The 144,179-nt window shown below is 41.4% G+C and overlaps 3 protein-coding genes and 2 non-coding genes across 7 annotated transcripts; 3 read left to right on the top strand and 2 right to left on the bottom strand.

Annotated features, from left to right (window-relative positions):
* Positions 1 to 326: 326 nt before the first annotated feature.
* NDUFS1 (NADH:ubiquinone oxidoreductase core subunit S1) lies at positions 327 to 31,184 on the bottom strand. Of its 2 annotated transcripts, XM_036253755.1 has the most exons (19): positions 31,119 to 31,184; positions 26,374 to 26,438; positions 25,539 to 25,630; positions 22,541 to 22,648; positions 21,672 to 21,748; positions 20,913 to 20,994; positions 20,691 to 20,821; positions 20,062 to 20,247; positions 17,483 to 17,617; positions 16,490 to 16,604; positions 15,773 to 15,918; positions 15,331 to 15,459; positions 13,327 to 13,456; positions 10,624 to 10,784; positions 7,589 to 7,743; positions 5,146 to 5,321; positions 3,561 to 3,695; positions 3,387 to 3,459; positions 339 to 790 (listed from the first exon to the last, which is right to left on the bottom strand). In XM_036253755.1, the coding sequence occupies exons 2-19, from the start codon at positions 26,432 to 26,434 to the stop codon at positions 699 to 701; spliced, it is 2,184 nt and encodes a 727-aa protein (XP_036109648.1). In that variant the 5' UTR covers positions 26,435 to 26,438; positions 31,119 to 31,184; the 3' UTR covers positions 339 to 698. The 2 variants fall into 2 exon arrangements, with proteins under 2 accessions (XP_036109647.1, XP_036109648.1); XM_036253754.1 differs by lacking the exon at positions 31,119 to 31,184 and having other exon boundaries at positions 327 to 790; positions 22,504 to 22,648; positions 26,374 to 26,444.
* A 480-nt stretch (positions 31,185 to 31,664) lies between these two features.
* Positions 31,665 to 34,260, top strand: EEF1B2 (eukaryotic translation elongation factor 1 beta 2). The gene is made up of 6 exons (XM_036253757.1): positions 31,665 to 31,836; positions 32,220 to 32,342; positions 32,954 to 33,080; positions 33,354 to 33,420; positions 33,821 to 33,946; positions 34,063 to 34,260. The coding sequence occupies exons 1-6, from the start codon at positions 31,757 to 31,759 to the stop codon at positions 34,215 to 34,217; spliced, it is 678 nt and encodes a 225-aa protein (XP_036109650.1). The 5' UTR covers positions 31,665 to 31,756; the 3' UTR covers positions 34,218 to 34,260.
* Positions 33,185 to 33,261, top strand: LOC118625920. The gene has a single exon (XR_004958770.1). It is a non-coding gene; the product is annotated as a small nucleolar RNA SNORD51 (small nucleolar RNA).
* Positions 33,565 to 33,697, top strand: LOC118625925. Its single transcript, XR_004958775.1, has one exon. It is a non-coding gene; the product is annotated as a small nucleolar RNA SNORA41 (small nucleolar RNA).
* A 7,178-nt stretch (positions 34,261 to 41,438) lies between the features above and the next one.
* Positions 41,439 to 89,139, bottom strand: GPR1 (G protein-coupled receptor 1). Of its 2 annotated transcripts, none has more exons than XM_036254800.1 (2): positions 89,042 to 89,139; positions 41,439 to 42,598 (listed from the first exon to the last, which is right to left on the bottom strand). In XM_036254800.1, exon 2 carries the CDS (start codon positions 42,568 to 42,570, stop codon positions 41,503 to 41,505), a length of 1,068 nt encoding a protein of 355 aa, XP_036110693.1. In that variant the 5' UTR covers positions 42,571 to 42,598; positions 89,042 to 89,139; the 3' UTR covers positions 41,439 to 41,502. The 2 variants fall into 2 exon arrangements, with proteins under 2 accessions (XP_036110693.1, XP_036110692.1); XM_036254799.1 differs by lacking the exon at positions 89,042 to 89,139 and adding an exon at positions 50,519 to 50,580 and having other exon boundaries at positions 41,503 to 42,598.
* Positions 89,140 to 144,179: the final 55,040 nt, after the last annotated feature.

Raw genomic sequence — 144,179 nt, forward strand, 5'->3', positions numbered from 1 at the left:
AGAAGTAACAACCTATACAATATGTATCAAAGGCAGGGGATTATGTGTAGCAGTTAGGAACAATAATTTTGGAGTTAGAACTAGGCCTGAGTCTGACTTTTATGCTTCGCCTTGGGCAAGCTACCTAATATCCCTGGGCTTCAGTTTCTTCATCTGTAAAATAAGATAATATACCTCATAGGGTTGGAGCAAGGACAAAACAAGATAATACATGTAAAACCAGAGTGCTAACTTAGCACACAGAAAAAGCTGAATTATTATCTATCATTATAATTTTCCAAGATATATGCAATATATGATTATATATATTTTTCTATGTACCTAGCCTGACAGAATGCTTAAATATTTATTTTAGCAATGAAAAAAAGGGGCCCTAGTGGAAGCTCTGCTTAGTGCATCCATTTACAAACATAAATGATCTATAAAGAAAAATTCATATTTTAAGGATTTTCTTTGTATTCGTCACAGACTATCAATACTTTTACATGAAAGAGCATCTGTATACATGTTTATTAAACTATTCAATGTTTACACACAATACACAAATATTCTTGGAACCTCAAAGTTCTTTGATGATTGCAATATTGTTTTCAAATAAGCATCACAGAACCTTTAAAATTACATCATTTAGATTATTTTTAAAGAGACATAATTGTCCATGAAGTACTTAGAGCAAAACTGGGTTCCAGGCAGAGGTTTCAGCATATGGATGGCTCCTCTACTGCCTGGGCGCCCTCTGTGACGGCTTTAACACATCTGGCCATTGTCTGTGAGGCTCTGCTAATGGAATCTGAAAGATATTAAGAAAAGGTGCATTTTGATAATATAACTTTGAAAAAGCACTTAGGAAAACTTTGTTTCACACATTCAGGAACAAAAAAAGGCAATATAAAACTATGTAACTATATGCACATTTTGTGAGATCAACTAACAAATTCAGAAGATAATCCTGTTATTAGCTAAATACTTTTAATAAGTACTCCTAAGAATGATTAAATAATTATATACATCCCTGGCCCGTTTGGCTCAGCACCGAAAGGTTGCCAGTTTGATTCCTGGTCAGGGCACCTGCCCAGGTTGCAGGCTTGATCCCTAGTAGGGGGTGTGCAGGAGGCAGCCAAATGATGCTTTGCTCTCTCACATCGATGTTTCTCTCTCTTTCCCTCTCTCTAAAGTAAACCAATTAAAAAATTTTAAAATAATTAAATACAGCCAAACAATGTGCCAGTAAGCAACCATTAAACATATTATAGAGAAGTATTGAAGGTGTTGGAAAAATATGCAAATATACAGTTATTGGAAAAAGGTCACAATAACATGCACTAAAATCCATTGAATTGTACACTTCATGGGTAAATTTTATGGTATTATGTGGTATTTCAATAGCTGTCCAAAAAAAGCCCCATAATAAGTAAATAATCATGTTTTCATTAAAATAAATAACATGTTTATATCCCTGAATGACTGACCAAAATATTTTTAAAAAATAGTTATTTCTGGATAGTGGGTTCATAATGAGTTTTTCTTGCTATTTTTAGCTTAGGTATATATTCTACAATGAACACACCTTTTATAACATAACTAAAAATCCTATTAAAATAATCTTAGATATAAATTACATAAAAAAAAATTGAAATATACTCCTACCTGCTTTTAGTTAAAAAAATTTTTTGAAATAATCTATTGCCCTGGCCGGTTTGGCTCAGCGGTTAGAGCGTCGGACTGCGGTCCGGAGAGACCCGGGTTCGGTTCCCGCTAAGGGCATGTACCTTGGTTGCAGTTTGTCCCCAGCCCTGGTTGGGTCGTGTGGGTGGCAACCACTCGATGTGTCGCTTTCACGTCGATGTTTCTCTCTCTCTCTCTCCCTCTCACTCTATCTGAACAAAGTATCGAAAAATGTCCTCGGATGAGGATAAAAAAAAAAAAAAAAAAGAAATAATCTATCAACTACCTCATAACCTAGATGTTATATCAACTGTTGTAAGATCTGCAGTAAACAAGTTTCAGTTAGTTTGCATTCCTTAAAAACATTCCTAACATTTTCCATCAGAAGCACCATTTAACACGTTTCACCACTGAAGTGTTTTGACTCTTCTACTGTAATTCTCAGGAAAACCTTTACAGAAAAATTCTCCCTAAATTGCTACACAGTGATTTTACATACAACAGTAAAACTTTATACAGTGGAACTTTGGTTCTTGAACTTAATTCATTCCAGAAGGCTGAGGAGTGATTTGTTCAAAAACCGAATCATTTTTTCCCATTAGAAATGATGTAAACTGAAGTAATCCATTCCAGAACCTATACGATTCCGTTTTAACCATTCTTGTATGCAATACATGTATCACGTACTGTTTATTCTATAAACAAACACTTATTTTCTTAAGTTTATTGAACTACCTCCTATTAGCTTTAAACGAATCGCTTTCAGCACTCATTCCTGGGGTGTCTTTCAGGTCAACATGCAACATCTTTGCTTTTCCACATATTATTGCACCCAAAATACTATCACTGGATAACTGCTTTTCATCTATCCAAATTAACAATAGTTATTCTACCTCTTTAATTGCCTGTTAATTGCATGATCATTATTTCATGAGCAGTTTCACACTCTTAGCAACATCACCACTTTTGATGGCCTCTTTGTTTTAAAATTATGCTAACTGCCCATTTCGCCAGCAACAAGTGCAAAAAAATAAAAAATAAAAAATCCACAAAAATATTCACAACACAATTTCCTGAGATGTTAACAACGGGAGGTTTAGCAGTAAACTGACTCATACTTACCCTTTCTTGGTCGCCTGAAAGACGATTTTATCATGCTGAGCTATCAGCATGAAAGGGTTGTCTGTGGAGACCCAAACTGTTCGAGATGGGAGTCAGTCAGGAACTAAGGTTTGACTGTATTTAAAATCTGATGCCCTGGCCAGTTTGGTTCAGCAGTTAGAGCATTGGCTTGCGGACCAGAGAGACCCGGGTTCGGTTACCGCTAAGGGCACGTACCATGGTTGCAGTTTGTCCCCGGCCCTGGTTGGGTGTTGTGGGAGGTAGCCACTCGATGTGTCCCTTTCATGTCGATGTTTCTCTCTCTCTTCCTCTCTCTCCCTCCCACTCTATCTGAACAAAAAACAAAAAAATGACCTCAAGTGAGGATAAAAAAAAAATCTGTTAACTTTCCCTGCATTTTCAAACTCTGCTTACATTTCAGGAAAAGAAATTACAGTTAAATCAGAAAATATAAATTACATTAGTTCTGTTTTAAAAAATCTTCAAAGATTAAAAATATCAAATACCATCACTAACAGGTTGCAATCATAATGGTAAATCTAGGTGGCCTTATTCCTTACCACCTTTCATACTTGGCAGTCATGTTGACAATTACATACCTGTCATATAGAAGTCTTTTATTGTTAGCTGAGGTGGAACAAGGGGATCAGCAAGTAGTTGCTGGTTCACTAGCTGCAAAAAAAGGAGTAAGAGATCAATAATAGTACTAAAAACGATTACCATTACACTAGAGGATACACTATTATGAAAACTGCATATAGATAAGTTTTTACCTTGGAGAGCTCACTTGCTTGCTGGAAATAATTAGCTCCTTCAACATCATCATACCGAACAAGATTAGGAGAAACTTCTTCCAATCTGTTCCTTACTTGATCCAGAGTATCATATGGAAGAGTTATACCTGCAATCTATAACATATCAGGTCCCAAAAATTGACATAAAACTTTAATAAAAATTTTCAAATATTACGGGGGTGGACAAAAGTAGGCTTATAATTGTTTATATATAAAATAGTACAATAATTAATAAATAATAACACAAGTATAAACTCTGTGTTTTACACACTCACAACTGTAAACCTTCTTTTGCTCATCCCTGTATATAATTTGCAACTATGGTAAAATACTGCAGTACTACTGAAAAATCTACTAGTGTCCATTAGTGTGTGTATATTAAGCAAGTGGTTAAGTGCCATTAGTGTGTGTATATTAAGCAAGTGGTTAAGTGCCAAATACAATTGTTGAAAATTCTAATTCAGTCCTGGCCAGTGTGGTTCAGTAGTCAAAGCGTCAGCCCACATATTGAAGGATCTCGGGTTAGATTCCCCGTCAAGGGCACGTACCTGGGTTGCAGGTTTGATCCCTGGCCTGTTGGGGCATGTATGGGAGGGAGGCAACCAATCCATGTGTCTCTCTCACATCAATGTCTGCCATCTGTCTCTCTCCCCCTTCCTCCCTCCCTTCCACTCTCTCTAAAATTCAATGGAAAATATATCCGCAGGTAAGGACAAAAAAACAAAACAAAAATTCTACTAATTCATAAATTGCTGTCAGTACTTTAGTAATTTATCTTTAGAAAACAGAGTGATTATGAAATAAATGATTAAAGAGATAATGCTATGCGAAATGTGAATGCTTCTGCTAACCTGTTACTGATCATATACAGTTTATAGACAACTGCATATTGTTTTAAATCTCATGATTCTTTTTGCAGTAAAAAGAGTTCAAAGAAATATCAAAAGAGAAGTCAAAAATTAAAATACCAATTTCAAATCCTTGTTTTTAGAAAAAAAAATGTTTTTATTGATTTTTTAGAGACGAAGGGAGAGAAAACATCGATGTGAGAGACACATTGATTGGCTGCCTCTTGCATGCTCCCAAATGGGGATCCCCTGACCAGGAATAATCGAACTGGGACCTCTCAGTCCATGGGACAACACTCAGTCCACTGAACCACACCAGCCAGGCCAAAGCCCCATTTTTTTTTAATCCTCACCCAAGGACATTTTTGCATTTATCTTGAGATGGAGCAGGAGGGAGAAACGGAGGAAGAGAGAGAGAGAAACATCAATGTGAGAGAGACACATCAAGTGGCTGCCACCTACATGACCTCGACCGGGGCTGGGGACAAACTGCAACCAAGGTACGTGCCCGTAGTGGGAACCAAACCCAGGCCTCTCTGGTCTGTGGGCGGATGCTCCAACCACTGAGCCAAACCGGCCAGGGCTAAATCCCCATTTTCTAAACGTATTTTTCCTATAGAGATAATTAAAATCTTTGCATTTCAGACTTGCATCTTCCTTGACTTTGAAAACCATTCTGACAAACTAACATGTCAAGAATCACCAAGAACAAATACCTCTGAGAGGGCTCTTATAATCTTCCAGTCCTCTCTCGCCAAGCCAGGAGGTGTCACTGCTACTTTAGTCTGCTGAGCTCGGCCCTCAGTATTGACATAAGTAGCAGACTTCTCTGTGTAAGCAGCGCCAGGGAGAATAACATCAGCTATAGGTGCTCCAACATCACCATGATGTCCTGTGAAAAGATGCAAAATGGTAAACCACGTTTTATTTAAAAAACTGATTAGGTACTATTATGTGAACACAATATACATCCTTCTAAAATCCCATTTTTTAAATTATAAAAGTGTTTTAAAATTAAAACAATATAGTACTGAAGTACTGGAATAAAAATTAATACCCACCTTGCCTACAATTCAATTCCCTTTTCAAAGAAAAATACTGTTAAAGTATTTGATATGTATCTTCCCAGATTATTGTTTGCAAATACACAAATATGTACATCATACATACATATATAATGGGCAACTAGGTACATCATTTCTCTTGACGATTACAAATACTCAAGTGATCATTACTGAAATTTGGCAAAGTCGACTGAAATGGTGGAAGAACAAAAAGTGTACAACAGGAATAGGGCAGGAATACCAAAAAGGGTAAGTATAGAAAACAGTATACTGAAAAACTCACTCATGAATAGTTTAACAATACTGTTGGGGGAAAAAAGAAATGAATTAAATGAAAGTTATAGAATAACATAGCTTGATTTTATTTCTGTTCATGTTTGTATATGCATAGGAAAATGTATGCAGTATGTGTATCAAAACCACCAACAATAACTATCTCTGGATAGGACTACAAATATAATTTGAGTTTATGTATTTTGGTTTAACTTTATCAAATCAAGATACAAACTACTGACATGAAAAGGGAAACTTGATTTCATTTATAATGAACTAGAGTTCAAGAAAATGAGCCCTGGCCCAGCCAGTATGGCTAAGTGGTTGAGCATCAACCCATGCACAGAGAGGTTGCTGGTTCGATTCCTGGTCAGGGCACATGCCCAGGTTGTGGGCTAAATCCCCAGTGGGGGACATGCAGGAGGCAGCCAATCGATGTTCTCTCTCATCAATGTTTTTATCTCTCTCTCCTCCCTTCCTCTCTCTCTAAAATCAATAAAGAAAAAAAAAATTAAAAAAAAGAAAATGAACCCTGGCTAGTTTGGCTCAGCAGTTAGAGTGTCGGCCCATGGACCAATGAGTCATGGGTTCGATTCTGGTCAAGGGCACCTGCCTTGGATGTGGTTTGTCCCCGACCCTGGCAACCAACCAGTCGAAGTGTCTCTCTCACGTTGATATTTCTTTCTCTCGCTCCCACTCTATCTGATGATAAACAGAAAAATATCCTTGGGTGAGGATTAAAAAAAAGGAAATGAGTCAAACATAAATAGCCCAAGGAGCACTGTTAAATATAATACATTGAAGTCTTGTACACAGAACTCATGATTTTTAACGTTTAACACTGTTTCTTTGAAAAGCTGAATTTTAGCCTAGCCGATGTGGCTCAGTGGATTGAGCATTGTCCCATGGATTTAGAGGTCCTGGTTCAATTCCCAGCCAGGGCACATGCCAAGGTTGTGGGCTGGATCCCCACAGGAGGGGGCGTGTGGGAGGCGGCTCATCAATGTGTCTTTCTCACATTGATGTTTCTATCTCTCCCTTCCTCTTTAACAAAACAAAAAAACAAAAACAATAAAAATATATTAAAGAAGAAAAGCTGAATTTTAATGTTATATATTATTTCACTGTAAAAATAAACCATAATTTAACCATCCCTGTTACTGGGAGCATTGAGGTTTCTATTAATTCTTTCAATTCTCTGTTATTAAGTAATATCAAGTAATAATTCTTAACAGCAGTATCAACTATGTTACAAATAAAACCTATAATTTGGTTTTATATGTTTTTTTATAAATTGATATTTTTAGAGAGAGAGAGAAACATCAATCGCTGCTTCCTGCATACCCCTAACTAGGGATCAAGCCTGCAACTAAGGTATGTGCCCTGACCAGGAATCGAACTGGGACCTCTCAGCCTATGGGACTACGCTCAGTCCACTGAGCCACACAGGCCAGGCCATAATTTGTTTTAAAAATATTGGAAGATGCCCTGGCTGATATGGCTCAGCTGGTTGGGCGTCATCCCATGCATGAAAAGTTTGCAGTTTGATTCCCAGTCAGGGCACATGCTTGGGTTGCAGGCTTGATCCCTGGTTGGGGGCATGTAGGAGGCAGACAATCGATGTTACTCTCTCTTCCTCTCCCTTCTCTCCCTCTCTAAATATTAAATTTTTTTAATCTTAAAAAAATAAAATAAAAATATTTGGAGGGTGTGTATGGGAAACTCCTGAATGGAAAATACTCGACCCACTGAATATATTGCCATACAGTTTCTAATACACAAAGTATACTATTCTGTTTCTGGTGTCACAGATGCTACTTACCTTGATAAATAATAAAACAATCCTTTGGCAAATCCTGTCGAGTGATACAACCTCCATCTGCTCCCAGGAGAAACAGCACTTTGGGAGGGTTCTTTCGAATTGCCTCCACCCCAGGTTTATAGCCAAGGTCTAAAGCAGCTACTTGGCTTGCAATCCTGTAAAATTAGGGATTTTTAGCATGAATGCAGTATTTTCACTATAAAAAATTAAATATGCCCTGGCCAGTGTATCTCCGTTGGTAGAGCACTGTCCCATACACCGAAAGGTCACGGGTTCAACTCCTCGTCAAGGCACATACCTAAGTTGTGGGTTTGATTCTCAGCCTGGTCAGGGCACATGTTTCTCTCTTACATTGATGTTTCTTTCCCTCTCTTTCCCTTCCCTTCTCTCTAAAAATCAATAAAAAGCCTTGGCCAGTTTGGCTCACCAGTTGGAGCGTCGGCCTGCGAACCAGAGTCCTGGGTTGGGTGCCCGCTAGGGGCACATACCAAAAAATAAATAAATAAGTGAATAAATAAATAAATAAATAGATAGACAGATAGATAGATAGATAAAAATCAATGAAAATGTCCTTGGGTGAGGATTAAAAAAAAAGATTAAATGTGATACCTAATCTATTTTTTATTCAACGCTGTCAAAATCCTTCCCTCACCTTTTTTACCCATTTGAAACAGGTGTCAAAACCAGAAACAGCAATCTTCTACTGGTTTAAGAATGGCAAAAAAAAAAGAAACAAGATGTTTAGGACACTGTGTTTCTTCACTAGATTATATTTAATGAAATAATTTTGGAAACTTTCTGCCAATTGCAATTGTTTTAAGTGGATTCTTATTCATAAAATTAATACATGTGTTAAGTCATAAAACATATAATAAGCCAGTCAATTAGAGAAAAACAGGTGATCTTGAAAACCAAAAGGGATAAATTTAAACACCACTCAAAAAACTGTAATTCAGAGAAAACTATAATTGACACAATGGTGTATGTCTTTATGAAACTTTTTCTGTGAACATATATTACTCTTATAAGCAGAAAATAATTTTTTAAAGTCTGGAGTAACTATACTTTGAACAACTGGGAGTCTTTGGTCTAGTTTCCTATTGTTAACTTTCTTTCTAGAAATAGTAGCCATTCTGAGGACTTAACTGTGTATAAACCTAACTGGTTTTTTACCTATTTGTTAAGGGAGGAGGGCAGATCAAATCAACTCCCACTAGATGCTGCTGCTCTGTCAAACTCTCTGGTGCAACAACATGAAAAGAATAGACAAAAATTTAACAAGAGAAGTACAAGATTTGTATAACAAAAAGTACAAAACAACTTTGAAAGAAATGAAAGGCATTAATAAATGGAAAGACATCCTATGTTTATGGATTACAAAACTTAACATTGTTAAATGTTAACTAACCTCTAGATTTAATACAATCCCTATTAAAAATCATAGCTGAGCCCTGGCTGGCGTGGCTCACTTGGTTGGATCAACGTCCCATACACTGAAAGGTCGTGGGTCTATTCCCAGTCAGGGCACATAACCAGGTTGTGAATTTGATCCCCAGTTGAGTGCATATGGGGGGCAACCAATCGACGTTCCTCTCTCTCTCTCCCACCCTCCTTCCATTCCACTCTACCTAAAAACCAATGGAAGAGTATCCTCAGGTGAGAATTAACAACAACAAAAAACTGTGGCTAGAAAGGATCTAGAGGTAGTCAATGAAAATAAACTCTATGTAAAAATACAGTTTTAAAAAATACTTATGTGATTTACAATGCCATATCAAAGCAGCAAGAGGAGAAATATTAACAATGTAATGATTGTTTAAGAATGCATTTGAACACTTTTAAATTTTATAAAATTTGCCTATTATTCTTTAAAAAGTTGTTTAACCCCAATCCTTAAAAAAATTTGAAGAATTTGAAATATAATACTTTAGGTAGAAAGGATTATGTGACATGGGAAAACTCACTAATATACAGATGGTACAACCTTTCTGAAACAAGTTGGAAATATGCATTAATAACATCAAAAATATTTATCCTGTTTGCACCAATAGTTGTACTTTTAGAAATCTACCTTAAGGAAATAATCTAAAGTTCAGAGGTATCTGTGTATCACTGCATGATTTATAAAAACTAGCATCAATTTACATGTTAACAAGGAAATGGCTAAAATATATTTACTCATGATATAGAATGCCCATTAGAGTTTATAAAGAATTTGTAATCATAGAAATAAATTTTCACTTGGTAATGAAAATTGATCAAAATCAGGACACAAGCCCTGGCCAGTTTGGCTCAGCGGTTAGTGCGTCAACCTGCGGTCCAGAGAGACCCGGGTTCGGTTCCTGCTAAGGGCATGTACCTCGGTTGCAGTTTGTCCCCGGGCCTTGTTGTTGTGCCATGTGGGTGGCAGCCACTCGATGCGACTCTTTCTTTCTCTCTCTGTCTCTTTCTCTCTCTCCCTCCCACTCTATCTGAACAAAAAATGGAAAAAATGTCCTCGGGTGAGAATTAAAAAAAAAAAAATCAGGACACAAAATTGTATACACAGTATGATTTCAACTATATAACTAAAAAATATTTAGGAAATAAAAGATTAGATAAAAGTGCACCAAAATAGCAACAGTAATTATCTATAGGTAGTGGAATAAGGATGATTTCTATTTTGCACACTTTCTTCTCTTTTGAACTTTCTTAAAATAAACTTGCATTATTAATGTAATCACCAAAAAACTTTCCTTCAGATACATTCTCATGTTAGCTTACATTTTCATTTAATCTAAGACCTGTTGCAATTTTTGAAACAAGTTATACTGATACAGCTTTTACAGATTTTCTCAGAACTTACTGCTATTTTGGATATTTTTAATATTATTTATTATCCTGGGTTTTTCTCACAAAGAAAGTAAAGGTTTCTATTTCACACCAGCTGCTGAGATAATGCTGTTAAATATTGTTTGTAAATCTAAAGGTGACAATGTAATACACATATACACAAAATTACTTGAGTTTAATATTATGTAAAATACTCAACATACCTATGAAGAATATTCATAACCTTCCAATCACCAGCAGCACCACTACTCATCCGAATCCTTTGAGCAATGCTGGAAACAGCTGCAAAAATTGCTGCCCCATCATTTCTTTGAAGTGCAGAACTGCCTAAAACCACCATAGGTTTTTTAGCTTCCTTTAGAACCTATTGAAAAATAATTTTTTTAAAATTAAAAATACACAAAAACTAAACTTCACCAAATCTGCATTTACAACACATTGTCTCCAAGTTTTAGTCAATCAACATCCAGACATACATAGAGCTACATTTAATCAAAACATCTTGCCAATGCTACGTGAAGTGGTTAAAGAAGTACCAGATAAAATAGATTTTCTCAAAGTAAGCATTGGTAATCAAAATCCTCACCAAGATCCTTTGGGCAGAATGACTATGGGTAGGTCCCAGAAAAATAAGGGAATGTTCCCCTTAGAAATCCAGATGGTACTGTGTAACAGGAGAAACCATGCTGAGGTTCCACGTCCACTGTCTTCTACCTACTCACCATGCCCAAGACAGGGAGAAAGTGGTAGGGAAAGCATTGGTCACTAGATTCCAATGCAGTTTGCTTTGAACCATAGTAAGTTTCTGAATGAGAAGAACTAAGCAGGAGTGCATCCCAAGGGAAAAGGAAGCTACAGATTTGGTGGAGGATGAAAAATTAGAAGGCTGTAGACTACACAGCTCACTCTCCCGCCCATCCTCTGTATCATTCTTCAATAAACAGCTAGCCCCAATCAAAGAATCAGCATGAGAATTATGCCTAGATACTTAGAGGAGGACAGTCATTGCAAGAGGAATTTCCCAAGGAAATGGGAAGGGTTTAGAGAAAGTTTTTCAATAGCCTCCAACATAATAAAAAACACACACTTTTCTCACTTAAAAAACAGAAGTTCAAATAAGTGACATACTAGAGAGTATTATACAATAGAAGATCTTCGTATCAGAACTCAGGAAGGAACTGAAGAGAAATTAGATATGAACACAATTCCAGAAACAATAAGCAAAATAAAATGTGACTGTAAATATAGGAACAAGAAAGACAGGGTATAGAAAACTGTATAAAACAAACTGAAAAAGAACAAAAGAACAAAGGAAAAAAATTATAGAAAAGGGGATCCAATATCTGTATCGTTAAGAGTTCTTGATAAAGAGGATAGAATTAATTATGTAATAAAATAATACATTTAGATCTATTATACAAGAAAACTTTCCTGAAGAACACTAATCACCTTCTGGGGCCTGGGGATAAAAACTAGAAATAAAAGAGGGATACTCAATAAATACTTTTTAATATTTTTGATCACTGTAATTACAATAATGTTCTTCCTCTTCAAATAGGGCCTGGCTGCTCTGTCCCTTTGCACTTGACTTTCTTTTTGTCTACAGCTGGGGCTACAAATGAAGCAATCATCTTGGAACCATGAGAAGCGCACACAAACCCATAAGTGAGCAAATGCAATGACAGCAAAGCAAGAAGGCAGGCTCCTTCCTTGATGACACCCTGGGAAACCTACATCAGATATCAAACTGACCACCAGAACCATTGTTATGTGAGCAACATAAACCTCTTACATTTTTTAAACAATCACACACACACACACATTCTAAAATAAAGAGAACTGTGAATCTTCAAACTGAAAGGCAGAGCATGTCAGATAAAAAGGTGACAGTGAGCCTGGCCAAGGTGGCTCAGTGGTTAAGCGTCAACCCATACACCAAGAGATCACTGGTTCGCTTCCCGGTGAGGGCACGTGTCTAGGTTGTGGGCCCAATTCCCGGTCAGGGCACATGTCCAGGTTGTGGGCCCAATTCCCAGTGTGGGGCATGCACAAGGCAGCCAGTCGATAATCTCTCTCATCAATGTTTCTATCTCTCTCTCCCTTCATCTCTGTCTAAAAATCATTCAATCAAAAAAAAAAAAGTGACAGTGAACCACCACCATTAAGATCTTTTCTGGTGAAGTTATTATAGTTCAAGGATAAATAATCAAGAAAAAAGTGTATAGGCAGGAAAAAAATTAGGAGACAGCTGGGGAGAATATGGCTGATGTCAGGCTTCTCCACAGTAACAAAAAGTTGTTTATAAAGTTTAAAGAAAAAAAGTGTGACCCTAGAACTCTGTATCTGCTAGGGCTCTCTTCAGAAATACTAGATATTCTCAAGCAAGCAAGAATTCAAGGAATAGTGCATCTATGAGCCTCTCTTTAAAAAAAAAGGGGGGGGGGGAACACCCCACTATAATCTAGACAGCAATGAAATGAATATATATAAAGAATTCGGTAATAAAAAAGTCATAGAAAAGAACTGGTGAAATTTCTTTTAGGAATAATAATTTACAATAAAGATTTCATTGAAAGTCAAAATTTAATCCTTTTATAGTTTCGCTTCAATGTCTCTTCTGATCATTTCAAGTAAAATTAAACTCTAGTAAATAAAAACAGCATTTGCAGTATCACCTCATTTTTGTTTGTTTGCCTGTGTATTCGTCTATCTTACTCTATATATGAACAGAGTGATGATTATCAATACTTGTCTGGGTGGTGGGATTTTAAATGTTTTACTTTCTTCCATGATCTTATCTACATTGCTGTAATTTTAAAAACTCATCAAATGTTATTACAAAAACAAGAAAATTTTAAAATAATACTTAAAAATCAACAACAGTAGATAATATAATTTGAGAGTACCTGGCTGAATGGGTGGCTACCCAAAGCAATGTCTTGAAGAATTTTGGGGGAATCTCCCAGATGGTCATATCTATAAGTAAGATCCACTTGGCTGCCTATGAGGGCCACTTTTAAGTCATTATGAAGCCAGCTGAAATAAAAAGAGCATAGTTTTTAGAGCTAAATTACTAAGTCATTGATCTCATTAATGCTAGGCGTTACATCTTATTTATATTACAAAATGTTAAAAGCACAAACGCACTAACAGAGCATTTAACCTTAACAAATATAATTTATTGTGTACCTTTCAAAATAAAGTGTTGCAAAAATACACACAAAGGTATTCAATGAATTAATTTTCTGTGTAAGAATGCTAACTGTATAAACCAGCTATAAACAAAGGCTAATTTTAGAATAAAATTAGAGTTATTTATCTCCTAATTATCCGCTAACACCATTAAATATAATTCATGAAAGCCCTGGTCATTGGTGCACCAAAAGGCTGTGGGTTTAATTCCCAGTCAGGGCATATACCTAGATTACAGGTTCAATCCCCGTTGGGGCACATATAGGAGACAACCAATCAATGTTTCCCTCTCACATTGATGTTTCTCTCTCTCTCTCTAAAATCAATAAACATATCCCCAGGTGAGGATTTAAAAATAATAATGATAATAATAAATAAATATAAGTTCATAAAAATAAACTACATCATGACATGGAAGTGTGGATCCATAGTTATAAATGAGGTAACCACATATTCTGAGTTGTCTGAAACAGTGCTGGTTTTTACCTATTATCCTGGAGTACTTAATATCTCTCAAGAGTGTCGTCCATGTTCAGACAATAAATTATATGGTCAACCCATTCATACATCCCTAACATATAAAAAATGGGGGTGCCCTGGCCAGTTTGGCTCAGCGGTTAGAGTGTCGACTTGCAGACCGAAGGGTCTTGGGTTCGATTCCCAGTCAAGGGCATGTACCTGGGTTGCAGGTTCAATACCCGGCCCCAGTTGGGGTTGTGCAGGAGGCAACCGATCGGTGTCTCTCATATGGCTCGCTTGCTCTCTCTCTCCCCGTTTCTCTCTCCCCATCCCTCAAAAAAAAAATCAATGGAAAAATATCCTCCGATGAGGATTAACAACAACAACAAATATGGAGAGGCATTCCACAAAATAACTGTGTTCTTCAAAAAATACCAAAAAAGGGACTGAGGAGTCATAACAATGTAGTTATACAATGTGTGACTGCAGACTAGACACTGGCAGGAAAAAAATTATTCTAAAAAATTTATGGGAAAATTGGTAAAAGCTGAATATAAACTGTATCAATACTAAATACTTGATTATTTAAGATAATGTCCCTTGTTCTTAGAAAATCCACATCCACACAAAAGTAGGAATAAAAGGGCATCATGTTTACAATTTACTTCCGAATAATTCAGAAAATTAAATTCACACATATATACATGGAAAAAGAATAAAACAAGTATGACAAAATGTTAACACTGGTTAATCTGGGTGAGCAGTATTACAAAAAAAAAGTGTACACAGCGATCATTTCAAGAATCTTGAATTACTTAAAAATAAGATAAATGTAAAATCATGAGAGGGGAAAATAGACCTGTTAGAAACTGTCCTCCAGCCCTGCCCGGTTTTGCTCAGTGGTTAGAGCATCGGCCTACAGTCCAGAGAGACCCGGGTTCGGCTCCCACTAAGGGCACATGTCTCAGATGCAGTTTGTCCCTGGTACTGGCTGGGTTGTGTGGGAGGCAGCCACTTGATGTGTCCCTTTCACGTCGATGTCTCTCTCTCTCTCTCCCCCTCCCTCCCGCTCCATCTGAACAAAAAATGGAAAAATGGCCTCGGGTGAGGATAAAAAATAAATACATAAATAGAAACTGTCCTCCAATAATCTTCCAAAGTTGCACTCCTACTAACACTATTAGAAATCAGCTAAAATAATAATTTTTCATATATAAAACAAATTGTTAAATATTTTTAAAACCCTCAATATTACTAACCTCTTTCGAATTCTAGCATTAAATAGAGGTGCCTCAAAACGTGGATTTGTACCAACCAGAAGGACAACATCTGCCTCTTCCACACCAGCAATTGTAGTATTAAGAAGATAATTAGAACGCAAATCTGTGCTAGAAATACAAAATTAAAAGTACAAGTTTACTTTAAAACTAATTCACACTGACAATCATGTCAACAAACCCATGGCAATCCCAGACAAAAATTTTTTTGTGAAGTATTCCTAAATTACATCAAAATGTCAGAAACTTATTTATTACTGGATTATCCAACCATTCCTGGTTTAACTCTGGTCTGTGTAAAAATAAATTGGTGGGCATGTTGCAGAATCCAAGCTGTCACATTTTAGTTACTGATACTATAGGTATGTTGGTATAGGGAAGAAAGGGAGGGAGGGAGCCTAGACTCCAGCTTCCTATTTCTCACCCAGCTCCTGCAGTGGGGAAGACCTCTTCAGTGCATAGGGTGTCAGAGTCCACTCTATTAAGCAAATCTTTGAGAGCTACTAGGGCTTCAGCATCCACCAAGCCACCTGCAATTGCTGCCACATCCTTGCCTTGAAAACTCTGCAACTGGAAATGAATGCAAATGATATTATCAAGAAATCTTCATTCAGCAAAGACCACAATGAATTGTTCAGAAAATAAAACAGGATTCATTTTCAATTGTAACTGAAAAATAAAATCTAAACAATAATCCTTTTCAAGGAGAAAAACGCAACAAACTTTTAATAAAAAGTTTTACATCAATCATTTAATAATCTAAAAGTAAGAAGCAGAGGTATATGTGGGGCCAAGGCTAATTAATACCAACTTGGAGGGAAGCTGTTTTGTTTTAAATTAGGAACAAAGGGCCTCAGAATGAGGTTTGGAGGATGAAGACTAGGATTATAGTTAAATACAACCTTTTCTCAGGTGTCTGTCATTCCCTCAAGCCCTTTACGTATGTTGAAAGCCATTCCCTCCATTTTTGCTCTGGCAAGCCAGTATTCATTCTTGACATCTGGCATAGAGTTCTCAATACATGTTTGTCAAGGATAATCTTGGTAAAAGGAAATAAGTGACAAAATATAGAACCCTTCTTCACTACAAAGAAGTCACTTGAAAATCACAAATACTATTTATTCTATATTTCAATGTTTACCATTCCAGCTACACGAGAGAGTGCATCCTCCCAGGAGGTATAGGTTAAAAGCCCCTTTTCGTTTCTGACCATCGGCTCGGTAAGTCTTTGACGTTTTAGACCATCATAGGCAAATCTAGGTAACAGAAATTACACCATTTATGGGATCTTGCAAAAGAGGCAACTATAATTTTCAAGTTTAAAATCTTAAAAAGTTATTTATATACAGTATTGGTTAAATTATCAAATAAGATAATAAATACCTGAATACAAGTAATTATTCTAGTTTTTTTGGGAAATAAACTAATAAATATTTTATGAGTATCAGCTAAAAACTAAAACACCATCTAAAAAGCTTGAATTCTTATCAATTATTTTCAGCTATCTGAATAATCTTAAAACTACAACACAAATAACAGATGAAAAAAACTAAAATCATTTTTACTTATAAAACTTGAGTATTTCTAGATATTTTATCAAAAAATTACACTGTACAAACTCTTTATATTTAGCTTCTTTTCTCCAATTAACAAATGGACATGTCTTCATCTATGTCACTTTCTCCATTTAGAAGGAAAAAAGGTATTTCTCAAAGTTAATATGAAAATCAGTGACATGTCTAGGGCTATTAATATCAGTTTTGTCCTATTCTCTATACAACTAGTACAGATTTTTTTTTTGTTCAGGTAGAGTGGGAGGGGGAGAGAGGAACAGAGAGAGAGAGAGAAACATCGATGTGAAAGGAACACATCGGGTGGCTGCCACCCGCACGACCGACCAGGGCCGGGGACAAACTGCAACCGAGGTACGCGCCCTTAGCGGGAACCGAACCCGGGTCTCTCAGGACCGCAGGCCGACGCTCTAACTGCTGAGCCAAACCGGCCAGGGCACTAGTACAGATTTTAACAGTCTATATTCATCGATTAATTTGTAGTTATAAAGATATTTATTTAAAATTAAAATTATAAAATTTCCTTTAAATCAACTGCAAAAAGAAAGCAGAATAGCATATACCTGGTTTTATCAGATATCCACTCTTCATTAATGTCCTCATGCATTCTTGGCAAAATCCTCATCACCTCTCCAGTTCTTGTGCTTACCACAATATTACTTCCAACTGCATCCATTACATCGATGGATTCTGTCTTTCTGAGAAAATAAATACGTATATTTACCAGGTTGGTTTCATGAATAAGGATAAAGTTTCTGCTATCTGGTTTACCCTACACAAAAAAATTTTACAATTACTTTCCTTTCTGAATTTCTAAAAATGAGAAAATGCTTAAAACAAAAACCCTCATATATGAATAAATATATCACATAAATTCCTAATGCAAAAATGAAGCCTTTAAAACTGTTATCTGATATACAAGCCAATGGGAAGGGCTCTAAATAGTTAAATCTGAAACTATCCGAGTATCAGAATAAATAACAAGAGATTTCTGGTTTTGGTCAATTAAGGAGCTTGACAAATCCTTCCCCCAAACAGCAATAAAACTGAACAAAATGAACAAAAACAACCAATTCAACACTTTGAAAATCTATCAAAGGCATACAACATCATGAGAAACTTTTACGACTGGAAAAAGTGCTGAACTTTGAGTAAGAACAGTGGAAATCAGTTGTGTTCTGTCTTAGGGCAGTTCTCATCCCCTCTCGCCCCACCTTGAACTGGAGGTTTTGTCAGGGTAGGGCAGGCTATGAAGATGGAAGCTTCTTTCCTGCAGATGAACACTCACACAATTGGAACAATGAGCAAAGCTGTCTGTGGAAGTAATATGGAGATCCTTGAGCTGAGGAGAGCCAAAGATACTAGCCTGAGGCTATAGTCATAGTTGCATCTATGTGCAGCTGAGACCAGAGAGGGCCCAAGCTAGTCACACATTCCTGAACAATGAGATTCAAAGTGCCCACTGGAAAGTACAATTTGGGCCGACGTGAAAACAGCCTGAACTTTGAATGTGCTCCTCTATCCACACACAGATTCACTAACAGAGTATAGAAGCCTTATTGGCTCAAAGAACTTGAGCATAATCATTATCTGATAACTAAGTTCTACAGCCACAAGGTCAACTCCTAAAAGGACTTGCTAAAAAATAAAAATAAAGAGTATTAAAATATGTTCAAAATCTAAGAAAAGTCATGTTTAAAGAATTAAAGAGAATTACAACAACCATAAATCAATAAACAGAAAGTCTCAGTAAGAATACAAAAACTATAAAAAAAGAACCCAATAGAAATTCTGGCATTAGAAAGTATGATGGTAATAAAAAATTTACGATAGGGGCTCAAAATGGCAAAAGAATAATGAACTTGGTGACTGATCAATAGAAATTATCCAATCTGAAGAACAAAGAGAAAAAAAGATTTAAGAAAAATGAACAGTGTCTCAGAGACCTGTAGGACAGTATCAAGAGACGGGAACAAACTCTCTAATTAAACATCTCAGTTATGTACTGTTCCCACCCCCAAAACCTTTTGTATATACAAATACATGGTTTAATACCTGGAATTTTAAAAAACTCCCATATACTCTGGTGGAAATTTAAAACTGGAGGGCAATTTCTAGGGTTTCTAGAACCTTAAAAATATACAAATCTGTTGCACCTACCAATTCCATTTCTTGGTTTAATCAGAAGAACCAGAGACATACACAAAAACTTATGAATGTTCATCAAAGATTTGTAATTATAAAAAATAGAAACAAACTGTCTGATACATGAATTGATTAAATAAAGTATGAATATTCACATAGGTACAAACAGTACACAATGAAAATAGATTATGAATTATTAAAAAATAAAGACAATTTTACTCTTTGGAAGATCAAGTGAATGAAATAATTTTGTGGTTAAGTACTTTGGAATTAATTTCCAAGAAAACTACAATAAATTTGCACAGGTTCATCATTTTGTTTTAATTATTTTTTTTTATCCTCACTTGAGAATATTTTTCTATTTATCTCCAGATAGAGTGGGAGGAAGTGAGAGAGAAACACTGACATGAGAGGGACACATCGACTGGTAGCCTCCCGCACGACCCCGACCAGGGCCGGGACAAACTGCAACCAAGATGTGCCACTGACCGAAATTGAACCCATGACTCATTGGTCCATAGGCTGATGCTCTAACAGCTGAGCCAAACCGGCCAGGGCTGCACAGGTTCATCTTATCATTCATTCTATAACTATTGACTTCCCAGCAAAAGGATTTTACTTAAAGCAAACAAATAATAACTTAGCAGACCAAAAGACTTAGGACTCAGGAAGAAAATTAATATAAAAAAATAATAATAATAATTTAGCCCTGGCCAGTTTGGCTCAGCGGTTGGCGCGTCAGTCTGCAGTACAGAGAGACCTGGGTTCGGTTCCCGCTAAGAGCACGTACCTCGGTTGCAGTTTGTCCCCGGCCCTGGTTGGTTGTGCGGGTGGCAGCCACTCGATGTGTCCCTTCACATCGATGTTTCTCTCTCTCTCCCTCCCGGTCTATCTGAACAAAAAATGGAAAAATGTCCTCGGGTGAGGATAAAAAAAGAAAATTTAAATAGTAGCAAACTAAAGGACAAAAATTATCAAAAAATACAATAATGAGTACCTTGTTTCCCAAGGCCGGGCAGTAAAAGCATAGGGCTTAGAGGTCAGGGCACCTACAGGACAGATATCAATGATATTCCCAGACAGTTCTGACATAAACATCTTTTCAATATATGTGCCAACTTGCATATCATTTCCTCTGCCTGTTGTTCCCAAATCATCTACTCCTGCAATCTCACTTGCAAACCTGCAAGATAAAAATATACTGTCAAATGGTCAAATCCAGCAAAGTTAACCTCCTTTCCTACTCATGATCACAAAGAGATAATGATTTTCAGAGCACTAAAAGAAGACATAAGTATATTTTCAATGGTGAGCATAGTCCCTAGATTAAAAAAAATTCAATAAATGTTTGCCATTTGAGGCATAACACACATACATAAAACTGCACAAATCACATGTACATGGCTCAGCAAATTATCAGAGTTAATGCTTACATATTTTGATTTTTAAACCAACTGAAACTGATATTAACCAAAAGTGACCAACTTACTCATTTTACTGGCTGATGCAAAAAAAACATTAAAAACATCCCTCTTCTCCCACCAAATGGAAGTGTTGTTATTACACTAAATTCTGTGAATATTAAATAATTATACAAATGATATTCCAGAAGGAGGGGGGAATTACCTGATGCAGCGAGTACACTGTATACATCTAGTCATGATGGTCTTTACCAGGGGGCCAATGTTCTTGTCTTCCACAGCACGTTTCCCCTCCAAAAACCTGCTCCTATCACTTCCAAACATCATGGACTGGTCCTTAAATAGATCACAAGAAAGTTAATCAAATGCTGCTAACAAAATTAAAACTTGAGAGAACCAAAAAGATTTACGAGATTAGACTACATACCTGCAGATCACATTCACCTCCTTGATCACAAATAGGACAATCCAGTGGGTGATTTGCTAACAAGAACTCCATCACACCTTCTCTGTATAAGTTAATATATAAAATGGTTTACACATATGCTATTTAAATAACCTTCACAGATATATGCTGTCATAGCTAGCATTAGTTTTACATTTATTATTAGAAATGTCAATGTAATCATTCAAGTAGTATTAAACACAACCTAAGAAATGCTTTCAAGACCTGGCCAGATTGGCTCAGTGATTAGAGCATCAGCCTACGGACCAAAGGGTCTCGGGTTTGATTGCAGTCAAAGGCACATACCTGCATTGCAGGTTTGATTCCCAGACCTGGTCAGGGTTGTTTAGGAGGCAACCAATCGAGGTGTCTCTCTCAATGTCTCTCGTCTGTCTTTCTCTCTTCCTCCCTCCCTCCCTCCCACCCTTCCACACTCTCTAAAAGATCAATAAAAAAGTATCCTTGGGTGAGGATTAACAAAAAAAAGAAAGAAATGTTTACCGAAACTAGAATAAACTATCATTAGAGAATCTAGAAAATTATGACTTGTAACAACACAAAATTCCAAAAGTTGCTGAATGGTCCTCAGAAAATATTTATATTAATTCAAAGCAAAAACACACAATGCAAAACAAAAACAAACATATTTTATACCAGTGCAGTAATATATCACTGCAATAATCTCAGTTCAATAATTTTCTGCTGTAAGAAAAGTTACTAAGCCAAAAAACAGCAAAGTACCTGGCTTTCTTAGATTTCTCTGAGTTTGTCAGGATATTCCAACCTTTCATTACTGGCATGGCACAAGCAGCGACAACCTGGAATTTCAATGGAAAATCTGTATTTATTTGTAATTATAAGTAAACCAATATATAAAAGCATTAAATTATACTTTTAAAAACAAACAAAAAAGATAGTATTTTTGAAGACTGAATTTTTTAGTTTTCATGTTCATAATATGATAATCTGGCACTTTGCAGTTCTTTTAGAAACAAGTGGGGTATCCTAAGTTTTAATTTTATTCTAATTATCAATGTAATTTTTTTGTATGTGGCCCTGAAACAGAACATCAAATAACTGTTTTTTTAATTTACATAAGCCAAAATGAAATTAAACTGAAAGTAAACCTTCTCTGTGTGACCTTATTCTCTAGTGAGAATGGCACAACACAAGCACTTGTGATGTACTGCTTGGCAACTCCACATCCAGTTGTGTGTCATACAGCCATTTGGAAATACTGACAGCTGAAGAAGTCATCTTTAATTTCTAAATCTGTTAAAATTATATAGCACTTGTGTTTACGAAGCACTTCTAACGATGTGTTTCCACATATGAAGAGAAACAAATATAATCACACAAATAATAGCCGTATAGATAGAAGTAAATGGGACTAGATTCTCCACTATAACACTGATTCTAAATAAAGTTTGCTGCAAGAGATTTAAAGTTTTCTACCTTCACCCTGGCCAATTTGGCTCAGCGGTTGGAGTGTCCGCCTGAGGACCAGAGAGTCCCAGGTTCGGTTTCTGCTAGGGGCACGTACCAAAATAATAATAATAATAAAGTTTTCTACCTTCTGCAGCAGGTGTAGAATTTTAGGTATTAAGTACCTTAGGAGCCTTCTCGATTTCAACAAGGCACATCCTACAGTTTCCAGCAATTGACAATCTTTCATGATAACAGAATCGAGGGATCTGCATGCCAACCTTCTCACAAGCCTAGAAGACAGTAAGTAAAAAACTTTTGCATTAGAATAGCCAGACTTCCTTCATCCTTGTCTTACCTAAAACACTGGGGGAGGGGGCTGGTGGAGATGAGGCCATCCCCCTATCTTATTACTCCTATTTATAAATATCTGTATTTTCATTCATTTTTACATCATCCTGAAGATTATTTTCTTCCTTTGCTCTTGATTTCAATCCATCTGCTCTGAAGCTGCCTCTTTAAGGACTCTCAGAGTGTCTACACCTCATGTGGAAGAAATCAGATGAAGTATTCTCAGACTGTGCTGAAGGCCCGACTCCCCATTTCTACTTGGAACCACTGTTCATAACTCTGTCCCAGTGGTTTCATTACATGGACATCCTCTCTGCCTAGCGCTCCTCCTCTGGATTAAAGACTCCATTTCACACAGTCTAGCTGGCTATGATTTGGTTCTATCTTTGGCTTCATATACCCGACCCCAGACTCCCAATCCCACTGTGAATGAAACTTTTCCCAGTTCCTGTTTGCCTAGTAAGGGAAATTAGTTCTGATCTACCAATTACCACTCCTACTTCTCTGAGTCTACAACAAACATATTCAAATTTCCTCTAGAGTTAATTCTTCCAGCTTTAGCCATCACTCTAAAGCAATCTCATCAATGTCCAATGTTTTAACTACTTCACAAAAATGGATCAAGTCTTCCTACATGCTTGATGCAGTGGGTGAAACAGACACTGTTGCAGCCTTTGTACTATCTCACATTCTACATGATACATCTCAACTTTCTTTTTTTTTTCTTTTTTGATCCTTAGAGAGAGAAGAAGGGAAAGGGGGAGAGAGAGAAACATTGATGAGAGAGAACATCAACTGGTTGCCTCCTGCATGCCCCCACTGAGGATTTGGCCCCAAACCTGGGCATGTGCCCTGGCTGGGAATTGAACCAGAGACCTCCTGGTACATGGGTCAACACTCAACCACTGAGCCACACCAGCCAGGCTTCATCTCAGCTTTCATCTGCAGCCCAGAGTCCTCTCTTTTCCAAGCTTTAGACTTAAACAAGAACTTATGCAAGTGTATGCTCCACAAAGTTAAAAGTCAACCTATTTCGGTCCCCTTCTAATACATCCCCAAATAAGCTAACAAAGAATCCACAAAAATTCCTCTGGTCTTCATCATTCCTATAGGCCTGTCTATCTACATCCCACTCTCCTTTGACTCTACCATCCTGTTTTCATTCCTACTGCTACCATTTATTTTAGGCCTTTTCACTTCCTGTGGCACAAATGCAAGATACTCTTTCCTTATTTCTCACTCCAGTCTTATTAGTCTCCAAGCCATTATCCTACTATCACTGTCACAGTGCTTAATAGCCACAAAAACTCTTGATGGGTCAAACTATAAGCTTTAGTATGGCATAGATCTTCTTTCATGACTAGATGTTCCCTACCAGAATAACTTGATTTCCTGTTATCTCATCTTCTACATATACCTTATGTTCCATCGGTATCAAATTATGTGAAGCTTCCTTGTTTATATCCTTTAAAATCTCCTCAGGGATCAACTGAAACACCTTTAACAGCTCTTTCTACCACCTCCTATACCTGCCAAAATACTCTGCACTGTACCTTGAACATATTTTTGTTATATATTTACTGTCTACATGTCTATGCCTGGCAGACAGTCTAGAAATGGTGGCTAAAATGAATAAAAAGCATTGGACTCTGTGATAACTTGCAGATGGAATGAAGCATCACTTCTGCATGAACAATGTTCTTAGTTCTGGAGAAGTCTGGAGAAACTAAGTATTCAAGAATGTACTACCCTTCATTTATCTGTTCTATAGGTTATACACCTATAAATATACTGAAATTGAAAGGTTACATGAAAGTCAAAAGCATCAAGCAGGCTCACAACAAAGATTACTTTTTCCCCAAAGTGATCTATATTAACTAATAATTTAAGTAACTTCAAATTTCTTTTTTTGTTAAATATGATTTGATTTTTTTGAGAGAGAGAGAGGCAGAAACATCAATGTGAGAGAAACATTGATTGGCTGCCTCCTGCACACCCCTTCACTGGGGACTGAGCCCACAACCCAGGTATATGCTCTGACCAGGAATCAAACTAGGACCCTTCAGTCTATGGAACAACGCTCAATCCACTAAGCCACACTGGTTGGGCAGTAACTTAAAATTTCTTAATGAGTACAGTCGGCCCTCGTTTATCCTGGTTAATCAGTTCCAGACTCTACCGTGATAAGTGAATTTCCACGAAGCAGGATTCTTTATTTATATAGTTGTCCCTCGCCACTTTGTGCTTCGACTTTCGCGGCTTCACTCTATCGTGGTTTTTTCAAATACTATACTATATTTCAAATACTATACTATATTTGAAAAAACCGTGATAGAGTGAAACCGTGAAAGTCAAAGCGCAAAGTGGCAAGGGACGACTGTATTGGTTTGGAAGACAGAACTGAAACAAAAGAACTGCCATAGGTCACTAGGAATGTCAGAAACAGCCCTGGTCAGGTAGTTCAGTTGGTAAGAGTGTAGACCCTATACGCCAAGGTTTCAGGTTTGATCCCCAGTCAGGTACATACAAGCAGCAGCCAATGAATGCATAAATAAGTGGAACAACAAATCAACATTTCTCTCTCTCTCTCAAATCAATAAAATTAAATAAATAAAAAGTCAGAAACATATAAATGACAGCTCACTTTCAAATGCCAAGATTTCAAATCAAACTTATTTTCATGTCATTTTACTACCCATACTACTTTTATGAGCATTTATCAAGAAATCTTGAAAATTTTAGAGATAAACAGTGTAAGGAAATAAAGTGGTATTTAAAAAAACACACAAAACAGAACATACACAAAAACAGAGAATTAGAACATATGCCTACTTGGAGGACGGTAGTTCCTGGTTCCACCATGACAGACTGGCCATCAACAAACACCTCAATCAAGTTGCTTGCTACTGTGGAAGTTTTTCGAACTGACCAACAAAAATATTGAAGTGAAAAATAAATTAACAGAGTTTAATTCATTATAGCAGAGAATAATAGATTAATTAACTCTACCCTAAGATTCAAACTTTCTCCAGATTCAAACTTTTAAAATATTGAATTAGAAAAGCTTTTCAATCCTGAACACCAAATAGAATATAGTTATCTACTTTTAATAATAATTTAAGTTGAAACTTTTTAATCCTCACCCAAAAATATTTTTCCATTTATCTTCAGAAAGAGTGGGAGGGGGAGAGAGAAACATTGATGTGAGAGAGATACATTGACTGGTTGCCTCCCACATGACCTGAGCAGGGTCAGGGCTGGGGACCGAACCACAACCCAGGTACGTGCCCTTGACCGGAATCGAACCCACAACTCTTTGATATGCGGGCCAACACTAACTGCTGAGCCAAACCAGCCAGGGCTAAGTTGAAACTTTTAATACTACTTAAACACGTTCATGGGAAGACCACTTTTCAAAAGCAGAATAACTTTTTCCATTTATGGTGCTGATGGGCAGTTCCAGTTACTTTCTATTTCATGATAATTTCTATAAACTGCTTAAGGTAAAGTTATATTCACAAATAATTCTATTTGACTTGGGTCATTTTTTTGATTCTTATAGAAAACAAATTAAGAGTTTAGGGTCTTTCAATAAACATTCCATAGACCTTATAAAACTTATAAAAATAGAAAGTACAAAAAATGCAAATTAAAAAAAAATACTCACCATATTCTTTAGGAGATTTAGAAAGGCCTACTAAGGCCCTTCTTACAGGTATCCTTAACATGTTGCTAGGAATAAAACAAAGAAGAGTTATATTATTGTTGGGGAAAAAACCCTAATTACAAACTTTTTGGTAATATTTTATGGTTTTAAAGCATTGATTTACATCATTTCATTGAACATTCACAAATCCTGACATTTTCCCTCAAATTCTATACATGAGAATATTCAGTCTCAAAGAGATTACTGACTTATACAATGTCAAGGAGCTACGAAGCAGCAGCTGGTGTATAAATTTGGGCCTTCCATTGTTTGTTTTTTAAATCCTCACCCAAGGATATTTTTCCACTGATTTTCAGATGGAGTGGAAGGGAGAGAGAGAAACATCAATGTGAAAGAGACACATCAACTGGTTGCCTCCCACATGACCCCGACCAGGGCTGGGACCGAACCGCAACAGAGGCACGTGCCCTTGACCTAAATAGAACCCACAATTCTTTGGTCCGCAGCCCAACGCTTTAACTGCAGAGCCAATATGTCCAGGGCAATTTGGGCCTGTAATGGGTAGTTTTGTTGTTTTTAATTATCAACAGATTATCACACTTAAAATACTACTATATAGTAAATTTCAATAACAATTTATCATTAATAGCTATGTAAAATAAAGCCTAACTTTCTGTCTTCACTTCCTACCAATATGCCTTCTAATATTCTATGTTCTGAGCAATTATATACTACATGCTGCTGAGATATTCTGAGCTAGCTCACAAGCCCAATCCTTTGAAGTGTCTGGAGTGCCATTTTCTGTGCTGAGTAGTACATTTATCTTACAGATTTGCAATTATCTGTTCTACTTCCACTGTATTATGAACTTCTTGAATGTTTTTATCCTCACCTGAGGACATTTTTCCATTTTTTGTTCAGATAGAGTGGGAGGGAGGGAGAGAGAGAGAGAGAGAGAGAGAGAGATCGACGTGAAAGGGACACATCAAGTACCTGCTACCCTCACAACCCAACCAGGGCCGGGGACAAACTGCAACCGAGGTACGTGCCCTTAGCGGGAACCGAACCTGGGTCTCCCTGGACCGCAAGCTGACACTCTAACCGCTGAGCCAAACTGACCAGGACTTGAATCTTTAAAATTTTTTTCCTTTACTGATTTCAGAGAGGAAGTGAGAGGGAGAGAGAGATAGAAACATCGATGAGAGAGAACATCGAATGGCCGCCTCCTGCAAAACCCCCTACTGGTTATCTGGCCCACAACCTGGGCATGTATCCTGACAGGGAATCAAATTGGCAAACTCTTGGTGCATGGGTTGACACTCAACCACGGAGCCACAACAGCCAGATGAATCTTTTTACCTTTAGTGCCTAGCACCAAGGCTGACATACAGGAAGCTCTAAAACAGAGGAACAATTTTGCTTCCCAGGGAACATTTGACAATGTCTGGACATACTGTTGTCACAACTAGGGAAAAGCTACAGGCATCTAGGGGCAGAAGCCAGGGTTGCTAAACATCCTATGATGCACAAGACAGTCTCTCATAAGAAAGAGTTATCCGCCCTGGCCAGTTTGGCTCAGCAGTTAGAGCGTTGGCCTGCGGTCCAGGGAGACCCGGGTTCGGTTTCCACTGGGGGCATGTACCTCAGTTATAGTTTGTCCCCGGCCCTGGTTGGGTCGTGCAGGTGGCAACCATTCAATGTGTCCCTTTCACATCGATGTTTCTCTCTCTCTCTCTTCCTCCCCCTCTATCTGAAAAAAAAAAAATGTCCTCAGGTGAGGATTAAAAAAAAAGTTATCCAAAGTGTCAATAGTGCTGGAAGTTGAAAAACGCTGCTCTAAAAGGTTTGCTGAATGACTGAAATATATGGACGTGGATTACATAAAACACAACTAAAAATATACATAAGCGTGGCCAATATGGCTCAGTGGTTGAGCGTTGACCCATGCACTAAAAGGTCATTGGTTCGATTCCCAGTCAGGGCACATGCCCAGGTTGTGGGCCTGATCCTCAGCGGAGGGCATGCAGGAGGCAGTCAATCGATGTTCTCCTCATCGATGTTTCTATGTCTCTCTCTCTCTCCCTAAAATAAGTAAATAAATAAATAAAAACATACACAAGCAAACAGAAAGAAAAGTTGGCTGAACTTTTAGAGGTTTTTGTCCATTCACTTGATCAGATGGCTAAGCATCTAAATTATAATTTTTCACTTGGAATTTTAAAAAATGTAATTTATGTGATCAGAATGTACCAACATGAGGAATTTCAAAGGTGAAGAGAGTGGAAAATAATATACATACCTAAGTTTTAAGCATCAAGTTTCACGTACCTATTATAGATGATGTGTACTAGGGAATTTCATTCAATCAAATTTCAATAATTCATCAAATTCATTAATTCTAAATCTGTAATACTGAATTTGCAGACATCAGGTCTGTCACCTACTAATGACTGACTTTTGGTAAGTGAGACTTTCTGCTTATCTATAGAGAAGAAAACAATGCTTCTTAGGCTGTTATTAGAACTGAATAAATGTCAGTTAAAGCTGAAGTCAAGTTAGGCAGTATTAGCCACTTAAGACTGGTTTTAAAGTGCTCCTCTTTTGTGTTCCTTCTCATACTATCAACATACACTGTAGATAGATCTTCATTCCACCCAGCTCCCTGACAAGGAATAATGCACTTTGGTCACTTTCCTTTTTCTGCAGACTCAGAACCATCCCCTTGGGAAAATAACCATCAAATAAGCTAATCACCAATTTCCAGAATGAGGAGCATCTGTCCTATTAAAATCTATTGATATAGAGGTAAACCTGTATTTGCTGAATTTGAGTAATGACAGATTCAAAATCACAAATCAGTATTTCATACAACAACGTAAAAACTTTAATACTGCCCAGCTGGTGTGGCTCAGTGGCTGAGTGCTGACCCATGCACAAAGAGGTCGCCGGTTTGATTCCTGGTCAGGACACATGCCCGGGTTGTGGGCTCAATCCCCAGTGCAGGGGCATGCTAGAGACAGCCAATCGATGTTCTCTCTCTTCGATTTTCTCTCTCTCTCTCCCTTCTTCTCTATCTAAAATCAATAGAGAAAAAAATTTTTTAAAAAAACTTTAATACTATTATTTTGACTCCAATACAATTTAAAAGTAATACCCACTTGCCCTGGCCAGTTTGCTCAGGGGTTAGAGCGTCAGCTCAGGGGTTAGAGCGTCAGCCCGCAGACCAAAGAGTCTCAGGGTCGCTTCTGGTCAAGGGTGGTGCAATGGATGTGTCTCTCTCACGTCAATGTCTGTCTCTGTATCTCTCTCTCTCCCTCCCTCCCACTCTATCTGAAGATAAATGGAAAAATATCCTCCGGTGAGGATTTAAAAAAAAAAAAATATCACCCACTTTAGGTAGGAAATCCACCAGAACGGCTGTTGAAAATCAGCATTAAATTCAATACTGCATAGCACCAACATAAGAAATATAGATTTGCAGATCTATGATATGTACTTTACACATATTTAACTACCACGCAGAAACCACACTTTTTGTTAAAGGGACAATACTACACATTCTCCACTCTCCACTTCTCCCCCTCCAAGGTACTATACCCCATTCCAAGCCACCATCGTCTCTTGCTCCCTAACAGGCCTCTGGCTTCCACACTGTTCCCACAGCCTCTCCCTTCTTCCCACCAGGTGTGCCCTCAGATTGAAATGCTCCTCCCTCAGATCTTTCTGGCCCCTCTCCATCCTTCTAATTTTGACTTAAAAGCCATTTCTCTAGGAGACTTTCCTTGACCAGCCTATCTAAAATTTCTATGCCCCAGTCATACCACCCATTTAATTCTTCTCCATGTCCTTCTTTCTAGCTTATAGTAGATGTTCAGTAACTATTTGCAAAATGAATTCTATGTCCAATCCCTGTACGTAACATCCACTTTCCAGGAATTAAACAGTGCCGGTTCTCTGGCAACATTATAATACCCTGCTTAATGATGCACATACAATTTGTTGAAAAAAAGACCATTCGGAAAAAAAAATCACCTTGATGTTTATTCAACACAAACAGTTCGCGTTACATTTTCTATATCCCTAGTCCGTTTTTGAGCAGAGTTGTGTCTGATCCATAACCTTACAATACTGTACATGCACTAGACCCCAAGAACTTGAAACAGTGTAGCTTTGATATTCGCAGTGCGACCTTGGGCTAACTTTGTATGCCTTTCCCTTCAGTTTCCCCGCGTGTGAAAGGAATAAAAAGGACTACACAACGCAATCAATGGACAAAACTAAAAACAAACAAACCACCAGAGGCGTGGACGGTTGCTAAGGCAATAGAGGCTAAACCATAATGCACTGTACCAGCCATGCACTAATTTGGGAGGGAAGGCTGTCCTGAGGCCTATGTCACTTGACACAGGTCCTCTCCCAGGGAACAAAACGACCTCCTCTCCAGAAAGGGGCATGTCCTGCATTTTCCCTGCAGAGGCAAGGTCATCCTCAAGCCGATATTCGGGCCGGTGCTTCCCAGGGCCCCCAGGGCCTCCTCCTCCTTTCTGCTCCAGCAGACCGGAGACCACGGCTAACAGACCTCACCGGCCGGCTCTCGGGAGTTCCTGGGGAGGCGGGGTGGGACGCGGCGCCCAGTCAAGGACAAGAGGAGAATGCGTCCCCTGGGCCAAAGGAAAGTTCTGTCAAGAAATAAACTCCTGTGGCCATGGCACCGCAACCTTCTCACCCAAACTCGACGACCTCACCTTGTCTCTGGAGCCGCCGAGCGTACTCGGCAGAACTCTGCACTACACCGACCCCCTGGGCTGTGAGTTGTTTATTCAATATGGCGGCCTCAGCTAACTCCGTCAGCCGGTCCTGGAGAACGGCAAGCCAGGAGGGACTAGAAACCTCAGATTCGACAACTTCCCGCTTAGCTCGAGTTCGGCAATTTCCGTCAGTTTGACAGACGGCGGGGCGGAGGGCCCAGCCCCCGGGAGGAGGCGGGGATTGGAGGCCCGGACTCGCCGTCCCACCGGAAGTGACCGGGAGGCGAGGCCGAGCCTCTTCGGTCATCTCCGGTGCTTCAAGGGGCGGTTCTTGTAAATTTCGGGGGCCGAGGAGGTATAATTAAGAAATGCCCCTCTTATTAATTTGTTTCCAAACGCAAAGAAAGGCCCCCGGATACTTTGTGGGCCATTTAATTCAGAGCGCGGGTTTTTACGCTGAGGAATGAGCTGACTACACTTTGACCTTTAACCTTGGCAGCGGAGGGAAACGCCTCCGTCTCTATATAAGGAATTTTCCGGCTTTTTGCGGCCCTTTTTCCCTCTTAGCGCTCGTTGGCGGTAGCCCGCGCTCCCCTTTCCTCTGCCACCGCTCAGCTCCGGGATCGGCCGACGCCATGGGTTTCGGGGACCTGAAAAGACCCTCCGGACTCCAGGTGCTCAACAACTACCTGGCGGACAAGAGCTACATCGAGGGGTGAGCGGAGGGCTGGGGCGGGGTGCCCGAGAGCACGTGGCGCGGCCTCCGCTGCCCGGCGGGGGGACCGGGTCTGGGCCTGGGGAGGGAGCGGGCTCAGAGGGAAGAAGGGCCGGGAAGGGGCAGCATTTGCCGCGTCTTTGCTCCGTACACGTGAGCCTGTCGGTTTACGTGGAAAATGGCCGTCTCGGAGGCTATCAGGTGTCAGGCGCGCCTCGGGCTGGAGCAGGACTGACGGGCCCCGATCCCAAGGAGCTTCTTACAAAATCTGCTCAGCGTGGCCCGTGACAGATGGGCGAGACCCCCTGATTAAGGTGGCGGGCGTGTTCATGGTGGTGTGGCTTGGCTCTGCGCGGCGCGTGTAACTAGTTTTGTCGTGGCAGGTTTGTGCCGTCGCAGGCGGACGTGGCAGTGTTTGAAGCCGTCTCCGGCCCGCCCCCGGCCGACCTGTACCATGCCCTGCGGTGGTACAACCACATCAAGTCTTACGAAAAGGAGAAGGCCAGGTAAATTCGCCTGTGTACGTGTCTGGAGAACAGACTGCGTTCCAAGCTCTAAGGCAGGATTTTCACTTGACAGAAGTGGACCCAGGCCCCCGGCGTTTTGTTGGGATATTGTAAGCTAAATTTCTGGTGACTTTGGCGGGGCGGGAGACTGAAGTCCTCCATTTTTTTGCAGACCAGGTAGACCATGGACAACAGCAATTCACCCTTTCCCCACACTGCCGGCCAGTGTGCCTGACCCTGACCCGGGCGCTCTGGGGTGAGAGGGTGGCTCATTCGTTCAGCCCTGGGCCATTCTTCTGGAACTGCCAACAAGGGGGAGGTTTGGGGGAGTGGACTCCAGTTCACTAAGAATGGAATTGCGCATACTTAATGAAATCTCAGAACAGAAATATTCATGGTGAACGAGTAAATCATAGTGAGTATTGAATATAACATCTCACATGCTACCAATGTTTGTTGGGTGAGGAGTTTAGACATACTAAAGTACTTACCCGGGAGTGTTAAATGGGTTCTGCTGGTAAATAGTGATAAAAACAACTTCTTGTGTACTTTCTGAAAGAGGAAATTGTAGCAGCCTAATAATTAATTTTTAAAAATTTTTTGTTTTTAAGCCTGCCTGGAGTGAAGAAAGCTTTGGGCAAATATGGCCCTGCTAATGTGGAAGACACCACAGGAAGTGGTGCTGCAGATAGTAAAGACGATGATGACATTGACCTCTTTGGATCTGATGATGAGGAGGTATGGCATACATTGCTATAAGTTTGTGCTTGAGCAGACTCTGTGGCCTAATTGCCTGGATTTGAATCCTGGCTTCATTTTGTCACCTGGTTACAAAATTCTCACTGGTTACATGATGAATAAAATCAAATCACCATCTTTCGGCTGAGTTCGTGATGGATTTGCTTTTTTCTGACAGCTGGTATTTGTTGAGATGACTGACCCCACTATCTTTAAGCTGAGGAACAACTAGCTTTGCGAAGTGTATTAAATTTTTTTTTTTTTTTTTTACAGGAAAGCGAAGAAGCAAAGAGGCTAAGAGAAGAACGCCTTGCACAGTATGAGTCAAAGAAAGCCAAAAGTAGGTTATTTTATAATTGTATTTATTTTCATTTCATAGTAGTGTGAATAAACTTTTTTGAAGCTTAATCCCCAAAGTAATTTCCTCCATATTTACTGAGTAGGTCAGTATTTCAAAACTTTCTGTAGAAGTGGTTCTTAAAACTTCCACAGCTACTGGTCTGCAGCTGTTCCTATGGTGGCAGCTGTGGCATTCCTCTGTGGGAAAGGAATTGTTACACGGTTAAACACCTCTTTCTTAGCAAAACAGAAAGTGGGCATGTGTGTGACAAACACGAGGTGTGTTCTGTGGTTCTCTGTGGCTAAGATGATCCATTTGGAAATAAGATTTGTTACCTGTCTTGGACTAGGGTAAAAAAATATAATTATTTGAATAATGCTGTTTCTTATACTTTGTTTAGAACCTGCGCTTGTTGCCAAGTCTTCCATCTTATTAGATGTGAAACCTTGGGATGACGAGACGGATATGGCAAAGTTAGAGGAGTGTGTCAGGAGCATTCAAGCAGATGGCTTGGTCTGGGGCTCTTGTGAGTTTATTAGCAATTTTGGGGGGTTGTTTTTAATTGGCATCGGGAATTTGCATCGTTTCAGCCTTTGACAATGAACAGGACTTCTCTAAGATTTTTCTTAATACTCTTTTCAGCTAAACTGGTTCCAGTGGGGTATGGAATTAAAAAACTTCAAATACAGTGCGTAGTGGAAGATGATAAAGTTGGAACAGACATGCTGGAAGAACGGATCACTGCTTTTGAGGACTATGTGCAGTCAATGGATGTGGCTGCTTTCAACAAGATCTAAAAGCCATCCTGGATCATTGCCCTTAAATAAAAGCTTGAAAGATAACCCCTGGCTCTTGACTCTTTAATTGGAAGGTGGTACAGTTGTGCCTTGAACAACGTAGGAGGCCTGGGGTGCCGAGCCCCTAGGCAGTCGAAAGTTTGCGCTTGACTTGGTTCTTAATCCTTAAGTCCCTAATATCCACAGGGGATTGGTTCCTGGACTCTACATGGATACTCAAGTTCCTTATATAAAATGGTGTAAAACACTGCATGCATTTGGCCTCTGCATCCACAGATGCAAAACCCAGGGATACAGTCTGTATAAATGGACCCATACAACACAGTTCAAGCCCACATTTAAGGGGAACTGTATATTCCATTTTGAGAAATTCAGTGAATGTAATTCATAATACAAATTCGGTTCGGCATTCTCGTTAGCCCCCCAAAAAGGGAAACTACCTATTACAAAAGCTGTATCGGTAGGTAATTTTTTATAATGGACTTAATCTCAGTATAATTTCTGTACCCATTAATGATGGCCTCAGCAGTACATAATGATACCATTTTTATCACAAAAGTATTGGGGTTTGTTTTTTGTTTCAGTCCTCACCTCAGGATATTTTTTTCCATTGATTTTTAGAGGAGGGGGGCAGAGAGGGAGAAACATGTATGTTACAGGCACTGGCCCCACTAGGGACAAGGATGGAACCTGCAACCCTTCGGTGCGTGGGCTGACACTTAAACACAGCCCCACCAGCCAGGGCATATCACAATAGTTTTAAGTTTTCTTATTTGCCTTATTTTTAAAATAGGGAGGTAAAAACTTCACTTGTGGGAATTTTGGATTAAGAAATTAGCCCTGTAGGTTTATAATGGTTCAGACCTTGGGCTTTGCAAGAAGTTGAAGTTAGCTGGTTTTCTTCAATGGGAATGTTGGGAGGGCCTTAAAGAGTTATGACAGCCCTGGCCAGTTTGGCTCAGCGGTTAGAGCATCGGCCTGCGGTCCGGAGAGACCCGGGTTCGGTTCCCCCTAAGGGCATGTACCTCGGTTGCAGTTTGTCCCCGGCCCTGGTTGGTCGTGCGGGTGGCAGCCACTCGGTGTGTCCCTTTCACATCGATGTTTCTCTCTCTCTCTCCCTCCCACTCTATCTGTACAAAAAATGGAAAAATGTCCTCGTGTGAGGATAAAAAAAAAAAGTAAAGAAAAGAAAAAAAAAAGAGTTATGACAAAATGAGTCTAGTGTGCTTAGGACAAGACCAGGCACATAGTGAATGATATCAATTACAGTATTTGCCAGATAGTTAAAATATTTGGAGCTAAAAGGAATTTAATATTGAGATATATAATGACTTAAATGACTGATGAAATAATTTGTTGTAACCTAGTGTCTTCAAGTTAAGGGTTACTTGTGACTACTGAAAACACAATGTTAAATGTTAAGGTGTGCAGTGTTACTAAAGGACACCTAACCCAGAGCACAATAGTCAGGTAAGGGAAGGGTTCCCAGAATTTGTCACGAATTATTACCATTTGTCTAGACATTCAATAATGCCTCACTGTACACTGTTAAAGGAGAATGTGGAAATGTGCATTATGTCCTGGAAAGGACATTATATAGGTAGCTGATTTCCAGGCTATGGTTTATTCAAAAGCCTGGCTTGGGTGTGGAGGTGGGTAGGGACTAAGTAGGACATTTTACTTATTTTTGGAAATCTGATCGAACCTATTGGGGAAGGAGGACTTCCAAACAGGTAGTACTGCAGGTAAGTGTACTGAGATGAAGGCAATATCTTAAATGATAGTCAAATCCTGGTAACAGTTTCATCTAGTTTAATTTGGGATGTATGATATATGTATGTGTGTGTGGTGTGTGTGTGTGTGTGTGTATATATATATATATATATATATATATATATATAATACAGTAGTTTTTATAAAAGCAGAGCTTGGAAACTGCTGACCTCTAAAGTTTCCTAGCAGAACCAGACAATGCTGCTGCCCCCAACCCCAATCTGATTTTCTTTATATGTGACTAATTTGAGTGTGGGAAATTGTTTTGTTTTTTTTAGAGAGTTGAAGGTAGGGTGGGAGGGATGGAGGGAGAGAGAGAAAGAGAGAGAGAAACATTGATGTGAGAGATACATTGATTGGTTGCCTCCTGCATGACCCCAACCAGGGCCAGGTTCAAACCTGCAACCTAGGTACATGCCCTTGAGCAGGAATCGAACCTGAGACCCTTTGGTCCACAGGCTGACCCTCGAACCACTGAGCCAAACCGGCCAGGGAAAGTGTGGGAAATTGTTTAAATTCTAAAGAAAATTTATTTAATTAAACATGTATGTACATTGATGATTGAAATCATCTTCACTAAGCAATTTAGTCCAACAGACCCAGTCTAAAATCACTGGAGAAATTTTCAGGTTGTCAGTATCATGAGGGCCAGTAGAGGGCAGCACTTCACTTTCTGAAGACTCAACATACTGTAGATTCTGGAAACCGGGCCATGGAAAGATGTAACTAGTGAATAGCAGCCAAAAGTCATTGACATATTAAAGGAATTGATACTAAATAGCTTGACCAAAACGTTTAGTTTTAACAAATACTAATGATAAAATTATTTTAAAAATTGGCTAAAAGTAAAAGGAGTTTAAAAATTTAGAGTGGTGAGTTCAAACCATAGCTGTCCTATAAATCATTTTTTATTTTTTAAATCCTCACCCGAGGATATTTTTCCATTTATCTTCAGACAGAGTGAGGAGAGAGAGAGAAAAAAACACCGATGTGAGAGAAATACATCAACTGGCTGTCTCCTGTAGGACCACAACCAGGGCTGAGGACCGAACCGTAACCGAGATATGTGCCCTTGACCAGAATCTTCTGTTCGAGGGCTGCCACTCTAACCGCTGAGCCAAACCAGCCAGGGCTGTCCTGTAAATCTTAAAAAGATAACTGATGAAATGTGACCAAAATCTTGACTCCACAGCCTTGAATAAAAAATATATTTAATAATATCTTTTAATTTCCTATTTTTTAAATAAAAAATATATTAACATAGTTCAAAATTAGGGGGTTATACAATGAAATCTCCCCTCTTCTGGGCCTCCTATTCACTTCTATAAAAGTAACCAAGATCAACAGGTTCTTAGGTCTTTCCAGAGCTAGTCTAAGCATACTCATTGGGACTAACTGCAGCATACAACACAAACTGTTCTGCACTTTTCATTTTGTCTATAGAAATAGATATCTTGGAGATCATCTGTATCTTAGATATTCCATATCAGTACATAAAAAGCTCCTCATTTTTTAAGTTACATAATCCATTGTTTCATATCTTATATAACCAGGCTATTTATTGGACTTTTAGATAGCTTTCAGTTTTTTGCTATTTATGAGCAATGCTCACATTTGCAAGTGAGCCAGGATACTGAATGAACTGTTTTGAACCCATAATTTCAGAGGGCCTAGGTGTATATATACAGATTTTTTTCCCCCGTTTCTGTCTTTGGAATGAATGACAGGAAAAATTAGAGGCCACCTCTTTTTACATGCCCCATGGGTGATTACAATAACTGAAATCTTGTTTATTTTTCATATTCAGCATCCCCAGCACAGGGCTGGGTACAGTGTGGGAAGGAATGTAAAATGATTCACCCAGTGTCACTTAGCTGCTATAAAAAAGAAAAAAGAAAAAGAAAAAAAAGAAAAACGAGTTGAAGAAAATTGCTATAGGGAGGTGGTTCAAACACACATAAAATTGTTTAAAAGTATAAAAGTCATTTTGTGATTAAGCAAGTAATCCAAAAGTTCAGAAGGTCAGGGAAGGCTAGAATTAAAGAAAAGGTTTTTAGAGAAATTGGGGCTTAAACTGGATAGACTTAGATCAGTTTGTTAAAAAAGAAAAAAGGTTCCAGGGAGAGAGAATGTTCCAGAGAGAGAGAGAGAGAGAGAGAGAGAGAGAATGTTCCAGGAGAGTGTGAAAGGCAGAATAATAAACCCAGGAATGAGAATAGACATTTGGGAGGCAATTCAACCAGTTTGGCTGCATTTTGCAGCATCTGGAATTAGAGTGGGGCCAAGTTGTAGAGGCATTTGAATTATAGGCTGGCTCATTCATGGGGAGCCTTGAAGGTTTCTAAGCCAGAGATTGACAACATAAAGCCAGAACTCAGATCTGGAGATGGTGTGGATGGAAGCAGGTAAATAAAAGGACTATTATAATCCTAACATAAATGGAAATGACTAAATGATGGCATATACACTCAATGAAATTTTTATCCTCACTGGAGGACATTTTTACATTTATCTTCAGATAGAAGAGGAGGGAGAGAAGGAAGCAGAGAGAGAGAAACAACGATGTCAGAGAGACACATCGAGTAGTTGCCACCCACACGACCCCAACTGGGGCCAGGGACAAACTGCAACCGAGGTACATGCCCTTAGTGGGAACCAAACCCAGGACTCTCCGGTCTGCAGGCCGACTCTCTAACCACTGAGCAATACCGGCCAGGGCCACTCAATGAAATATTTTATAAGCTTAATGGAATTACTTAAAAAATAATGGAGACTATAGCAACATTGAAAATGCTTGATTTTTCATTGATTGTTTTTTTTTATCCAAAGATAAGCCCATTTAATCTTGCATCCTACTGCTGGTCATTAGACCCCTGGTGAGCCTCACTAACCAGATTCCAACTGCCAGGGGAGGAGGCCTGGAGTCCTGAATCCTGGGTCTAAGCTCCAGTCCTACCTTACTCTTTGGATCTTCCCTCAAACTGAGAATAAAAAATTAACTCCTGTTTCTGCTGGGAAGTGCCTGTACTGCTTGCTTCTTTCTCCTAGTGAAGTCCTGTCAATATCCCCACTAGCAGCTAATTTAAAAGCTCGTTAAGCCCTGGCCGGTTTGGCTCAGCGGTTAAGAGCATTGACCTGCGGTCCAGAGAGACCTGGGTTCAGTTCCTGCTAAGGGCACGTACCTCGGTTGTAGTTTGTCCCCGGCCCTTTTATGTCGGTGTTTCTCTCTCTCCCACTCTCTCTTCCTCTCCCTCCCTTGCACTCTGTCTGAACAAAAAATGGAAAAATGTCCTCGGGTGTGGATAAAAAACAAAAATAAAAGCTCGTTAAACTGGAATTCTTAGCCTGGGGTCTAAAGCCTCCTTGATATTTAAAAGCATTTTTCTGTAGAAAGGACTTCTAACTTTCATTAGATTGTTAAATGAATTCAAAGTTCCTCTAAGACCTTTGTAGACCCTCCTTAGAGCATTTTTCTTTTTGGAAGCTCCAGTCCTCATATCAAACCTTGAAACATATTGAAATCCCATGTTAAAGTTTTTATATAATTATTATATACTTCATTTGATCAAGTGGCATAAAGGTATGTTTTATAGACATGTAATTAAGTATTCATTTTGTCTTTTCAAGTTTTCTTTTTGTATTCTAGAGCCAATAATAATTTTTAAGCTCTCAAATATTTTCATAGACCCTTGGAAAGTTCACAGGCCCTCAATATTGTGCCCATTGAACCTAATTCGATAAATGGCTTGTGGTTCCTAACTCACTAAAGTTAAAAGCACCTGAAGTTTAACTTCTAGAATACCACCTACTCCACTAACTTCCTTCCGCCCTTGGCTGCTTAATCCCCTTCCTGTTCCTCAGCCTCCCTCCTTCTCCCTCAGCCTTGAGAGTCTCCATTTGCTCAAAAAGGATGAGACTACGAAGTCCCCTTTGTTTTCCCTTGGATCCTCCAGCTTTTCCCCTGATCCTGGGAACTCAGAACCTGTCCCTCAAGGGGAACCCAGAGTGAAAAATCTCAAACCCTGGTGGTGAACGGGTCAAGGGTAAAGCTATAAAGGGGCCAGAAACTAGCAAAGAGGCCTTCCTCTCTTTGACCAAGAGTACACTGGAAATATACTGTCTGTGTTGGGCATAGCTTTCAGGAGACTAGAGGTGTCCACCTTGGTCTTGGAGCCCATAAACTGCATATAAGAAGTCTGGCTACTCTGAGGTGCGATGCTGGAACAACTGTGTGAAGAAGGAAGAGAATGGAGAGGAAGGCAGGAGAGGAGGAGAGTGGAGGGAAGGAGAAGGAGAGGAGTGGGGAGGGAAGAGGGGAGAGGAGAGCAGCTCAGCCAGTGCCCAGCTGTTGGGAACCTCATCCACTTGGGTTACCCCAGTCCAGCTGAGGCTCTCGACATGTGCAGCAGAGACGGACCTCCCTCTGTGCTTTGTCTGCATTCCTGACTCTATGAATTGTGAGATATAATAGTACTAAATTGTTCTTTTAAACAACTAGATTTGGGGGCAGTTTACAAAGCACATTAAATTACTATAACCAACTATTAGTTTAATTCATAAATGTACATACAAAGATTACATGAAATAAAGAAGTACACACATTGTATTTTAAGAATTTGTCTAATAGGTTACTTGTACAAAATTAAAGTGAGCTTAAGCTAACTTATTTATCATGTTTTTTAAAATAATTTTTCTTGATTAATTTTAGAGAGAGAGGGAGGGAGAGGGAGAGAGACAGAGACATCGATGAGAGGGAACATCAACTGGCCGCCTTCTGCACACACACACACACACACACACACACACACACACCCCACCACTGGGGATAGGGCCCACAACCTGGGAATCGCACTGGCGACCTCCCTGTGCATGGGTCAACACTCACCCACTGAGCCACATCAGCTGGGCTATTTTACCATTTTTAAATGAGTTAATCATATATTATTTTTTGTTTTTTTATTCCTCACCCGAGGGTATTTTTCCATCTATCATCAGATAGAATGGGGGGGGGGGGAGAGAGAGACATTGATGTGATGGAGCCACATTGACTGGTTGCCCCACACACGACCTGACCAGGGCCAGGGACGAACCACAACCGAGGTGCGTGCCCTTGACCAGAATCAAACCCACGACTCATTGGTCTGGGGACTAATCCTCTAACCGCTAAGCCATACTGGCCAGGGCTTAAATGAGTTAATCATATATTTAATAAGATTTAGGACTTAGAGAAAATTATAAAGATTTAAATAATAATAACTGATATTGCCTCAACAGTAGTGATTAATCCACTATGGTATAATTAACAAGAATGACACATAATTTAAGTTGCGGGGCGGGGGGGAATGAAGATCTTTCCTTAATTTTATATCCAAACAAAAATGGGATGCCAAAAAAATGACCCAAAACAACAAAAAGCTATGGTCAGCTCTGTATCTTGGAACCCAATACTCTGAAAACATCGGCCTGGGGACCCACACAAAAGCCTTGCTCTGATTTGTGGAAGAGTAGCATCTCACTGGGCTGTTTCCAGGAGACATGAGTTCTTGGTTTCAGAGTTCCTAAGCTGTTCGCCCACCATGCCAGAACAGCTGACTTCCCACAGCGTATACTTTAGTATCTCAGCAACCGATGAGCGAAAGTGCGCTTGGAACTTCTTACTAATTAGGACATAAAGGATGGGATTCAAGCAACTATTGAGGAATGCCAGAGCAGTGGAGAGGGGGATTCCAGCCCGCAGCACCTGGTGGAAATAGCTACTGTGGTGAATCATGAGCTCCCAAATGCTAAACAAGTGATAAGGAGTCCAGCAAATCAAAAAGGCCAGAACCACAGCAAGGATGGTCAAGGAATACCTATTAGACACCAGAATGCTTTGTTTCTTCACCTTTATGATGAGACACAAATAGCAAATGCTCATTGTTAGCAAAGGGGAGAGGTACCCAATAATAAATTTCACCCAGGTCAGAACATGGTGCCTCATCAAAGTGAGGTCAGGATCATGCTCGTGGAAATTTTGATAGCAAATGGTGCGGTTATTCAATTCCAGAGTGTCCCGGAAGTATAGGGAAGGACCACCTATTAGAGAAGCCAGAAGCCAAATGAGTACGATAACAATCTGGCAGTTCCTTAGCGTTCGGTGCCTATGGGCTATGACAGGGTGGATCAAGTGGACATAGCGGTCCAGGCTGATCACCATCAGGAAGAAAACACTGGCAAACATGTTCAACTGGGCAACAAAGGAATTGGCCTTGCACAGCCAGACGCCAAAGGGCCAGTGGAAATTCATGGCCACATAAGAGATATACAGGGGCAGGAAGAGAAGAAAAATGAAATCTGCAATGGCCAGATTGAGGAACCAGAGAGTGGTGACTGTCTTCTTCCACTTGAAACCCGTGAACCAAATGACAATGGCATTTCCTGGGATGCCCAGAACAAATGCTGAACAGTATAACCCCAAGGAGATCCAGTGAACCATTCCCAGGGGCGCTTCCCCTTCCAAATCAGACTCTGGGGAGTAATCATCCATGGGATAGGTGTAGTTCTCAAATTCTTCAAATAATGTTTCCTCTAGATCTTCCATGACCTTGAGAAGTAGAGAATGAGGAAATCTATAGAAGCAAATGTAAAACACAAAACAATTTTTAAAAGAACAGGAGATGTTCAGTGACTAGGAACAAAGGGATGAAAATATTTCATCTTATGAACTGGAAAGAACATATTTCTTAATAGTACTTGGGGTTATACTCTAGATGTCTGAGTCTTGATGGACCTCAGCTTCATACTGATTATTCTCAAAGCTCTGAAAGTTCATTTTTATAAAGTATTCAATAAGTGCTAAATTAAAATGATTAACCTTACAGGTGCAGTTCCTCTGTTCATCATGCTTGTGGGGCTGACATTCAAAAGGAATTTATTAGGTTCTTCCTAGGCATTATTTTATGGATGATGCAAAAAAAGAGACCAGATTAATATTTATGTGGTGATGACTTCAAAATCCCTAGTTGTTGCATGACTTCTTAAGCTCTAAACAGAGTTCTGACTGCTTCCTGGACCCATCCGCCTGGATGTCATAAGCACTGGAGATTTTTACCCACTATATTGCACCCATGGATGTTCTGATCTTATATTTATGAATGTGAACACGTTCATCAGTATTACATTAATATAGAAGGCTTTTTAAGCAAAAGGTATCTTTTGGAATAAACTTGACTCTGGCCATTTCATTTCTCCACTAATTGCCTATAGAGTACAATTAAGCTGTATTTAAATTTCTTTCTTTTTTTTTTTTTTTGGTTTGTGCCCCTAGAGCGAACCAAACCTGGGACTCTCTGGTCCGTAGGCTGATGCTCCAACTGCTGAGCCAGACCGGCCAGGGCTTAAATTTTTATTTTACGGAAATTCCTTTGTTTTGAATTAATTATTTTCTACATTTACAACTAAGATTTGATTTAGTAATTGGTTTTATTTTATTTTTGTCCATGTCAAATTTTACCTATTATAATTTTGCCCAAAGTAAGTCTTTTTTACTCCTACCAAGACCAGTTTTTCCGGGTTAAGACTTATATGTCAATACTTCACTCAAAACAAAGTTTACTGGGTTTCAATTTTAGTGTCATCAATTATATTTTGTGTTATTTCTATTAGTATTCAAAATCAAGTAGAAACATGATTAATAGTTGTATTAATTTCATGGAGCCACAATCATAATGGGGAAAAATGTAAGATTTGGGCTGATAGCAGGGTTAGAAATGAAGAGTGAAAACATCCTGTGTTGCTTGCTCACCAGCATCTCACACTCAATTGACTAACACTGAATTCATCATCCTACCAAAAATCATTTGAGGAATGTGGCAGGGCATAATTATAAAAAAACAAATGCAATTCATTAGTGTCTTCCCAAACCAACACCCACCCAATTTGTCTTTATTTTTTCAATATTCAGCTCAAATCCCATCTTTTCTTGGAAACATTTCTGATATTAGCTTCCCCCAGATAATTATAATAACAACCTTTATTATAAATAATAGTCGATGTTATTGATAATTTACTAGGTACCAGTCATATATGATCTAATTTGATCATCGAAAGAATCTTATAAAGTAGGTACTATTATGATTTGCATGTACAAGAAAGGATACTGAAGCTTGGAGAAGCTTAGTGACTTGCCCAGGATCATGCAACCTATAACTGGAGAGTTGTGATCTAAATTCAGATCTGTTGGACCCAGAGCCTGAGCTCTTAACTACGCGACATTCCCTTCTCTGTCATACACTCTTACCATATTTAATACACTATTCTATCACTAACTTATCTTTAATTTTTGCCCTACCACACTGTGAATGCCTTGAAAACAATGTCACCTTTGTACCACACAGTGCCTAGTAAAAGTCTTAACATATCACAGGTGCTTAACATGTGCTTAACACATAATTGGCTCTCCTAGGAATCCTGTTCAGAACCAATGTAATTTTAAAGCCTCAGGTGAGAATTTGTGACTTCACTCCTAAGTCAGTGTTGCTGCCAGAATCTCTGACATTGACCCACAGCTCCATCCCCAGGATCTTGGCTTGTTCCTTCATACCAACTTCTTTCCTTCACGTGTCCTACTCCAGGGAGCAAGAATTGGCTTCTTTCTTGCTGCCCTATTCGTTCAGGGCTGGGATCTTCCTCTGCTTCCTCTGCTCCTTCTGATGGCTAGCCCTCCTGGTGTTGAATCCTTTCCAGCTTAGTCTCCAAATCCCTGTCTTGTTTGTCTGCCTGTATACTAGGACACCCTTACCTTCTTGGTACCTATGACTTATATTTTTAGACTGTTAGCAATTCTGCAGCCAAGTGGCCCAGGAGATAGACCAAATCACCTTATCAAACCTTAAGCAGTGAGCAGAAGAAACCTCATTTTCCAGCATGGAAAAGCCCAGGAAAGACCCCTAATTGCACACAAACACTATCCTCACCAAAAGCCTGGAGCCTGGCCCTTACAGTGTCATTACTGACCCTGCTGAGCCCGATGATCACAGATCCTGATGAAGGACACTACCACCTCTCCTCCCAATTCTCTTGGGTGAGGGATCTATCTGAACAGAATCTCTTTAAACAGTAAACCATACCAGAGAGATTCCTGATCTTCTGGAAAGCAAATGAGTTGATTAGGTGCACAGACCAGTTCAGGCTTGGAGCGAGATCTTCAAGAGGAGCTGAATGCTGCCCAGCTGAATCGTTCTTGGGACATGTAAGCTAGGAATTCCCCTGTGACTTAGAGCAGGTATTTTTGTGTGGAGATGATAGTAAACGGTAGGGGTGAGATGCATAAAAGAGGGAAGTAAGGCAGAATTTAGCACCTGTTCTACCCAGTCCTTGGGGCAGACACAGTTGACCCTTGAGGGCATATTCTTGTTTAATTAGTGTACCTTGTTTGTATATTGTTTTACAGTTTACAGGCACCTCCAGATTTAATTAAGTTTCCAAACCTCATTTAAGCTTACTCAAATATCTAGAGACTCACCATATTAGCTTCCTAGGGCTGCTGCAACAAAGTACCCTACACTGGGGGCTTAAAATAACCAGAAATAGATTGTTTCAAAGTCTGGAGAAATTTGAAATCAAGGCTAGGCAGGGTTGTTTCCTTCCAAGGGCTGTGAGGAAGCGTCCCTTCCATGCCTCTTGCCTAGATTCTGGTGGTTTGCTGGCAAACTTTGGCACTCCAGATATGACATGCACCACTGTCATATCTGAGTTCATCTTCACATGGTATTCATCTTCCCTGTGTGCATAATCTGTCTTTGTCCAAATTTTCCCTATATATAGGGACACCAGTCATGTTACATTAGGACCCACCTACCTGACCTCATTTTAACTTGACCCCTGCAAAGACCTTATTTCCAAATAGGGTCACATTGTGAGGGACTGGGTTTAAGACTTCAACACATCGTTTGGGGGGACACATTTCAACCCATAACATTAACCCAGAGTTGGCCACCACCCTTCCTGAATCCTGGTCACTCATTCACTCAGCAAATATTTAGTAAGTGCCCATATTTCTCAGGCACTGTTCGAGCTGATTGGGATCCTTTACCAAATCAGATAACTGTATCTTCTCTTTTAGATTTTAGAATCTAGTGGGAGGAGATATATAGTTAAAAATCAACAATAAAAAAGACATATGGTAAAAAAATCACACGGATGCTAAAACGTGGTGAACGCTGTAGAAAATGGGGGGAAGAGAACAGGATAGCGGGAATGGGAGAGGTGGTTTTAACGTTCAATACAGTGGTTAGAGAAGGACTTGCTGAGAAGATGACAACGGCAAAGTTGTGAAGGAGGCGAGGGAGCCAGTCACATGGATCTTTTCAGGCAAGTTTCCAAGGAACAGGAAACAGCCAATGCATTTAAGGAACACCCTTTTTAACCATGGAGACTGAATGTGGGAGTTTTCACGATTGACTGTGGAGGGCTGGTTGGACTCCAGCTTTGTGAGAAAATGATGGGCAGATCTTGAGTTGTGAGGATACTGGACCTATACTGTGTTGGCAGAGTTAACATCCTCTGCCCTTTATTTCATCATTTAAATGTCCCCAGGTGCAGTAGGCCAGGTCAGGGAGACAATGGGATCTGGGTGAACCAAAGCGCAGTGGACTTACTTTCAGTGAACAGCAGCTACACAGTTCTTGCCAATTGTTTCCATGTGGGAAATGAGCACTTAGTGTTGCCAGAGTTTTTGAAGAATGCCTGGATATTTATATTTTTAATGTGAAAAGTTTCCAAATACTAAATTACTGTTTTAAGCAAAATAGCCCTGGGCCATATTCTGCCCAGCTGCAAGTTTGTGACCCTTGGGGCCTGCGAATTCTTAAAAAACTTGAGCTTTTCAATAGTAAAAGGTGAAACTTACGTTTAAATAGAAATAGCCCTGGTTGGGTAGCTCAGTTGGTTAGAGCATTGTCCTGATACACTAAGGTAGCAGTTTGGTCCCCAGTCAGGGCACATACAAGAATCAACCAATGAATGCATCAATAAGTGGGACCATGAATCAATCAATCTCTCTTCCCCTTCCCCCTCTAAAATCAATAAAAATATCTCAGGTAAGGATTGGAAAAAACTGCACATATATGAGAGTGCAAATGAAGTGTGTGAAAATGCAATCTCAAAATACTATCTGCAACCTCAAAGTTAAAATGTGGTCTACAGCCCTGGCCGGTTTGGCTCAGCGGATGGAGTGCCAGCCTGCGGACCAGTGAGTCCTGGGTTTGCTTTCAGCTAGGGGCACATACCAAAAAAAAAAAACGTGGTCTATAAAGAAAGCTCACTACCTTGTGCATTTCTGCCAATTTAAATTTAAGGGCCTAAACTTAAAGAGTGTGTTTTGAAATATTTAAAAACTGATATTCTGCTGTATCATCAATCATGTTGTGTTATACTTAATCTGTTCTTTCTTCGTGAGATAAGAGAGGAAGGACAAAAGAGGCCCAGAAAGAAGAGATAGGGAAATATGTCCTCGGTTTGACCACGTGGCGGCTACAAACGTGGAGAAGTGACGGGGGCTGGAAGCGCAGATGCAGGTGAACCTGGAGGGATTTCTGGGCAATGGAAAGGAGCCTTGTTGGGCAGTAACTGGAAATGAAGATGGACAGCAGGCAAGATTCGGTCTTTCAGTCCAGGTTTGAAGGAAACATTTGTTAAACAGGAAGGCGGTGGCTGGCAGTGAGGAGCACAGTCACAATGCCAGAATGCAGCTCTTAGACTTGACGGAAAAGAGGAAATAGCTACTGTGTTTGTCTTAAACCATATGTGCTACTGAAAGGCAAATAGATATTTCGGACAGAAATAAAGACTAATAAGATCTCCGTGATCATAAAAATCTTTTGAGCGGCCACTTAAGTAAGTCACAGGCTGCATTGTGGACACGAATATATGCAGATCCACCCAAGCCCGTTAGGAATGTGAGAGAAATGCTTGGAGTGGAGCAAAGTTCAGAGAAGCGTCCCTGAAGTCTCTGGTTTGTCTTCCGAAGCATGTGAAGAGGCATATTCACTGCAGGGAATTAGCTCGAGAAGCACCCACGTTATCACTTCTGGGTAACATTTACCCAGATGCTCAAGTGGCAGATGTCTAGCTCTGGAGCACAGAACTGTTTATTGAATTAAACAAATTGGTTTCTGATCCATTCTGATTTAATAGATGGTAAAGCTGAAACTCTTTTCTGAGTAAATTGATTTCAGTGCAAGAGTTCTGGCAGAAAGTGCATGAATGGTCTATGAAATCCAGATGACTTGGGGAAAGGACATCTGGTGGAAATGTGCATTCACTAAACTTTTCAGTGTGGCTTTAAACAAGGCTTGGCTATTATAGAGGGAAGCATTTTGTTTATCTACCTTGACAAGCACAAAGATGCCTTCTGGCAGAACATTTGGTGAATATAGAGAGGTCTGGTTTAGTTTCATAATGTTGAGTCAGATAGGTTTGACTGTGTAGGGTTCCCCAGGCACTGTGGTAAAAAAGAACTCAAGAGCTGAATGTGTCTCCTATGAAAATATAAGAGCCCTTAAGGGAACATGTATTTCGCTTCTGATTGATGACAGGAATGAGTTGAATGAATCAGTGGACATGAGAGAGAAAATCTCTGGTGAAAACCACAGATCCATGACCCAGCACGCATATGTGGAAAGCAAACTTAATTTTTCAAGGACTATCTTTTTAGGGAAGAGAGATTTTTTAAACAGCACATGCATATATGTGTGTGTGGGAGGGTAAGGGTTATTTGGGGGCATTGTTCAGTATTGTCCACTAACTATCAAGTATAAACTGTATACCACACCCCAGATTGTACTCAAGATGTTTGGCACCCGTAGAATTTTTTGCTGCCCTTTGGGTGAACAATCTCTGCTTGGAAAGTGTTGAGGCATAGCAGTGTTTTATAAAGTTGCCCTATTTACTGACCCGAGCGAAACAAAAGAAGTTTAAATGGAAACTGAAGGTTGGGTGTGATACTGACAGCTACTGCTGGTTGGTAAGAGGTAGAGAACAGTGATTGTAGATTGCACCTAACCCTGGGCATAGCCTATCCTTTAATAGAGAAGTATCTTTTTAAAATCCTCACCCAAGGATATTTTTTCCATTGATTTTTTTTTTTTAGAGAGAGTGAAAGGAATGAGGCAATGAGGGGAGGGGCGGAGAGAGAGAGAGAAAAACATTGATGTGAATGTGAGAGAGACACATCAACAGGTTGCCTTCCTCACACACCCAACTGGGCAGAAGATTGAACGAAACCCAGGTATGTACCCTTGACCAGGAATCAAACCCACAACCCTTTGGTTTGTGGGCCAATGCTCCAACCACTGAGTGACACTGGCCAGGGTGAGAAGTATCTTGCCTATCTGTAGTTTCCATGTCATTTATCGCTTAATGCCAGACATTAAAACAAAGGACAACATTCCTTGGCATATTAGGAAGAATGGAAATTTTTTTGGTTTGGCTGGAAAAGAGACAACGAAAAAGGGGAGTGTTCTGGTAATAAAATCCTTTGAATGTCATGCTTAAGCATTTGGATTTTACTCCATTGCCAGTTGGGAGCAAATAAAAAGATTTGTAGGAGGAAGTGATATCACCGAATCTTTGTTTTTGTAAATATCATCTGGTAGTAGTTTGGGAGAATGTTGTCACAATTGAAGTCAAAGATGGAAGAGCCCTACGCAGTGAGACTGAGAATGGAGATGTGGGAGACGTTCGTTTAGGAAATGAGTAGAATTTTTCAGGAAGCTTAGCCAAACTGAGTATATCCTTTATAATAATTTCTTTCAAAAAATGTGTTTTTCCTTTATTGATTTTTTTAAAGAGAGAGGAAGGGAGAAGGAGAAAGAGATAGAAACATCGAGGAGAGAGAACATCAACTGGCTGCCTCCTGCACACCCCCCACTGAGGACCTGGGCATGTGTTCTGACTGGGAATTGAACTGGCCACCTCTTGGTGCATGGGTCGGTGCTCAACCAGTGAGCCATACCTGCCGGATCACAATAACTTCTTCAGTGAGTTGATTGAAAATCAACCTCAGGTAGAAAAGCTAAATAATATTGGGCATACAAAGGTTTTATTCACTTTTAAAGGCAGTGAGGCTGGGAGTGAGAATTTTTCCTTTATGAAAAAAAACAAAAGAGAAACAACTGCGTCAAGTGGAAATGGAATGATACCTATTTTCACTCTGCTGGGATCAAGGTCTCTTCATAAAAGGCCCTTGCAGGCTGACCTGCATGTCTTTTTTTTTTTTTTTTTTTAATGTTTTTTATTTGTTTTTAGAGAGTGAGGAAGGGAGAGAAAGAGGTAGAAACAATGATTGGCTCCCTCCTGCACGCCCCCTACTGGGGATCTAGCCTGAAACCCAGGCACGTGCCCTGGGGAATTGAACTGGGACCTCTCAGTCCATGGGACGATGCTCAATCCACTGAGCCACACTGGCCGGCTGACCTGCGTGTCTTACCCCCACACTTCACGTAAACAGTTCAAGAAGACACAGCACATATTTGAAGACACTCACATACCGGTTGTTCTAATGGTCCAGCGAGAAGTTAGTGTCCCCACTTGTACAGTCAGTATGACTCTGTTGGTTGCTGCAAGAAAACAGAGTGAATGATTAACGTTGGGTCAGGGAGAAACTTTTAGGCTTAATTTCGTTTCAAGACTGTAAAATAATAAACACAGATGTCATTTAAATATCAGGCAATAAAGTGGTTTATGGGCTCTGGAATCAGAATGCCTGCCTTCAAATCCTAGTCTCCTCCTCTTCTTGGCTGTGGAATCTTAGACAAATCATCTACTACCTCAAAATCTCAGCTTCCTCCTTACTTGTAAAATGGGAATAGTAATAGTACTGAGTCATAGACGATCACATAAGGATATTCTCAAAAAGTGGTCAGATCAGTACCTGGCAAATAAAGCATGCTCAATAATTGCAGCTCATAGCCCTGGCCAGTGTTGGAGAATCAACCCACACAACAACAGGTGGAGGGTTTGATTCCTGGTCAGAGCACATACCCAGGTCAATTACCGGTCAGGGTACGTGTGGGAGACAGCCAACTGCGGTTTCTCTCTCACTCTCTTTTTCTCCCTTCCTCTCTCTAAAATCAATTTTTAAAAAATCACCCTGGCCAGTTTGGCACAGTGATTAGAGCATCAGCCCTCAGATTGAAGGGTGTCAGGTTTGGTTCCTGGCCAAGGACATGTACATGGGTTGCAGGTTCAACCCCTGGCCCCAGTTGGGGTTGTGCAGGAGCCAACTAGTTTATGTGTCTCTCTCACATCGATATCTCTCTCTCTCTCTTCGTCCCTCTCTTCCACTCTAGTTAAAAATATCAATGGAAAAATATCCTCGGGTGAGGATTAACCTAAATAAATAAATAAATAAATAAATAAATAAATAAATAAATAAATAAAATCCATAATTGCAGCTATTGTTATAACCAGTTTAAGTTCAAAGCAGTAAACAACAGAGGGGAAGTTAAAAGAATGGGACTTCTTTGTGTTACTTCATGAGAACTTCATGAGAAGTTTTAAGTAGAGATTTTAAAACTTGTTTTGTTTTGTAGACTTCATATTTCTAAAAAGATTGAATCTGTATGAAGTTCACACATTGTTATATGCCTGCCTTCTGAAGGTGTTTGAGTTGGGGGACCCCTGTGTCCAGCCCCCAAATGCCATTATTATGCATATCTTGCCAAGACTGGTGAGAAAATAGCATTATATTTCTCTTATTTCTCTCTTTTAAAAGAGCTATTTATTGATCTTTAATAAAAGATCCAGTAGTTCAGTTGGTTGGAGCGTCATTCCAATTAGGCCAAGGTTGAGGGTTCCATCCTAGGTCAGGGCACATACAAAAATCAACCAATGAATAAATAAATAAGTGGAATGAGAAATCAATGTCTCTCTCTCTCTCTCTCTCTCTCTCTCTCAAATCAATCAATAAATAAAAAGGCAATCCCATCTTTAAAAAATAAATAAATAAAAAATATAGTCTAGGTCAATATCTCCCTCCTCTCCAAATATTATCTAGAGTCTGGGGAAGAATCACCACCATTGATGATATGTTTCAAAGCCTTGGTAATCCCAGCAAGAAAACCCTAAATCAGTATTTTCTTGAAACAGGATTTCTATATGTGTAATTTTTTAGCAGGAAGAATGTGGACACTGAATGTGAAAACCTTGATGACACGGTACTTCTATAACTTTATTTTTGTAGCACACGACTAGATAGCTACTGGATATCTGAATTGTGCCAATTTATATTTAGGATTTTTTCATTCATATAAACAGTCAAAATTAAAGCTTTAATCCTTTTTAATGTCTTCTGGGCAGTGTTATGTCTCCTGAAGAACTGATTTTGGAAGCAGCAGTCACAACAGGATACTTAACAATTTACAAAACATCTCATACATAGATACCACCCATGGTTTAAAAAACTTTTCAGCCCTGGCCGGTTTGGCTCAGCGGTTAGAGCGTCGTCCTGCGGTCCGGAGAGACCCGGGTTCGGTTCCCGCTAAGGGCATGTACCTCGGTTGCAGTTTGTCCCCAGTCCTGGTTGGTCGTGCGGGTGGCAGCCACTCGATGTGTCCCTTTCACATCGATGTTTCTCTCTCTCTCTCTCCCTCCTGCTCTATCTGAACAAAGAATAAAAAAGTGTCCTTGGATGAGGATAAAAAAAAAAAAAAAAACTTTTCAAAGGTTGACCATGACTATGTTTATGTTAGTCTAGAATCTTTAACCATGACCTGAAATCTCTGCAGACAGAGATACACTTCAGAAAAGTCAGGGGCACACAGTGGAAGTTTGTGCCGCTACCAAGATACACCTCCGTTTTCTATTTCATCATCACTTGGCATTAAAGATATTTTGGTTCTCAATCACACATCTTCGGTGACAATTACAGAAGTCTCAGGGCAAGATATTCCCTTTCTTGAAGAAAGAGCAGGCTCTTCGAGACTTCCGGTCAAGATGGCGGGTAGGTAAACGCGGTATCGCGTCCTCCCACAACCACGTCAAAATTACAACTAAACTAAAGCACAACCATCCTTCAGAACCGCCTGAAATCAAGCTGAATGGAAGTCCTACAACTACGACATTAAAGCAGAAGCCACATCCAGACTGGTAGGAGGGTGGAGGCGGAGGGGCTGGTCCCACACCCACGTGTGGCGGATACAAATCAGGAGGACACCTCGGCTGGGAAGGTCCTTCCTGAGGACTGAGGGGTCCCCGTCCCACACCAGGCGCCCCGCTCAGGGTTCCAGTGCCAGGAAGAGAATCCCCATCACTTCTGCCTGGTAAAACCAGTGAGAACTGAGCTGAGGCTGCTGGAGCCCCCTGCCCCAGCTCTTCTTAAAGGGCCCGCGCACAGACTTGCTTGGAATTGCTCCCTCTAAGCTCAGAGGGAAGGCAGCTTGAAAGGCACCAGAGACATATAGGGAAGAACTGAGCTGTTTGGCCTTGGGAGGAGGGCTGGAAAGGCAGCTTTCTCCTGGACAGACGTGCTGGCTGAAGCCTTTGTTCCTTTGGTGAGCCCTTCCCCCACAAGGCTGGCGCCATATCTGGGACTCCAGCAACCTGGCTCTCACTATTTGCCCCACCCTGGTAATTCCCTGAGGCCCCGCCCAACCCAACTTTTGGGCCCACCCAAGCTGTGTCCAAAGGCTTTACCGTAGGACTGGCCTGTCTTGGATCCTGCTTCAGATTTTCCTAAAATCTCTCAAACAAGCAGCATCTGGGCTCAGCAAGCCTCACACCACTCATTAAGTGGCCCCAGGCCTGGCACTAGAAGCAGCCAGCCTTGGTTCACAACTTAGCTTTTCCTGGGCACCTCCAAGCCCAGCACAAGAAGCAGCCATTGGCAGATCACTTTGTAGCTTATGCCTGGTGGCCCCAGATAGAACACAGGCAATGGCTGACCTTGCCCCAGAGCCAGCACACCCAGTGGACAGCTTCAGACCACATCGAAACACCACCACCCAACCACCTCCACAAGTGACACACTCAATGAGTAGACTCAGTAGGTACCAGAGCCTTGATGAAGTAAGTCTTGCTCTGTGAGGTGGGTCCCTACATAGCTGATCCTCCAAGGGAGTCAGAGGCCAGTGGTCAGTGGGCACAGCCAGTCCTTGCAGCTGATCAGCCTGAGTAAATTCCTCCCATTGACATGCCAACAGCAATCAAGACTCAATTACAACACAATGGTGGTATACAGTCCACAGTAGGGGTGCACCAAAAGGACCCACCTGGGTGATCAGGGAGGCTGTGCCACTAGACCCTACAGGACAGCTACAGCAATAGGCCACCCTACAAAGCCTAGGAGACATAGCAATTCTACCTAATACATAGAAACAAACACAGGGAAGCAGCCAAAATTTGTAGACAAAGAAACATATCCCAAATAAAAGAAAAGAACTAAACAAAATGGAGATAAGCAATCAGTCAGATACAGAGTCAAAACACTAGTTATAAGGATGCTCAAGGAACTTAGCCAGACATTCAAGGAACTTAGTGAGACCTTCAAGGAACTTAAGAAGAACTCCAAGGAACTTAGAACATCAACAACAGAAAAAAGAACCAGTCAGAAATAAAGGATGCACTAACTGAAATAAAAAATAATTTACAAGGATTCCATGGTAGAATAGATAGAGCCAAGAAGCAAACCATCGATTTGGAATATAAGGAAGCAAAAAACACCCAATCAGAACAGCAAAAATAAAAAAGAATCCAAAAAAATGAGGATAGTGTAAGGAGCCTCTGGGACAGCTTCAAGCGTGCCAAAATTTACATCATAGGGGTGCCAGAAGGAGAAGAGAGAAAGCAAGACATTGAAAACTTATTTGAAAAAACTAATGACAGAAAACTTCCCTAACTTGGTGAAGGAAACAGATATACAAGTCCAGGAAGCACAGAGAATCCCAAACAAGATTAACCCAAAGAGGCCCACACCAAGACACATCATCATCGAAATGCCAAAGGTTTAAGACAAAGAGAGAATCTTAAAAGCAGCAAGAGAAAAGCAGTTTGTTACCTACAAAAGAGCCCCATAAGACTGTCAGCTGATTTCTCAAAAGAAACTTTGCAGGCCAGAAAGGAGTGGCAAGAGATATTCAAGATGATGAAAAGCAACGACCTACAACCAAGATTACTCTATCCTGCAAAGAAGATTACTCTATCCTGCAAAGCTATCATTTAGAATCGATGGACATACCAAGAGTTTCCCAGACAAGAAAAAGCTAAAGGAGTTCATCACCACCAAAACTGTATTATATGAAATGTTGAAGGGTCTTCTTGAAGAAGAAGAACAAAAATAAGAACAATAAAATGGCAATTATTACATATCTATCAATAATTGAATCTAAAAACAAAATGAGCAAGCAGAACAGAAACAGACTCACAGATACAGAGAACTTTTTGTTGCTTGCCAGAGGGTGGGGACTGGGGAGAATGGGTGAAAAAGATGAAGGAATTAAGAAATACGCCCTGGCCGGTTTGGCTCAGCGGTTAAAGCGTCGACCTGCGGTCCTGAGAGACCCAGGTTCGGTTCCCGCTAAGGGCATGTACCTCAGTTGCAGTTTGTCCCCGGCTCTGGTCAGTCGTGCGGGTGGCAGCCACTTGATTTGTTCCTTTCACATCAATGTTTGTCTCTCTCTCTCTCTGGTCCTCTCTCTCCCTCCCACTCTACCTGAACAAAAAAAAAAGGAAAAATGTCCTCGGGTGAGGATTGATTGATTAAATAAAGAAAGAAAGAAAGAAAGAAATACAAATTGGTTGTTAGACTGATGAACCTCAAAGGGAAGAGGGGAATAGGGTGGGATGAGATAAACCAAAGAACTTCTATGCATATTTGCATAACCAATGGACACTGACAATAGTGTGGGGAAGGCAGGAGGGGGGTGGGATTGAAGAGGAGGGGGTCAATGGGGAAAAAATGCGGGGACATCTGTAATACATTCAACAATAAAGCTAAGTTAAAAAAAGAGAGAGAGAGAAGGCTCTTCTAAAGGAGAAGGAACAATAGTCAAACAACTCACAGAACATGCTGAAGTTGTAACCACTTCACAACAGTACTGTTCATCATGCAGAGAGGTAGTAAGTCAACTTGGTGAGGGGGTGGATGGGAAACTTGTTTGGATAACAACAGTAATGTTTTTTCAACATGGCAGCAAAAAAAAAAAGAGTGGAGGGAGGAGGGAAAAGCAACATTTCTAGAACTTCCTCCCATTCATACAAGATTTTGCCTGAAAATATTTTTGTACTTTTCTTCACCTAGGAGGAGACAGGAGAGAGTATAGGATGAAATGTAGTAGTAGAAAATAAAGTTAAACCAAGGTGAAAGACTTGCTCATTGATCAAAAGCAAACCATTGGGTCCCAGAATTATTACTGTGGTGGTTTAGAAGACATTCATCATGAACACTTTTAGTTATTTTATGGTAATGAAAACAAAGCTAGCAACCTCAGCCCTCCACTTTGTCGTGGTCACTCTGTGTTAGGACTAGCTTGCTGAGGTCTGCAAAACAGATTTTGAGAAGACCACTGGCAAACTAAAGCTGTGTCAAAGATAGGAGTCAGGAGACAGACAGGATTTAAGATGGTGTCTGTTGGAATGGTTGAAGGAACCAGGGAAAAGGAAGACTTAAGGAGTCTGATATTCATCTTGAGATACTGGAAGATATTTATTCTGTATGTTTCCTATGATGGAGCTAGAGCTGATGTTGGCGTGATAGCCAGAAAATTTTTGGCTTATTAGAAGCAAGAACTTACAGTTGTTCAAGTTGGAGAAAAATAAAAATCTACAAAACAGAAAACCAAACAGACAGACAGATTGCAGTGCGTGGGCACTAAGTGGGTTTAGGCACAACCTGACTGGTTGCTGGGCGGGGATGCTCCAGGAGGCACTGATGCATGTGTAGGGGATCTTTACCATCACCCTTTAAGGGCAAGAATCTATGATGATGTATATTATTTTTGAGTCCTTATTGCCTAGTGATCAGAAAACTGAAGATGAGGAAAATTCAAGAACTTGCAAGAGTCTTGTAATTGGCAAGTTGGCATGGTTAGAATTCTTATCCAAATTTGTAAACACCCAAGTTCTTAAGCTTTAAGCACCTGAAGCACAGGAATCCTTTCTCAATCAAGTGTGTTTAAAGCAGTAGAGATTCTGAAAATGACGCTGAATTTAGAGAATAATTCTGTGTTGTTGTTGTGGTTTTTTTTTTCTAGAGCTGTACTGGTGGCTGAATGAAGAAAACAAAACAAGCAAAAGACAATGAAGCCCTCTTCCCTGCAAATGAAATGAGGATGACTAGACAGGAGGTAGCTGAGAATCATCTAAGAACAAGAAAGCTGCCCTGGCCAGTTTTGCTCAGTGGTTAGAGTGTCAGCCTGCAGTCTGGAGACACCCGGGTTCGGTTTGGTTCTTACAAGGGGCACATACCTCAGTTGCAGTTTGTCCCCGTCCCTGGTTGGGTCATGTGGGTGGCAACCACTCGATGTGTCCCTTTCACGTCAATGTTTCTCTCTCTCTCTCTCTCTCTCTCTCTCTCTCTTTCTCCCCCTCTCTCTCCCACCCACTCTATCTGAACAAAAAATAGAAAAATGTCCTCAGGTGAGGATAAAAAAAAAAAAAAAAGAAAGCTACTTTGGTTCTTTCTCCGATTCTTCCTCACCAGTCCCCACCTCCAGGCTCAGTGGAGCTAGTTTAGGAGAACAGATTTCGGTTTAGTGCATTTGTCACAGCTGCAGATTAGCAATGCGTCAGGGGCCCACATTTACCCAGAATCTATGGTGTACCTGGGGCGGGTTCTGACTCTGCTGTTAAAGTCACTGCAAAATGTGGAAAAGTGAAGAACCAAATCGCCAAACAAGGAACCTAAACAAACTTCCATCTAGCCCACAACAGCTGCATTCGGAGGGCATTCAGATACGTGCATATTCCTTACTGCTCCATAGCAATCTAAGCCCCCAGTACCCCCCACAGGTGGTCTCTCGGTGAACTGGACCACCTGTGAACCTAGGCCTGCATTTGCCCAAGAACCTCTCCTTTCCTCCTGGAACCCACTGTGAGTTCTTCTTGGCCTTCGAAGGGCAAGGGTACTTTCAAATGGTGCATATCCAGATCCTAGCATAACACTTCAGGCACAGGACATGGATGAGAGTGAAAAAAATTTAAAAATGGAAGAAAACTTTTAACCCAGTTTCTCGTTTCAGTCAAAGCCCTCCAACCAAACCCTTCTGTGAGGCTCTCAGGACCCCATTTTGTCCTCTACGGGACTAGGGTCCTTATGGGAACAGTGTCTTTAGAAGTTGGCATGACCCATGGTCACATCTTGAGTTGCTCTTCAGTCTCAGTTTCTTATTAAAACAAATGAGCCCTGGCTGGGTAGTTCAGTTGGTTAGAGCATCGTCCCAATGCACTAAGGTTGTGGGTTTGATCCCAGGTCAAGGCACATACAGGAGGCAACCAATGAATCATGAATGGATGGAACAACAACTCAGTGTTTCTGCCTCTCTCTCTCCCCTCTCCCTGTGAAATCAATCAATCAATATTTCAAACAAAACAAAATGAACTATTTTATTTTAGTACACTACTGTGGGTAGTTTGTGATCCATCTTTGAACATCTGAACTCCTCCCTCCACACATTCAGGGATTCCTCTACAATTCTCCCAGTCATGGGAATATTTTCTTGCTTGTTTCCCCCTTGCTCCACCCAAAAGTTCAGACATAGGAGCAAGATTAGGGTGAGGTAAGTGAGGTTCGGGCATGCAAATACAGGGTCAGATCCTGACTTCAGGTAAGATTTTGATCTATTGTTCAGCATGGATTTCCTTTGCATTAAATGTGATTACCTAGCTTTTTGGCACCTGTGACAATTTTGCCTCAAGTGCTTCACCCTGGTTCCCGACCTGCCATGACTCTTTTTTTTTTTTTTTTTAATCCTCACCTGAGGATATTATTTCCATTTTTTGTACAGATAGAGTGGGAGGAAGAGAGAGGAAGGGAGAGAGAGAGAGAAACATCGACGTGAAGGGACACATCGAGTGGCTGCCACCCGCACGACCAACCAGGGCCGGGGACAAACTGCAACCGAGGTACGTGCCCTTAGCGGGAACCGAACCCGGGTCTCTCCAGATCACAGGCCGACGCTCTAACCGCTGAGCCAAACTGGCCAGGGCCGACCTGCCATGACTCTTGACTCATTTAAGTCCATGGGTACTAGGTAGCCTGGTGTGTTGAAAGAACATAGGAACTCAGGAAAGATGACTCTAAGTTTTAGTTCTGCATGTCACTAGCTGCATGACTTTGGATGAATCACCTTCCTATGTGGGACCCCAGGTGCCTCATTTGGAAAAGACAGGTGACATGTCCTTTTAAACATTTATGAGTAGCTCAAAGACGACGGGACCATGTATTCTAGCTCTTTTACTGCTTGCTGTGACTCCAAGTGGTGCCAAACCCAGCTTTGCACAGAGTGGACATTCAAAACATGCCTTCTAGTAAATTTTTTTAAATTTGCATATTGGATAAAAAATATGGACCAAGGTCCAAAACAAAAGGCCTACACAAATGAAAACAAAACCTCCCCAAACAAGAATATTGTCCCTCCCTCATTCCTCCCAGAGAAAAGAATGAATTTTACATCATTGCTCTCTCCAGTTCATTTAAGTATGGCAAAGTCTTATTGCCATTTTTCCCCCAGGATATATTCTATTCAAGTATTTCAGGTTATGAGCAAACCAGACTTGTGTAATCATTCAGCCCTCTGGGATTTCCTTTCATTTAAAGATACAAGTACCACCCCAATGAGTCACATTTCATAAAATGTAACATCTGTGAGAAAAGGTTATAAACATGTAGCAGTGCCCAAAACAGCTGTAGAACTGCAGAAGAAACAGAGTCTCCACTCCTTAACTAGTTCTTCACACTGAAGTCTGTATAACTAGAAAGTAGGGGGGGAGGGGAGAACATTTGTGATATAGCTCAAACCCCTTTTAGTTTCTCCTCTTCTTTCCTTGACGATCAAAGAAAGGAAGAGAGGGAGGGAGGGAAGAAGGGAGGAAGCAAAAGATATGAGTTCAATGGTTAAACATTAGACTACATTTTAAGAGTTCTCTTCTTTATTCTGAGCTCATTTCATATTATGCCATCGTTCCCATTTAGTTACACTCTGACCAGCAGTAGAAATTCAAAGGAAGAACCATTTCTGAGCTCCTTATTATTTTGCAGATTGGTTCTGGACACAATAAATTTGCAGTAAATAATGCTAACTTATTTAATATATTTGTTTTACATTTGTTATTAATCAATCTTGTCTCAGAAATAGAGGTCTGGCACTTGAGGAAAATAAAAGTGATCTTATAAAGGTCATTCAGTATGGTGGTTTATGAGAAAGAATGGACGAAGGCATGTATCTGTACTGTCTCTATTTTCTTAGTATTTTGGATAACTGAAAGCCAAGTGCTTCTCCAGGTATTCAAGTCCAAGAAAGCAGTCAGAAAATATCTTGGCACCTATACAAGAAATGCAATATACTTTCACTTAAGCACAGTACAAACAGTTTATTTCTAAAAGGAAACTTGGAAGGCACTCAGTACCAATCCAGTTGATACAATAACATTTAGTCTTAAAAATTCTACTTTTAGTGCAGGTTCCTATAGCTTTTCTGCTCATCACAGGTTTTTCTCTAACAAGGCAAAGTCAGACCAATCATTTCAACCTAAGGTCTGATTCTCCGAAACTGTGTTCAATAACATGTGACTAGTTATTGGCAATTCTAAGCTCATCTTTAAAATCACCTGAGAAGAGTCAGATTAATAGTAACCACAGATAGCTTGAATTGAAGACATTTTAGTTTAGCTTGTTTTCAAGATAATGTTTCGAAGGTTCTGAAAAGAGAAATTCACAATGACCAGTCTAATACTTCTAAAAAAATGTAATTCTACCATACTGACCTGGAACACGGGACCGAAAAGCAAAGTCCACAGTGTTCTTTAGAATGTACCTGTCTTCTGCCACTTCAGAAGTCACTTGTTAAGTGACACTTGCATTGAACTTTATGCCAGTTACAATACTAAGCAAATCATTTTCTCCGACAGGTTCTCCTAACTGATAATATGCTTAAACAACAGTTACAGGCCCTGAATTATTTTGCAAAAATGGACTTGGTAAGCCTATATTAAAGAGATCTGGCCAGGGCCAGTTTGGCTCAGCAGTTAAGAGTGTCGGCCTGCAGTCTGGAGAGACCAGGGTTTGGTTCCTGCTAAGGGCATGTACCTCGGTTGCAGTTTGTCCCCGGCCCTGGTTGGGTCATGTGGGTGGCGACAACTCGATGTGTCCCTTTCATGTTGATTTCTCTCTCTCTCTCTCTCTCCCCCTCCCACTCTATCTGAACAAAATATCGAAAAATGTCCTCAGGCAAGGATAAAAAAAAAAAAAAAGAGAGATCTGTGACATGGACTAATGGCTTATTCAGTGCCTTTTCACCATCTGTGAGAAGGGAGTCCACATGCCGTGCCCGGGAAGCATGCCAATCAGCCACTTTCACCTGCATTTCTGTGGGATGTACTCTTACTCACCAGGGTGGAGATCAGTGCCCTTTGGTGACCTGTTCTGACATTTACACAAGCTAAACTTCTGCCCAAATACAAACTTTCTTCTTCACCATGAGTTCAATGTGACTCAAGAAAGAGATGTGACAGCTTAAAAAAAGGTTCATTTGCCCTTGAGCTTTTTAATAGAATTGGGGGAGTGTTTGTTCCACTATACTAGAACTGGTCAGACTGCACCTGGGGGCATTGTATTCTTTTCTGGGAGTTATAATTTAAGAGGAACAATGATAAACTGGAGCATGTCCAGGAGAGAGGGAACAAGATAGAGAGAAAGCTTTAAACTACACCATGTGAGGAGCATTGAATGAACTGGTGGAAGCGATTTATACGGAAAAAAAGGGTAGGACAACTTTTGCAAAGCTTCAAGGGCTGGCATACAGCAGAGGGAACTGCTTTATCTGCCAGAAAGTAAAACTAAGAATATGTGGGAAAGAACCCTTTTAGCGCAATGTAAGGCAAAACTTTCTAAAGATTATTGTTGTTTAAAATTGGCATTAGTCAATTTAATAAATACTTACTGAGCATCTACTTTGTGTTCTAGGGCCTGAAGATACAGAGTGAATGAATAGCAGGGACAAGAATCCATGGGGTTTTCATTCTCGGACAAAACTGTGTCAGATAATGGCACATTTCTCATGATTTGAGATGATTAATGAGGCAACTGTAAACTGAGGTTTTGTAGCAGGAAATCAGGAATTAAAAAGGACTGGATTTGATGATGTCTAAAGTTCTGCCAACCCTGAAACTGTGTGTTGTGGTTACTCTAATGTTGCAGTGATGACATTTGATGGCTCTCCTGGCTATTGGTCAGGATGTACAGTTCTGATTATGTGACTTAGCCAGTCTTCTATCAGTCAGTGCATATACACAGTGATGCCTCTGCTCCGTTTCTTAGAGGAATTGGGTGGCAGGAAAGGGGACGCTGTAAAATTTCTTCCATATGTAATGTACAGAGAAGAAAAACAATTCTCCTTATGTCCCATATTTATCCCCAAAGAGCTGGTTGCCATTTCTGTTTCTTTCATTCTTTTTCTTTCCTTTTTTTCACTGTAATTCTTTTTTATTTTATTTATTGATTTCTAGGAAGAGAGAGAGCGAAAGAAACATCAATTTGTTAATCCACTTACTTACGTATTCACTGGGTGCTTCGTGTCTGTGCCCTGACTGGGGACTGAACCCGCAACCTTGGCACATCGGGACGACGCTCTAACTCTCTCAGCCATGCAGCTAGAGCTACTTCATTCTTTTTTAACTTGCCATTATTAGTTAGAGAATGGAAGTTCTATCTTTACAAATCAATTTCCATTCTTTAATATCTTTGAAAGAGGGTGGAGTCAGGGTCGCTAAAGATCATAGATTTATACATAGCCTGTTAAAACAGATGAGATATTAGAGATATTTAATTTAGCCCCTTCGTTTTATGCACAAGAAAACAGAAAGTTGGCAGAACAATTTATTTTTTTATTAAAAAAATTTTTTTTCTTTATTGATTTTAGAGAGAGAGGAAGGGAGAGGGAGCGAGAGATAGAAACATCAATGAGAGAGAACATAGACTCGCCGCCTCCTGCATGCCAGGATCGGGCCCACAACCTGAGCATGTGCCCTGACTGGAAATCAAACCGGCGACCTCTTGGTGCATGGGTCAATGCTCAACCACTGAGCAAGACAGGCCGGGCAGCAGAACACTTTAAAAGACCTGAATACTGCCCTGGCCGGTTTGGCTCAGTGGTTGGAGCATTGGCCTGCGAACCAGAGAGTCCCAGGTTCGGTTCCCGCTAGGGGCACACACCAAAAAAAAAAAAAAGAAAAGACCTGAAACTGTCCAACCAGTGTGGCTCAGTGAACTGACTGTCACCCCATGGACTGAGAGGTCCTGGTTCAATTCCCGACCAGAGCACATGCCCAGGTTATAGGCTTGATCCCCAGTAAGGGTTATGCAGGAGGCAGCCGATTGTTGTGTCTCTCTCACATCGATGTTTCTATCTCCCTTCCTCTCTCTCTAAAAAATCAATAATAATAAAAATAAATAAATGATAGACCTGAATATTAAAGACAGAAGCACTAATAACTAATAGAATTTTAGGCAGAATATCTACTTTGAGTCAGGAAAGTTTTATAAAGAATGAAGTAGAACTTCTAGAAATTACAGTTAATAATGAAATTTCATTTAATGGGTACATAAAACAGTAGCTTAGAACCGCTTGAAGGGAGATTGTAAACTAGAAGATATATCTGAAGAAGTTATCCAAAGTGTAGCACAGAGAGACAATGAGATGGAAAAAAAAAAAGCTAAAAATTGAGGAGTAGAGAATAAGAAAGTCTAACATATCAAATCAAAGTTTTAGAAGGGGTTAAAGCCTTGTGTTAACCAAGGTAAAAGTGAGTCAACAATCAGAAGCTAGTTTGAATTTGGGTATTTTGATCATGTAATAACAGAGAATTATAAAATAATGCTCATAATATTCCTGATCAAAACAGAGGATGACTGATTTGGGTATCATTCAATCTGGTAATTCTCAGAGGTGTCAAATGTCCTCTGGAGTGCAGAAGGACACACTGTTCTACGTCAACAGCATCCACAGGCTTGGGTACATTTTTGGTTTGGGAAAAAGGGTTATTTTTGAAAACAGGGTCCCTCTGGTCTTCACCTAAATATGGAACAACTAACTCCATAAGAGAATAAAATTGGAAGACAGAACTCATTTTAGGATGAAATCATGACCATGATTATACGACCTTTTGCAGAATTATGAAATGCTTGCAAATTTCTCATATTGATCATGTTTCTATTATCAAACTCTTCACTAGTGATTAACAATAAAGGCCTTAAGAAAAAAATATTTGTGGAGCAAAGAAAATGAAAGTTGGAGAGATTTGTGACCAGAGAAGTAGGTTGTAGAGTCAGCTTCTGAGGGACAGGAAAGTGTCTTGACTTTCTGGGTCTTCTCCGGGATCAGAAGAGAACATGGAAGCTGGTTGAAGCCTGGCTCTGAGGCTGAATACTAGAAAAAAACAAGTGCGATTCCCCAATAATGCAGTCATTGCAGTCTACACAACTCTGGTCCTTACTATATTCAGATGGGAAATGAGAGTACAGGTAGATGCTTCCTAAAGACGACAATAGGAAAGTAATAGCTCAGAAGCTGGGTGGAGTTATGTTTCTTACAATCTGGTTATCTAGATATCCTTTAAAAACTCTGAAGTCAGTGGAAAAGAGGTAAACATCATCTTTTTAAATGTATGGCTGAGATGGCATGAAAGGAAGGCAAATCCTTACTGGCCTGAACTGAAATGGGAGCAAGAACCCAGAGAGACATCAAAGCTGTTTGGCTGTCCTATGGCCCAAGTGGCCTTTCCCTTGTTGTTAACCACTATGCAAAGCGTAGAAGGTAAAATGCTGGACCTGGAAATTTCCTGAAATGCTTGGAACCAATAACTCTCCAAGTGTTTGGTGAAGGGCTCATGTGCATGTTAGGGGTCCACTTTCAACTCAGCCTTAACCATCACTTTCTACTTGCGCAGAGCAAGTCATCCAGAGATGAGAGCTTAGGGCCTTTTCAGGTCTTGGCAATGCAGAGTCCTGGACATGAGCACGAACGTGGCCTTCTTGATTCCCAAGTATGTGTCATAGCTTTTCAAAAACCGTATGTCTCATTCTCCAATTTTCCTTTTAAAGCTTTTGATTAGTTTAATGTCTACCCACAACTAGTATCCATCACCTCAGGCAGAAGGAAAGTTAAGTAATTGCCTATAATTATTTTTGACAGATGCTTATGGATAAAAAGCTTTTCACACTGGTTGAGATCTGAGTTAGGTCAAATATAGACAGCCTTGCAAATGAGGTTTCTCAGGGAGCTACCAGACAGGTCATATAATAATTCTCTGGGAATGATATGACACAGCTCCACTCCTTTCTGTTGTTGTTTCCAGTGGCTGCCAGGCTGCTAGTCTGCACCTAGAATGCAGGCTGTTGTAAAAAATATCCCAAAGCAGCCTGGCCAGTGTGGCTCAGTGGTTGAGCGTCAACCCATGCACTAAGAGGTCGCTGGCTGAATTCCCAGTCAGGGCACATGCCCAGGTTGTGGGCCCGATCCCCAGTTAGAAGCATGCAGGAGGCAGCCAATCGATGTTCTCTCTCATCGATGTTTCTATCTTTCTCTCCCTCTCCCTTCTCTCTAAAATCAATAAAGAAAAAAAATGTTTTTAAAAGAATATCCCAAAACAGAAGACACCAGGATGAGCTAGGGCAAATTAAAATGCCACAAAACTCACTTCTCTTACTGAGATCGAGTCCTTCCTTCCTTGCTTGTTTCCTCTCTTCCTTCCCCGCTCCCTTTCTTTTTCTCGATTTTTATTTATTTATTTTTGTTGTTGTTGTTTTTTGTTAATCCTCACCTGAGGACATTTTTTCCACTGATTTTTAGAGGGGGGAAGAAACATCAATATGTGAAAGAAACACACTGATCAGTTGCCTTCCACACGTACCCAGACCGGGGCTGGGGATCAAACCCAGGTATGTGCTTTTGACTGGGAATTGAACCCAAGACCCTTTGGTTCATGGGCTGATGCTCTAACCACTGATCAGTGGTTCCTTCTCACTTTTTTTTTTTTTAATTAAAAAACGAATTTTTTTCTTTATTGATTTTAGAGAGAGAGGAAGGGAGAGGGAGAGAGAGATAGAAACATCAGTGAAAGAGAACATCAATTGGCTGCCTCCTGCATGCCCCCCACTGGGGATCAGACTCACAACCTGGGCATGTGCCCTGACCAGGAATTGAACCGGCGGCCTCTTGGGGCATGGGATGATGCTCAGCCACTGAGCCACACTGGCCGGGCTCTTTCTCACATTTTGAATAAATACTCCCTGATTGTTCTAGCCTTTGGGTAATTTCTAGAGTTCTGAAAAAACTGATTCTGACTGTTTCACCAGTTTCTCATTGCTTTTGTGGATGAAAGAATTTTTTGAGGCCCTTACTTTGCTATTTTCACTAATGTCACCTTGATAGGGAGTCTGAATAGGTATACTTTGTGCATCTGGAAAACATCTGGCCCAAATAGCATGATGTTCTTTAAAAAATTAGGCTTATCAAATTTAAGAAGAGGAATATAGCCTACCTAACAGTTAAACACTTATAGAAAAATGTACATTGTTCTACCACTTTCTTCTCCCTCTAAACTTGCTTTAGCTCTTGAGATTATAAAACTTAATTAATGGCTCAATAAATTGATTAAATTTGTGGCTCATCAAAGGGTACAGTACAGTGACTTACATAGAAAGGGCATTCAAAGAATGGTGCTAAATCAAAAGAGATTGGCTCAGAATGGGCAAAATTTTTCTGTTCCCTATTATATCTTATTCTATTCATAACATTAAATCTTTAGTTTTACATTTATCCCATATAAAATTGTATAATCTTTTATAATGAAGATTTCTCACTTAAATTTAATGGCATATATCTTAGTTTGGGTAGAAAATGAGTCCTATAATATAGTTTTAACAGTAAATTTTTTCCATACAAGAAAGACACAAAGGAACAAGCAGAGACGGAAGAAAGGAGGAAGGAGAGAAGATATTCTTGTCAGTTTGTCAAGGTGGTGGCCACTGACTAATTACAAAAGCATTTTGACTGATGTGCAACAGAAATAGTATTTTCCATCAGAAAACTCTTAACCAGCTCAATTGAAGGACAATAGTTAAACAAGCCTATTTGGAAATGATCCAAAAAGACTGTTGTGTCCTATGTCTTTCTTAATTTGTTATAATGAATGAGTCATAATATTTTAATAGGATTAAACTGCTTATGATGAGAGTGCTACATTTAAAGGACTAAGGAAGCTTTAGTAACAATATACTATGATTGCAATACAATATAATATTATGGGATAAGATATTCTTACTAGCATATTACAAAAAATACTAAGCAGCTTTTAATTTTGTTTCATTCTTTGTCAGAGAAGATGTGAAGATTAAGTAGAACCTGGCTACACACACACACACACACACACACACACACACGTTAACTAGATTTTATAAATGTGTAATAAATTGCTATAATAAATCATTTTATGTCCTTACTTCTTTAATGACTCTATTTAATTAATAATGAATATAAAAGCAAGACTTCAATTACTACTCTAGCAAACATAGCCTACATCTTTCAAAATTGTTTTATCTTCATTAACTACTTAAAATCATTTAAGGAAAAGCAAATGGGATTTTTTTAGTTCTTATGACATTATCTTACAACTTTCCAATTTGAAAAACACTATGAAAGTAGGAAGGTTCTTCAAGACATCAGGCCTGGTCTCTTTAAAAAATCTTTGCCATAGAAAAACAAGTCGGAGGATTATTCCAGATTAAAAGAGAAAAGATACAAAAATAATGTTATATGTGACCACTGATTAGAAACTGATTTTTAAAAGCTATGAAAGATATTTTGAGAATAATTGTGGAAATTTGATATGGACTGGATATCATTAAGAAAATATTTTTTAGCCCTGGCCAGGTGGCTCAGCTGGTTGGAGCATCATCCCCAACACCAAAAGGTTATGGGTTTGATTCTTAGTCAGGGCACATGCCTAGGTTGTGGGTTCAATCCCAGTCATGGAGTATACGGGAGGCAAGGCAACCGATCTGTTTCTCTCTCACGTCAATGTTTCTCTCCGTCTCCCTCTCTCCCTTCCTATCTCTATTTTAAAAAACTATTTTTCAGCCCTGGCTGGGTAGTTCAGTTGGCTAGAGTTCGATCCCCAAGTTGCACATACAAGAAGCAACCAATGAATGCAGAAATAAATGGAACAACAAAATTGATGTTTCTCCCTTTCTCTCTCTAAAATCAATAAATAAGAATTCTAAAAAAATAACTTTAAGATTTTTCATTTTCTTAAGTGTATTAATTATATTATTTTGTAGGAGACAGTCCTTTTTGGAGGATGTATGCTAACTTTTTTAGGGCCAAAGTCTACAACTTGCTTTCAAAAGATTCAGAGAAGATATATACATCATAGTTGTCAGGCTGGGAATGTATAGCCTGATTCTTATCATGAAATATGGTGAACAGAAATATATTTCCTCCTTCTAGAAAAAACTTCTAGGTCCTGGGAGAGCAGTCAAGAGACAGCTTCCAGCTAGGAGCCCCTAGGGAACTGCTGCTATTACATAGAGCACCCCCACCCCTTGTCCAAGGTCACACTCTTCAATGATCATTGAAACGGAAGTACAAAGGCCTGGCCATTTGGGCCCAACAGGAGATCATGCTGATGGGTCCATTTTAGTTTTAGAGTTGGCTATGGCTGTCAGTCCTACCTTTGCAGTTCAATTTCTACCCCTGCCCAGTTGCACCCCCCCACACCTTCCTTCCACACACAGATATGGATCCTAAGGGTACAACCTAATAAACATCTGATCATTAAACTCTGCTCCAGAGTCTTCTAGGATAACTCGACCTGTGACACAGATGGACATCAAATAGCCTCCAAATGAGAAATCTTTTTTTTAAAGTTTTGTTTCTTAAAAAATGCTAGTGTCACAAAGAAAGGCTGTGGAAATGTTCCAGATTTAAAAAAAACTAAAGAGACATGACAACTAAATGTAACATATGATGCTGGACTAGATCCTGTACTGGAGTCAAATTAAATGCCCAAAAGTGCATTATTGGATCAGTTGACAAAATTGGAATATGAATTGTAAATTAGATTAAAATATTAAATCAATTTTAAATTTCCTGTCATTGATAAGTATATAGTGGTTATGTAAAAGAATGTCTTTGCTTTTAAAAAACAGACACTGAGCCCTGGCCGGTTTGGCTCAGCAGTTAGAGCAGCGGCCTGTGGTCCAGAAAGACCTGGGTTCGGTTCCCGCTAAGGGCACATACCTCGGTTGCAGTTTGTCCCCGGCCCAGTTGGGGTCGAGTGGCTGGCAGCCAGTCGAAGTGTCTCTCTCACATCAATGTTTCTCCCTCTCTCTTCCTCCCTCATTCCCTCCCACTCTATCTGAAGATGAATGCAAAAATGTCCTCGGGTGAGGATTAAAAAAAAAAAAGACTCTGAAATATATAGGGAAAAGGGGCATAATGTATGCAATGGTTCTGAAAAACTACATACAAACATACTCACAGAGAATAAACAGGCAAATGGGGCAAAATGTTAACAGTTGGTGAGCCTAGGAAAAGGGAATGTAAGAGGATTCTTTGTCTTTTTCTTGCAACTTTTCAATAATCTTGAAATTATTTTCAAATAAGTTATATATTAGATATAGAGAACTACAGATCAACCAGATACAGCAAAATGTTAACAATTGATCTAGATTATAGATATATGGTTGTTTTGTACACTATTCTTGCAACTTCTTTGAATGTTTGAATTTTTTATAATAAAATGTGTTTTATTTATTTATTTATTTTCATTTAATCCTCACCTGAGGATATTTTTCCATTTATCTTCCGATAGAGTGGGAGAGAGGGAGAGAGAGGAAGAGAGAAAGAGAGAGAGAAACATCAACACGGACACACGGACTGGTTGCCTCCTGCACAACCTCGACCATGGCTGGGGACGAACTGTAGCAGAGATACGTGCCCTTGACTGTAATCGAACCCACCACTCTTTGGTCCACAGGCTGATGCTCTAACCACTTAGCAAACTGGCCAGGGCCATAATAAAATTTGGAGGAAAAAAAAAAAAGGGTCCAGGATGTTTGCTAATGCTTAACTTGAAGGTTTGCAAGACTATACCTTTTTTAGCATTATGCCTTTATTTCAAGTTGCTGCCCCAAGTTTAATGGTTACTCTGTGATTAACTGAGAGAACATAGATTAGCATACTAATTAGACTCTTCAAGTTTTCCCCTCTATAAAGTAGAACTCTTTAAATCATTAATTATTTACCTTCTCACTCTAAGAAACCTCATTAGATGCACAGTATAAACTCTGAGTAACAAAACTTTCTTTTTATTCTCTGCTATATCCTTAGTTGCTAGAATAATTCCTAGAACATGGAATGTGTTCAATAAATATCTATTAAAAGAACAAGTATGAAAGATCTAAAGTAAATATGATTTTGTATAGGTTAATAATTTTACCTACTAAACATCAACTCCTATCATTATGGCCAAAATGAAATTTGGTTTGACTTTTTGCATGCTTTCTCTTTCTTACTGCAAATTGGGAGAATCTGAATCCTAGAATTATTTTAGCAATCAAGTTATTAATCTGAATGGACCTAAACCAGGAAGTAGTGGGAGGTAGCGCTGCTGGGTCCCTGGAAGGAGCAGCAGAGAGCTTTTCGAATGCAAACCTTTCAAGGCACTTAGGTGTAGAGTGACCTCGAGGAAAGAGGTACAGCCAGCGGCAGCCCAGGGCCGAAGAGGGGAGGTCTCACCACACAGGATCAAGCTGACTTCAAACCACACCTAAAGTAAAGAGGTCTGAAGGCTATATGAAGCCACCCACTAGAAAATATAGCTTATTTATTAGCTTATTTATAGCTTGTTTATTTACTTATTATACTCACTCAAGGAGCTCAGAAATGAGTAAAAAGCTGCAGGAAACGATGAGCCAGGAGTCACAATGCAGAAATCAGACTGGAGCAAGAACCCAGAGGAACCTAGATAGATGTGGGAAAGGGTGCATTAGTTTCGTCCTGATGGATGCGTGTGTTAGCCACAAAACAGCCTTCCCACGATCATGAGCTCCTGGCAAGCACGGGGGCTTGCTGATGGTGCTGCAGCTAACAGGACTCAGCACTGAGGGCCGATTTCATCCTAAGGCACACCCTGCTGTGGCTTCAGGGCACCCTCTGTGTTCTCCTTTACCATTCTCAACTTCCACTTCCAGCCCAGACCGAGGGAGGTGAATAAAGCATAACCAAGGGCCTTCCCCTTCTTTCCTTTTCATCCTCTTGTCCAACACCTCCTCCTTTTCAAATCTAGAAAGCTGCTTCTGTCTTCAGCGACTTTTATTTAAAATAACTTGCCCAGATTTAGAATTAGTTATTTTGCATTGAATAAAAAAAATTATCCTTTTAACTAATACACCCAGCAGATCTGAAGTGTTTTCAAGGTGGCATCGTATACTGCTTATAAAGGATCACTGCCAACCTCTTGTCACTAGAACTTGAGGCAGTGCCGTGGTCTTTTGTTCAGATAGAGTGGTAGAGTGGGAGGGAGAGAGAGAGAAACATCGTCGTGAAAGGGATACATTGAGTGGCTGCTACCTGCACGACCAACCAGGGCCGGGGACAAACTGCAACCGAGGTACGTGTCCTTAGCGGGAACCGAACCCAGGTCTCTCTGGACCGCAGGCCGACGCTCTAACCGCTGAGGCAAACCGGCCAGGGCGAGTGCCGTGGTCTTAATGAAACTGAGCAGTGGTGTTTGGGCTTGTTGTCTCGCAAAATCAAATGAGTTCATGGACAAAGGGTAGTTTGTCAGGGTCATCTGAAAACTTTCCTAGATCTGTCTTAATTTGTCTTAAATCTTGTAGGGAAAATGGTACCTGGACTAGAGTGGGTCCAAATTCTCCTCTGGCCATTGCCTGAAGTGGCAGAGAGTAGCCGAGGGCTGGGTTGGCCGAGTCCTCCTATGCCTAGGTGAGGTTGGCCTTCTAGGGGTCCCTGATAAGGGAGCAAGATGGTCAAGGCATATTTAGTGGGACATTCGACCCTGCTGTCTCTTTTGGGGTTTCTAGTTTTCTGATACCACTTTGGGTTAGAGCTGCTAAAAGTGAGGGGTCAATTTTACATTGTTGACACAATTTCTGATCGTCTCTTCAAGAGAAGAAGCCCTGAACACATGGAACCTCAGACCATTTCCCTTCCCTCCTGCATTGGTATTATAGTTAACACTTCCCCTTAGGGCCATGCCTCTCCATCCGCACGTTTATATTGAGGCCAAACTTGAGTACAAAAGATCAGGCATTTGTTTGTTTTTTGTGTGTGTGTGTTTTTTTTCAGGGTTTGTGGATTACCAGTTCCTCAATTTACAATCTACGGGGGTGTTAGCCTTGGTGGCAGATGAGGAGTTCTCCATCTGAAAGAGACAAAGAGAAAATGAAGGGTCCAGAGCCTTCTGACCTGGACCCTCACACGGCATCCCCTGGGTAGGGCAGGAGAAAGGCTGTCAACTAGTGCACATCCACTAATAGGACCGACACGGGGGACTGTACCTGCCTAAGGGCAAGATCTTTTCTGTGCTGCCCCCTAGTGTCTGTGCTCACATCCGCGGGACCATATCTGAGAGTGCTGGACTATTCCCGGTAAGATCTCCTGTGCCAAAAACCTAGTGGGGGGAAGGGGTGTTAGCTGCCTGTGTGGGTCTCCCCTAATAGGAGACAAACAAACCCTTGTTTGATTTCTGGGGTGGCCTAGATGGTTAAAATATTTCTGCAGGGCCCACTGGGCCTCTCTCAGGATGAGAATGAGGAGAGTCTGCAGGCAAAGGGTTTGGAGGGAAGGACAAATCCCCAGATTCCGTGCGAGTTCAGTGATTCTCCTCAGGGTTGTGTCTGCCTGTATTGCCCATTAAAGGACTATGCCTGTCCTACTAATCTACATAGAATCCATATGCCCTCCTCCCCCAGAAACAGTCTGAAGAGGGTGATGAAGAAGCCCAAGCCTGTGGGGTCAGTGCCAGGGAACGGTTGGCCAGGGGGAAGAGTCGGCTGCTCACGCTCAGTTGGACACCTGCATGAAGGGGTTCCCATATCCATCAGGTCAACTGACTGAGGTCAGGACCCGAGGGACTCTGGTCTCCGCCCTCCATCCAATTTCATACAGAACGACAGGAAAGGATAGTGATAGAGAGGAGAAACTGGACTATGGTCTCAGGGGAAAAAACCCTAGAGGGTGATTAGGGCCATGGATGGACAAGTGTTAGCTTTTAAAATAATTTTTCTTTATTGATTTTATTTTATTTATTTATTTATTTTTTTAATCCTCACCCGAGGATATTTTTCCATTTTTTGTACAGATAGAGTGGGAGGGAGAGAGAGGAAGAGAGAGGGAAACATCGATGTGAAAGGGACACATCAAGTGGTTGCCACCCGCACGACCAACCAGGGCCGGGGACAAACTGCAACCGAGGTACATGCCCTTAGCGGGAACCGAACCTGGGTCTCTCCGGACCGCAGGCCGGCGCTCTAACCGCTGAGCCAAACTGGCCAGGGCTGCTTTTTTATAGTGTACCTGAGTTGCTCATACGTTTGCTTGAGACCGGGGCTGGGGGGCGAGGGCGCCTAATGCAATCTTGCCCATTCTGAGACCAGTTTATCCTGTCACAGGAGTCCTCCCTTGTGGCTCTTAAATGGCTGACCCATGCCCACAAAAGGTGGCCTATAAGGGAGACCAAAAGTTCTGGATTTGAAAAGAGAAATCAGCTTGGAATCAGCACAATGTTCCCATAAAAGGGGGATTGGGCTGAACTTTGCCAAGGAAGCCTGTCCCCTGCGTTTTGAAAAACGGCAGCAGCACTAGTCGCTTTTAAATGGCTAGAGTGGCCCAGTGTGTTTTCCTCCCCCCAAAAGTAAGAGAGTAAAGGGGTAGAGTCTGTTTTGCTTACAGTTTCATAGAATTGCAGGCGAGCCCCCAAAGATGAAACTAAGCAGCAGTGTTTGGATTCATTGTTTTGCAAAATCGAGGAATGAATTCACGGACAAAGGGTAAGTGAAAGGAAAGTTAATTTGAAAGATAGATAGCCACCCCACAGTAGGAAGGAGACCCAAGTGGGTTGCCCATGGGGCTCTGTTTGCTATAATCTGATTGGCCTTTAATTCTGCCTTAGCCACATTCATATATTTTAAAGCTTGTGTTTCCTGCTTGACTGGTTCAGTCCTATGTCATTTACAGGGCCTCAGTGGCTTCCATTTTTTGATAATTTCAACTTCTCCCAGACTATTAATGAGGAGGAGGGGAAACACCCTTGGAGCAACCCTATGCTTGCTTTTGGTTTCTCCCCCAAATCCAATCTTGGTTTGCTCTAATTCTTTCGAAGGTAACCTGGCTTTCTGCAATAGAAACACACTCCACAGTTTTGCAGCAGAACTCATTCAGCAACCTTGTTACCTTGCTTCCAGAAACCAGTAGGTTTAATAATTGGAATAGGTCAGAATCGCCAACACTATATTCGTTAACAGTAAATAAAATTCATTTGCAAACCCATCAGGGTCCCAGAGAAAGGAATGGATACAATTGCTGTCCCCTCCTTGCCTGAAAGCAGCCATTTTGGCATTAAAAAAAAAATTTTTTTAAGTCAGATATCTTTTATTATTATTATTATTATTTTTTATCCTCACCCAAGGACATTTTTCGATATTTTGTTCAGATAGAGTGAGTGGGAGAGAGAGAGAGAGAAACATCGACGTGAAAGCGACACATCGAGTGGTTGCCACCCACACGACCCAACCAGGGCCGGGGACAAACTGCAACCAAGGTACGTGCCCTTAGCGGGAACCGAACCCGGTCTCTCCGGACCGCAGGCCGACACTCTAACCGCTGAGCCAAGCCAGCCAGGGCTCTTTTATTATTATTTTTAAATATGTTGCTTATTGATTTTTTAGAGAGACAGGGAGAGAGACAGAAACATTGATGTGAGAGAGACACATAGATCAGCTGCCTCCTGGACGCCCCCTACTGGAATTGAGCCTGCAAACCCTGCACGTGCCCTGACAGGAATCGAACTGGGACTTCTCAGTCCATGTGACAATGCTCCATCCACTGAGCCGCGCCAGAGGGGCCTTTCTGGTATTTTTTGTTTTTTAATTGACCTGTGCTCCTCGTTGGAGCTTCTAATTTGCAATTCTATAGATGGGTGCTGGGAGTTCCTAGCCTTGAAGGCACACTCTCCCATGCTAATTTTAGTTTTATTTTGAGATCTGTAGAGTCCAAATAAACCTCCAGATATGCTGTGTCTTGGGTTGCCTGCTGGTGTGCTGAGCCCCAAGTCACCTCAACCTTCCCACGTGTCTCAGCCTTCCCTTCCCATGGTCCCATCTCTCACTGCCTAACCTGCCTCTGTCTCCTCAGTAACGCACAGGTACAATGTAAGACATGATTTATGATATGTAGTTGTTCTGAGAAATATGATTTATGGTTGGGTTTTATTGCAGACATTTTCCACATTTATAGTGAGAGTGCTAGATAATGTTTTTCCATTTTCTTCTTAGAATTATTTTATTAATACTCAGCTATTGGCCTAAATCAAGCTTTGGCCTATAAGAAGACTTGACTACAGATGTCACCAGTATGGCCAGGAGCTGTTACCAGGAGGGGAGTATTATGCCAAAAACAGACTAAGTTAGTACAGCGAAGCAGAAGCAGTAAAACATTAACTTCCGTGGATTTACTATAATTTTGCAATAAGAAATTCTGGAAAAGAAGCTATTTTTATTTTTGTTATGAAGGTTGTGAGTTTTGGTTTAGTATGTTTTATATTGAATTACATTTGAAGAGGGATAATAATTTCTCCAGTATATTTAGGGCCTGTCAGAAAAAATTATAAAGGACCTCAAAATGGGCAAAAAGATTCCTGAGCATCTACCTGGTGTGTCTTTTCAGGTTCTCTCTGCCTGTCATCGTCTTTGAGGTATTTTACAGTTGCATAAGTTGTAGACAACTTATGTTACTGCAAGTGATCCTTGTCCATAGAAATACAAATGAATTGTGTCTAGTGGCATGCAAGTGATTACTGCCCTGTGAGTACTGGCCAGTTTTGCAACTATTTATAAATTCATTCAATATTCCTGAGGGCCTATATATGTGTAATACTTTGAATTCTCTTTTTAATCCATGTAATATTTTTACTAATTCTCTCATTAATTAATGAGTTAACTAAAACCTTTGAAACATGTTAATTTCATATTTGTACACGAGTCATGATTTACCTGTTTAAAATTACCTTTTTTATTTTCTTTTATTGAGATAACATTGCCATGTAACATTATATTAGTTTCAGATATACACAAAATAACTTGACATTTGTATGTCTTGTGAAATGATCACCACATTAAGTCTAGTTAACATCCATCACCATACATAGTTACAAATTTTTTTCTTGTGATGAGAACTTTTAAGGTCTACTGTGTTAGCACCTTTCAAGTATGCAATACAGTGTTATTGACTATAACCACCATGCTGCACGTGACTCCCCCGGGACTTATTTATTTTATAAGTGGAAGTTTGTACTTTTGACCCCCTTCACCCATTTCCTTCACTCTCCCCACCTTCCGAGTCTTCAGTCTAACAGTGTTGGTCTGACTTTGGGAGAACTGAGAGTAGGGAGAGAAGGGTGAGGATGTGGTAAGCTTTTAAATATATATATATAAAGTTTCTTTATAAGCCATTCAATTTCAAAAACTTACATTTACTTTCCACTCCTAGGATAATGATGGAGAAGCACTCACTTAGGGGAAGGGGGAGAAGGGGATTGGGAGAGGGAGTGTTTAAGTGCAATACCAAGCAAGCAGGGAAGGGCTTAAAGAAAGGAATTCTGATATCGCCCCAAGTTCAATGTTGCCAAGAGAAATTCTTTCTCTAGGGATCCTAGGCTCACTTTCCTTCATCTGTCTGTTCTCTCTGAAGACTCTGTGTTAGAAGCCAGGTCCTTAATATGATTTTTGGAAATAAGGACTAATAAGCAAGATGAATGCAATTTTGCACAGCTGGGATATTAACAGTCTCTCTGTCTCTCTGTCTCTTTCTCTCTCTCTCTCTCTCTCTCTCTCTCTCTCTCTCTCTCTCTCTCTGTCTCTCTCTGTCTCTCTCTCTCTCTCTCTCTCTCTCTCTCTCTCTCTCTCTCTCTGTTAGACTGAGGCCACTTTGATCCCTGCTGCAGCTATTTAAACAGAGGAAAGGAGCTAAACCAATGTTCTAGCCATCCCCAAACAACAAAATAATTGGTTAGATGTGGTGCTTTGCCTGAGCCAATTTGAGAACACAGAATGCCTTCGTTGGCCTGAGGATACTATCTGCTTCAGCAAAATGGGATAAAGAGAAGTTACAGAAATTGCAGTTATATCTAATCTGTAAATGTCTTGCCTCATCTCTCCCTTGGGATAGCTAAATATTTCTTGGGTGTTTACGTAGACTTGAGTTTTATTTCAACATACCCCTCTCCAGTCAGTCTTCTTTCTCTTCTGTCACCCTGGTCTCTCCAGTTAACCGCCCCCCCCCCCCCTTCCCCACCAGGCCCTCCTCACCAAGTGCTTGGACGTAAACAATCACAAGCATTTCTGGGCAGTATTTTATAATAGTTAAGAACTAGAGCCCAGGAGTCAGACAGACCTTGGTTTCTAATTGCAGTGCCATTTTTCACCTACCTGTGTGGCCTCAGGAAATTAGTTAAAAGCTGGAAGCATCAATTTCTGCAGCTGTAAAATAAGGATAATACTATCTACTTTATTGGGCAGCTGCGAGGACAAAATACGGCAATTAAGTGAAGCGTGGCACCTGGTACAGTCATCCATTACTCCTGCAATTTCCTTCTCTTCTCCTATTTCCTACTTTACCTCTATTTGTAGTATTCTTCTATTTCCTACTTTTTTATTTGTACGTACCAGTTCACAACTTTCCCCTTAATCCAACATAGATACCAACAGGTTTCAGGATATGCTACCCCAAAATATGGCACCTTGGCCTTTTACATATTTTATGCAAAGGAATTGGAGAAATAGTGGGTAAAGAAAGGCCTTTTGGACTTTCCCCTGAAGCAGGTCATAAAACCCACATGCGGAGGTAAGAGGAAAGGAGCATCCTTATCTCTGAAGCAGAGGGAATCAGAGAGGAATCTGAACAAACAGGACTTGCTACATTTCTCCAGCTTACTACCCTTAGCCCTTATGCTTTGTCTCACTACATCTTCCCATGAGTCTGCACTTTCCATCAAACCCCCTGTGAAAACACTCACCTTTAACTGTTTCTTCAGGTCTTCATTATATAGCCTTCTTTATGAATGCTCCCGTGTCATTAAACACTTGTATTAAATGTGTCTGTTTTTCTGTCCTTTAAATAAAAATTTATATAAAGTTACATATAATTATATTTATATTAGATAATTTACATTTATTTGTTTATAGTTAATATAAATAAATATTAAAATAAATGTGTTAATCTGCCTTTAGTTACAGGAGCTCTTGCTGAGAATTTGGGGGGGGGGGTATTTTTTCCCTCCAGTATTGAAATCAAAGGCCATGGATACATGCATGTATTATTTTTTCATTATAATCAATTTATTTTTTTTTTGCATGATCTGGGCAGAAAATCAATCAGCAAACCATTGACAGTGCCTGGCTCATACTAAGACCTGAAGAAGTGTGAGATGTCATTGTTGTTGTCTTTCTTTATCAAACCTTTTTTAGGGTGGATTATGAAATAACTCACATAACTAACATATGACTTTGTTGAAAGGTAGCAAATTCTTGGGCATCCAGCTAATTTCATGACCAATGGCTCTAGTCCAAGAGCTCGTTTGATGATATTATTCGTGATTAGTTAAGATAACATGCTGGATTTATGTTTCATTCTAAGGAAACATCAGCTGAAAGATACCCCTGTGAGCAGCAGAACAGTGATTTCCTGCTGTCATGGTAAAGCTGCATTGCGCTCATTCCTTCCTCTCCCCAAGCAGGACATTCTGATCCTGTGATACTGTTCTACCAAAGGAGTTTATTTATTTTGTGTCAAATGATTTGTGTCGATGAGCTCATTTCTTGTGAGGAAGATAGGTACAATTTAGCTGGGCTTCTTGCTATAATCTCGCAGGCTGCTGTGAACCAGCTAGCCAGGGAACACATCAAGTGTCTGCCTCAGCAAGAAAATATTCGCTCTTCCAAAAAATTCCTGTAGGAGCATTCTCTTAAATTTGATGAATAAGTTATTAACCGATTGCTTGAGAAAACATTCCCGGCCAGTGTAGCTTAATGGATTGAGCATCTTCCCATGGCCTGAGAGATCCTGGTTTGATTCCTGGTCAGGGCACACGCCCAGGGTTGTGGGCTCATTCCCCAGTAGGGTGTGTGCAGGAGGCAGCTGATTGATATTTTTTCTCTCATCGATATTTCTCTCTCTCTCTAAAAAAAAAAAAAAAAAAAAAAAAATTAGTAAAAATATTTTTTAAAAAAGGAGAAAATGGTCATTCTTTAGGAAATTACTGAACAGCAGCCAGAGGTGTTAAGCAGCTTCCATTTGCCACAGCTAGAAAAGAGATCTGATTTGTCTTAAGCTGAGCTTTTGTTTATTTAAGGTTGAAATAAATGAGTGGATATTTTCATAAATATTCTAGTATAAAGTTAGAATGGAGAAACATTCTCTACAATCATTTTTCCCCCTCCCCGTATTCTGGGAGATGTAACACATTTCTGAGGAAATCTGAAAATACCACTTTTATAGCGTGGCATAATATAATTCCTCCTTCTAGACAAGCAGTTCATGTGTGTGCTGAAATTCTCCTTGCCCATTCACTGCTCTCTCAGAAAAAGGCAAACACTGCAGAAATGCCATATGTAGACATGAAATACTGTTCCAGAGCTGGGCATCCCCTCCTGACAAGGTAGGAAGAGCTTAGCCATTTTACCATCTTCTACATTTTCCCCATCTTCTTGGGCAGTGCATGTACAGAACTGTAATTAAGTATATGTTTTTTGTGTGTGTTGATTATGGTAAAATCATTCCAGAGGCGACTAATTTTAGTTTGAATAGACTTAATGACGTGAAAGCGCGCATGAGGCAGAATGGCAATCAAACAGAAAAGTCATGTTTTATATTATCTTTGCACCTGGGCAACATAATACATAATTTATATCAATTTAGTATTTTCCATAAGGTAACTAAACAATTGATTTGACTAAGCTTTTATTTCCTGAATTTGCTAGTGGTTTTGGAATTAAGGAGAAAATCACCAACAATTCTGAAGGGTAAGCTGTATTTTTAGATGTTCCTTCCCTAAGTTAACTCTTCCCTGACCTCACAAGCCCAGATTTTAAATCTGGATCCCTACTCCACACTCTTTACTTAAAAAAAATTTTTAATCCTCACGCGAGGATATTTTGCTATTTATCTTCATATGGAGTGGGACGGGGGGAGAGAGAGGGACACATCGACTGGTTGCTTCCTGCATGACCCCGACCAGGGCTGGTGACGAATCGCAGCTGAGATACACACCCTTGACTGGAATCGAACCCACGACTCACTGGTCCGTGGGCCGATGTTCCAACTGCTGAGCCAAACCAGCCAGGGTTTTACTTATAATTTTTACTTACAATATATGTGAATGCTTACTTGATAAATGTCCCCCACTGACATCGTTGTAATTAGCTGGTTATTAATAGTAGGAAAGGAGCAAAGGGAAGGCCAGACATTATAGGCATGTCATGTCCAAATGAAGCTGCAATTTCATACTCCCCAGGAAACACTGGCCCGTTCTCTGCAGATCACTTGGGGGAAGGAGTCCAACAAAGGGAAGACAGACACATGCTCAGTAAAGTTGGGGTGACACAGGAAAGTACTTGCCTGTCAATCACCCCTGGGGACAGGGATAGTTGTTTTGCATGGCCACTGCAAGCACACGGACACTTGGGAACACATAACCCCCTGAGCAAAGAAGTTTGCCCTCTTGGGCTCTGCTCATTGCTCTTATTGCCTTTGACTCTCGGCTTATGGAGCTATTTTGCTCCTGCTTCCTAGCATTCGCCCATATGGCCCACAGCCACGTGGACCCCACACGCAATGGACAAATGGACTGCAGCGGGAAACACAAGCTAAACTTGCCTGATGCTGGACTGGACCCAAGGGAAATAGGACTTTGAAAACCCAAGAGTGTAATCCATGGAAATAAAGCATTCTTCCATGTGCATCCTCCCATTGGGGGTCTCTGAAAATGCTTATTCCAGCGGTACCCCAAGAACCCCCCTTCCACATGCAACCAGGGGAGACGAGCCCCTCTCACATCCTACACCACCACCAGGCTGTAGTTTAGCTTACCTCTATACTCCAGAGCCTACCACAGTGTCTGGTGAAGAGTGGACCTCAATAATATCCACTGATTGGTGGACAGACAATTCACTGTTTTCATAAAAGGCATTCATGCTCATGAGCATCTCAACAATAACTAATATTTCATTTTGTCTGAGAAGGCAAAGGTGAGTTTGAAAAGGGAATTTAAATTCTTAATTATCATCAACTCCATTCATTCCTGTGTTCAGAGCCTCTTCTTATTAAAGGTGTTAAAAGAATGCTGATTACCTAGGAAAGCTAGTCTCACTCCTGAGAGGTTTTTAATTTGTTCAGCCACTTCAATGAACCAGGACTTTTGATTGACACCAGGCCCCACTTCATGGAAAGATGATGGAGAATTTTCTCCAAATTATTATTAAGAGCAAACTAGTTCCCTGTAAACCATATGGTTGTCTAATCATGTATTGCTTATAATTAAAACCAGTTCAGCCCTGGCAGGTTTTGCTCAGCGGTTAGAGCGTCAGCCCGCGGACTAGAGAGCCCCAGGTTCGGTTCCCGCTAAGAGCATATACCTCAGTTGCAGTTTGTCCCTGGCCCCAGTTGGGGTTGTGTGGGTGGCAACCAGTCAATGTGCCTCTCTCACAACAATGTTTCTCTCTCTCTCTTCCCCCCTCTCCCCCTCCCGCTCTATCTGAAGATAAATGCAAAAACTATCCTCGGGTGAAGATAAAAAATTTAAAAATTTAAAAAAAAAGAAAAATCAGTTCACCTAACTACATTCAAAAAGAAGCAGATACCAAGCACACTCTAATTACATAGTATCATTTAACATATTACAGTAATACCTAACATTTCCTGAGGACTTGTTAAGTAGCTAAGCAACTTCCGATGCATTTTCACATTTAATTCTCACAACAATCCTGTGAGCTACTGTCAATTCTTAGTTATATAATTAAGCAGAACGCTCCACTACCAGATATTTCCTATGCAAATAGAGGTTTGTCATTATAAACCACCAAAGAGAATCTTTTGTGGACAATTAAAGATGCCATATCTATAAGAACTTCCTTCTAGGTCCTGTGATATAACTTTATATATGAATTATTTTTCATTTCTTCATCCCAGGAGGGATAGTTTGGTCCTATGAAAATTCAACCCCACACATATTTGTTAGACTTGGTTTGGATTCTCTATCTTTTCCAGGCTGCCGAGTTGCATATACCTTCTTTCCAAGTCCTTTTCCATGAAGTCCTCCCTTTTTTTTTTTTTGTTCAGATAGAGTGGGAGAGAGAGGGAGAGAGAGAGAGAGAGAAACATAGACATGAAAGGGACACATGGAGTGGTCACCACCCGCATGACCCCAACAAGGGCCGTGTACAAACTGCAACTGAGGCTCGCGCCCCTAGCAGAAACCGAATCTGGGTCTCTCCAGACCGCAGGCCGACACTCTAACTGCTGAGCCAAACAGGCCAGGGCAAGTCCTCCCTTTTTAATATTAATTCTGCCTTTATCCCAAGCCCTGATGCACCCCCCAGTGTTTCAAACACCTCATAAAGATTATACGACATGTGTCTATAATAATAACTTTTTGTGGAATATGAGGTCTATTGTATTCAGTTACATGGAGCACTTGCAATGGATAAACTAAACCCAACTGATTCCATTATTATACTAGATGATTGACTGGTTAACCATGGATGGTTCTTTCATAACTCTTTTGCACTAAAAACCCCCACAAAATTAGAACTTTAGAGAGTAGCCCTAGAAACCATTTTAAGCATATATGAGATCTGCTTTGCTTCTGTATGATTCTGAGGGCACACTATGACCTCTCCTTATTGAATTCTTTATGTGTCAAACATGAAATGAATTACTTCCTTAGCTCCACCTTACTTGGAATTTTGTCATCTAAGGGCTGGTCTTTTGCTGGTGATACTAACAAGGCCTGCAGTTTTTGGTGTGCTAAGAATGTCTCCCTAACCCACTGGTGGGCCTGAATTCTTTTCCTGCTCTACTTCAGTCTTCAATTTAAAAACTACTGTAGTCCACCTGGGAATTCCCCAGTCGCAGTTAGGTGAGCCTGGCTGAGTGCAGCTGTGTCATCTAGATTGGTTAGGTTCTGAAATACTATCTGTAGATCAGCAACACTGGTTTTATATGTAGGTTTTCAGAACCTTCTTTGCAGAATTGAGTTATATGTAGATTCCCTAGAGGAGAGTAGCCAACAGTGTTGTCAAAAATATTGCAGTGAAGCCCTGGCCAGGTAGCTTAGTTGGTTAGAACGTCATCCCCATACACCAGGGTTGTGGGTTTGATCCCCAGTTAGAAAACATACAAGAATCAACCAATGAATGCATAATAAGTGAAACACCAAATCGATGTGTTTTTTTTTCCCTCTCTCTCCCTCCCTTGTTCTCTCTATATAAATAAATAAAAACAAAACAAAACAAAAACACATAAAAATATCACAGTGAAAAATGGGAAGTGCTACATGCATATATTTTTATTGTAACCTGAAAATTTCCCCAGTTGACAGTGGACACAAATAGGGGGTATTCAAAGTTTTAATTCAGGATTCAGTGGGGTGTCCACACTAGTTGATGTGGTACCTACTATGTTTTCCCAATAAATATATCACATTTAAGAAGATTTCAGTACAGCCCTGGCCAGTTTGGCTCAGCGGTTAGGGCATTGGCCTGCGGTCCAGAGAGACCCGGGTTCGGTTCCCGCAAAGGGCACGTACCTCGTAGAGGTTTGTCCCCGGCCCTGGCTGGGTCGTGCGGGTGGCAGCCATTCGATGTGTCCCTTTCGCATCAATGTTTCTCTCTCTGTCTCTCTTCCTCTCTCTCCTTCCTGCTCTATGGAAAAATGTCCTCGGGTGAGGATAAAAAAAAAAGAGGAGTTCAGTACAAAGTACTTCCGGAGCCTCCAGGAGGTGAACGACATGTTTATACACAGCTTTGCTTCTCCTGGGCACCAGGACTGCCAGAGCACCCGGCTGCTGCCTCGTCAAAACTGGGGAAAACTTTACGACACAGTAAGGACAACAGGCTAGAGGATTCTCTTCTGTTATGATTGTCTTTGCTATAGGAGACCCAAAATAGGGCTGTTTGTGCTCTGACGTTTTAGTGGAAACACGGTTTTGCATTTTCACTTGCAGGCCGCCCTCACAGCCCCTCTGCTCTCGGTGGTCAAAGGCTGCTCTGGGCTCCTCCCTCCTGGGAAGTCCTCCCACAAGGCTCCTCAGGCCCAGAGGACCACTGGTGGGCCCAGAATTTCCATCCCCCTTGACTCATGACGGGACACCAATCACCTCTCTCACTGTCTCACCTCCTTCGTGAACTGTTAACTTGCCTACTTCCATCCACTGCCATCACTCTGTTGTCTGAACTCCACATTCTGGAGGAACTACAGACATTTACATCTTTTTAGTCTGATATTCTATATCCCACACAGCACGACTCTAAGCTTACAGAGGACAAGCCTCTCCCATTAAAATCTTCATGTCTTCTTCCACCACACTAGCTGAGGGTTCCGTCAATATTTGCTTGACTGAATGTGACACATAAAGGTGGCTTCTTTCAGTTAATGAGAAACAACCTCTCTTCCCTCCCAAAATGGAAAACAGCAGACTTCTAAACAAGGAGCCATATATCCCAGCTTCCCTCTTCCTTTGTTTGAACATGGAGGTGAAATCAAATATTTGTAAAACAGAACAAAACAAAATGTCAACCATTCAAAAGCTCTCATATGCCTTATTTATTGGATTTCCGAATTCGTTGCTCATAGACCACGTCTTTACGTGCATTTGTCCTGCAGACACTTGCTGTAGGCAGCGTTTCACACGCTCAGGTTCACCTGGGCCAGTGGATGGTGTTCGCTGAACAAGGGGCCAAGGTTGGATGGTTGGCTTTCGCCGGGGTCACTGCTTCACACGGCAAGAAACTCTTCCACAGGCAAAGCCAGGCCCCACTTAACCCCTGGCCTCCCACCCTCTAATCAACCATCGACTGAAATACTCACTTGACTGGAAGGAAGATTGCATAATTTCCAGCAAAATGTTGTGCCTGAATCTTGTATAGTTTGTTCCTACCGACACCATTTTCTTTAACAATGAAGAGATACTCATCTCATTTAAGTATCAGTGGGAATAATCAGAACATACTATGATATTGAAGAATATAAGAAAATAAAGTCTGAATGAAAGATGTGTCTTACTAAATATGTATTAGGTACTCACTGTATGTGCTAAGTACCCATTATATATATCACACTGAGTAATGACTTAAGAAGCAGTGATTAAAAAGTGGTAGCAGAGGATGAAAAGCTGGAAGGAACCTAACCTGTCAGATTTCTTTTAGAGGAAAGGAAACTGAGGTCCAGAGAATGTGTTCCGCCTCAAGCAATGAAACAAGTTAGAGGCAGAGTGGGAGTCAGAGCCCTAGGGAGGCAGGCAAAATCAAAACAGCAACTGTAAAATATTGTGCAACCACAGATTTAAGACATATTTGGAAACTGTCCAATTTCAAAGAATGCTGTTAGTAATCTTCATTTAACTAGTCATTTTTTTCTATCTTTTAGGGGTTTTTTTATCCTTATTTGAGGATATTTTTTCCACTGCTCCTTAGAGAGAGTAGAAGAGAGGGAGGGAGGGAGGGAGGGAGGGAGGGAGGGAGGAAGGGAAGAAGAGAGAGAAAGAGAGAGAGAAACATCAATGTGAGAGAGACACATCAGATTAGTTGTCTCCCACATGCACCCCGACCAGAGCTGGGGATGAACCTGCAACTCAGGTCCGTGCCCTTGACTGAGAATCAAACCCACAACTCTTTGGTCCACGGGCTGACGTTCTAACTGCTGAGCTACACCAGCCAGGGCTCTATCTTTAAAATTTTAATACTATCAGTTTTTATTGTTGTCTTGGCTTTTATTACTTTCATTATTAGAAGTTTTATTTGAGGTAGAAACCTTCACTAAAGTTAATAACATCACCAAAGAAACCAGGTGAATTAGAACTGGAGTCCACACCACATGGAAAGATTTAACTTTCTGTGGTATATATGAAAATTGAGACTTGAAGAAAAATAATAGATAGGAATTTTCCTCAATTATAAAAGTAACAGACTATTAGAGAAAGTTTGGGGGGAAAAGAAAGGTGGTTTCACTCAAAGGGGTCCAGCATTTGCCACTATGGCATAAAAATTATTTTGAGCAGAAGGCATTTGAGGTCCCAGAGAAATTCAATGGTCATAAATCCCCTTCCCAGGGGCAACCAGGGAAGACTGGCTCTTATCATCAGAGGTAAGACACACCACATCTAAACAGACATGTCACTCGCCCATCTATTTTCCTAAGGACCCCTTTAACTTATTATTTTTTAAAATATATTTTAATTGAGAAAGAGGAAGGGAGAGAGAGATAGAAACATCAATGTAAGAGAGAAACATCAATCCACTCTCTTCTGCACACCCCCTACTGGAGATAGAGCCTGAAACCCAGGCATGTGCCTGACTGGGAATCGAACCAGGACCTCTCAGTCCATGGGACAATGCTCAATCCACTGAGGCACACCGATCAGGCCCATTTAACTTATTAAAAAGTTATTTGTGCCCTGGCTAGTTTGGCTCAGCGGTTGAGCATCAGCCTGTGGACCAGAGAGTCCCGGGTTCAGTTCCTGCTAGGGGCACGTACCACCAAAAAAAAATTGAAAAGTAATTTGTTTTCCCATAAATTCTTTTCTCCTCCTCCCCTTTTTTTCTTAAGATGTCACTTGTATTCCTGTAAGTGCCCTTTCCTCCCTTCTTTTCCACTATTAAGATGATTTATAAGCCCCAAATTCTACCCTCCCTTTGAGTCACATTTTTTGTGAACTCCTCTATGTACATTAATAAAAATACGTGATTAAATTTTTGTGTTTTCTCTTATTAAACTGTATTTTGTCACTTTAATTCACAGGACCTCAGGAACTGCACCTAAGAGGATAGGGGGAAAGTTCTTCCTTCCTGATACACTATCAGCACACCATCAGCTCAACAGAACTATTTTCAATTTTGTATATTTTCTACAATTTTTAACTGCATTTATTTTCACATCATTATAATCACTACTAACATTATAACACAGGCACCCATCCACGATGCTACATAACCCTCCAAATTATAATTTCCTGATAAGTGCAACATACTTCATTGAGATGATACATTAGAAGTTCCTTAACCAGCCTTCAACTGTTGGGTATTTTGATTGCTTCTGATTTTTTAAAGTTAAAAACAATTGGGTGGGGGGGCTTTTCTCCGTTTAAAATTACTTCTGTAAATTAGCTCCCAATGCTGTGGCCTTGCAAAGGGAATGCTGGGTTACATATCTATCTCAGGGAGAGGACAATTAGCAGCAAAGTAACATAGAAAATGTATGGCATTCTTTCATAAACTAAATAAGTCTCAGGTAAAATCATAAATAAAGGCCACGAAGAAACCAGCACCATGCATGTGTCTGGAAGATGTGTAAACATGATGAGAATTATTCAGTAAGAGGCACTACTTGAACTAGGTAATTTGAAACCCAGAGAAAGGTCCCTAGGCCTTTTTTTCCACAAGACAAACAGACAAAAAAAACAGTAGAAGATTAAATTAGCAACAAGTTTGTGGAAACTGGGATGAATGAGTTTGTTTTAAGTAAAGGGCCAATTTAAGAGAGTAATTGCTGATTAAAGTTCTGTTACCAAACCTTCCTTCGGTTTTCATTAGCTTTCATTGGAAGGAAATGATAAAACTATTAGACAAAAAGCAATTGTTGCTCCCAGTGATCTCACTACCACAGGAACAATTGAGTTAGCTGTACCTTCCCTCCCAGCTACTTCCCTGAATGTAGCCATTTGTCCTTCATTAGGAGGGCCCGGGTACCCACTATTCTAACAGGCAATTGATTAGGACATTTCAAATAGCAACAACAAAGAAAAGTTTGCTTTGAAAAACCACCAGCTATTCATCTTAAAAAGAGAGGAGGGAAAAAACACAACCAAACTACATTAAACTCAATTGAAAACTTTTTTTCTTACCTTGTAATCTAAGGAGGGCAAAATCAATGTTCATCTCAGAGTACCATTTTCTCCTATTAGATTTCTCCACAGTGGGCTTTCCAGAAATGATGCTTGATTATTTCTGAGTCACAACTACTTAAAATCCACATGGGTGAGCCTTACTTTATAGGCAAAAGCTGAGGAAATTACAGAAAGTTCTTTGTACCCTCATGTTCTCTCTTTCAGTATTTTAGGTTTAATCAGCAGCTGTAGCAAAGCCTGCTATGCTTTTCCCTCAACACTTTTGACAGGACCAAAAATATGAACTTTCACATAAAGCTTTTCATAAACGATCGGGAGTCCTTTTCCCTTTTTGCCAGCTGGTAGTTAGTCAAAATACTGTTTTGGAAATAAATTTGTCTGCAGGAATCCTCATCAGGTCAGCTGCAAATGTGTCTGTTTGAGAAAAACAAACAAGAAGCACTTACCAGTTAGTTTTCTGTGAGGAGAGAAGCTATTGTGATGCCTGGGTGTAACCTCCCAGCTGCAGAATGAAATGCTGAGTGGTTTTCGGAACAGCTCCGTTGAACACTCTCTTCTCCTGCTTCCTCGTCTGGCTCTCCTCTGGCTTTTGAAATGACACTGTAGAGGAGAATGATGTTGGGTTTCCTTTGAACGTGGTTCTTCCCTTCCTCCACCACCCTCCATAAAAATTCACCATGGATTCCGGGGGCAAAGTGAGCCATGAGCATACTGCACACATTAATTCTTTGGCTCAGCGTGTTTGTATGTGTGTAACCGAGATTTGTTTTTGTGAATGGAAACCCTTGCTATTGGCCGCAGTGCCAGGCTGAGTAACAGAGGTGGGGAGGCCCTCACTGCGCCTTTGTTTGGGTAGGCTTTTGCTTATGAAAAGTCAAATTAAATCTCATTCCAACAACGGAATGAAAAGAACCTTAGCGATGGCCAAGGAGCCCTCTCCAAATGCCTTGGGTTTCGGTGCGTTTCTGAGAAGCGCAGAACTGGAATCACACTAGTAGTTAGGTGTGCATTTTACTTTTTCTTTCTTTACTGAGGCGGGTTGAGAGTCGAGGTTGACTTTTTATCTCTCATCTCACCTGTGGGTCCAGCGAACATGGCCCCATCTGAAGCAGGATTCATAACTCAGGAATTTGCAGGGTGAGCCTAGCGAGGCTGAGGTGAGGGCGCCTTGATGTGACCGCTTCCGTCTGTCTGCAGGGCTAACTTGATTATTTGGGGAAGATCTAACATCAGCTCGACCATGTGATATTGGAAATCGAACGTTATTAGGTCCTGAAACATTGTTAGGCTATCTAATTGAACAGCGTTTGAGGAGCACACGATCTTATATCTGACTCTGAAAGACTGCCCCGGAGCGCCGGGTGCCACCCCAAATGTGCCTCTTTGGCATAAGCATTATCTCGAGCCGATTATGTTTAAAGAAACTGCAGCCACAGAAGAAACTCTGAGCACAGAACACAAGTTACCCTTTTGTAAGGGAAATCTACATTTATACGAGACATTTACATGAGAAAGGGGGCCTGTATCTGGAAGGGAGCTGGAGATAATTTCTTCATCTGAGAAGTTTATCTGCCTGCCAGGACAGCTTTCGTTTACCAAACATTTCCTCTTCTCACCTTCCAATGGATTGTTCCCCCCTAAATCCCAGACCCCCAATCCTTTCCTCACCTCAGGATCCCATATAACCCTTAGTCTTCTGGCCACCATTTGAGGCTCATATCTTCACGGGCCTCCTGAACGAACATACGAACATACGTAATTCAAATTGTGTGTGTGTGTGTGTGTGTGTGTGTGTGTGTGTGTGTATGTTTCCTTCCATTAATGTCTTTTTACACAGGGTCTTCGCCACTGACATGGGTGCTCAAACTTCAGCAGGAACAGCTATAAAGTACTCGGGCTGCCTGGGGCACAGGAACTATGCTGGCTCTTCAAAGGCCATCTTCTCAAACCATCTCTGTGGTGTCCAGACAAGTAGAACTCCTTCCCCCTCCCCACTTGAAACCCTCAGTCAGATGTGACAGGGCTGGTGCTCAGGAGAGTTCATTCTTGTCATCTCTTTTGCCATCACCCTCCGAGGAGTAGGAATGCCACATTAGCCTTTCTTCATAGAAGGATATGACAACTTAGGGACACTTGACATTGGCTTCCTTGGCAAGGCCCAGGTCAGCCTTTATCCATTTCATCAGGAACACGAGTTCTCCACTGGAGTCTGTAGTTCCAGTCATCCACTCCGGCTCCAAACCCTGGGCCAAGCCTCCGGGCCTTTCTGACTCTTCTTTCTTCTTCTTTGGTTTGCTCTCTTCTCCCCTAGCTTCAGAATCTGAGTCGAATTTGTGCGCATCTGCCTCTGATTTATCTGTCCCATGTGCTGTTTTCTGTGACTGTAGAAACTCAGCAGCAAGGTCGGGCAATTCAGGTTCCATTCCTAGAAATCTTAGTGTCTAAATTTGTCTTGCTGAAATGGTAGACCACTGGGGATGGACCATCACCTTGGATGGAAGTCTAGCCTGTCTGTTGCCTTTCTGCATCTAAGATAACATACCTTTTGAATGTCGACGTAATTTCCGTTTCCAGACCCCTCAGCTCACGCCCATGGCACCGGAGCCTGAGATCACACAGAACCCCTAACTGTGACCTTCTTGCCTGAATACCATCTCTACGTGCTGTAAATGTTAATTATTAACTATTCTGTACCCACCAGTGCAAAAGGAGTACGCGTCTTTGTTTTACTTTTTATCTGGTTCTAGAGATCCTCCCCTTTGCTGTCTCCTGACCCCTTCATCTACCACCAGTAGATTTCATGTAACCCTCCTTAACATCTCTTTTGATTCCAATGTATAAAATAAACTGTAAAACTCCCATTCTCTGGAGTATTTTCTCAATCTGTGGAGATTCTGCTTCCCAGATTTGGACCTTTCTTACATCAACAATATTTATTTTTGTTAACAATCATTTCCAATGCTTCTGTTGTTTGTACAAAAAGAAAAAAATTAGCCCTGAACATAATCACTGGAAAAGAGATGGTATGCAAATGGACAATTTTTAAGTAAAAGAAATGGATTTGTGAAAAATAGAGAGACTTCGCTCCTTTTCCATTTGTTTCTTCTTGTCACACAGGGCGGTGGCTGTCTCCGTGTGTAAGTGCCCTGCGTGGGCCTGATTCCTCAGGGTAGGCAGGGATGGAGATTAGAATCTGGGGCCCTGGCTGGGTTGAACAGTGGGGCTGGAGCTATGCAAAGCTTTTCATGGGTCCTGAAATGGGATTCACTGTCGCAGTCTTGGTGGCTCTGGGAGGTCACATGGAGGAACCATGCCAACCTGGCCATAAAGGGCAGCATTCTTGCCTCTTAAACCAGAGAATTCTTAAAGGCCAGTGAGGACAAAGCCTTTTCCACATGCTTGCATTTAATTCTGTATGGCCCCTGCAGGAACTGAGCCTTGAGGATGCTGAGTAAATATGTGAGAGGATTTAGCTCTACATCTTTTTAATTAAGATACACAAAGCTCTAATTACCTGTAGAAATGTGGGGAACGGCTTTTATTGTTATCTCTAATTTGAATAAACCTTCCCTTTTAATATGCCAAATGACAAATCAAATGAGGTCCAAATAGGAGGATTTAGCCTGGTTTTCTTAACTAAATCTCAGATGCTGGAAGCTTTTGGAAGGCAAAGCAAACACTCACCTCTGCAAAGGTGCCTGGAGGGGCAGCCGCAGGGAGGACGTGGGCAGAGGAGTTCTTTTCTCTGAATCGTTGTGGTTAATAGTTGCTCTGGGAGAACTTGTTACAGTGACCCTCAGTCATAGAAAAAGCATTTCCTCTTTTTGTAATCAAGGGAGGCCAATAATCTCTTAATTTACTGCCCTAGAAAAAGAAATGCAGTTTGCCAATGGTTAAATAAATCTGGTGTGTATCATTTAGTCGACAGGCATCTGGGTGACACCACCCTTGGCCTTGACTCAAGAGAAAGGATTGTTCACAGTCAGATGTGACAGGGCTGAGATTGCTCTGGGAATTCGGGCCGCTCCCAACTATTTACTCTAATTATACTACTTTTCTTGTTAAACTGCAGATTATGGATATGATGTAAGTGTATCTGGGTTTTCCTAAAATGTCACATTTTGAGACAGAAATAGGATCGGAGAAGAAAGTGCATTTTCTCAACTCCTTTAACTGGTTCAAGCACTACTTGCATTTTTCATTAGGAAAGTGGTAGCCTGGGGCACGCTGCAGCAGCCGATGTATTTTGTTTGTCCTGCGCAGTGTTTTCTAAAGTTTGAATTAATTTGTCATTTAAAAGTCAGGAGGTCTTACATAGCTATCCAGAATATCCGCTCCTCCTAAAAAAACTGCCAGATCTGATACCAGCAGGCCTGCGTGCCACAGGGATGCCACTGGAGTGGCTGAGGGCTGGCTGCGCCCAGTACTACCTGACCACCTCTGGTGGGCATGGCCTTCCAGTTCCACACCTTTCTCCCTGCCCTGTCATCCACCCACAGCATCTATCTGGACCCTCCAGGATTCTGGACTTTCAATCCTTGTGTCCCTTTCAATTGTTTTCCTGTTGAGTTTCTTCAGTTTAGGAAAATTGAGCACACAAAAAGCTAAGTCATCAGGCAATCATTTGTATTGCATAACACATTTTAGGTTTGTTTATTTAAAAAATATGATTCCCTACCCAGCCCGTGTGGCTCAGTGGATTGATGGTTGTCCCATGAACTGAGAGGTCCCGGTTTGATTCCGGGTCAGGGCACATGCCTGGGTTTTGGGCTCGATCCCCAGTAGGGGACATGCAGGAGGCAGCCGATTGATGTTTCTCTCTCTAAAAAAAAAATCAATAAAAGCATATTTTATTTTATTTTATTTTATTTATTTATTTATTTTTTTATCCTCACCCGAGGATATTTTTCCATTTTTTGTACAGATAGAATGGGAGGGAGAGAGAGGAAGGGAGAGAGAGAGAAACATCGACGTGAAGGGACACATCGAGTGGCTGCCACCCGCACGACCAACCAGGGCCGGGGACAAACTGCAACCGAAGTACGTGCCCTTAGCGGGAACCGAACCCGGGTCTCTCCAGACCGCAGGCTGACGCTCTAACCGCTGAGCCAAACTGGCCAGGGCAATAAAAGCATATTTTAAAAAATATGAATCCCCTAGTAAAATCTGAATGCATGCATTATATAATATGACTAAATTGACAAAACCAACTTAACCAGCTTAACTGTGGAACAGTAGTGTGCCAGTGGAGGTGCAGTGAGTAGTGATCTGCCCAGTGCAGGTAGTAAGAAAGTGCACTGTCTGTAGGGAATTTAAAAACAATAATAAAACCAAATAAAGCCCTTCTGCTTTTATGTGTCAGCAATTCTACACAAGATCAGTGATGAAATACTCCTCCTCTCAAAAACATCTTCTGTTGGTTTAGCCCTGGCTGAGAGTTTATGACCTGCTTCAGTTAGTTAAGGCATGGTCCCCACACACTAAGGTTGTGGGTTTGATCCATTAGGGCACATACAGGAATCACCCAATGAATGCATAAATAAGTGGAACAACAGGTCAATGTTTCTCTCTCTCTCCTAGAAATCAATAAATAAAAATTTTTAAAATCTTTTGTTGGCTTAAATTCTAAAAATCTTGCTGTGATAACTACGCATGTCAATTGTATATGCACTTGTAGATGTAAAATTTATTTTGTAATAGACTATATGTTACATAAAAGTTAATTCCTTATTCTTTTTGTTGTTGTTGTTCAGATAGAGTGGGAGGGAGAGAGAGGAAGAGAGAGAGAGAGAGAAACATCGATGTGAAAGGGACACATCGAGTGGCTGCCACCCGCATGACCCAACCAGGGCCAGGGACAAACTGCAACCGAGGTACATGCCCTTAGCGGGAACCGGACCCGGGTCTCTCTGGACCGCAGGCTGACGCTCTAACCGCTGAGCCAAACCGGCCAGGGCTAATTCCTTATTCTTATTTTAATTTTTGTTACTTATTCTCTAATAGACAATGTATTTTACATGGAAGGTCATTGAATAAAACTACCATTTATAGGGTCACCTGTGTGCCACACCTGGACTTCGTTCACCTTTCTTTTGAGATTAAGGTGGTAATGGTTCCAAATCATTGGTGCCGTTTGTGTTTCCCTTCATTTCAACAACAGATTTGAAATCAGAGTGATAGTACAGTCATGGTAAAGATGAAGAAGCAGAACGTAAGGCCTTTCAACTTCTTTATACTTAAAATGTAAAATGGTGAAAGCAAAGGGGAGCTGCAAGGTGTCTGTCTTTTGTTTGGAAGATGTAAATTTAGTCCACAGACAAACTTTTAAAAACTGAATTTGGATAATATTTTTAAAATTAAAATCCATTTACCCTGGCCTGTTTGGCTCAGCGGTTAGAGTGTCGGCCCACGGACCAGAGAGACCCAGGTTCGGTTCCCACTAAAGGCACGTACCTCGGTTACAATTTGTCCCCGGCCCCGGTTGGGGTCGTGTGGGTGGCAACCACTCGATGTATCTCTCACATCGATGTTTCTCTCTCTCTCTCCCTCTTCCTTCCTCTCTCTCTCTCAAATCAATAAAGGAAAAAAATACATTAATTAAAATCCATTTAAAAATTGTTTTAAAATGAAAGACTGATTCAAGAAGGAAAAGCCTTACAGCATTGATGTGATTTAATAGATGCCTAAATGGTATATTCTGCAGACATATCAATTTTATTAAAATTCAGTTATTAATTGCTGATGTAGGAGGGAAAAAGCATATTTTCCCCTCTCGAAGTGGGGACCCTGTAACAAAACACAGATTCACAAGAGGAAAGAATACACATTTATTTAATGTACATTTTACAACACACAGGAGTCTTCACAAGGAAATGAAGACCTAAGGAAACAGTTAAACCTGAGCGTTTTTATGCCAGGTTTGATGGTGCGTGGAAAGTCGTGACAAAATGTGATAGGACAAGAAAGGTTTGAGCTGCTTAGTACAGTAAATTGGGAGAAATGGCAAGGCCTGTTTATTCAAATTCCTCTCGATATCTTGGAGATAAAGATGGTCCCTCCCTCAAGGATAGGTAGGGCACCTCTCACAGGAGAGTTTATGACCTGCTTCAGGAGAAGGTCAGAAGGTTCTCCCTGTACCTACCGTTTCTCAGCTTCCTTCAGCTTAAAATACTCAACATGCCAAGGTGCCATATTTTGAGGTAGTGTGTCTTGAGCCCTGTCACCGAACACTTATTTGCATAAAATATTATTATACCAAGGGATCCACAAATTGTTAGATACTAAAAAATGTTGAAGAAATACTTGTTCATTTCCCTCTTTTTGTACTATATTATTTATTTATTTTTCATGTAGTTGCCTGGCATAGTTATATAGACAAAGGTTCAGCAAATAAAAATTCTCACCATCTGCTTTCATTTTGTCTCATTTCATGGTATTACTGAAAATAATATGGTCATATTGAGGAGGGAAAATAAGAAAAATTGATCTGTTGCAAGTGTCAATATCCTGCTATGGCACAGGGGCCGTCAAGGTAATGTAGGAAAAACGTTTCCTCTCCCTTCTTAGATGCTGTAGCTGGGACTGTGAATTAAACTGGGAGGAGCTAGATGAACAGGAGAAAAGGTTTATTTCTCATGCACACAGGAATTTTGCAAAAAATAAATTAAAACCTAAAGAAGAGTTAAGTCTGGAAGCTTATAAACAATTTTAACAAAGGGCAATAAATTGAGGAGAAGTGACGAGACAAAAGGAAGTGCTGGTTGTGCTTCCAAGGATGGAATTGTGGAAAGATGACAACTGAGAAATGTATGGTACATAAAAGTTTTTAGTAGGTGCTTTCGATACTATTCTAATAAGCTGGTTATTATTATTATTATTGTTATTATTATTATTTTTAATCCTCACCCAAGAATATTTTTCAATTTCTTTTCAGACAGAATGGGAGGGAGGGAGAGAGAGAAACATCGATGTGAGGGAGACACATCAATTCGTTGCCTCCCGCACAACCCCAACCAGGGCCGGGATGAACTGCAACCGAGGTACCTGCGACTATTTGGTCCACAGGCGGACGCTCTAACAGATGAGCCGAACCGACCAGGGCTAATCTGGTTATTATCTGAAAGGAAAGTAGTGCCTTGGCTAGTTTGGCTCAACAGTCAGAGCATCAGCTAGTGGACCAATGAGTCGCAGGTTTGATTCCAGTCAAGGGCATGTATCTCGGTTGCGGTTTGTCCCCGGCCTTGGTCGGAGTCATGCAGGAGGCAACCAATCGATGTGTCTCTTTCACATAGATGTTTCTTTTTCCCTCTTTCTCGCTCTCCCTCCCATTCACTCTATCTGATGATAAGTGGGAAAATATCCTCAGGTGAGAATTTTATTTTATTTTATTTTTTATTATTATTATTTTTTATCCTCACCCGAGGATATTTTTCCATTTTTTGTACAGATAGAGTGGGAGGGAGAGAGAGTAAGGGAGAGAGAGAGAGAAACATCGACGTGAAGGGACACATCGAGTGGCTGCCACCCGCACGACCAACCAGGGCCGGGGACAAACTGCAACCGAAGTACATGCCCTTAGCGGGAACCGAACCCGGGTCTCTCCGGACCGCAGGCGGACGCTCTAACCGCTGAGCCAAACTGGCCAGGGCTCAGGTGAGAATTTTAAAAAATAATCAAAGGAAAGTAGTGAAGGGGAGACTAGATAATATAGGCATGGTATTTATATAGCTTTGTCAGGAAGCTGCAGTTAACACTCTTCAAGTCTATTCCTTGCTAATCGATGGGGAAAGGAACTGGACAAAGGCAGTTTAGACGCATGACCAATAAGGTGTGGGTGACACGGGAAGGTGTCCACCTGTCAGTCACACTTGGGAATAAGTCAGTGGCCAGAATGGGCATGACCATTGCAAGTGGGTGAAATCCCCTGAACAAAGGCAGTTTGAGCTCTTGGTCCTCTCTCTCTCTTGCTGCCTGCACCAGACCCCTGGCTTTCGGGGCTCCCACACCCTGCATTCACCCACATGACTCACAGCCAGGTGGACTCCACACAATGGACTAATGGTGGGAGTCTAGTCTGATTTTCCATCAGACTGTTTTATCATGGAACAAAAACTCTGGACACTGGCCCTGTTTCTAGCTTTACTAAACCCCAGCTGCATGTCTTCTAGGACTGGGTTAAGGAAACTGGAACTGTGGAATGTAAGGAATATAATTTCACACAACTAGAAATAATTCATTCTCCTGTATGAGTCTTAGAAAATTCCTTTTCTGAAGATATCGAAAGAGATCCACTCTCACTAGCAATGGGGAAATCTGGCCCACTAATTTCTCCTCTAACACTATGGTCTGAATGTTTGTACTCCTCCTAAATTCCCATGTTAAATCATAACCTCAAAAAAGTGAGGGCAGAGAGTCCTCCTATGTCTGCCTTTTCTTCAATGATCTTCAGCTCAAAATAATCCTAGTGCCAAATACACATATTTTGGGGTGGCATGTGCTATTCCCTTGAATAACCTCCTAAGCTCAGCAAGGTATGTTTATGTCCACTGGGTTTATTCTATCAGGTTGCAGATCTCTGTACTGAATTTTTAAAAATATTTTTATTGTTTTTATTTTAGAGAGAGAGAGAGATAGAAACATCGATGTGAGAGAGAAACATTGATTGGCTGCCTCCCTCATGCCCCTTACTGGGGATCGAGCCAGAGACCTGGGCATGTGCCCTGACAGGGAATCAAACCAAGACCTTTCAGTTCATGGGACAACCGTTAATCCACTGAGCCATACTGACCAGGCTGAATTTTTATTTTATTTTTTTCTTTTTTAAAACAATTGTGGTGAAACAACAACACATAACATAAAATTGATCACCTTCACCATTTTTTTCTTTTTTTTATCCTCACCCGAGTACATTTTTTCTATTTTTTGTTCAGATAGAGTGTGGGAGGGAGAGAGAGAGAGGGAAACATCGACGTGAAAGGGACACGTCGAGTGGCCACCCACACGACTCAACCAGGGCCGGGGACAAACTGCAACCGAGGTACTCGCCCTTAGCGGGAACCGAACCCGGGTCTCTCAGGACCGCAGGCCGACACTCTAACCGCTGAGCCAAACCGGCCAGGGCCACCATTTTTAAGTGTACAGCTCAGTAGTTCAGTATTCACAGTGTCATAAAATAGATCTCCAGAACTTTTTAATCTTCCAAATGTGCAACTCCACACGCATTAAACAAGAATTCCCATTTTTGTACAGGATTTTTTCAAGGAATTTCAACGGATAGGTTAGTCAAGGAAGGAGGACCCCCAGCCAAGTATCCAGCATAAAGGAAGGCATGCGAGCCGGAGGGAGCCAGCTGCACGGTGGGCAGGGAGGACAGTGCGGCTGTCCTGACGGGGACAGCCTGGTTTGCCGGGAGTGGCAGAAGTCCAGGTGGACTTCCTGGAGAGGCTAGAAAGGAGCCCAGGGCATTGTTTTCTGCAGCCCTTCAAGGTGCTTGGTATCCTTGCACTGAAACGGTCCTGGAAGAGATGTCAGCGGCTTGTTTAGGCTTTATCGCTCCGGTCAATGTCTTGCTGGAACATCTTCCACCCTGCCATTCACGATAACTTTTAAAATAATAATTTTTTCCATTAGAAATATTATTTTTATCAGAGTATTCGAAAAGACACAAAAGAGGATAAAATGACAATTAAAATCACCCTTAACTCCACCATTTTGAGAAACCAAACCCTTAGCATGTTGGCATATTTCCATATTTTAAAAATATTTATGCGAGATTCGGTTGTACTCGCAATTTCATCACTTGCCTGTTTTGCCTAAACCATGAGCAATTTTCCATGTCATTATATATTATTCAAAAACAAGTTTTTAATTACTGCATAACATCACATTCTACAGCTGTTCCTTGAGGCATTTTAAGAAGCGGCAACTTTATGGCTGTCCCAGGACACAGAAGGGCAGTGCTGTCACACCTGTTTTCAAAGCAATCCGTGGCACGTCCCATGCTGAAATAAAGCTTTATCAAGCTGAATCCCAGAGATAAGCACATTTTAAGAAATGCCAAAGTGAAACATAAAACCCCAGCACGGGCTGCAATGTAGGCACACAGAACCAGAACAGTGGTGTTATTTATCAACAAACAACTTAGGAAGCTTTTTCCATAAAATTAAGCAATGATATGATGTGTTATCCACTACATTTGTAGCAGCGTAATTACAATAATGAGACATATTTAATGTAATGAGACTCTGTATTTTAAAAATGTTAAGTCATGCCAAGCGTGCTATTTGGTGTTGCTCAGCTATGAAGCCATTTTATATTTTTCCATTTTCAATCTATGAAGCCCAGGAAGCAAAGCGAGGAGAAATGTTTGTTGAATGATAAACATGTTGAAATGGAAAAACGAAAGCGTCTCTTGCATCCTCCAGATCAGTTAGCAACAGAGTTACAAGTTTATAGCTTCAGTTATAGTCCGCCAGCCCTCTCCAATGAACCCAAATTTATGGCATTTTAAGGCATAATAAAAAGAGCATACTTAATATTTTATTTTCTTTCCTGTAATTTCAACTATCAAAACATTGCAATAAATGTCACACTTGGAAATTTACCTGGAAAAAAAAATCATTAAGGTACCAATGCACATAAGGTTGATAAATGCAAAGAGTAGAAAATGGAAATGGCACTGAAGAAATGACTCATTGGGAGAAAAAGCAGAGTCAGATTGATTAAGTAGCATTGTACTCTGACCTAGAGGGCCAGTCCCGAGGAAGGCTCTGACCACACATTTTTCCAGGAGATGTCTTTTCTCTCTAGAACAGAGACTCTCAATTTTGTGATGTGTCAGTTGTTTCAGAGGAGAAACCACCACATACTGACCACAAAATCGTGGCTTTAGGAAAATCGGGATTCTAATTTCAACTGCTCCCCCACTGATTTTTGGAATGACTTTAAACAAGTTCCTGAGATTCTTCAAGCCCAGGTTTTCTTATCTGGAAAACAGGGATAATGATAACATCATAGTGTTGGTGTGAGGTTTCAATAAGACAGTATATATAAAGCACATAATGAGCAAGGTCTCAAGCCCTGGCCAGTGTGGCTCAGTGGTCAGAGCATCAGCTGGTGGAGCAAAGGGTTTCAGATTCAATTCCTGGTCAAGGACACACACCTGGGTTCCAGGTTCAATCCCTCACCCTGGTTGGCATGTGTTCAAGTGGCAACCAACTGATGTTTCTCTCTCTCTCCACCTCTCTTTCTTCCTTCCACTCTCTAAAAAAATCAATGGAAAAAATATCCTTAGGTGAGGATTAAAATAAATAAAGAGTAAGGTCTTAATAAATAATTGTTATTATTATTTGCCATGGATCCCCCAAAGTGCTTTCTAGTTGTACTATCTATTAATGAAGAGCTATTATTGTTATCATCATAATTAACTAGTTAATATTAATAAGAAAAGAAAGCTAAGGGGAGTCAGACATTGTAAGCGTGGTCATCTGGAAAGCTTCACCAGGAAGCTGTAGCTTCACCAGCATTGTTCCTCCAGGGGAATTAACACCCCTGCCTTCCCCTGTCTAGTACTGGATTGTTAGGGGCAGAAGGGGGAGATGGGCACATGTGCAATAGAAGTTGGGGTGGCTCAGGGTAGGTGCTTGCCTCTCAGTCTAGCCTGGGACACAATGGATTGGCTAGGGAGTGGACCGCATTAGAAGTACATGAAATCTTGCAAAGTTAATAGGTTTGAAGAAGCTCCTGGTTAAAATCTCCATACAAAGTCTCTCCTCTCTCATCCTCTCTGGCTCTGTGGAAACTCAGGGATTTATTTCCACACCAGTAAATATTACTCATCCTCCCGTGACAGCTTCAGGAAATTATTTTCCTCGACATATTGCAAGAACTCCACTTCCACTGATAACATTATTACCTATTCACTTTGTGGCAGGGACAATTGCCTACTCAAAATCTATTTCTTCCTTCTTTCATGTCATCAAAACCACAATTTTATTCAATGTATCTAGATAAAAAACTACATTTCCCGGCTTCCACTGGTGCTGAGAATGGTAACTAAGATTTTTACAGAAAACCTTGGCTGGGGCTTTAAGAAAAGCTGGCTATGCCTTGAAGGTATGTCTTGGAAGGTTGACAAGATGACTGAAACTTCAGCTCTTTTGGAACTATATGGAGTAAAAGTTCCAAAATATATACTCCTAGTGATCTCAGCCTTGAAATTCTTGAGCCACTGAAGTAACGTCAACAACCTTCGACCTCCAATTTACTGTTTCTTTCTTTTTTTTAAATTTAATCCTCACCCGAGGATATGTTTTAATTGATTTGAGAGAGAGAAACATTGATTGGTTGCCTCCTGTACATGCCCCCACTATGGATCAAACCCTCAGCCTTTTGGTGCATGGGATGATGCTTCAACAAACTGAACAACCTGGCCAGGGACCTCCAACTTACTGTTTCTTGAGAAATATAGGCCTTATGTGTTTAGGTTACTATTACTTTGAATTTGTTGTTATCATTGGTTGCCTTATCAAACTATAACTCACATATACCACACCATATTAAAATCTTTGAAAAATAATGGCAACTTCATCATTCAAGGTATCTTTATAATATTGTCTCATCATTTCCTGGCTGGTGCAGCTCAGTGGTTGAGCATCAGCCCATACACCAAGAGGTCGCTGGTTCAATTCCTGGTCAGGGCACATGCCTAGGTTGTGGGCCTGATCCCCAGTGGGGGCTTGCAGGAGGTGGCCAATCAATGTTCTCTCACATCGATGTTTCTATCTCTCTCCCTCTCCCTTTCTCTCTCTCTAAAATCAATAAAGGAAAAAAATACATATATTGTCTCATCGTGTGTGGTAACCTAGGTAAATTTCTTTTGAAACAAACAAAAAAATGACTGAGAATCTACCTCACAGTGTTGTTAAAAGGATGGGATGAAAAGAAAGCACATATCTGACTTGCCTAATACAGTCCCCAGCATGTAATGATTATTTGCTTTACAGTGGCTAACATTATAGGGCTGTCACAAAGAGAAATAAGCTGGAGAAAACCTCGTTTTGTTCTTGGAGTAGAAACTGGGAACAGTCACTTTTATAGCTTACCAGTTGACATTCTGTATTATTATTTTCCTAAACTCACTATCTGATGAATTCATTACTCAGAGGGATTTCAGCTCATAAGTGATTAAGAAGGCAAGGCATAAAGGAACGTCAATAAACCTCATGAAATGAGAAGCACAAAAGGAGTGCCCTTCAACTCTAAGAGAGAATGCCGGGCTCTAACTTGTAATCTCCTGATGTTGTGTTTCTGAGAAATGTAGAAATCTAAGTTCCAAGTTCTAAATTCTGAACTGATCACATCATTGTTCAATGTGCAGGTGAGATGTACATTCAGAAAGATGCAGCTTTGCCTGGTGCTGACTCTCTCCTCTTATTTGCAGGTGATACAACCAATGTTCCACAGCACCAAACAGGACTGAGCTCAGTGGCTCTGAGCGAAGTTTTTTGTTTTTGTTTTTTACTTTTTTTTTCCCCTTTATTGATTTTCGAGAGAGAGGAAGGAAGAGGGGGGGAGAGAGAGAGAGAGAGAAACATTGATGAGAGAGAACCTTGATGAGAGAGAACATCAATTGGCTGCCTCCTGCATGCCCCCCACTGGGGACTGGGCCCACAACCTGAGCATGTGCCCTGACTGGGAATTGAACCAGCGACCTCTTGGTGCATGGGTTGACGCTCAACCACTGAGCCACACCAGCCAGGTGTGTGTGAAGTTTTTAAGAGGTGGAAACATCTACAGGGAACTGCATCCCAGCTTGTGGTGGTCAGTGTGACAAATGGGTGACTCTGAAACTGTCACATGGACAGTCATTGCCAAAAGTCCTGAGTGAAGTCACAATTCATATGCTGAGGAGAACTTTTTATTGGCTTAGTCTGTTTTAGCATCACACCGTTTTTAATTAGGCTCTAAAAGAGCAATAAAATGTCAGAGACGGCTCTCAGGCAGTGTATGTTTATCTCATCTTAAATTTAGTCTCGTCGGATTTAGGAGAGAGGCTAACCTCAAATTTGTTGGCAGTATCCTGAGACATCTTATTGTACAGCCAGAGTGTCCAAAATGATGTGAAAAACACATACAAGATAAGATTATTGCTTTCCTAGCATTCTTTCCTGACTATCCAAACTGTGACCTAATTTAAGTGAAAGAAAACATTTTTCTATGGCAACCATTCATAGATGTCATACATGTATAGTGTAGAATTGCTAACCACATTCTTAACTTATAAATCATTTTATGACATTAAAAAATAAGCTAACTCAATTGTATGATATATAAAAGACACCCCTAACTCAAACAGATTATGGTATTCAGCAAGATATATTTTAGAAAAAAAAATATATATATGGGTCCAGCTGTGTTATAGTATATTGCATTTTGCGTGTATGTATGTATGTATGTATATATGTGTGTGTATGTTGACAAAGATTCTTTGCTTGACCCAGCTTTACTGAGGCTCCCCTGAACCCTCTCTTCAACAAGGACTTTGCCTTATAGAATCCAGTGTTAGCAGGAGTCCTGCTAAGTCAGTTTAGAAGAATTCCCCATAGTGATAACCAGCTGATCAATTTGCTGAAGTAGCAGTCTCTTCGGTAAACACTTGAGAAATCCAAGCAGTTTCCTCGGACTGTGTCCCTAGGTCCCATCTCAAGGCCTTAAACCTTTGGTGGAATTATTTAATCTACCTTGAGGGAGAGAACTTCTTAGGGATGACACCTCAGGAAATCATGAAAGAGAAATGCATGATCCAAATAACAGCTTCAGATGCAGAAAGAACTGGATTTTGGGAAAAAGCTGGAAGTTAATCCACTTAGAATGGACGTTGGAAACACCAGGATGGCTGCTTGGTGGCTCCTAAGTCTCTCTCGAGTCATTGTGTACGGTTTATACAGCAAGACTCACCATGGAAAGGGCAGATTGAGGGATATATCAGACAAATGGAGGTTTGGACCCTTGCCGTGGAGGCTGGGGGACTCTTGCTAAACTGACTTAGCAGGGTTGTTTGTTTGTTTTTTTATCCTCACCTGAGGACATTTTTCTATTTTTTGTTCAGATATAGTGGGAGGGAGAGAGGAAGATAGAGAGAGAAACATCGACGTGAAAGTGACACATCGAGTAGCTGCCAGGTTGGGGACAAATTGCAACTATGGTACATGCCCCTAGCGGGAACTGAACCCAGCTCTCTCTGGACCGCAGGCCGATGCTCTAACCGCTGAGCAAAACCAGCCAGGGCTGGGTTTTTGCTAATACCAGATTTTTATGAAAGTGCACAGATGGGCCTAGCATCAGGTTCAGGAACCTGACTAAAGTGGTCAAAGACTATTTGTCAGTAACCATATTTGTTTTAAATAATTGAAAGAACACAGTATAATCAAGTGAAGAGAATATAGTGAAACACAAATTCTTCTCTACTCTCTTTGGGTCGCCAGCTGGGCCTCTATTATAAACTGATGTAATCTTGACAGATTAATAGGAGAAAAGCATAAAATTTTATGAAATGTTTACATGTTCATGTGAACCTTTGCAAGAGAATGAAGAGTCAAAGAAGTGACTAGAGCAGTGTGAACTATTATACCCTTAGACAAAGTAACAAGAACTTTGTGGAAAATTGGCAAGGCAAAGGGGTTTGGGCTAGGGATACTAAATGATGAAGTAACTAGGAAGATAAGAATTAGTTTAACAAGATTTGTTTGGACAGATTTCCATGGCTCCAAATTTCTTGCCTCTAGTGATAAGAATGTCTTCCCTCCTCCTGATATGGAGAAGGCACTTTTCACACGGGAGATTTACCTTTTGCTTTCAGGACAAAGGAGGGTCAGAGTGTCCTTCTTGTACCAGCTTTTCTTAAATGCCTTTAAATTCAAAGTAATCCTTTCAATGTCAAAGTGGCATATTTTGGGGTGGCATATTCTTTTTTTTCTTTTCCTTTATGGATTTTTTAGAGAGAAAGGAAGTGAGAAGGGAGAGAGATAGAAACATTGATGAGAGAGAACATTGATTGGCTGACTCCTGCATGACCCCAACTGGGAATCGGGCCCACAACCTGGGCATACGTCCTGGCCAGGAATCGAACCGGTGACCTCTTAATGCATGGATTGATGCTCAACCACTGAGCCACACTGGCCAGGACTGGGGTGGCATATTCTGATTTCCTTCCAGAACAGTCCTTAAAAAATTGAAAACAAACTGAAGCTAATGAACTTAACTATGTATCAAGTTGGTAGCATATCCATACAAAGAAAAAATTATTTCAAAAGACTTTGAAATACAATATTTTGCCTGAACATCTCCATGGGATATAATTTAAAGAAAGAGAACTGGAAAACGCGGTATCGCATCCTCCCACAACCACATCAAAATTACAACTAAACTACAGAACAACCATCATTCAGAACCGCCTGAAATCAAGCTGAATGGAAGTCCTACAACTACGGAATTAAAGCAGCAGCCACATCCAGACTGGTAGGAGGGCGGAGGCGGAGGGGCTGGTCCCACACCCACGTGTGGTGGATAAAATCAGGAGGACACCTTGGCTGGGAAGGTCCTCCCCGAGGACTGAGGGGTCCCCGTCCCACACCAGCCACCCAAATCAGGGTTCCAGTGCCAGGAAGAGAATCCCCATCACTTCTGGCTGGAAAAACCAGCGGGAACTGAGGCTCAGGGAGGCTGAGGCGGCTGGAGCCCCAGGCAGCTCCTTAAAGGGCCCGCGCACAGACTTATTGGACTCACTCCCTCCAGGCTCCAGCATGGGGGAGGCAGCTTGAAAGGCACCAGAGTCATATGGGGAAGAACTGAGCTGTTTGGCACTGGAGCGAGGGCTGGAGAGGCAGCTTTCTCCTGGGCAGACGTGCTGTCAGAGGCCTTTGTTCCTTTGGTGAGCCCTTCCCAGGGGCCGCAGACAGTCACCATATCTGGGACTCCAGCAACCTGGCTCACACTGGTAGCCCCGCCCTGGTGACTCCCTGAGGCCCCGCCCCACCCAACTTTCAGGCCCACCCAAGCTGTTGCCAGTTGCTTTACCATAGGATTGGTCTGTCTTGGATCCTGCTTCAGGTTTTCCTAAATTCTTTCAAACGAGCAGCATCTGGTCTCAGCTAGCGCCACATCTTTCATTAAGTAATACATAGAAACAAAAACAGGGAGGCAGCCAAAATGAGAAGACAAAGAAACAGGTCCCAAATGAAAGAACAGAACAAAACCCCAGGAAAAGAACTAAGCAAAATGGAGATAAGCAACCTAACAGATGCTGAGTTCAAAACACTGCTTATAAGGATGCTCAATGGACTTAGTGAGAACCTCAGCGAACTTAGTGAGGGCCTCAAGAGCATAAAAAAGGACCAGTCAGAAATGATGGATGCACAGTCAGAAATGATGGAGGCACTAACTGAAATAAAGAATAATTTACACAGATTCAATAGTAGAGTAGGTAAAGCCAAAAAGCAAACCATCAATTTGGAATATAAGGAAGCAAAAAACACCCAATCAAAACAGCAAAAAGAAAAAAAGAATCCAAAAAAATGAGGATAGTGTAAGGAGCCTCTGGGACAACTTCAAGCATGCTAACATTCACATCTTGGGGGTGCCAGAAGGAGAAGAGAGAGAACAAAACACCGAAAGACTATTTGAAACAATAATAGCAGAAAACTTCCCTAACTTGGTGAAGGAAACAGACATACAAGTCTAGGAAGCACAGAGAGTCCCAAACAAGATGAACCCCAAGAGGCCCTCACCAAGACACATCATCATCAAAATGCAAAAGGTTCAAGACAAAAAGAAAATCTTAAAAGCAGCAAGAGAAAAGCAGTTAGTTACCTACAAGGGAGTTCCCATTAGACTGTCAGCTGATTTCTCAAAAGAAACTTTGCAGGCCAGAAGGGAGTGGCAAGAAACATTCAGAGTGATGAAAAGCAAGAACCTACAACCAATATTACTCTATCCTGCAAAGCTATCATTTAGAATTGATGGCCATATGAAGAGTTTCCCAGACAAGGAAAAGCTAAAGGAGTTCATCACCACCAAACCATTATTATATGAAATGTTGAAGGGTCTTTTTGAAGAAAAAGATAAAATATATGAACAAACAAAATGGCAATGAATACATATCTATCAACAATGGAATCTACAAACAAAATGAAGAGGCAGAACAGAAACATTCTCATAGATACAGAGACTATTTGTTGGTTGCCAGATGAGAGGGGGGTTGGGGGAATGGGTGAAAGGTGAAAAGATTAAAAAGTACAAATTGGTTGTTAGACTGACAAACCTCAAAGGGAAGGGGATTTGGGGGTGGGAAGAAATGAACCAAAGAACTTATATGTATATATGCATAACCAATGGACACAGACAACAGTGTGGGGAAAGGCAGAAGGAAGGTGGGAGTGGGGAGGAGGGGGTCAATGGGGGAAAAAATAAGGAACCTCTGTAATACATTCAACAATAAACATAAGTTTTAAAAAAAGATATGTGCAAAACACACACACACAAAGAAATAAAAAAAGAGAACTGCAAAGAAGTTTTAAACTTAAGTTGATAGTTACTGTTAGTAGAGCTGTTGTTACAGTATCACATATGAAATATTCTTGCTTAAAATAAATTGAACCAAACCAAATCATGTCTCTAGAACTATCATTTTACAGGAAATGCAAAGGGTGGAGAAAAGCAATCAGCCATATTCAAAATGTGGAACATTCTAAAAGATAAATGATTATCCAACAAATTTATGGTGTAGAAAAAAAGGGTTAAAGAGAGGCATCATAAAATGAGAAATTTAAGGGACAACATAAGCAAATAAAGGTGTGGACCTTATTTGAATCCTGATTTCCTTTGTGACAATCAGATACATTTTAATAGGCACTGGATAATAGATGAGACAAATAAAGGAGTCATTAATTTTATCAGGTATGACAATGTCTAAAAAATAATTAACAAAGCATCTTGAAAAAATTATGGATTCTATCATATGATATCTGAGTTTTTAACATACTCCAGAGTCCTAATGCTAAAGAAAAGCATTTAAAGAAGAGTATGGCCATTCTATGTAAATGCTTCAGAGATGACTAGTAGGGCAGAATGGGAAAATTATTCTTTGGCTTAAGCAAAAGGAAATCATTGGCAACCTCTCTCCTTTTTTTTTTATTGGTTTCTTTAGAGAGCGAGGAAGGGAGAGATAGAAACTTCAATGTGAGAGAGAAACATCAATGAGCTGCCTCCGGCACGCCCCCTACTAGGGATCCCAGGCATGTGTCCTGACCAGGAATCGAACCGGGACCTCTTAGTCCATGAGAGGATGTTCGGTCCATTTAGCCACACTCCGGGGCTCATTGGCAACCTTAAGAAGAGCCAGACCAAATGATGTAGTGTTTAATTAGGGAGGGAGGGGTTTGCTGTGGAGACAGTGAGATTTTACTTTGAAAGGGTTGGAGAAATACTAGTAGAAATACTAATAGTAATTGTAATAGTAATAGTAAATAGAGGGGTTTGAGAAAGGTTGGTTTGCTGACTTTTTAATTTTCTTTCTTTTTTTAATGTGAAGCGATTCTATAGGGAAGAAATGAGATCCTCTTTCTTTTACTTTCGATCTTTCACAATTCAGTCCATAATACCATGCCTCTGCCAGAGAGACAGGCAATATTTCAGAGAATGTATGCTCTTTCCCCTGGGTCCTGGATTAAACTTGGAGCAAAGCTTTCAGCCAAAGGATAATGAATGTATAGTGAGAGCAAGAAATAAACCCTTGTTGTTTTAAGCCACTGACATTTTAGGGTTGTTTGTTATTATAGTATAGTTTAGCCCATCTGACTTAGGAATACTTTTTTTAAAAAAAGTATCATTTATTTATTTATGATTCCCTCATTACCCCACCCACACCCCTCTGCTTTGGCAACCATCAGTTTGTTCTCTGTATCTATAGGTCTGTTACTGTTTTGTTTTTATTCATTTGTTTTGCATTTTTAGATTCCACGTATAAGTAAAATCAAATGATTTTTGTCTTTCTCTGATTTATATCACTTAACATAATAGCCTCTACATCCATCCATGTTATTGCAAATGTCAAGATTTTGTTCTTCTTTATTGCTGAGCAATATTCCTGTGTGTGTGTGTGTGTGTGTGTGTGTGTGTGTATTGCCAACATCAGAGTCATTTAACCCTGTAGATAATTTTTGTGTTATTTGAGCCAAACTGATGACAATTGCTGGGAAGCAAAATCTCAACGGATTGAGAAAATGCTCCAGAGAATGGTAGTTTTGCACCTTATTTTATACATTACAGTAAAAGGAGGAGATGTAAGAGGGTTACATGAAATCCATGGGTGATAGACTAGGGAGGTGGGAGAAAGCAAAGTGGGGAAATCTCTGGGATTGGACAAAAAGTAAAACAAATAGACACATACTTCTTTTACATAGTTGGGTATAGGATAAGTAACAGTTAACAATTAACAGGGTTTTGTGGTCTCTGTTCTGGTGCAGTGAGGGGTCCAGAAGAAAAGAAATCACCCTGATATTCCAAAGGTATGTTATCCTAGATGCAAAAAGGCAACAGACAGGCTCAGTCGAGGTAAAGATGGACCTTTGTCAGGAAGATACCAGCGTAGGATATGACTACCTACCCTGACTTGCTTTTCGTTAGAAAGCTTTAATTCAGACCATCCTATGTGGTGACTTTAGGTCTCTGAGTTTGTAAGGCCACCATGCAGGCCTCCCCTGAGCTTGTCAGATTTAGTATGTAGCCCCTTATGTGTGTGTGTGTGTGTGTGTATTTTTTTTTTTTTCATGTCTTTCTTATCCATTCATCTATAGCTGGACAACTAGGTCCATATCTTGACAGTTGTAATGCTGCAATAAACACAGGGGTGTATATATCTTTTTGCATGAATGTTTTTGTTTTCTTTGGATAAATACTCAGAAGTGGAATGGGTCATATAGCAACTCTATTTTTAATGTTTTGAAGAATTTCCGCATTGTTTTCCATAGTGGCTGCACCAATTTACTGTTCCACCAACAGTGCATGAGGGTTTCCTTTTCTCCACCATGCCAGTCCTTATTTGTTGATTTTTTATGACACCCAAGGGATACTTTTTAATATAATGAAATATAAAAGATGGTTAATGCATTCTGATAGTAGCTTCCGCTCAGTGAGACATTAATGATAACACCTTCCCAATGCGACTAAGGAAGAAACTTATGTCATCCAGTGTGACTTCCACAGCTCCTCATTCCATAGCTGTGTCTCCTGAGTTAGGAAGGGTCAAAAGCAATTGTTGACTTGTGCTTGCTAATTCCAGGAACAGCTGCATTTGTTTGTTCAGCACCTGCACCTCTGTCCTTCTGTTTTCTGAGAAGGTTTTTGCATATCTTTTCACAGAACAGAAACGATTGCAGGATGAGACACTCCAATCCTTAGGGAGTCTACAGAGAACTTGGTAAGCATTCAAAGAACATGATTAAGTAAAATAAAATGGTTGGAAAATTTGACCCAGTCCAGGCCTGAAAACTCTGAGAACCAAGCACGATGGAACATTAGAAACTCCTTCCCCATGTTCAGGCAATTTCTGAAATTTGTTACCTGCCTTAATCTTGATGGCACTGCAGTGGTAACTTAGCAACTCTCGTGTGTGTGTGTGTGTGTGTGTGTGTGTGTGTGTCTATGTGTTTTGTCTGTGGAGCCCCACCGAGCAGGAATGTGATTAATTTGCCCATGGCATAAAATCCTAGCTAATGCTTCAGAGGACCAGGCTTTGTCTTAGAAATAGTTTTCAGTGAAGAGAAAAACAGCTTTCTGGCTCACTGGAAGGTCTGTCTCTAAGAGTGATGATGAAACTGCTGACATAGCGGGTTATTTCAGCAAGGTAGCATTCACTAGCTGCTGTGAGGGCTGAACCCATGTACCCTTCAGGCAGGTTTCCAGTGTAGCAGGGATCCCTCCTGACAGCCTCAGTTGGGTTCATCCAGGATTCAGACTTGCTATAGCATGATCTAGAAGGCCAACGTGTAACAAGGGATTGATCTTTTTGCATTAGGAGCCTCAAGGAAAAGAAGTCATCTTAAGGGCAGATGAAGTTGAAATACACTCTCTTTGATTTGGTTCAAAGACAGTGAGAGGGGAAATGGTGGGGGGCAGGGAATTCTGGGGACAGCATGGTGGGTGTCTTGTCACCCAGATTGCCCTCTGTGCCTGCTGCCTGGCTGAGTCATTGGAGGAGGAAAAGGAGTCGTAATAAACATTAAGTGAAAATGGAAAGAGCTATTCCACTTATAACCTGAAGAAGACCAAGAGACCATCCTCTGGAGCCTCATCTGAGAACACCCTGCTCTTCCACATTCTGTGAGCTGTTCCCGTGGTCTGCTCTGGCTCCTGCTCCCACTGCACTCTGCCTCCCTGCACCCCTTCCCCGCTGACCCAGGTTTGGCACTCAGGAGCTGTCTCATGATTCTTTCTCTTGCCTTTTTTCAAAGACACCCTCATGTAAGGTGTTTATATATGTGGCAGATTTGACTGAATGTTTAGAGCCCAGAAATCATATCACCTCTACATATGGCTTAACCTTCCCTGAAGAGAGTTTTTCTGAGACAGGCCAGTGAGCCAGGACAAGTGGAATGGGGAAACTGAGACAGAGAGCCAAACAACCTGAGAGAGCAATTTACAGCAGATACAGTGAGCTGGGCCCCTTGGCTAAGGCGACTAAGAGATTCCATTCTTATCTAGACCCGTTGGCTAAGGCGACTAAGTGACTCCATCCTTATCTAGGCCCCTTGGCTAAGGCGACTAAGTGACTCCATTTTTATCGGCAGTGGACCTTCCTCGGTATTTTTCCCATAATAGGTTGATTACCCCTAGAAGTAAAGGAACTTCGCCTAAGGTCATGGTTGACCTACTTCACGGGATGTATCTTGCATAAACTCACCCTGACAGTTTCTGAGTAGCAGGAACTGAAAATCATGAGCCCACTGACTAATGCGTATCTTGGCTTCTGTAATAACCGCTCTGGTGACCACTACTGTACAGACTCCCTGAGGGGAAGCCAAACATGTATGTGGCTTCTGTCTTTAAAAGCTGATGAGCCCTGGCTGGTTTGGCTCAGGGGTAGAGCGTCGGCCTGCGGTCCAGAGAGACCCAGGTTCGGTTCCCGCTAAGGGCACGTACCTGGGTTGCAGTTTGTCCCCGGCCCTGGTTGGGTCGTGTGGGTGGCAACCACTCGATGTGTCCCTTTCATGTTGATCTTTCTCTCTCTCTCTCTTTCTCCCCACTCTATCTGAACAAAAAATGGAAAAATGTCCTCGGGTGAGGATAAAAAAAAAATTAAAAAAAAAAAGCTGATGAGCAAGAACAATCAGGGCTGCTGATTTGGGTAATGTTTCTCCTGTAGCTGTGTCTCTGATTGTCTTGCTGGCTCGTCATAACACCAGAAGGTCACCCACCTAGAAATAGCATCTAGGCCTCAGTTGTATTTCAGCTCCAGGCGCAGAAAAGCAGCAAAACCAGGTAGACAAGACTAGGACCAGCTGCCTGACACTGACCAATCAGTGAGGACCACGACCCAGAAGGAGCCGCCTAGAACACAGTTGAATATTCTGTTGAAACCCTTCCAAGATTTCTGCCTGCAAGAGAGAAATAAAAACCTCCAGACAAAGGACCCAGAACATGCTCTCCTTCCTTTTCTTCCCCCCATAGGCGTGCATCTCCTAGACTCTAAGGGACCCCACGAAGCTTGCAACTAGGGCAGTGGCAGTTCATCCCAGGCAAACCCCCTGAGCCTGTCCCCAAGGCCCCCCTTTCCCTGACTTCTTAGTGAGCCAAAGCAGACCAGCCTGCGCTCCTTTCCCCAGCCCGTTCTTGTTTCACTGTCCCCGGCTTTAATAATCATCTTCTAAACTTCACCTGGATTCATGTTGTGAAACTTTTCCTGCACAAAGTCAAGAACCCACACGCTACCAGCCGACCTTAGGCAGATCCGCTCAGGGCCAGGTCCTCTTCCAGTAACTTTCCTCACTCACTGCAGAACAATCTGCCCACTCTGAGGCCACTTGCCTCTTGGGTGGCTAGTAATCAAGCATGCTGACCCTCCTCACCTAACGGCTTGAAACGGTCACTGCCTAAGGGCTTTCTCAGGCCCCAGGGAGCCTCCTCAGGCCCAGGACATGGGTTTGGTGCACCACTGCTAACCCTCAACTGATGAGACTTAAACAGGTACAGAAATACCCCAGCTTTCCAATCCTGCAGTGGAACAACCCTGTGACACGTTCTTCACAGGTCTTCACAGGGTCCCCAGCAGGACGCAAACCCACTTGCTCACGTGTAATCCCCTCACTAACATATCTTTCCCAGGCTTCTCTCTCCCGTGTCTCACTTTACCCACCCTTGTGCTTTAGCTTCAGGGTAACACCTCCCAAACAAACTGCTTGCACCCACGCCCCTCCCTAGGGGTTGCTTTTTGGGAAAATCTAAACCAAGACCCGGCTCTGTTTCCTGCCTTGCCACCGATTTAAATTCTCTACCTGCGCTTCATTCTTCAGGCCTTTCTTCTTGTAGCTGATTTCTCATTATTCTCTCTGCTGAAACAATGGGCCATTTACTTTGCAATGCACAGGTTATCAAGTAGCTGCGTCTTTGACATTTCAGTCTTCTCTTTCCTGTCTCCTCCACCAGCATCTGTATGTAAACAGGCAGTGAAGACCCTCTGGGTCCAGGCAACTACCACTTTACTTTCTGTTTCCATGGGTTTGGCTTTTTAAAAAAAATTATTTTACATAGAAGGGAGATCATACAATATTTGTCATTCTCTGTCTGACTTATTTTACTTAGAGTGATGTCCTCAAGGTCCATCCATGTTGTACAAATGGCAGAATATATGGCTGAATTGTATTTCACATTTTCTTTATCCATTTATCCATTCATGGACACTTAGGCTGTTTTTACATGTCAACATAAGAAATATTAAAACCTGTGGAGAATTTTTAAAATTTATTTGGGCCAAACTGTTGACAAATGCCAGGAAGCAAAATCTCATGGGATTGAGATAATGCTCCAGAGAATGGCAGTTTTACATCTTATTTTATACATTACAATCAAAAGAGAAGACGTAAGTGGGTTACATGAAATTAATTGGTGATGGAGGGGTGTTGAGGTCTCCACTTACGACAGTAGATTTATCTATTTCTCCTTGAAGTTTTATTAGTTTTTGCTTCACATAGTTTGACAGTCTGTTATTATGTGCACACATGTTAAAGGTTGTCATGTCTTCTTGGAGAATTGACCCCTCGTGCCATTCTTTACCCTTAATAAATTTTCTTGCTTGAAGTCTGCTGTGTCTAAAATAAAATAGTTACACTTGGATTCTTTTGATTAGTGTTGGCTGGTATATTTCCTTCATTCAATCACTTTTTATTTTTATTAAGATATAATTAACATAGAACATTACATTACTTTCAGGTGTACATGATTCCATATTTGTATCTATTACAGAATGATCACCACAATAAGTCTCATTAACATCCATCACTTGTTTCCTCGTGATGAGAACTTTCAAGATCTATTCTCTTAGCAATTATCAAATATTAATTTCAAATAATAATTTTTTTTTTTTTTTTTTAGAGTGGGAGGGAGAGAGAGGAAGAGAGAGAGAGGGAAACATCGATGTGAAAGGGACACATCGAGTGGCTGCCATCTGCACAACCAACCAGGGCCAGGGACAAACTGCAACCGAGGTACATGCCCTCAGCGGGAACCGAACCCGGGTCTCTCTAGACCACAGGCAGATGCTCCAACCGCTGAGCCAAACTGGCCAGGGCAATTTCAAATAATAATTTACCCAGTATTATTAACTATAGTGGTTGTGCTGCACATCATGTCTTCATGACATATATTTTGTAACTGAAAGTTTGTACCTTTTGACTCCTTCACCCATTTTGTCTCCATTTCCCTCTGGCAACTGCTAATCTATTCTCTGTATCTATGATGTTTTTTTTAAATTCTCACTCAAGGATATGTTTTTATTGGTTTTTAGAGAGGAAGAGACAGAGAGAGAGAGAGAGAGAGAGAGAGAAAGAGAGAGAGAAACATCAATGAGAGAGAACATCGATTGGCCACCTCCTGCATGCCCCTCACTGGGGATCAGGTCCACAACCTGAGCATGTGCCCTGACTGGGAATCCAACTGGCAACCTCTTGGTGCATGGGCTGATGCTCAACCACTGAGCCACACTGGCTGGGCCCCACTGCCCGTTTTTTTTTTTTAATCCTCACCCGAGGACATTCTTCATTTTTTGTTCAGATAGAGTGGGAGAGAGAGAGAGAGAGAGAGAGAGAAACATCGACGTGAAAGAGACACATCGAGTGGCTGCCACCTGCACGACCCAACCAGGGCCAGGGACAAACTGCAACTGAGGTATGTGCCCTTAGTGAGAAGCAAACCCAGGTCTCTCTGGACCACAGGCTGATGCTCTAACCGCTGAGCCAAACCAGCCAGGGCTCCACTGCCCATTTTTAAATTAAATAATTTGTTTTGCTATTGAGCTGTATAAGTTATTTATATATTTTTATATTAATCCTGTATTAGTTATATGATTTGCAAATATTTTCTCCCATTTAGTAGGCTACTTTTTTATTTTGTAGATGGTTTTCCTTTGCTGTGCAGAAGCTTTTTAGTTTGATGTAGTCCCACTTGTTTAATTTTGCTTTTGGTGTCAAATTTTTTAAAAAACCCTATCAAGACCAATGTCAAAAAGCTTACAATCTATATTTTCTTCTAGGAGTTTCAGGTCTTACATTCAAGTCATTGATCCACTTTGAGCTAATTATGTGTATAGTGCAAAATAGTGGCTTAGTTTTATTCTTCTGCATGTGGCTGTACAGTTTTTCCAACACCATTTGTTGAAGAGACTGTCCTTTTCCTATTGTATATTCTTGGCTCTTTTGTTATAAATTAACTGGCCATATAAGTATGGATTTATTTCTGGGTTCTCTATTCTGTTCCTTTGCTATGTGTCTGTATGCCATTACCATATTGGTTTGATTACTATAGCTTTGTAATATAGTTTGAAATCAGGGAGTGTGATGCCTCTAGCTTTGTTTTTATTTCTCAAGATTGCATTGGCCAATCGGATTCTTGTGGTTCCATACAAATTTTAGGATTATTTGCTCTATTTATAAGAGAAAAAAGCCTTTGGAATTTTGATAGGAATTGAATTGAATGTGTAGATTGCTTTGGTAGTTAACAATATTAATTCTTTCAATCCATAAGCATGGTATATACTTTCATTTATTTTTGTCTTATTCAATTTCTTTCATCAGTATCTTCAAGTTTTCAGTGTACAGGTTTTTCACTTCCTTTGTTAAATTTATCCCTAGGTCTTTAATTCTTTTTGGTGAAATTGTAAATAAGATTTTAAAAAATATTTACATCTTTATTTTATTTTATTTTATTTTTTAATTGTTAATTAATTTTTGTTACAGATGTTTCTATCCCCCCCCCCCCAGACACCCTCTTCCCTACCCACCCATTCCCCCCTGCCCCAGCATTGTTGTCTATGTCCATTAGTTATACACACATGAATATAAATTCTTTGGTTTATCTCATCCCTCCACCCCCTGCTCCCCCCTCTCCCCCGCCCCCTTAAGTTTGTCAGTCTGAACTGTACTCTTTTCTATGTCTCTGGGTCTATTTTGTTCATCAGCTTTTCCTGTTCATTATATTCTACAAAAAATGTTTTTTAAATTTCTTTCAGATAGTTTATTATTAGTGTATAGAAATGCAACAGATTTCTGTATATTGATTTTGTATCCTGAAACTTTAAGGAATTCATTTATTAATTCTAACAGTATTTTGGTAGAGTCCTTAGTGTTTTCTATATATAATATCTCATCATTTGCAGGTAGTGACAGTTTTACTTCTTTCTTTCCAGTTTTGAAGACTTTCCATCCATTCACTTGTAATTTATGTCTGTCTTTATATTTAAAGTGATTTTCTTGCTTGGCCGGTGTGGCTCAGAGGTTTAGCATCAACCCATGCACCAAGAGGTCACTGGGTGGATTCCTGGTCAGGGCACATGCCCAGGTTGTGGGCCTGATTCCCAGTGGGGGGCATGCAGGAGGCAATCAGTCGATGTTCTCTCTCATTGATGTTTCTCTCTCTCTCTCCCTCTCCCTTTCTGTCTCTCTAAAAACCAATAAAGAAAAAATAAAATAAAATAAAATAAAATAAAGTGAGTTTCTTGAGTTTCTGGGTTGGTGAACACATGGGATTTGGGGAGTTGGTGCCTAGAGAAGGCATGGCAGTTTCTTGCCCTTTCCGCATACCTAGCCCTATGCGACAATTCCATCTGGCTGTTCTTGAGTTATATCCTTTTATAATTAACTGGTGATCTAGTTGGCTATCAGGAAGACATGAAACAGGAAGATGCAGCAGAAACAGTCAAAACTAGGCCGAATAAGTCATCTGTCATCCTGAAAAGATCTTTCCATGTCTTCATTATCAGTAATGTTAATCTTGACATTGATGATTCCTTCAACCTCTTGGTGAAAACTGCAGACTTAATTTGCTTTCCTTTAGCCTCATAACAGTTGTGAATAGAGTGTAGTGTTAAGTAGAGACCCAGGATCCGAAGATGAGCTATTAAAACTTGGGACTACACATGGTGCACTTACAGAGGTTGGTGTGGAAGGACTATTACTTATCCATCAGGTTTCCCTTTGGTTTTCATAAATGGAGATGACAGTTCTTGGTCCAGTAAATCTATGCAGGTTTCATGTAATAAATTTTTGCAAGCAAAGTTTATTGCTGCCAAATGTAGTCTTTACTTTTTTAATATGCTAGAATTTGATTTTTAAAAATCTGATGACTCTCCCTGGCCAGTTTGGCTCAGCGGTTAAAGCGTCTGCCTGTGGTCCAGAGAGACCCAAATTTGGTTCCTGCTAAGGGCATGTATCTCAGGTTGTCCCTGGCCCTGGTTGGGTCGTGCGGGTGGAAGCCACTAGGTGTGTGCCTTTCGCATCGATGTTTCTCTCCCTCTCTCCCTCCCACTCTATCTGAACAAAAAATGGAAAAATGTCATTGGGTGAGGATAAAAATATAAATAAATAAAATAAAAACAATAAAAAAAATCTGATGACTCTGTGTGTCATCCATTTGTTAAGTAACTGGTCTATAGTAGATCAGTTTCAAATGCAAGTATAAAGACAGGATAAAAAGTTTGCTCAAATCTCTGAATCCAGTGTTTTTCATTTTCTCTTGGGCTGACTATTCAAATTGACAAACCAGCAGGAGATATGAAAAAATTCTTAAGTTGTGTGTTCCATTATAGGATAAGTACACAAAAATTTTCTCAAAAATTATTGGATAATTGCTTGGCAAAATAGCAAAATTTGCCAATATGCTATTCTATGTGCATCCCTAAAGTAAGTTATTAGGGTACGAAGAAGCCATTTACATTAGTGCAAGGTAAATAGAAAGTGAGTCCAAAGAAGGTAGGTACTATTATTTTTCATCAAATACAATGTTATTTAGTTGCAAATACAGTAAATGTGTATTTTTAATAACAAAAGATAGTTTAAAGTCACAAAAAAATCATGATCACTAAAAACAGCAGATAGTAACATGCTGTTAAAGATGCTAACTTAAAAATACAGACTTTTTCAAATCTGCTTTGCTGGAATTTTACTTACAAGAAATCTTCAGATTGAACTTTAGTCAGCCCTTCAGAGCACAGAAGCCAAGCCACACAGTTGCCATCTGATTTTGCCTGCATTACCTATAGGTTTGGGTGGATTACTCAAGTTTTTGAGGTCCCCAAAATATCTTGAGGTTCTTTCCTTGCTATCTTTCAGAAAAGCAACCTTTGTTCCTTACCTGGAAAGACTACCATGAACCATTGACCAAGCCAGGTACCAGACCATTCTCTGCAAGTGGCTTCTGATTGGCTTTGATCAATCTTGAGAGTCAATCTCAATTCTTTTTTTTTTTTTTAATCCTCACCCAAGGACATTTTTTCCATTTTTTGTTCAGATAGAAGGGGAGGGAGAGAGAGAGAAACATCGACGTGAAAGGGACACATCGAGTGGCTGCCACCCGCCTGACCCAACCAGGGCCAGGGACAAATTGCAACCGAGGTACGTGCCCTTAGTGGCAACCGAACCTGGGTCTCTCTGGACCACAGGCCAAGGCTCTACCACTGAGCCAAACTGGCCAGGGCTCAATTCTTAAGGCTTTTTGGTGACATCCAGAATCCAGGCATGTCTCTCTTAACCATGACATTGTAGCCAAAGCCTTAGTTAATGAAACCACAATTGGAAACTGGTTTTATGGGTTCTTTAATAAAGAGAAAGATTCTTACTGGATTTATGCAAATAAATATATTGTCATAAATACTCACTCATTGAGAATTGCCAAATTCTGGAGGGATTGGGTAGGGAGAAAAATATAAATGCTTTAGTACTGCTTGAGGATATAATTTACCAAATTGTTTTAGGGAAATACAAATAAGCTTCCTAATATCTGGAAAAAACATTTTTTTAAAATCAGTAATGGGGGGTGGGGTGGGGAGGAGGGTATCAATGGGGGGGGGGGAAACATCTGTAACAAAAATAAATTTCAAAATAGAATTAAAAAATAAAATTAAAATCAGCAATAATTTGAACAGTCATAGAATAATAATTATTCTTAGTTCATTCAGTCCCATATAACAAGTTTTTACTTGTCCTGATTATTCTCCTGTACTTCCATGATTCCAGTTATTTCTTAGAATTCCATAAATCTTTATCTACTTCAAAGAGATGATCTGCTTAGAAACTTATAATTTAAAGTAAGTCAGAGTCCTTTTTACAAACCTTCCCAAAGATGTAACATATTTATAAATGCATTAGAGTAAAACAATGTCTATAAATGACCAAAAATGACATAGTTATAGAGCTGGTTATAATAAAATTGATAAAGAACTTTGCTTTTCCGTTAGATGTAACATTCCAAGATACCAATTTTTTGGTAAATAATAAGCATTATAAATGACATAAAAGAACAATACAGAATCCTACCGAGAGTGTACCCCACTGTCACACGTCGGATGTTCCTGAGCACTATCGCAGATGCACCCCAACACCCACATGGGTCGCACCTAGAGAAACCTTAGCTGTCCTACCTCACCCCTTAGAGCAGATGCACCTTCTGCACCAGACCACAGGGAACCTGTCACTTACTTCCAGGCCCTGCTGTGGCACTCTTTTGTGATGAAGATTCCTCCCCTCATTATGCTTTAGTCGGGCTCACTCCCTAACCCCTAGGCTCATCTGTGCACTTCACCATACAATCGAGTTTTTAGCAAGAACAGCTAAACCAGTTTCATGAGAACGGCTCCCCACACCTGCCCTCCATATGCGACCACCCTCAATGTTTCCTTAGGACCCTCATCCTTCACCATCCTCCAGGTGATATGTTATCACCCTGTCGCGTCTTCAGAGAGATCTGCGTTAGCTTTGCTTAGCCAGAACCGCCCTTTTCCCTGGCCCCACCTTCCTGCACAGCTTCTGCGTAGCACCGTCCTTTGGCTGCCCCTAGTGATACCACAGCCGGTACTGCAGCACGTACCTCGGGACTGCACCCCTGGGTGCACCCTGAGGCACCTCGGCACTTACTTCCAGGTCTTACTGTCGCCCTTATGTATATTATATTGGAGACAGAGGAATGGGGAGAGAGAAACAATCGATTTGTTGTTTCACTTATGCATTCATCTGTTGATACTTTTTTTATTTTAAGATGACATATTTTAACTCCTCACCAGAGGATATGTTTTTATTGATTTCAAAAAGCAAAGGAGAGAGAGAGAGAAACCTTGATGGGAGAGAAAAACATGTATTGATTGCCTCGGGTAGGTGCCCAGACTAAGGATCAAACCTGAAACCTGCGTGTATGCACTGCTGGGAATCGAACTCAACACTGGAGCACTGGGCGCACCGGGGATTCTTTGTGGACCAGCCAACTGACCTGTCTGGCCAGGGCCCTGCCGTGGCACTCTTTGGTGACAAAGGTTTTTTGCTTCATTATACTTTTTTGTCAGATTGCACTTCTGTGCAAAATTCAGTTTTAGCAAGAACTCGAAGTCCTTACGAGAACCTCCATACTCAAACCCAGGTGGACCTCGGGGCAACACCAGGTGTACCCCAGGTGTACAACAGCACTGTACCTCAGATGTACCCCGACACTGTACTTCCGACCAACTCAACACTGTATCGCAGCCACTCATCAGCGCCGAAGGGTGGACGCACTTTGGAACCTAACGGGTTGTTCGTCTGCGCACCAGGGCGCATGTTCCCCGCTGGCACCCTGGGGAGCCCCCACACCCTGGGAACCGCCGCACCGCGGGTAGCCTCCTCCGCGCGCACTTCCAGGTCTTTCGATGGCACTCTTTTGTGACGAGGGTTCTTTTTGCTTCGTTATACTTTTTAGTCAGGCTTCTTCCCTAAACGCCAGGGCTCTTTGCTTCATCATACTTCAGTGGGGCTCCTGTACCTTCTCCTAGGCGCCTCTATAATCTTCCTTATAAAATCTAGTTTTAATGCCCTGGCCGGGTACTTAGTTGGCAGAGCATCATCTCAGTAGGCCAAGGTTGCAGGTTTGATCTCCTCTCAGGGGCACATACAGGAAACAACCAATGAATGCATAAATAAGTGGAACAACAAATTGATGTTTTTTCCTCTCTCTCTCTCAAACACAATAAATAACTATTTTTTAAAAATCTAGTTTTAGCCCTGGTTAGTGTGGCTCAGTTGGTAGAGTGTTGTCTCTTACACCTAAAGATTGCTGCTTTGATTTGGTTAAGGCGCATGCCTGGGTTGTGGCTCGGTCCTAAGTGAGGGATATGTAGGAGGCAGCCAATGGAAGTTTCTCTCTCATCCATGTCTCACTTTCTCAATCCAAAATCAATAAAAACATATATACACACACACACACACACACATATATATATTTAAATCTACTTTAAAAATACGTTTTTCTTGATTTTTTAGAGAAAGAGGAGGGGAGTGATAGAAACATTGATATGAGAAATATGGATCAATCAGCTGCCTCCTGCACATCCTCTACGGGGGATCCATGTGCCCTAACTGGGAATCAAACCGGGATCTCTCAGTCCATGGGAGGACGCTCAATCCACTGAGCCACACCTGCAGGGTTTAAAAATCTTTTACTAAAAACACATTTAAGTCAGTTTTTCTCAAACCCAGCACCCTCCACTTTTACTGGGCTTGGCACTCTTCAAGTATTGAACAATGCCCTTCTCACCATCATAACAATCGTCATTGCATGCTGTGACATTGTGCGGCCCCACTGGGCCGTGTCCCCAGACCTCAAATTCATAAAGTGCATCACACGCGGCATCTTCGCGGCACTGCGTGTGGCACAGTTCGGGCTCCTTGGGCACAATGTGCAGCCCCGTGGGGCTTGGAGCTCCTCCCAGCCCTCTTCTAGGCAGGGTAAGGAGGACTCAACTGGACGAGCTCCCCCATTAGTATTCTCTCCACAGGAGGTGGCCCACTGTGCTCTGCAGCGCCAGTGGTTTTACAAACATGCTCTGGATTTGTTTTTGTTTTTTTATTCCTCACCTGAGGATATTTTTCCTTTTATCATCAGAGTGAGAGAGGGAGAGACAGAGAGACCAAGAGAGACATCGACCTGATAGAGCCACATCGACTGGTTGCCTCCTGCACAACCCGACCAGGGCCGGGGACGAACCGCAACCAAGGTACGTGCCCTTGACCGGAATCGAACCTGCAACTCACTGGTCCACAGGCCAATGCTCTAACCGCTGAGAAAACCGGCCAGGGCTCTGGATGCATTTTAAGCAGAAAGAATAAGCTGCAGACACAAAAATGATTGCCACGAAGGAAGAAATTTGTATGATGCTCACTGTCTCAAAGAAACAGGAGGTATGACAGGCCACACGGGGCCACTGGGGAAGTGGCCTGGAAGGTCAGCAGGCAGAGAGGACAGGGGAGCCCTTATGGAGTTTTTCTCAGAAAGAAATAAGCAAAGCCAGGTAAAGAAGAGGTACAAACTTATGATTTATCCATTTCTTTTAGGTTATCCACTTTGTTGGCATATAATTGTATTAATAGTTTATGATTTTTTTGTATTTCTCTGGTGAGAATTGTAATGTTTCTTCTTTCATTTCTGATTTTATTATTTGAGTCTTCTCTCTTTTTTTGTCTTCATTAGTCTAAATAAAGGGTTTCAACCTTGTTTATCTTTCAAAGAGGCAACTCTTATTTTGTTGATCTTTCCCATTGTCTTTCTACTCTTTGTGATTTCTGCTCTAATCTGTATTATTTCCTTTCTTCTGCTAACTTTTAGCTCAGTGTGTTGTATCTATTGTTCCTTGAGGTTAACGTTACATCACTTGTGATCTTTCTTTATTCTTAATGTAGTGTTTTTCATTACAAACGTCCCTCTTAGGTCTGCTTTTGCTGCATCTCATAAGCTTTGTTATGTTTGTGTTTTTCTTTTTGTGTCAAGACACTTTGTAATTTTCCTTATGATTTGTTCCAGAGTTGTGGCTTAATTTCCACGGGTTGTAAAATTTCCAGTTTTTCTTGTGGTAGTAATTTCTGTCTTCACACCGTTGAGGACAGAAAATGTATTTCTATGAGTATTGTCTTAACACTTCAGTCTCCCTTCCAGTCACTCTATGGTGTTCCATGGGTAGCGCTCCGTTGTGGACTCATCGCAGCAGCTCAGGGAACACCCAGCTGGAGAGCTCCTTAATTGTAGGTTGAAAGTCATGACAGTACTCGATGAACAGACACAATGCAGCAGCTATCATCAAGGAGCTGGTGACCAAAAGCAGTGGATCCTGCCCTGGCAGGTTTGGCTCAGTCGGAGCGTTGGCCTGCGGACCAGAGAGTCCCAGGTTCAGTTCCCGCTAAGGGCACGTACCAAAAAAAAAAAAAAAAAAAGCAGCGGATCCCTTTAGGCAGTGGCTTCTCTGTTGGTCTAGTTGGTAAGCCAAAGCAGTCTAAGAATGTATCATCCCCTGGTGTGATCCCCTGTGATGGGGGCACCAATTATTCTAAAAACATACCCTGGACTTGTTTCAGCAGGAACAGGGAGATACCCTGTATTAATTTCACAGTTTCCTAGACACGGGAGGAGTGGCGTGCACGCAGGAGCACCGGGGGGCAGCCTTCGAGATCAGCAGCCTGAGAGGGAGGGAGAAGGGAAAGGCAGGCGGGAGACTATGGAGGTTTTCTGTGGAAGGAACGAGCAAAGCAGAGGAAGGCTGGTGTAGACACTTACGGTTGAATAATTTAAATAGTTTTGTTGGACTCTGACCCATATATGGTGATATTCCTCATTGTCTAAAATCTACTCATGGAGAATCTGATGATCACTTAGAAAATCTTGAATCTTAGAATCTCGTGCTGTGACAGCTAATTGTTGCTTTTCCCAGGCAGTGAGCTAGGGCTCAGAGCCCATGATAGAGACCCTCTGAGGTTTGTCTTCCCTTCCTTCTCTGTATTTTTTGCTTTATTTCCCCTCATTGTATAAAACAATAGATAACATTAAATGTGCCATCCTAAGTATTTAATAAGTATATAGTTAGTGTTAAATATTTCTGCAATGTTGTTCAACAGATTCTAGAACATTTCTCTTGCAGTCCCAAAACTCTGAAATAGTAAAACACTAATATTACTTCCCACCTCCCCAGAATTGGTGATATCTATTCTATGATTCTTTTTTTTTCTTTTATCCTCATCCGAGGACATTTTTGCATTTATCTTCAGATAGTGCAGGAGGGAGAGAGGGAGGAAGAGAGAGAGAGAGAAACATCGACATGAAAAAGACACATCGAGAGGCTGCCATCCACAGGACCCCAACGGGGGCCTGGGACGAACTGCAACCGAGTTACGTGCCCTTAGTGGGAACCGAACCCAGGAGTCTCTGGTCCGCAGGCCAACACTCTAATCGCTGAGCCTAATCAGCCAGGTCTACTATTCTTCTTCTTCTTCTTTTTTTTTTTTTATTTGACTACTTTAGATACTTTATGAGTGGGGTCATACATATTTACATTTATTGTGAATGGTGTATTTTGCTTAGCATAATGTCCTTGATGTCCATTCATTCAGTAGCACGTGACAGGATTTTTTAAATTAAAAAAATATTTGTATGGATGTTAGAGAGGAAGGGAGAGAGAGAAAAAACAGATTTGTTGTTCCACTTATTTATGCATTCATTGATTGATTCTTGTATCTGCCCTGACTGGGATTGAACCACAACCTTGGTGTATCTGATGACATTTTAACCATATGAGCTACTTAGCCAGGGCAACAGGAATTTTTTTTAAAGACTGCATAATGCCCTGGCCTGTTTGGCTTAGCGGTTAGAGCATTGGCCTGCGGACCAGAGAGTCCCAGGTTAGGTTCCCGCTGGGGGCACATACCTCGGTTGCACATACCTGGGAGTATGCACACACAACTTGAAGGGGACTAAGAAGTACAGACTTCCAGTTATAAAGTAAGTCACAAGGATATGTTTTACAGCATAAGGAATAGAGTCAGTAATATTATAATAACTATGTATAGTGACAGATGGTTACTAGATTTACTGTGGTGATCACTTTGTAGGGTATATCAACGAATAATCACTGTTATAAACCTGAAACTAATATAATATTATATATCAACTATACTTTAAAAATAAATTTAAAACCTATGCATCCTTTGTTGAAAGAAATAAAGTGAAATGCAATAAAATAAGGTATGCTTGTGTATTTCCACTTGTTCATGTTGTATTCAGAGTTGAGCTTAATTGTTCCGCTACACCTATGCCACACCAGAATAAATTTGCTTACCATCTTTTTTTTTATTAAATTTTTTTTATCCTCACCAAGGACATTTTTTTTTTTTTTTGATATTTTGTTCAGATACAGTGGGAGGGAAAGAGAGAGAGAGAGAAACATCGATGTGAAGGGACACATCGAGTAGTTGCCACCTGCACAACCCAACCAGGGCTGGGGACAAACTGCAACTGAGGTACGTGCCCTTAGCGGGAACCAAACCCGGGTCTCTCAGGACCGCAGGCCGACGCTCTAACCGCTGAGCCAAACCGGCCAGGGCTGCTTACCATCTTTAACAAGTATTCGTTTTATTCTTTAACAGTGGCACTGTGAGGCACCCTCAACTCAACACCACAGCTGGTATCTTAGGTCAGCACCACGCGCAGTTCCACGTGCAGCAGCCTAGGTAGTGTTGTCCTTTGCTGCCACTACGTGGTACCACAGGCGGTACTGTACCTCTGCTCTCACTGCGAATTTACATCCATATCGAATGTGCATGTACCTCTGCCCTTTTCCAGGTGTACCCTGGCGCCAGATCGTGGCTCTACCCCAGCACAGGAACACGGTGTATGCAGGTACGCTACCAGGATGCACCACACCCCGTGGCAGCACCCCAGGTGTATCTCAGCACCTTATAGCAGATGCACCTTGAGACCGTACCTTGGGCGTACCTCTGCATTTACTTCCAGCTCTTACAGTGTCACTCTTCCCCCCTCCAATACGAGGCTCTCATTGCATCTTTAAAACATTGCAAATAAGTGTGACAAATCATTTGGCATTTTGGTGATCTTATTCATCAGCCCGTGGAACGGTTTCTTTTTCAGAAACATAGATACCATCCCCCAATTTTCTGATATCCTTGTTCTTAACTGTTGTGGCTTGCTGAATCAAAGCAGCTGAATTTGATACAAGTTCAGTGTCATTTCATCAAGAATTGACTCATTTTTCTGGGTTTGATATACTGAACGAGCAACACCTGACGTCATCCGAACTCTGCGGATGTATTTTTTGCTCAAGAACTTTCTGATTTCAACAAGGGAACCACTCTCTTGAATAACAACGTTGATGGGGGAGTGAGGGTACACAGACCTCATCTTGTAACGGAAGCCCAGACTAACCCCCTGATCGTGTTCCGTACACGGCTGCAGAGAGTGCGAACCCTGGCCAGTCCCTTTCCATTTCCCCCCCATTTGTCAACCCAGAGCCTCTTTTTGAAAAAAATGTATTGGTTGATTTTTGGAGAGAGAGAAACATTGAATTGCTGCGGGTGCACTTCGGCACTCACCGTGGCACTGTTTTGTGACGAAGTTCCTTTGCGGCACTACACTTTTCGTCAGCCTCACTCCCTAACCTTCTCCGAGGCCCCTCCATGCACTTCCTTCTAAAATACAGTTTTAGCAAGAACTCTTCCAAGTCAGATTCACCAGAAGCTCATACTGAACCACGGGTAGACCTTGACACCGTACCAGGGGTTCCCTGGAACGGCACTGAGAGTGTACCCCAGCATCATACCTGGGATGTACCTTGACACTGTACTCCAGACTAACTCAACACAGTACCGCAGACGCTCATCGGCATTGTTCTGCTGATGCACCTCGGAACCTCACTGCGGTTGTTCCAGCGCCTTAGGGTGGATGCACCTCTGCTCCACATGGGAGGGTGAACCTCCACCTCCACACTGGGGGTGAACCTCCACACCATGGATGAACCTCCGCACCGTGGGCAAACCTCTGCACTGTGGACAAACTTGCACACTGCGTCCCAACCTCCACACCGCGGGTGAACCTCTGCACCATGGACAAACCTCCGCATTGTGGGCGAACCTTCACACCGCAGGCGAACCTCTGCACCAGGGATAAACCTCCTCAATGTGGGCGAACCTCCACACCACGGGTGAACCTCTGCACCAGGGACAAACCTCCGCATTGTGGGCGAACCTCCACACCGCGGGCGAACCTCTGCACCAGGGATAAACCTCCGCAATGTGGGCGAACCTCCACACCACGGGTGAACCTCTGCACCATGGACAAACCTCCGCATTGTGGGCGAACCTCCACACCGCGGGCGAACCTCTGCACCAGGGATAAACCTCCGCAATGTGGGCGAACCTCCACACCACGGGTGAACCTCTGCACCAGGGACAAACCTCCGCATTGTGGGCGAACCTCCACACCGCGGGCGAACCTCTGCACCAGGGATAAACCTCCGCAATGTGGGCGAACCTCCACACCACGGGTGAACCTCTGCACCAGGGACAAACCTCCGCATTGTGGGCGAACCTCCACACCGCGGGCGAACCTCTGCACCAGGGATAAACCTCCGCAATGTGGGCGAACCTCCACACCGCGGGCGAACCTCTGCACCATGGACAAACCTCCGCATTGTGGCGAACCTCCACACCGTGGATAAACTCCCGCACCGTGGGCGAACCTCCGCACCAGGGCTGAACCTCCGCACCGCGGGCGAACCTCCACACCGCGGCTGAACCTCCACACCGCGGCTGAACCTCCACACCGCAGGCGAACCACTGCACTGTGGGCGAACCTCCGCACCAGGGCTGAACCTCCGCACCGCGGGCGAACCTCCGCACTGGGGCTGAACCTCCGTACCATGGAAGAACCTCCACACCGCAGGCGAACCACCGCACCGTGGGCGAACCTCCGCACCAGGGCTGAACCTCCGCACCGCGGGCGAACCTCCGCACCAGGGCTGAACCTCCGCACCGCGGGCGAACCTCCGCACCGGGGCTGAACCTCCGCACCGGGACTGAACCTCCGCATCGCGGGCTGAACCTCCGCACTGGGGCTGAACCTCTGTACCATGGAAGGACCTCCACACCGCAGGCGAACCTCCGCACCATGGCTGAACCTCCGCACCGTGGGCGAACCTCCGCACGGGGTTGAATCTCCACACCGGGTCTGAACCTCCGCACCATGGGCGAACCTCCGCACTGGGGCTGAACCTCCGCACCGCGGGCGAACCTCCGCACCACGGGCGAACCTCTGCACTGCGGGCTGAACCTCCACACCGCAGGCGAACCTCCACACTGGGGCTGAACCTCCGCACCGCGGGCGAACCTCCGCACTGGGGCTGAACTTCCACACCGCAGGCAAACCTCCGCACCATGGGCAAACCTCCACACTGAAGGCGAACCTCCGCACCACGGTCGAACCTCCACACCGCGAGCGAATCTCCGCACCGTGGGCAAACCACAGCACTGCGGACAAATCTCTGCTCTGGGGCCGAACCTTTGCACCGCGGGTGAACCTCCGCATGGTGGAGGGTGGCCGAGCCAAGGTCTCTTGTTCCTGTCGTGTTTGCACGGACTCGCCCAGGAGCCTTTAGTCCCAAGGCCACTTGTTGATGCTGCATGCTGGCAAGGCCCACGCAGAAACATTCTTCCCAAGGTCTCTTGTTGCTGCTGGGTGCTGGCAAGTCCCACGCAGGAGCATCCTGAGCCACGGGCAAGAATGTATCGACAGTCTGGACCTTGAGCTCAGAGGCCGAGGGAAACATTTGATGTTTGAGAACAATGAAGCTTTGGACGTCCCGTTCAGTGGGCTATAAAGTAAACCGGCTGAGCTAGCTAGGAGTCACTGTTTCTCCACCAGAGAGCAGTGTCCCACCTGGCCCCAGGTTTTCTCTCTAGAATGTTTCTGTGTCTTTCTTAGTCTCCTGTCGCCCCTCCTCAGGTCTGGTTTGACGAGCTGCGAGGTCGTGGCACCACACCACGGGTGAGCCACGGCAATGCCGGTGAGCCACAGCACTGCAGGCGAACCTCGGCACCGCGGGCGAACCTCTGCACCGCGGGCGAACCTCCGCACCGAGGAAGAACCTCCGCACCGAGGAAGACCCTCCAAACCACAGGCGAACCTCTGCACTGCGGGCAAACTTCCACACCGCGGGCGAATCTCCTCACCGAGGAAGAACCTCCGCGCCGCGGGCGAACCTCCGCACCGCGGAAGAACCTCCAAACCACAGGCGAACCTCTGCACTGCGGGCAAACTTCCACACTGCGGGCGAACCTCCGCACCACGGGCAAACCTCTGCACTGTGGGCAAACCTCTGCACTGCCACTGAACCACGGCATGCAAACGAACCTCTGCACCATGGGCGAATCTCCACACCGCGGGCGAACCTCTGCACCGCGGGCGAACCTCTGCACCGCGGGCGAACCTCTGCACCTCAGGTGAACTACGGCACCACAGGTGAACCACGGCACTGAAGACGAACCACGGCACCGCAGACGAACCTCTGCACCATGGGCGAATCTCCACACCGCGGGCGAATCTCCACACCGCGGGCGAATCTCCACACTGCAGGTGAACCACAGCACCGCAGACGAACCTCTGCACCATGGGCGAATCTCCACACCGCGGGCGAACCTCTGCACCGCGGGCGAACCTCTGCACCGCGGGCGAACCTCTGCACTGTGGGCGAATCTCCAAACTGCAGGCGAACCTCCACACCTGCTTCCCGGCACTCTTTTGCGACAAAGTTTTTTGCTTTGTCAATATAAGAAACATTCAAACCTGTGAAGAATTTGTGTGAGTTTACTTGAGCCAAAAATGTTGACAATTGTCAAGAAGCAAAATCTCAACGGATTGAGATAATGCTCCAGAGAATGTCGGTTTTGCACCTTATTTTATATATTACACTCAAAAGATTCTGGTGAATCTGGGTATTTATTTAAAAACAAAAAATCCCCAGCACCTTAGCTATTGAAACAAATCAGTTTACCTTATTTTGGTGATTCCTTTCTTAATTAGTGAATTTTGATAAAAGTTATTGAATACTTAGATGTTTTGAAATAACACAAAATCCTGAAATGTTGATTGTTAGACAAGTCTTGGGTTTGCCTGCTTTGGGCTTTTGTTGCAGAGGGGCTATGGAGTAAATTTGAGGCTGTCAATAAATGTCTAGCGCTTCGTTAAAGTTGTGTTTCTTTTTTTTTTTTAATTCTAATCCAAGGACATTTTTCCATTTTTTGTTCAGATAGAGTGAGAGGGAGAGAGAGAAACGTTGACATGAAAGGGACACATTGAGTGGCTGTCACCTGCACGACCCAACCAGGACCGAAGACAAACCACAACCGAGGCACGTGCCCTTGGCGGGAACCGAACCAGGGTCTCTCTGGATCGCAGACCGATGCTCCAACCGCTGAGCCAAACCGGCCAGGGCCCTTGAGGTTTAAAAAAAAACAATTTTTTTTTAAATACTCTCTGGAGGATATTTTTTCTGTTCATCTTCAGAGAGAGTGGAAGAGGGAGGGAGAGAGAAAGGGAGGGCGAGAGACAGAGAGGGAGAGAGAGAGAAAAAAAAACATCGACTGTTAGAGAGACACATTCATTAGTTGTCTCCTGTATGACCCTGACCAGGGCCAGAGAGGAAGCGCAACTGAGGTACGTGCCCTTGACAGGAATCAAACCCACGACTCTTTGGTCCGCGGGCCCTCGCTCTAACCACTGAGCAAACTGGCCAGGGCGCCCTTGAGGTTTTTATTGAGAGTTTCAACAGGTCTTCTTGCTTGATATTTAGGAACTTCCCTCCCTTTTACTAAAAAAAAAAAAAAAATCAAAAGTAAATGAGAAAAATCTTCTCTACAAAAAGTGATAATTCGGATTATGTTTACGGTCTTTATGTGTTTAGTTTTCATGTGCATGGTCTTTAAGTGTTTGTGTATTATATGTGGTATGTTTTCTGTCTCCAGATGGCATTATTAAGGGGTGATATTTTATTGGCCTAATGATATTAAATACTTACATAGGTTAAGCAGGCTCCTGTGGTCTGGACAAAATATTTAATATTAAAACTGGTTTAACTTTGATTATGTCTTTTAGAGTTATTACCATAAAATATGCATTTGTTTTTACCTAGATTTACAAAAAGTTTATGGTATAATCATTTGGTTAAGTATATTTGACAACCTTCCCAAAGTTTAAATTTTAGGAGATTAACCTTTGGTAGGGAAGATGCCAGCCTAGGACATGACTACTTGCCACCACTGCTTTTAGTTAAAAAGTTTTAATTTCAGCCCATCCTTTGTGGTTACTCTAGGTGTTTGAGTTTGCAAGGCCTCCACACAGTCCTTCCCTGAGCTTGTCATGTTAGCATGTGGCCCCCGTTCGTCCACAGCTTCATTATACTTTATTGTCAGGCTCACTCCCTAACCTTCTTCTAGGCTCATCTGTGCACTTACTTGTAATATCCAGTTTTAGGAAGAACTCTGCTAAGTCAGTTTCACCAGAACCTCCCTGCCTTCCTTCATATCTGATCACCCTGGATATCTGATCAGGATCCTCATCCTTCATCATTTTCCAGGTGATATGTGATTACCCTGTCCCATCTTCAGTAAGAATTGTGTTAGGTTTGTTTAGCCATTACCTCCCTTTTCCCTGATGTAATTTTCCATCCACTGTCCCCCACTGTCCTCCTTGGCTATATATTCTCACCCACGCATGCTGTATTTGGGGTTGAGCCTAGTCTCTCCCCCACTGTGCAGTCACCATGGCATCGGTCCCTATACCTATGCTGTGGTATGTCCTACAATCTTTAATAAATGTTTTTTTTTTATTTTCTTTAATGGAAGCACTGGGAGGCACCACCCCTCAACACCTTAGTTGGCATGCACTCCACTTTAACGAGCTACTCCATACACAGCATCCTACTTGGCACCGCCCTTTGACTGCTCTAGTGGTACCATCGTTGGTGCCACAGTTTGTACCTTGGTAGTGTACTGCAGATGTCTCTTGGCACTGTACCTTGTGGACTTTCTGTGGCACTTTTTGTGATGATTCTTTGCTTCATCATACTTTGGTTAGGCTCCTGAATCATCTCCTAAACTCCTCTGAAATCTGCCTCCTCAAATCTAGTTTTAACAAGAAACATGTTGAGTCCGTTTCATCAAACTCCCGCCCCTCCGTCCTTGTTTTTGTTTGTTTGTTTTTGGTCCGTGCCCCTAGCGGGAACCGAACCCAGGACTCTCTGGTCCGCAGGCCGATGCTCCAACCGCTGAGCCAAACCGGCCAGGGCACCTCCGTCCTTGTTTGCACAGCTTGGTACTCCTCACAGCACTCTTTCCGGCAGCTCTAGAACTTTACTTTCGGAGCTCCCCAATTTTAGGCTGGGAAATCATGACATTATCTGACAAAACAAAACCACAGTACAATTCAGCAGCCATCAAGCAACAGGTATGCTGATAAACAGGCGCCTCTAGGCAGTGGCAGCTGCTATGGGTCCAGTCGGTGAGCTCAAGCAACACGGTGGTGCATCACTCCCACTGAGTGTCAATGCCCTGCTTGCTGTGCCAATTGTTCTGAAAGAGGCTCTGGACTTTGGAGCAGAAATAGACAGAATAATTGCTTTTATTATATTGAAATGAAGGTAGGAAGATGGCTTTCATTATATTGAAATGATTCAGAACTGAAAGCACAGCGCGGCAGGCTGTGCGGGGCCACCAGGAAAGCGTCCTGCAAGATTAGGTCAGAGAGCGCGGGAGAGAAGAGAAAAGAAGAGAGGGAGGTTTTATGGAGCTTTTCTTGAAAAGGAATGAGCAAAGCAATAGATGTATTTTATGAATTTATGATTGGAGAGTTTGAATCGTTTTGGTGGACTCTGGTTTATAATGCTGGTCATCTGCTGTGTAAAACCTTGTCATGGAGAGTCTAAGGATTTTGGAGTAAATTTTGAATCTTTTTCTTTTTTAATCCTCATTCGAGGATACTTTTTTATTTATTTTCAGATAGAGTGGGAGGGAGAGATAGATATACATAGAGAAATACTGATGTGAGAGAGACAGATCTATTGGTTGCCTCCCGCATGACCCGACCTTGGGCCGGACCGAACTGCAACCAAAATATGGTGCCCTTAACCTGAATCGAACTCACGACTCTTTAGTCTGTGGGCTGACGCTCCAACCACTGAGCCAAACCAGCCAGAGCTACATTTTGAAGCTTAATCCTCAGCTATGGCAACTAATTTCTCCTGGGCAGTGAGCCTGAGATCGGAGTCCACGATACATACTTTCCAAGTTCGTATTCCCCTCATCTTCTGTCCTTTATTTCTTCCCAATACAGTATTTTTTGTGTAAAAGATAAATAATATTAAATCTACTATCTTAGCCATTTTAAGTGCATAGCTTGTTAGTGTTAACTATATTCATGTTGCTGTTCACTTGGTCTCTAAAACTTTTTGATCCTTCAATCCTGAAACTGTACAACCAATAAGCGCTAATAACACTTCCCTACTTCCCCAGCATTTGGTAATCTTCATTCTATTATTCTTTCCATGATTTTGACTATTTTATTTTTTATTTATTTATTTTAATCCTCATCCGAGGACATTTTTCCATTTTTTTGTACAGACAGAACGGGAGGGAGAGAGAGAGGAAGAGAGATAGAGGGAAACATCGATGTGAAAGGGACACATCAAGTGGCTGCCACCCGCACGACCAACCAGGGCCGGGGACAAACTGCAACCGAGGTACGCGCCCTTAGCGGAAAAGGAACCCGGGTCTCTCCGGACCGCAGACGGACGCTCTAACCGCTGAGCCAAACCGGCCAGGGCGATTTTGACTATTTTAGATACTTCATAGTGTTTTTCTTCCTTATGAGTGGTGTATTTCTCTTAGCATAACGTCCTTGAGGTTAACTCATGCAGTAGCCATGATAGGATTTTTCTTGGGGCTGTATAATGTTCCATCATATGTATAAATCCCATTTTCTCCCTCCATGCACCAAAGCATGGACATTGGATTGTCCCTATGTCTTTGCTGTTGTGAATAATGTTGTGATGAACATGGGTCTAAATATTTCTTTGAGCCCCAACTTTGAGTTGTTTAGGATAAACACCCCGAAGTGGGATTAGTAGAGAATATATTCTCTTTTTATATTTTTGGAGGATCTCCATACTGTTTTTCATAATGACTGCACTCTTTTGCTTTCTCACCAACAGGGCTTTTGGGTTCCAATTTCTCCATTTCTCTTGCAACAGTGTAATTTTGTTGACTCCTGATGCATGTGAGGTAATATCACATTGTGGTTTTGACATAGTATATTTCCCTACTGATCAGTGATGATGAGCATCTTTTCATATGCTTGCTGGCTATTTGTATATCTTATTGGAGAGAAATGTCTATTCAATCACTGTTTCCCTTTTAAATCGGGTTATTTGTTTTGTTGTTGTTTATTTGTACAAGTTCCTTAAGTATGCTGGATAGAAAACCCTTTATAATTTATAATTATTTCATTCATTCCATAGGTTGCCTTTTACTCTGTTGTTTTCTTTGACTTGCAGATTTTTTTATGTCATTCTCACTTTTCTATTTTTTTTTTAAATTTAAAGACGATGTAGTTATGAATTTCTTGTGTAATAAATATAATTGAATTCACATTGATTACTATAATAGTTTTCCATTGTTGTGTAACAAATTGCCACAAATTTAGTGGCTTAAATTAAACCCATTTATTAGTTCTCAGTTCTCTAGTCAGAACTACTGATGCTGGAATTGGAGCTGAGCCCAGTCTTTCCTCAACTCTAAAATCCCAATTTCGGAGGCTCCTACATCTATTGCTATGGCTCTAAATAAAGCCTATCTTCCATTTTAACAAGTGTCACTGAATGTCCTTTTTCCTTTACAGTAGCAGTGTATAGACACTGCCTCTTTGTGTGTAGTACTTTACCTCTGCATTATATGGGACACTATAAGCTCCATCCAACGCAGGACCACAGTGTACCCAGGCATTCTTAGGTGACAAAGATTCTTTGCTTCACCGCACTTGAGTCAAGGTTCCAGACCTTCTTCTAGGCTCATCTGTGTACTTCCTTGTCAAATCAATTTTAGCAAGAATGCTCCTAAATCATTTTCACCCAAATCCCCAGCCTCCAGTTCTGATCACCCTGGGTATCAGATCAGGAACCTCATCCTTGACCATTCCCAGTCACCCTGGACTGCCTCACCAACTGCGTTGGGTTGGTTTAGTCAGAGCCCACCATATCCCGATGTTTCATCTTGGTCACTTTTCATGCCCACTGTATTCCTTGGCTATAAATTCCCACTGGCCCTTATTCTATTAGGAATTAAGCGCAGTGCCTGTCCCACTATGAAGTCCCATTTGGAGACGTCCTGTACCTGTTGCTATCAAGCGTTATCTCACGCTGCCACACGGTGCAGCGGCCGTATACTGCGCCACCACCGGCCCTGGGCATGTGGGCCGCAGCACAGCCAGCCCACCCCAGTCACAGTTTGGGCTCCTGGGCGCACTCTGCAGCAACGCGGTGCGTGGTGCTCCTTACAGCAGCCCCCCTCCGGCATCACCCAGGGCTGGCTGTAGGAGCTCCCTCCCTCGTTTAGTGTGGGAACTTACGGCAATACCCCATTGAACACACACACATACACACACCGAACCAACAACAACGAAACCCGACCCAACCAACCACAACGATGCGATACCCATTCAAGAAATCCTACTACAAGCAGCAGTGCGGGTTACGCGTGGCCTCCGCTGGTGGGTCCCGCTGGTGGTCCAGGTGGAGAGTCCAAGCAGCGGAACCACCTGTGCTCGCTCTCGGGCTGGTCCACTGTGCTCCGCAGCGCCAACGGTTCTACAAACATCCCTGGACTCGCTTTAAGCAGAAAGAGTAAGCTAGCAGACACGACAATGATTGCCACGAAGGGAGACGTTTGTCTTACACTCACTCTCTCCTGGGAACAGGAGGCAAGGCAGGCCACACAGGGCCACTTAGGGAAGGGGCCTGAAAGGTCAGCAGGCAGAGAAGAAGAGGGGACATGCGACTCGGGCCCTTACGGAGTTTTTCTCGGGAAGGAATGTGCAAAGCAAAGAAGAGGTTCAAATTTAGGATTTATCCATTTCTTCAAGGTTATCTTAATTTGTTGGCAATAATTGTTTCAGTAATCTCTAATGGTTCTTTGTATCTCTCTGGTAAGAATTGTAATGTTTCCTCTTTCATTTCTGATTTCATTGTTTGAGTCTTCCCTCTTTTCGTCTTGGTTGTCTAACCAAAGGGTTTCAATTTTGTTTACCTTTCAAAAAGACAACTCTTATTTCATTGATTTTCTTCTGCTGTCTTTCCAGTCTTTATTTCATTGATTTCTGCTGTAATCTGTATTATTTCCTTCCTGCTGCTACTTTAAAAAAAGGTTTTTACTGCTTTTTAGAGAGAGAGAGAGATAGAAACATTGATCAGCCACCTCCTGCATGCCCACTACTAGGGAGCCCACTACTGGGGAGCCCACTCCGGGGGATAGAGCTGGGACCTGGCAGGGCATGAATCCACAGCAACCACTGAGCTAATCTGGCTGGGTACGGCTGCTACTTTTGACTTAGTGTGTTTTCTCTCTATTATTCCTTGAGGTTAAAGTTAGGTTATTTGAGATCTTTTTTTAACTCTTAATATAGTGTTTTTTTGTTATAAATGTCCCTTTTAGAACTGCTTTTGCTGCGTTGTATAAGCTTTGACTTATTTTATTTTATTTTTTTATTTTTGTTTGTGTCAGGATACTTAGAGATTTCTCTTATGATTTCCTCTTTGGTCCATTAGTTGTTCTGGAGTTGTGGTTTAATTCTCACCTGTTAATTTTCCAATTTTTCTTTTGCTGGTAATTTCTATCTTCACACCATTGTGGTGAGAAAAGATACTTGTATGAGTCCAGTCTTACACTGCAGTCTCCGTTCCAGTCACTCTATGGTACTCCGACATGGCAGCAGCATGCTTGGCACCGCAAGTGGCCCTCTACACAACAGCTCAGGGAGCACTCGGCTTCCTGAGCTCCCAGTTTTAGGCTCCAAATCATGTTAATACCTGGAAAAAAATCCAGGAGCCGGCAAGCAGCAGGGGTGACCACAAAGAGCAGTGCCCTTTGGCAGTGGCTCCTCTGTTGGGTCCCCTTGGTGAGCCCCAGCCATCAAAGGATATACATATCTTCTCTGGTGGGAAACCATTCTGCTTGCTGCACCAATTGTTCTAGAAAATGTACCTTAGACTTGTTTTGAGCAGACACAATAAGACACACAGACAAATATTTTCATTATAATTGTGGTCTTCTAGAAACAGGTCAGTCCATGAAAGGCCACTGGGGAAGTGGGAAAAGAATGGGCTAAGCAAGGGAAGCAAAGGGTACCAACTATAACTGGACAGTTTGAATAGTTTCTGCAGACTCTGTGCTATAGATTTGATCTCTAGTTATCTGATGCCTGGTCCTGTATTGAAGGGCCAGAGACAGTCATGAACAGCAGATAAATGGCGTGAGTGGGCAGTATGGACTCAGGCATCGGTTCGCTTGAACATCAAAGCTTTGCAGGCAGGCAGATTGTTTTCTTATGTCTTGGAGTGAATTAATCCTGGGAAGGTGGGTTCCCTGGGTACTCGGGTTTCAAATTTCAGCACATCAGGAATACATAAAATAAGAAAATATAGCTAATATAATTACCCAGTGGTACTCAGGCATCTTGTAGAGGCTTTGGTGGTAAGTATGGGAGATACCTCAGCAATGAAATAATTCTATATTGTTGCAAGTCAACCAGTGAAGACATTTGAGAGTTTAAACAGAGGGAAAATCTCAAGAATATAGTTCTCATATTGATGACCTTATTGTATAAAAAGGCAATTGTAAATAATTACTTTTTATTTTATTTTATTTTTCTTTGTTGGTTTTAGAGAGAGAAGAAGGGAGAGGGAGAGAGAGATAGAAACATCAATGAGAGAGAACATTGATTGGCCGCCTCCTGCATGCCCCCCACTGGAGATTTGGCCCACAAACTGGGCATGTGCTCCGACAGACCAGGAATCAAACAGGCAACCTCCTGCATGGGTCGATGCTCAACCAGCAAGCCACAATGGATGGGCAATAATTACTTTTTTAAAAGTTAAAACTCCAGAGGACATAAACTTTAAAATGACTTTTTAAAAAAAAATGTCATGTTTTCCTTTATTTTTAAATTTTAAAAAATCTTTATTGTTGAAAATATTAAAGATGTTTCCCCCTTTCCCCCCAGTGACCCCCTCCTCCCTGCTCCCACCCCCTTCTGACTTTCCCACACTATTGTCTGTGTCCGTTGGTTATGCATATAAGTTCTTTGGTTTATCTTTTCTTGCCCCCGAAACCCCCTTCCCTCTGAGGTTTGTCCATCTGTTCCCTACTTCCATGACTCTGGATCTATTTTGATCGTCAGCTTATATTGTTCATTATATTCCATAAATAAGTGAGATCATGTGGTACTTGTCTTTCTTTGACTGATTTATTTTGCTTAGCATAAGGGACCTCGTAAGAGCTGTTTCTTACAGCTGCATAGTATTCCACTGTGTAAATGTACCACGGCTTTTTTATCCACTCATCTACTGATGGGCACTTGGACTGTTTCCAGATCTTAGCTACTGTAAATAGCGCTGCTATGAACATAGGGGTGCATATATTCTTTCTGATTGGTGTTTCATGCTTAGGATATATTCTGAGAAGTGGGATCATTGGGTCAAATGGCAGTTCCATTTTTAATTTTTTGAGGAAACACCATATTGTTTTCCATAGTGGCTGCACCAGTCTGCATTCCCACCAGCAGTGTACTAGAGTCCCCTTTTCTCCACACCCTCGCCAGCACTTGTTGTTTGATGTTTTGTTGATGGCGGCCATTCTGACAGGTGTGAGGTGATACCTCATTGTTGTTTTAATTTGCATCTCTCTGATGATTAGTGATGTTGAGCATTTCTTCATATGTCTCTTGGTCATTTGTATGTCCTGTTTGGGGAGGTGTCTATTCAAATTCTCTATCCATTTTTAAAATTGGATTGTTTGTCTTTCTTTTGTTGAGTTGTTTGAGTACTTTATATAGTTTGGATATTAACCCCTTAGCTGATTTATCATTGGTTTTCTCGTACTGTGGGTTCTCTTTTCATTCTGATGCTGGTTTCTTTTACCATGCGGAAGCTTTTTAGTTTGATGTAGTCCCAATTATTAATTTTTTTCCTTGTTTCTCTTGCCCTAGGTGATGCATTGGTGAAAATTCTGCTATGTGTGATGTTTGAGATTGAAACGACTTTTGAATTAAAGGAAGGAACAAGTGTGAGGTGAGTAATATTGCCAGTCCTAAATTTCACCAAAAGTCAAAAGTACTATCTTTAAGGGCTACAAATCGTGTTTTTGTTAACTAGAAAAAAAGAAAGGGAAAAAAATTGGTGAGTAGAAACAAAAGAGGGGAAGGAGAGAATGGAAAAAGAGAAAGTTGTAGAATATGGTATGAGTTTGTCAAGGATTAGGTATTAGAAACAAACTATGACAAACTATGTCCCAGCTATGACTTTGCATGAACTTGTATTACAGGTGTATCTACAGATGTAAAAGTGGAAAGGAATTGGTTTGACTACACTGAAGGAAAAATAGGATGGGAAGACTATAACAGAGAAGTGAAATTACATTGTGCTTATTTACTAATAAATATTTACTTATTTAATATTCACCCAAAGATATGCTCCTTCTATTGATTTTCAGAGAGAGAGGAAAGAAGAGAGAGAGAAAATCCAAGTGAGAGAAAAACAATGATGAATCAACTGCCTCCTGCAAACACCCCCACTGCCTCCTGCTCAGGCCCCTACAGGGGATTGAACTCGAAACCCATGCATGTGCCCTGACTGGGAATCAAACCTAAAACTCTTGGTGCATGGGATGATGCTCCAACCAAATGAGCCACCGGGCCAGGGCTCACTGTACATAATTTTAAATTGATGTGCGGGAAATGTTATTAGAATTGTAGTCGCCTGCTCTACTGCCTTGCCTTTGCCCACATTTACTACTGAGAAACAGAAGCAACCATTAAAAACAAGGTTATTGCGCTGGCCGGTTTGGCTCAGCACTTAGAGCATCGGCCCGTGGACAAGAGGGTTGCAAGTTTGATTCCAGGCCCTGTTCAGGGTTGTGTGGGAGGCAACCAATCCGATGTCTCTTTCTCTCTCTCCCTCTCTTTCTCTTCCACTCTATCTAAAAATCAATGGAAAAGTATCCTTAGATAAGGATTAACAAAAACAAAAAACAATAAAAGAACAAATTTATTGTCTTTAGTTCTGGTGGATCATCTTAAGGGGAGGAATCAAGAACAAGACAAAATGAATGGAGATATTTTGTGATTCTTCTAATTAATTTTAAAATTATGATTTAGATGGGAAATATGAGTGAAACTTTCTCCATTAAAGATGATAAACATTATACTCTTTCAAGAGCCGAAATGCCAGACTAATAAGTAAAAGCTTCATAATGACCTCACCTTCTGTAAATAGGTAGATGTGCCCAAAAGAATTTTGGGGAAAAATCACCCAAACTCTAAACAAAAGGAATTTAAATTCTTTTGTGATTCAGGAATGAGACCTAGCCCTGGCCAGATAGCTCAGTTGGTTAGAGTGTCATCTGGATAGCCAAAGTTGCCTGGGTCAGGGCACCTACGGAATCAACCAACAAATGCATAAATAAGTGGAACAACAAATCCCTTCCCCTCTCTAAACTCAATAAATAAAAATTTTAAAAATACTTTTTTAAAAAAGGTAAATGAGACCTAGGATTTCCCTAGAGCTTTACCCCTTAAGATATTAGCCTAATGTTAGCTTAAACAGTTTAAAAAATATAAGGATTATTCTAATGATATCTGGACATAAAAAAAAGATTTTTATGCTCCTGAAACAACACAAACATAGGATCATGTTTTTCTCTCTGGGGGAGGGAATGGGGTGCATATGAAACCAACCTTGATTCCTAGGATCCTTTAAATAAATATTTGCTGAATGAATGGGTTTTGATCTACAGTGGGTAAACAAAGGATTGGGGAGAAATTTTAACATTTAGAGCTCAACCTTATAGATGATTAAGCTCTGTTAATAGAAGTCCCCATTGCCACTGGACAGAAATCTGCCTGGAAGGACTGCTCATCTGACACAGGATGGCACTTTCTCTAAATTTACAACAATATCATGTTGGGATGAAAAAATGCTGCCAGCCGAACTAAAATGCACGATTTCTTGTAATTTAGTATTTTTATTTCATACGCAGTGAAAGAACTCTTTCAGACTTAGAAAAAGATTATTATGTGTCAACTGGTGCATACATAAAAAGGGAAATATAAAATTGGTTGACGTGTTCAAAAAACTTTACATTTTTCGTAATCATTTTTTGAGTCAGTTGTTGAATGGCTGAGGTTTTCCGTGCAGTGTTGTCTTCTGTGCCACCAAATGTAGTGGTGATGCATCGAGACTTAGACGTGCTTTGCCACTGAATCTGGGATTTTTGCCCCTGGCAGCTGATTGTATTTCGAAGGTTTTCATTGCCTGCACTTTCTTGATCTAACCAGAAGAGGTTAATGGCTTCTTTTCAGGTTACATTCAGGATTCATTTTCCTTTTTCAATGATTTTCTTGACTAAACCTTAGAGGGGTTGTAATTGACTAACCATACCATTGAGAATAATGACTCCGACATTTCGCTTTTTGGGTGTGTGTGTATGTTACGTTTATTATTTAAATGTTCAGATATAGGTTTTCAAAATGCATTAAGAACTAATGTACTTGGTGAGTAAGTCAGGGGTCTGATAGCTTTTAGCCAGTCCCATATGTCTTTTTGCTAAGTGCTGGAGGAATCTCTTTTAGTCCTAGGGAAATCCTCCTTCCTTTCCTAGAAAAAACCTCTGTTTCAGTCTGAGAGACTCCTATACCTGTTCATTCCCTCCTCTTAGGGTTGTGGGTTTTATTAAACAATGCACTTAATTTAGTTGAAATAAGGACAATGTTGAATAGCTAGCTATATCCGTTTCTGTATGTGGAGGCAATGACAACTACATTAATACAGCTCCCTGGCCAATGTCAAGAGCCCGGTTTGTAAAACCTATCCTGTTTTCAGAGACGTTAAAGTGTAAAAAATGTGTCTTAGCATCTGTGAAATACATTATGTTATGGTGGCTGGGTTAATGTATAATAAGTTTTCTTTGACCAATTCCAAGGCTAAAATGTGAAAAGAGTTTGCCTTAAAAAAAAAAAAAAATCAGTACTTTTTTCTTGTCTTAAAAAAACCTAAAGGGGGTGATAAACCAAACAGTTGCAATAGCCCAGATTTAAAGTGGGAGAAAGATAAGATATAGTAGGGAGGAAGGAGCTGAATGTAGACAAAGAATGTAGACTATGAATGCAAAAGCAGTGGACAAATAAAAAAAAGTGTGCGTGTGGGGGGTGGGGGTGGGGGGGACGACAAAGCCACAAGCTTATCAAAAAAGTGTAATGATAATTATAGCAATAATCAAAGAGCAAAGTAGCTCGTTCATAATTATTTTTTACACAAGACATAAGCTCTCCAAACAGAGGCTCTCTCCATTTTAAGTATGATTATTTTTCTTATCACAGATTATAATACATTCAGTAGCGTGAATTCAGGTTTGTGTCCCTCATTACACTAAGCTGTTTTTGCACAGAACTGTATTCGAAGTGGGTAGTACTGAATATCACTGAGTAACTGAGTGGATTTTAGTTAATATTCGTAACCCTTTCGTGTGCAGTGTAGGTCTTTGAATACCTAACCTTCCCACACCTAGGTTTTTTCGTTTGTCAAAGGTGTAATATGGTTCATAAGATCCTATAAAGGGTTGCCCTGAGGATATAAAATGCAAGAATCACAAATAAACCTTAAACATAGTGCCTGGCACCAACCAAGCGCTCCTTAAACAGCAGCTTTTGTTA

The sequence above is a fragment of the Molossus molossus genome, unplaced genomic scaffold (genome assembly GCF_014108415.1).
Source record: "Molossus molossus isolate mMolMol1 unplaced genomic scaffold, mMolMol1.p scaffold_m16_p_11, whole genome shotgun sequence".
Classification (NCBI taxonomy): domain Eukaryota; kingdom Metazoa; phylum Chordata; class Mammalia; order Chiroptera; family Molossidae; genus Molossus; species Molossus molossus.

Bases quoted from the DNA above. Each gene is read 5' to 3' on its own strand.
- NDUFS1 (XM_036253755.1), bottom strand. From the start codon at position 26,434: ATGTTAAGGATACCTGTAAGAAGGGCCTTAGTAGGCCTTTCTAAATCT. The intron at 22,649-25,538 runs GTAGGCATATGT...ACTGTCTTCTAG, and splicing joins CAGGAACTACCGTCCTCCAA to GCTTGTGAGAAGGTTGGCAT. The intron at 20,822-20,912 runs GTATGTAGTCTA...GATCTATTTAAG, and splicing joins GAGGTGAATGTGATCTGCAG to GACCAGTCCATGATGTTTGG.
- EEF1B2 (XM_036253757.1), top strand. From the start codon at position 31,757: ATGGGTTTCGGGGACCTGAAAAGACCCTCCGGACTCCAGGTGCTCAAC. The intron at 33,421-33,820 runs GTAGGTTATTTT...TACTTTGTTTAG, and splicing joins TGAGTCAAAGAAAGCCAAAA to AACCTGCGCTTGTTGCCAAG. The intron at 33,947-34,062 runs GTGAGTTTATTA...TACTCTTTTCAG, and splicing joins TGGCTTGGTCTGGGGCTCTT to CTAAACTGGTTCCAGTGGGG.
- GPR1 (XM_036254800.1), bottom strand. From the start codon at position 42,570: ATGGAAGATCTAGAGGAAACATTATTTGAAGAATTTGAGAACTACACC.